The sequence below is a fragment of the Chenopodium album genome, chromosome 22 (genome assembly GCF_948465745.1).
Source record: "Chenopodium album chromosome 22, dcCheAlbu1.1, whole genome shotgun sequence".
In the NCBI taxonomy this organism is placed as follows: domain Eukaryota; kingdom Viridiplantae; phylum Streptophyta; class Magnoliopsida; order Caryophyllales; family Amaranthaceae; genus Chenopodium; species Chenopodium album.
In genome coordinates, this window is record NC_137855.1 from 32,803,724 (window position 1) to 32,947,902 (window position 144,179).

Here is a 144,179-nt window from a genome sequence, read left to right on the forward strand (position 1 = left end):
CTGTTGTATATAATTTACAATATAATGAAAATAAAGACATAATTATTATCAAAATTGTTAAATAACTAAAATTTATAACAATAGTTAATTTCTTTTTTTTTTTAAGAATTGCAGTTATTAAATGTTCAGATCTTCATCCAATCCATATACTTATATATTTATGAGTCTAGTATAAAAACATGATTAATATATGGATGAGGTGGTAAGACATCTAATGCATATTTTTGTGGTTTTGAGTTTGAATCTCATGATAGACATTTCTATTAGAATATGCTCATAGTTGAAAGATGACATGGCGATGGTGCCACATGGCACATAAATAAAGGTTAAACAAGATAGATAATATAAAAAGGACAAAAGGTGAATGGGCATAAGAAAAAGGTGGATAAATTATTAAAAAAAAAAAATTTGATTGAAAAGGTTTGTATATTATGGTACTAAAACTAAAATTAAAGGGAAAAGGTAACTGAGGTTTGATAAAAAGGAATAAAGTAGATATGTTCATAACATTATGAAACGGATTAATTTAAAATGGAATATGCTATAAACATTGTATCTTTCTACAAATTTCCAATTTTATATACTTAGCGAAACTAGTTGTGTATTTGGTTTTCTCTCTTCTACATATACTGTCTTTTTCCCTTCCCTATATCGTCTTTCTATCTCCCTTCCTTATATTGAGACACACGGGTTATTAGACAAGTTGAAATTAAAAGGAGAATTATTTTAATTTATAGAATAGCCTTGTCATACCAATTGGTTATTGATGTAATGGTGATTAAGACTACACAGAAGACCCGTGTTCGATCCCCGCAATAACAATTGGGAGGGGACTGGAATCTAACCACTCCTCACAACTGATCCCGAATTCGGATTAGCCCAAAGGATGAACCGGGTAGAACACAAAACAAAACAAAAAAAAAAAAAAAAAAAAAAAAAATAGAATAGCCTTGTCATCCCTAGTTAATTACATGCCATGGGCCAAAAAAAATATATACAAATCCAATGATAAGACAAAAACCACCTTACTACACTAATTAAGTAATAAAGCATGGGCCAAAGCCATTCAAATCCAATGGTTTTAATTAGATTAAGAAATTAATTAAACAAGTCAATATCAAGTCTTATCATAGGGACATAAAACACTATAGAAAATTACTATGTAATTAATCACCCTAATTGTATGCCTAGGTTTAAGATTATAGCTCAAATAATGCTAATAATATTCTTGAATGATTGCTTTGGCTGTGGAAAAACATAATGATAAACATTCAAGAAAAGAAAAGCACCATTTAAGCCTAATCGTACACTTGAAAGCAAGAAAATAATGTGAAGGGGTAGAAAAAGAGGGTCCAAAACCTACTTTTTATTGGCCCCATTTATTTTGCATATCTCTTTCTCACCATAATTATTTAATTTAATCTCTTTCTTTATTTTGTTTTCTCTCTTTTTTTTTTCTTCCTTTGTTCTCATTTTTCACTTAGCTTCTTCAATATTCTTCTTACTACTCTCTTACATAGTTGTACCAAAAATAGTAACCAAAGGTGAACAAGGGTGAAAAAAATTTCTTAATCATGTCATCAAGCAACATGAAGGGTAAAGATTTAGTAAATCATCATCAAGGACCGTTGTCGGTGGGAGCCGGATCCCGGTCCTTGATGATTGGTGATGAGGATCACAATAACCACCACCAACACCAACACCAGCACCAGCACCAGAACAACAATCAGAATCAGAATCAGAATCAGAATAGACAGTCACCAGCTCCACTAAGCCGGTACGAGTCCCAAAAACGACGCGATTGGAACACGTTTTGCCAATACTTGAAGAATCAAAGGCCCCCAGTTAATGTCATGTCACAGTGCACCCCAAATAACGTACTAGACTTCTTAAGGTACCTAGACCAATTTGGCAAAACTAAGGTACACATTCAAGGATGTGTTTTCTTTGGCCAACCTGAGCCCCCAGGCCCATGCACTTGTCCCCTTAGGCAAGCTTGGGGTAGCCTTGATGCCCTCATCGGACGGTTAAGAGCCGCCTACGAGGAGAACGGAGGCCCACCCGAAACCAACCCGTTCGCTAGCGGTGTCATAAGGATGTACTTAAGGGAAGTTAGGGATACTCAAGCTAAGGCAAGAGGAGTTCCTTACAAGAAAAAGAAGAAGAAGAGAAGCCAATTGAAAGCTGCTGCTGCAGCTGCTGTTCTTGTTGCTAGTAGTAGTAATACTAGTGATGGAAGTTCACGGTTTCCCATGCAATCTCCTTCTTGATCAATGATCATATTCTATATAATATGGAGTCATAATATAATTAGTCTTTTGATCTATAAGACTATTATATACTTCTATATAGGTAATTTCCCATCTTTAATTTCCTTAGGTTTATGTCTTTAATTTGTTTATTTCCATACATTTTGAGGAATTTTTTGTTTTGATTGTTACATATAGTACATGTTATAATATCTTGCTATTAATATATACACTACACGCAATTGGCTTTAATTTCTCTCAGAGTTGATAATTAGATTGTTTCTGTGCAATAACGGATTAATGGTTCAATTCACCACTCTGTTTCACTACGGATCAAATTACTTTGAAGAAATTTAAAGTAGTACCAAAACATAATACAATCAACTGTACATATGTATATGTATATATATATATATATATATATAATCATTTTTTATATTAAAAGTATGAAAAAAAAAGCATTGTTACATCAATCTTGCTTAGAATTGTTTATATGGTAGGATGGTTTGACTCGTTTTTGAATAAGTACACTAACCATCCTATCCAAAATTAAATTATAGAAAAAGATACCATGTTAGAATTCAATCCTATTTAATTAATTATGAATATATGTGTAGAATGAATTTTTAATTAAAATTAGCACCATGAATGAAATTGAAGCTAAAACCCTAGGTTATTATCCAGATGATGACTAGGTGAGGGCGATGAAAAAACCCTAGCTTTTTTGGGCAATGGGTTGCTTACTTTTTACTACTAAAGACAAAAAGTTAATTTTTTTTAAACTACTGTACATTATTAAATTAATACTGTGCTTCTTCCTTAAAAAAACATTTTAACAGTTTAATTTTTTACTATTTTTACATATGCACACCAATTATTGGAGGACATGAAATGAAAGATTTTATTTATTTTATTTTTTAAAATTTTAGGGGGATTATATTTTCCAAATTCCAATATGTTCACATTTTGCTTTTTATAGCCAATTAATGGTTGCTTTAAGGATTCTGCACCAACTTATGCCTGCCATGGTTTTGTCCATTTATATATTATTATTGTGTGTGACATGATATGATGATCACATCATAGAATATAGTATATGTATTATATAAATATATATTTTTTATTATGGGACCTAATATCTACTATGATGGGGCATTTGTTTGAGGGTCCATAGACAGGTTAATTTGGTTTCTAACATCACCTATTTCCACTCCATTTCTACTACAATTTGTCCTTGCTTCAATTCTTTTTCCATTTTATTTCCTCTTTCTATTCATCAATTAAAATTTTTTTTCTTTTTTTTTTCACAAGAAATTTAATGTTTTCCATAGCAGAGAGTCATGCATTGTCGCTCTTATTGTTTGAAAAGATTTGAAAGGTAATAAGGTGATGAATCTTCCATTTCCAAAGATTATAACTAGTTGAATTTAATCTAGTTGATATTTCAAAAATTATTTTTTTTCAATATGATATAACAATCGTAGGAGATCAATTAACTTTACTATGCACCGAAGAATGTTACTTTATGTACAAAAAAAAGGTGTTATATATGCGTGACACACATCACATAGTACAAATATCTCGGTAGCTCAATACTTGTAAGTTGTAACATAACACTCAAAATCTAAAATATAAACCCTATAACATGAGATACGAACCCAAAACTTAAATACTCAAGTTTGGTGATGGTTGATGGAAGGGCGCTCACAATAGGGATCGGAGGTGGTTTTGCAGGTGGCTGATGTAGGGCTGTCAAACGTGTCGTATCGTGTCGTGTTCGTGTTCGTGTCAATATGAAACGGGTTGAAAAACTCTTGACCCAAACCTAACCCATTTATTAAACGGGTTGAAAACCTTTTACCCAAACCTAACCCATTTATTAAACGAGTTATCCGGGTAACCTTTTAACCCATATAATATATAATAAACTAATTAATATTCAACATAATAATTAAAAAGACATACATCATTAACGATACTACAAGAGATTAAAGCTACTGATTTTGGCAAAATATACTACAAGAATATAAAGATAGTGGTTTTAGCAAACCCAACCAATACATAAGAGTTGTCCCAAGTCCCAACCTTCAAAATGACAACTTCTAAAACATGCATCAATACTTCATTTATGGATTACATATATGATTAAGTCTTAAATAAAGAGTAACTAAGTACAATCTAGAATCCTCTAAAGTGAAAAAGTGAAATGTAAAAAAGTAAAAAAAAAAAAAAAAAAAATTATTTGTCCGCCAAATTAAACTGCCAAAGTGCCAAACAATCCCTAAAATTTAAGTATAGCGCCATGCTTTCTACAACAGTACAGTACAAGTTTAGAATAATGTTTCAAAAAAAAAAGTTTAGAATAAAAATTCAGGTTTCTTTTTCTACTTAATAATAGGGTTGAGCGTGTCAGGTTCGTGTTAACGGGTTGTCATTCAACCCATTTACATAATCGAGTTATGCGTGTCGGTTTCGGGTTGAAAATTTCAATCCAAACCTAACCCGTTTAATTACGTGTCGTGTTCGTGTCGACCCAATTATTTAAACGGGTCGAGAATTCCTGACCCAAACCCGCTTATTTCGTGTCGGGTTGTCGTGTCGTGTCAGTTTTTGACAGCCCTAGGCTGATGTAGTGGAGCGCGCTGTGGTGAGTTGTTGACAAACATATGGGAGGAAATTTATTGGATTTTTTTTAAAAAAAATGGGTTTCTATTTATTTAGTTTTTGGCTACAATTTTTTAGTTTACATTTAAATCACTTGACAAATTGTATTTTAAAATGAACGTAGTAGAGAATTATCTTAGATTTGATCATGGAGGTGAAAAGTTTGATGATCATGTAAATAAAAGACTATTAACTCGACCGAGAACATCTATTAATGACTAGTGTCACGGATCTTTCTTTATCCTTTTGGGGATATGAGTATATGACGACTCAAGTCAAAGTTCCCTAAAGAGTTGATGAGATTAAGCAAATGAAAGATATACCTAATGCATTCACAATAGAATCTCTAATATATGCCATAATCGATCTATACTAGCTCGTCTAGCTAGATGTTTTATTTATATGCAATGCTTCAAGTATGTGTAGCTAGTTGATTTCAATCAAATCCGATCCAAGTGATTTGCACTAGAATGCAACTAAGAACACCCTTAAGTACTTAAGATGGACGACTAAGCTATGACATTTTCTTATAACTTTATTAGTTGTAGAGGTGAAGTGAGGATCAAAATTATTTGTTAAAGGTTTGCAAATTTAATATGGATCGTATTATCTTTAATCCATTGACTAAACCGCTACCACAATGACGGAAGTTTAAGTTTAAAACTCATATTGAGAGTAAATTATTCAAATATATTGAGAATGGCTTTTATTGTGTGATATTTAGAAGTAATTTAGATCACAATGTAAGAACATTATATTAGTTGCATTTTATTATTATAATTAAGAATTTTTTTTCGTATGCATAGTACGTAGTGGTTTAGGATAATTAAACTAAATGTCCAACATATATAATTTGTGATGTTCAATAGGCCGAATTGACAAGTGTGTGATTTGATGACTGGAACCCTATTAACTTAATAGAAATCATAAATCATTAGTGTCCTTATTTTAAGTCATTAAGTTGGGCATCAAAATGTGTGTGTCAAAAAAAAGTAGGGCATAAATGACTAGTAAAAAATGACTAGGTTTATAAGTTCATTGATTGATAGTGCAATTTCATATTATATAAGCACATAGGGATGTCTAAATAGTTAGGTTGTTCTCACTTCTTCACCTTAATTTTGCTGAACTTATTTTTATTGATTAAAATTTATATTTTTAATGATTTTCTATTATATTTGTTTTTTAAGTTAATGACTTTTACTAACTAAAACTTATTTATTCATAACTTAAGTTATTTTTTAAAACTATTTTTACTTAAATTAAATTATTTTACAGAATTGAATATTATTTGAATAAGTTAAGGAGAAAAGGGTCTTTCCTAGACATATCTTATAAATATACACATTGAGAAAACCTATCAAAATTCTATTAGACATATAGTGCAATGGTTTTATAATATAAATTCCACTATTTTTTATTTATTGGATTCTCATACATGAGTATAACATTACTCTCATTCAATGATTGAATGATTAGTATGGCTTTGACATTGCCAAATATCATGTTCAAAAATGAGATTATAAAGGCAATACGTGGCCATGTTGTTAAAAATTGAGTGGGATTTGATTATGATTATACTTTCACGGTTTTCTTTTACTTGCAACACACCTTTTAGGCACGCAGTTTTAGGAGATGATTAATGAGGGTAAACGAGCGATTTTATCAATATAATTTTTACATGAAAATTAGAATAGGGTAAGTATCATTTGTAAAAATTATAAAGAATAATTTATCCATTTACATTACATAAACTCGACCTCAAAACATGTGCCACAAGGCTGTGTTGCAAGTAAAAAGAAACGGAGGAAGTACAAGATTGCATAAGTCCTTAATATTGGTGTGTATGGCCACTTAATAAGGCAGAACTGAAAAATGCATGCTCAGGCTCAAATGGAGTTAATTTTTTTTAAAAAAAAAATAATAAAAAAAATTAAAAAATTATTAAAAAAAAAAAAGTTCTAGCCAATATTTGATTAACAATATGGTCTAGATAAGATAATATTATGAAATTTAACATTGAGATCCTTTTGTGTTACAATAATGTATGCACACCTAACCACCTAGAACTAATCCCGAATCCGGATTAGCGTAAAGGGTGAACCGGATGGAACACCAAAAAACAATAATGTATGCACATCCTATGATGAGGTTAAATTTAAAAGCATTGGCCTTGATCAAAAGCTCACCAAAGTTCAGAAAATTTTGTGTTACAATAATGTATGCATGAGATCCTATTTTAGGTCACTTTTGCAATTACGTTAATTGTATGAGTTATGATCCTTTAATTAAATTGACCAAACTAAGTAAATCCTTGGTTTCTTAATTTCGTCTCCTTATTCCATTCAATCCTCTTCACTATATACTTTATTGTTTATTATTGTTAATTTGGGTTAAACACAATTCCACTTTATTTCATAACTAATAATGTCATCATATCTATAACTAATACTAAAAGAACAACCGCTGACATCATTCATTTATCTAAATTGTACACGTGTTAACTTCTCCTTCAAAATTTTCCCGCCTACACTTTTTTTTTTCTCTTTCACATTTTTTATAAGTTGGATAAATATTGACTACTAAATATTTTAATACATAATATTGTACATTAAACTCTTCACAATTTTTTAAATAAACCTTTTGACAACTCTTTACCCAATGAAATATTATTGTACGATTTTTTTTTACGGAGTATTATTTAAATAGCTCTCTTTTTTTTCATCATATCCGTGCATCGCACGGGATCTAATCTAGTATTGTAAGTGTTTGTGTAACCAATAACATGAAATGCATTATCGAGAGTGAGGGATAGCTTAGATTGTTAGAGCTTTCTTCCCAAATTTTGGAGATGTTGGTATCAATATAATTCTCATCACCCACCCTTGTGGCTCGATCTAGAAAGGGAAAAAAAAAATGAAATGTGTTATTACCCATTTAATCGAATTCGTTCCTATTGATTGAAAAAGGAATCGTCATGCTTACATAGTTCCTACAAAATACAAGTATAAAATTGTGACTCCATCACTAGATTCACTGTTAGCATCGAAAAATATCGTTGATAATGCTACATAATACTAAATAATATCTTAATAGTACTATAATAGTGATGTTTTTGTTGTTTTTATTAATAATTGTAATTGTTGTAGACATTGCTTTACCTTTTGTATTTTGTTAGACTAAAAAAAGCTAATTTATCAATCAATGAAATGTCGCAAATATCCTTGCAGCCTGTTTCCAGAATTCAAGCAACAACGGCAAGATGCTTTTTTCATCCCATGTATCTTTAGGGAAAATGTCACATCTTTAAAAAGAATATATAATTCAAATTAAGTAAACCAATAAGAAATGATTTAGTAGGGGGAAACTTTAATTTGTGTTTTACTAATTCCTTCGTTTTATAGTGTAATTTTGATTATATTGATATATATATGTTAATACTGAACTTTAATCATTAATATACTTTCATCAGTCTTTTAATTAAGAACTATAGTTTTATTTTTTTCACTATTCACGTAATAGTTTTGACTTTAATTGATATTTTACTAACATATTAAAAAAAAATGTTATTGTATAATATGTTGTACTGTTGAATTAGGCCCGGTTCTCTTACGTTGAAATTCAGTTCAGTTCAGTTCAGCTCAGCTCCTAATTTCCTTCTCTTATAAAATATTCAGTTCAGTTCAGTTCAGCTCAGTTCAGTTCAGTTCAGTTCAGTTCAGCTCAGTTCAATTGAGTTCAGTCAATGAGAACAGACCCTTAATCACAAAGTATATATTCGTAATATGATTTTGCTTTTTTACTAAATTAATTTGTTATAAACAAATTAATGATCAAAGTCTTGCTTTGTCACATATGTCAAGTCAAGCATATTGGTCAATATTTTTGCTCATTGGTTGAGCTTTTCAATCTCCACTTCTCACCATCCAAATGAGTGATCATGCAACGTCAAAGTGAGGGATTAAGGGCATGTTCACTTCAGCTTAATTTCAGTTCAATTCAACTTCAATCAGTTCAGTTTTTAATTTTCTTCTCACATAAAATATTCATTTCAGTTCTATTCAGTTCAGCTCAGCTTGAATCAGTTCATTTTAATTAGTTCATTTCTAATGTGGATTAAAGCCCTTTAACCTAATGAAAGATCTAAAATCACACAAGTAGAATAAAGCTTCGTTCTTGATAAGAAATTCGAAGCAAAAATGAATGAAAGTAACCGGATATGACCTTGAAAACGACCACTCCTAAAACGGATTCAATGCCTAAGCAAATTATCTAGACTACTCCTAGAACTAGATAATTTGATGAACAAATCTTAGACTACTCCTAGAACTAAGAATTGCACGTTCTAATTATCAAAACAACTCCTTGAATTGAAAACTAGCAAAGAAAGTGTTTAAACAAAGATAAACAATTGTATTGAATTAGTCTGATTTTCTATGACTCTAAAGGCCACGAAAATACTTTATTTATAGACTAAAAATAAGCTTATTCCATCCCTACAAGGATTAGGACAAACCCCTAACCTAGCCCTCCAAGTATCCTAAAAATTAGGAAACTACTTCTTATTAGAATAGGAAAACTAATCCTAAACAAACTAATTAACTAAAAACTTTCCTGATATACTTAGGAAGTTTATAGTAACTAAATAACAGAAAATAAACTTAATCCTAAGTGCTTAAACCAAGAAAAACCCTCTCAAGTGAAAGGTAAAAACTTGCAATCAAAACTCTAGAAAAAAAAAAGTAAGTATAAATAATCATCCATTTTATATCGCCGCCAAAACACCATCACACGTTCCGATCCGCGGTGTAGATGGGTTCAAGGTGGTTTGGGGAAGGTGGCGCGTAGGCCCCATCTTAGCGCGTTGCCACCGTGGTCCTCGCTGGAAGTTAATTGCTGCAAATCTTCTTCCTTGGTGATCAAGCTTCCTTCTTTCTCAATTGATCTATTGAACCTTTTCTTGTTTATTTCCTTGTTTGGGCAGCCTATAATGAAGTTATTAAGACCTTCTAAAAGTACATTAGATCCATCAAAAGAATTCCCCTCTTGATTCACATCAAGTTCACTTCAGTTCCTAATTTCCTTCTCTCATAAAAAATCATTTCAACTCAGTTCATTTCAGTTTAGCTTCAATTAGTTCAGTCTAGTTCATTTCAGTAATGTGAACAGGCCCTGAGTCCTAATTTAATAAAAACAAGACTATCAAGCTACGAATAATTTCAGCAATTTCTTGTCAAATATATTTTATAGAGCATCCTAGCTAGTGTACTTTAGATCACTTATGTCACTTTCTAGTACGATAAGTTAAATTCACCTGAAAAATTATACTTTGTATTATGTTCTAGACTCCACAGATCGATCAAGATGTGCAGCGTGGTCATAAATTAAATATATAGGTTAAAGGGTACGATTGTAAAATACAAAAAATTGCAAACGTTAGTACATCATAATGTGTTTTTTTTTTTTTGTAACTTGAATAGCTTAAATGTAAACATTAATTTTAAAAAATCAGAAATTTCTATTGTAAATATGCTCATCCATGATCAAGTTACACATTATGATCTCGACTCTTGAGCCTATGACATAATAAGTGAAATTTACCAAGAACATATTAAGTAAAAGCAGGAAGCCTAAGCCTACAGTGAGTGATATGTTCTTGGCAAGTAAATGTGTAGTGTAAGACCACTTCAAATGAGTTTGTAAATTTAAACGTGAAAAATAGAAACATCGCAATGTGATAAAAAGGGAGGATGTATAAATGTATAGTATTAAATAAATAAAAAAAAAATCTTTATAGTTAAAATATTGGATCTTGATCAATTAATTGTTTTCTTATGATCATTGCTCTATCCCATAGCAAATCTATAACGCAATTTACGAAGATAATAATTAATAGTCACGTTAATAATATAATGCGGATCAGTCTAATCAGGATATAGATGGTGTACATGTTCATTCTCGCTAAGTTAAAACCTTTTACCCCCAAATTGAGGAATTGGGTGTCACCATAAGACAAGATGCAAAGAACTATTAACTAAGAAACAATTACAAATGGTACATACATAGAATGATTACGACAGGCTGCTTTTACATGCTGAAATATTTGAATAAATATAGAAGTAACATGAATTTCTATTTCTTTTGGGGCTTAGAAGTCAAGAATGAAAAAGACATGTTTACCAATTATTTTATGGGGACATTTTTGAGTAGGAAACATTAATTTGAGCATTTTTCCGTATAAGATTGATTTTTTGGAAGCAGCCAACGAAAATACGGCAGAGAGACGTGATTTATCGTATCACTTACTCTGAAGAATCTTGGATGATGGCTCCTCTATGTTTACTACCTACTTGCTTGTGTTTGAGAAGTGTTCATTTTGATTGGTTTCATTGAGATCTAATTGACTCGATTGATATTCAGGTGATAACTCATTCAGTCATTTGGTTAGAAATTGTTGGTTTACTTTTAGGTTGTTGTTTCCTTTAAAAGTGTATCGAGAAGTCAATCAAGCAGCAGATTATGTGTAGATGATAAATATTCTTATTTATTATCTTTAGATAAGTTAGGATATAATCTTGAGAGAATACTTATCTACTTTTGTATTTTTCCCTTTTCATATTATTATGCAACGTATGAGAAATGCATCATTCATAGGCTGTGTCATAAAATAAAAAATTAAAAAAAAAAAAAAAAAAAAAATTGTTTGTGTTGGATCCTGCATTTTTTTTCTATTAGCCTTTGTTTTAGTCCCATTGAATTTTTCTTAAATCTGGTTTTTATCGAGGCAGTGTTTGTAATTATGTAAAAGGTGTACAAGGATTCAAGCCTGCAAGGAAGGATGTTATGCAACATAAATAGCACAGCATGTTAAAAATAAAAAAAAAATTAAACAAATAATAATAATAATAATAATAATAATAATAATAATAACAATAATAATAATAATAATAATAATAATAATATTAATTATAATGTTAGTAATTCTTAACTAATTTGTTAGTTGTTTGTGATGTGCAAAAGTCAAAGATTAATGAAAATGAGTAATAACTAAAGAGTTGTATCTACTTCTTTCGTCCCTATTTGTTTAAGTTTTGGCTGAGTGAATTGATAAGAGAGAAAAATAGTGAGACCTAAAATAATTGTGAGAGAAAGTGATGATGTTCATATACATTTAAGGTATAAGGCAATTTTACAAAAAAAATCTTTAAATAATAAATAAGAAAAAAAAATAGGAACATAGAGAGTATATCATGTATGTTCAATCTGTTTCAAAAAAAAAAAAAAAAAAAAAAAAAAAAAAAAAAAAAAAAAAACATGTATGTTCAATCTTATTCTTTCTTTTGCTTGTTCATTCATGTTTCTATTGCATTATAACATGGAAAAAAGAGCATCTTAGGGCCTGTTCGCATTTACTCAATTTTAGTTCAGTTCAGCTCCAATCAGTTCAGTTCAATTCAGTTCAGTTCCAATCAGTTCAGTTCAGTTCAGTTCAGCTCTTAATTTCCCTCTCACATAAATTATTCATTTCAGCTCAATTCAGTTCAGTTCAGTTCAGTTCAGCTCCAATCAGTTTAGTTCAGTTCAGTTCAGTTCAGCTCATTTCAGTAAATATGAACAGGCCCTTAGTTTGTGACCTTTTTGTCCCCCCCCCCCAAGCCCAGGTCTAGGCCCAACGTGATCTTGAAATTCATAATAAATTTGAACTGTTTTATCTAGCCTCAAGACCCTTTGTTTTTTTAGATGGTATATGCTTTCTCCGTTTTTTTTGTAGTTGACACCGTTTGACTTTTACACTATTCAAAAATTATGTTTTAACTAGCTTTTATAATCTATAACTACGATAAAATATAGCCAAGTGGGATTTAATTTGAATCGTATCAATATATATTTTATTAATATTTACTTTTTATAATTTTTCAATGTCGAGGATTAGATATCAATCATTTAAATAGTGCGTTGACAAGCATGATAAAAGAAAGGTCTCAACTTGTCAAAAAAAAAAAAAAAAAAAAAAAAGTCTCAACTAAACAAAAACAGAGGTAGTATGTAATTAGATAGCTATGAAGTCAATGAAAATTTTAAAAGTAGGTCCAATGGAAAAAAGTGTCTCCCCATTTAGCATCTTATGATGAATTACAAGTACCATTCTTGCTAATATATGATGATCTTGCGAACGAGTGATAATGTTGCTAAGTTTCAATGCTTTCCTCAACGTGCCTAAGGCTAATAAAAAAATTCATTATGAGGCAAAAAAATGAGACGAAGAGAGTAGTATACCTCATACAACCATTAGAAAAATGAATAAGAATGAGACATAATTTGGTTAAGGTTACAAGAAAAACCCATTCAAATGACGATCTAACATAACATGGGCATGTCAAAATAAACTTAGCATATGTATATTATGTTGTAAATTAAGGAGTAGTCTATTACAAATAGTATAAAAATATTAAGCAAGATCGAAAAATTGATCTCACAAAAAGGAGTGAGTACGGTGTGTCGTGAAGCAAATTCACTGACTTAAAAACGAAATTCCGATGCAACCGGGGTGCTCAATTGTATTCGTCGGCACGTTCCCTAAGGTTAACACACTACTTTCACTCAAAGGCACTTTTGGGTGGAAGGTTGGAGCCAAGTAACTTATGCGGTTATGCCCAATATAGAATATGTGTTAAGCTTGTGTTTGATATGTATTTCTTAACTGTGTGTAACATAATAAAGACTTTTACTATTTATAGAAAAACATAGAAGAAGAATCCCATCAAACGTCAAGGGAGATGAATAATCAAATTGATGGTGGTAATTAATCGCCTTTAAAATTCTCATAAAAAGGGAGGGTTATAAGAGTTACACAAGATTATAACGTTGGTGATTTATCACCTTAAACTTCTACTTAAATGAGGTGATATGTGAGAATTATTCAATTGAAGTTAAGAATGGGAAGTAACATCTTGAATTCCCTTTCTTTATTCCAACATATTATACATCATGCTTTCTTAATTTTTTATAACTCATAGTTGTCATAATTAAACTTACACCAACAATCTAATAATCGATTTTTTATCTAAATATACTCCCTTGGTGATCATAATTCAAACTTTGATGTACCCCACATGTTTCATATTAGACACTTTAGTAATAGTTTTAATATCATAAGCAATCCAACACCTTGAAGTTTCTTGATGGTAGAAATATCCCAAACACTTGCAATCTTTAGTACATTTCATCCCACAAGCATCAATTGTCATAGGACCATCACCTTTAGTAAACTTACTTAAGAAATGTTCAACCCCTTCAAGTTTATAGTAATTTTTACTACCACAACTTGGCTTTGGTTGCTCACACTTCTTGCTCCACCCTAGTAGCCCTTTAGGTGTAGGGCATGCCACACATTGGCTATCCTCATCGCATAACCCGAATTTCCCACACTTTTCAGGTAACTGGCACTCGGTTTCCCATAGCCCATAAGGCGAGGTCCTAGCAAACAATGTAAAGGTCACTTCCCAAGCGGCCCAATCTACCTTATCTGAGAAAGTGTACACCCTTAAATTCCCATCGATCCCAACCCTTAACATGGACAATGTGCTATTATATTTCGGCCTTGCAATCACCGCGTCACCTCCAATTGATCCATCTACACTTTGATATGCAAATGTTATATCATAAGCATAGTTATCATCATTTTCAGGGGAGCAACTAAACGTTACTTCTTTAAGGGAGCTTTTGGCAAGATCTAGCATACTAAAGTACAAAAGTGGTTTTGGGCTATTTGGGCTTTTATAATACATTGTTAATACCCTTGGTTCCATGACAAAAGAGTAAGGCCCATTAGAATTAACTTCAGCCGAGGCCCGACTTACGAGCTTAGTAGGCCCACCAAGTCTAAGAGATTGGCCCACTAAGAGAGTATCAGTAGGAAAATCAAAACTTTGCCAAATAAATTTACCCTTAACATCATGTAACACCATGTTACCATTAGGAAGTAACTTGAACCCTACGACACCCTTGTTGGCTGTATTGGTTTGCCAAGCGATCCGGCCATCGGCGTTAGCCAATACGAGGTTGCCATCTGTCCCGAGGGAGAATGTCGCGTTTTCACCAACCGGGTTGCCCCGATTAGCCTCCCAAACCCATCGGAAAAGTGACTCGGACCGAACCAAACCCATACGTAGTGCAAGGGTGTATGCATTTGGTGTAGTGTTGTAAAAACATAGTTGAAATGGGCTAGAAAATATGTCTAGGGTACGATAATTGCCATCGTATTCGACTATGTAATCGCCGAAATCACCTTGGTTGACATGCTTGAATGTAGAAGAGGGAGGAACTTGAGCTTGAGATAAGGATAATATGAGAAGAAGAGAAAGAATTGGTAACAAAGATGTGAAGAGAGTAGACATTTTTATTTTTTTGGTTATTGTATATAAGTAAGACCATATCTTAGTGTATGAATTTATAGACAATAATATCATCAAGTGGACACACCTAAATTAGCTAGTCATCATTAATGAAGAGCTGGACGACAATTTCTTTGTTATAAGCTGGTAAGATAATGGCAAAATATTTTTTTTTAAAAAAATTCAATTAATTATATTATAATGTGTTATTAGCAACTTGTTTGGTTACTCGAGTGAAGTACATAGTTTTTTTTTTTATGTATAAACTACCTCTGTTACCTTTTAATTGTAACATATTGACTTATATGCTATTCACCAATTACCTTTTTTTAACATCATTTTACTAATTAAATATGGAGTCTTATTTTATTATACTAGTAAAATATACAGTAGGCAATAGAGTGTAAGGCCTTGTTTGATTCACCTTAATTTTGCTGAACTGAAATTATTTTTACTGAACTGAACTTATTTTTACTGAACTTAAATTATTTTTACTGAACTGAAATTATTTTTACTGATTTTCTATTATAATTCTTCTTTAACTAAACTTAATTTTACTGAACTAAACTTATTTTTACTGAACTGAAATTATTTTTACTTAATATTATTTTTTTAAGGTGAAGAGAACATGGCCTAAATAAAGACATTAACAATGAAAGTTGTGTGTTGACAAACGTAAAAGTCAAACTGCTGCGATTAATCTAAAACGAAAATAGAATAAAGATTTTTCTTAACTTTAATGTCTAACTTATATTAGAAAAGATAAGGGAATTTTTACCCAAACATGCTAAGGCCCTGTTCAGTTCACCTTAAAAAAATAATATTAAGTAAAAATAATTTCAATTCAGTAAAAATTAGTAACTCTAAAGAAGAAATATAATAGAGAATCAGTATAAATAATTTCAGTTCAGTAAAAATAATTTCAGTTCTCAGCAAAAATAATTTCAGTTCAGTAAAAATAATTTCAGTTCAGCAAAAATAAGGTGAATAGAACAGGGCCTAACATGACAATACCCTGAACTCCTAAAGTCAAAGATCTATTATAAGATCTTATTAAGTGAGTCATACTTTTATTTCATATAGTTTTAAGCTAGTCCATAAGTAAATACTACGTACTAGATAAGTGAAACTAATCCATAGTTTACTAATACTCCACTAGCTTAATAATTTTATAAGGAAAAATCATATGAATGGGTAATTGGATATGCACAAAAATGTGATACAATAATTGTAAGTGGTCCACCGACAAGCAACTGGTATATCCTAAAAATCTGTTTTGAGTCGCCATCCAATATTGACATAGTCATCTTAATTCGTTTCCAAATTCCAATATTGACTCATATTTTCAGAATTGGTGGTGTCCATGGAATGATGCGAATATAAAACAAGAGCATGATTATTCAATTTGTACTTGGTTGCAAATGGATTTCTAGTTAGTTTTAATTTTTGTAAGGAGTAAAGTTAAAGGTAGATAAATGAAAGGAAAAATTGATAAAAATAATTTTATTGGTCCCAAGTGACCGGTAACCTGTTAAACAGGTAACACACACACACACGGGATCCGGTGAGAACGCCTTTATATGTGAGAATACTATACTTATGTGAGAACACTTTAAAATTTAGAACATTAGAAGAACTTTTTAGAACATATGCAACAATTTTTAGAACTTTTTGTAGCATAGGTTTTAGAACAAAATGCCTACAAATTTAGAACCTAGACTCAATGATTCTTAACATATGTAATATTTCTTAGAAGAATAAACTTAGCTTTACTGAATATAGTTTTAATTTGAACACGATACTCAAATCTTAAGACCTTGAACTCGAAAACAAATGTGAACATATGCAATCGTTTTTAGAACATATGCAACGTATTTTAGAACATCTGTAATAGTTTTTAGAACATGCTTACATTTTCTTGAACATTATTCGTTAATATTGAACAGGAATTGAAATTCGATTTTTACTACGAAGTGATTTGAAATCCATTTATTATTGATTTTTAATGTAACATAAAATTGCTGAATTGTTGTTTTGTTTCTTAAATCAAGTAAAATTCCATGAAATTTAAAACTCTATATAATTTGCCCAATTTGATTGATTTGGATGAAAAAAAAAATTGACTTCACATATTAAAGTGTCAATTAAGCTTGCTTTACCTTTGATTAAGCTTCACAACTTGAATTCTCGATTGTAATTACTCAGAAGTTGATACAAAATACACAAAATTCTTAAGCATGTGGTGATGGTGGTTGTCGTGGGAGAGGAGAGAGATTGGTAGCCATGATGGTGGGAAGAAGAGAAAGAGTGTTGGTGGTAGAGGTGGCGACGTAAAGGCTATATAACATGAGGTGGTGGTGACGGAGAACCTAGAGATTGGATAGTGTTGGTGGGGAGAAAAGAGAGAATGTTTGAGGTTGAAGATGGTAGGTTGGGTTAAAATTGAAACCTCAACATTAACATTTTTTTATCACAAATGTGCGTGGGAAGTTGTGAGACATGTGATGGTGGCAGTGGTGGTGTTTGGGAGAGGAGAGAGAATGTTGAGGTTGAGGATGATGGGTACGTATAGTTTATTTTCAGAACATCTACCTTAACATATTAGAACATACATGTGTTCTCACATATAAAGTGTTCTCATATAAGAGAGGTGTTCTCATATGAGCCTCTCCCTATATAAAATAAAATTTAGAACATGGAAAAAAAAATTAGAACATAGGTAAAATTTTAGAACATAAGCAGGATTAATTTAGAACATAAGCTGAAAATATTAGAACATAAGAAAAATAATTTAGAAGATAGCAAAAATTTAGAACATAAGCAATCAAAAAAGTTAGAACATAAGAAAAATAATTTAGAATATAATTTAGCAATGCATCCTTAGAATAAGTTAGCAATGCATCCTCAGGGAAGGTTCAAGCTTGAGGAAAGGAAGTGGCGAGATTGGTTGGTTATTGAAGGGTGCTATAATTTATCGTTTCATCCTTGTCATTGATTTGTGATATATAAATTGAGTTTTGAATTAAAATGATTTTGGTTTTCAATTTAATCACTTGGTTGAACAAATTGGTTTGGAAGTTTTTGAGTCGGCTTTGTAGGTATGCCTTCTGAAAACCTTCACGAGACCATACTCGTCCACTAGGGTAGCCTAGGGGTTTAAAGGGCTTGTTGCATATACCAAATGCAATCGTGATTCCTACGACAGTGAGTATTAGGATTTATTACTTTCTAGGTTAGTTTTGTTTTCTTTCCTCGAGGACAAGTAAAGGTTAAGTGTGGGGAAATTTGATAACACATTTATATACTCATTGTTATATGTTATATTTGAGTGTTTCTATCATATTTTCTCTATATATTTAATCTTTTATAGCTATATTTCTTTATATTTCGATGTTGCTCTCCTCGTGCTCTCTTTCTTTATTTTGTAGGATTTACGCGTAAAAGAGCACCTTTTCAAGCTAAGTGAGCTAGGAGCATGTAGGAGATTACGAGCCCAACATCATATGGTCACATTCCAAGCTTGAAGTTGTTTTCGAAGGAGTATTGCGTAGAAATTGCCTATCCTTGGCTTGGTCGTGGCTTGTTGCATTAAGCTTTGGCCTGGTCGTGGCTCTTCCTTTTATGCCCAAGTGAAGCCTACCAAGATCAGTAGACACCACGGGTTGGCCGTGGCAAAGTCCCAGCAGCTTTGGGTAACCCGTGGCTATCACCTGACGAAGCATCGAAGCCAAGTTTGAGGCGGTTTGGAAGACCTATTTTAGGAAACTTCTTTACTTATTCCTAGGGATATAAATAGGCTTTGGTTAGGCATATTAGACGACTTTTTTTGGACTCGTTAAATTGAGTTGAAGAATTCTACAATTCCCTTCAATTTTAGATTTACTTTGTTCAAGATTTCATCTTCAATTCCATTAATTCAAGTATTTCTTCTTTCTTATATTATTATGTCTTTTGATTATTTTGTTAATTTAATTATGAGTGAGTAGATTTATATTCTAGGGTTAGGTTGAACCCTAGTTATGAGTAATGCATGATTTCCCCCAATTCCTTATTTAATTAGATTAATTGCTTTGCTTATTGAATTGTGCTAATTTATCAATGTTAGGTTAGACGTAATTTGATATTGATTGAACCAAGTATCTTATTTATCAATGGAAGTTGAGATTAGATGGTTTGATTAAATTCAATAAGGGCATGAAATTCTCCATGGAAATAGGTAGGATGGATTGCTAGGATTTTATGGATGTTGAGTTTAATGTCTCTAAATTGCATGATACCATGGAAATAGGTTTGATTGGATTCTAGAGAAGCCATAAATACTCGGAAGGGGTTTATTGGTATTTTCAAGGGCACGTCCTTCCTTTGAGTATTATTATTTTGATTAATTGGGGTAGGGATTTATCTTTGCATTATTCATACTAGTGGTGATACTTAACTCTGGATGTTTTTATTAATTGATTTATTTCATCTTGATTCTTCTTGTTTATTTTGTTTAGAATTAGATTAGTTGAATATCACTATTGATTGGTTACTTGCTTAGTAGTTACTTGAGTCTAATTAATTAGTTGAACCATAGTCTCTTGGGATCCGACCCTTACTTGCCCGTCTACATAGTAGTGGTCTTGTTAGGTTATTTTTATTAGGTACGTGACACGCCTATCAATAGCTTATATTACCAAAGCTTGTAATAGATTTGTAGTGTGCCCCTTGTATTTTAGTTCCTTTCTGTTAGCCTAGGTTGTAATTATCTCTTTATTTATATAGTTCTCATTGTCAAAAAATAAATAAAACATTTCCCTTATGCACATATGCCAATGCAAACTTTGACTGATGATATTTTTTTTATTAATTATAATAGTGGATTGCTAACTACCGCCATCCAAAATGATCACCAACGCCAACATTTGGTGTGAGTGGACAACCATGCCCTTACTACTTCACCACCTCTTATCCTCTCCGTCAAGCCACCAATTCTTCCGACCGGTAACAACCATCACTACCCTAACTAACGACCCGCCACACCCCCCTCAATGAGAACCCACTACCTTCCCTCGCTGGGCGAGAAGGTGGTGAGTTTTTTTTTTTTTTTTTTTTCCGGTAATCGCGGTAACCGGAGCCCAAAACCGGTTACCGTGGCTAATAGTTGGTTTTGGGCTCCGTTTACCACAATTGTAAAAAATAAAAAAACCACCACCTTCTATCAGGGACGGAAGGTGGTGGGTCGTCATTGAGGGGATGTGATGGGTCACCGGTCACGGTGGTGGTGCTCGTCGCCGATCAGGGTGGTGGTGTCAAGGAATTAGTGATTGGTGGCAAGAAGGAAGATAGTGGTGAAGTCGTAAGGGCGTGTTGTCCATTCACACTAAATGCAGGCGATTTTGATCATTTTTATTGGCGGCATGTAACACGAAAGAATATTATTTAAGGAGAGAAAGAGCAAAAGGTTAATGTTTGGCCACAACCTCTAGCTTAAATTAGAGCAGTCAAAAGCTGACCCTAACCCGACCTATTAACCGACCCGTCTGAACCCGAAAAAAAAATGATGACCCGAACCCGACCTAACCCGACCTGAAACCAACCCTAGACCCGAGTTGAACCGAGTATTTGAGACTCGAACCCGAACATTAACCGACCTAGAGACGACCCGACCCAAATGTAACCCTTAAATTATTGACCAGAACCGAACCCGACCTGAACGAAATTGACCCAAACCCGTTTTAACCCGTCAAAACCCGAATTCAACCTGACCTATTCCTAACCCGACCCGAATTCAACCCGACCTATTGAATTCGGGGGGTTGAATTTGGGTCGGGTAAGGAATAGGTCAGGTTGGTGGGTTGTCATTGAGGGGATGTGATGGGTCACCGGTCACGGTGGTGGTGCTCGTCGCCGATCAGGGTGGTGGTGTCAAGGAATTAGTGATTGGTGGCAAGAAGGAAGATAGTGGTGAAGTCGTTAGGGCGTGGTTGTCCATTCACACTAAATGCAGGCGATTTTGATCATTTTTATTGGCGGTATGTAACACGAAAGAATATTATTTAAGGACAGATAGAGCAACAAGTTAATGTTTGGCCACGATCTTTAGCTTAAATTAGAGCTGTCAAAAGCTGACCCTAACCTGACCTATTAACCGACCCGTCTGAACCCGAAAAAAATGATGACCCGAACCCGACCTGAAACCAACCCTAGACCTGAGTTGAACCGAGTATTTGAGACCCGAACCCGAACATTAACCGACTTAGAGACGACCCGACCCAAATGTAACCCTTAAATTATTGACTTGAACCGAACATGACCTAAATCGAAATTGACCGAAACCCATTTTAACCCGTCAAAACCCGAATTCAACCTGACCTATTCCTAACCCAACTCGAATTCAACCCGACCTGTTCCTAACCCGACTTTAACCCGACCTGCTACAAACTGACTCGAATTTCAACCCGACCTGTTACAAACCCGACCCGAATCAACCCGACTTGTTATTGACCCGACCCAAATTCAACCCGAATTGTTGTTGAATCAATATGTATCGGTCGTTATCTCATGTTGGTATTGGAATGGAAATTGAATCCTAACTCTATTCCTTCAATATTTCACTTTTAATAGGTTAGTTTCACAACATGTTTTTAGGGACGAAACATGTTTTCCGCAAATTATTGACTTGAATCGAACCCGACTCGAACCCGAGAATGACCCGACTTGGAAATGGCCCGTCTTGATTATAACCCGTAAATTATTGACTTGAACCGAACCCAACTTGAACCCGAGAATGACCCGACCTGATTATAACCCGTAAATAATTGACTTGAACCGAACCCGACTCGAACCCGAGAACGACCCTAACTCGTTTAAACCTGTAAAGACCCGAATTTAACCCGACCTATATTTCACCCGAGCCGAATGTAACCCGACCTAAACTCGACCCAAACCGAACCCCGACCCACATATGTTATGACATTAACCCGTATTGACCCGACCCAAGATGACCCGACTCAAACCCGACGTGTTTACCCAAACTGACAGCTCTAGCTTAAATCCATAAACCCGATCTCGATCCAAATATTTTCGAATCAAATCAAATACCAAATTAATAAATCGGAGTCGGTTCTTGCTTAAATAACGTGTATAAATTACAATATTTCAAATAAAGTCCATAATCCCGGTTGCAAGAACTTCGTGTGAAGTAGACGGCAGACTAAACCCCATCTCCATTCTCCGGTCTACCTCTGCTCCGCCGCCGTGTTCCTGCTCAACCCAACTCTGCAATTTTTGGGAAAGATATTATGCTGCTAGTATTTAACACTACTATATTCTTTCATTATTTCAGCCATGTTCAGGTTTGTTGTCTTTTCATCTTTTTTCATGACTCTTTCTATGGTTTTATGTTGCTTTGACTATTATTTTTAGTTGGTATTTTTTTTATTTTGAAGGTTTTTGGGTTTTGGGTTGATGCAATACAGTATGCTGCTAGTCATATTGAGGTTTTATGAGATTTGTTGGTGATTAATGTTTGTTATTTCGATTGAGTGGTATGATAATTGATCTGGGTATTTTTGGTTTTGTACATTGAATGATTTGTTATTGATTTAGTAGAGTATGCTTAGTCTGATAGTTGTAGAATAAATTTGAAACCAAAATTTAAGTAGTAGTATTGTAGCTGAAACTAATCTGATATGAGGGTTTGAATTAATGGGGTTGGAATTAAAATTTTGTGCTTGATTTACAAATTAAGATCAGTTTAACAGTTTGAGAGGGGAAGCCGGGTGTGGTTTTGAAATGGGGTTGCAACTCTTGCAAGCTTGCAACCCCATATTGTATTATGTAGAGTAGTAACAATCTGTTTGTTAAGTGGTATTATATGGTGGTAATGGGATTTAGTTTGTTCATATATTTGTATGAGAAATTAATGTCCATTTTCAGGGTAATGTCATCTCTTTTCCTTCACAAATTTCCATTACCATCCATTACCAATCGAGTGTGGTATTGGGCAGTAATGGATATTTTTGAAGGAAAACACAATTTTGAGGATGAACTTGCATTACTTTAGAGATGATGTTATTTTGCTTGCCCAATTTTGTTTATATTCAGTCACATTATGGCTATTTATAACCAGCTACCAAACACGTGGCAAGAAAATCGATGTGATTGGTTATCAAAAGGAGTATTTCTTGATCAACTTTTGCTTCCCTGTGGGGTTGAGTCATTGATTACCTCCCACCCCCTCACACCTATTTCTCCATTAGTATGGTTGATTTGTTAAACTTCTACTTACTGTTTAACCCTAGACTTTTTAAGTTGAGTAACTTGAGTTGTTGAAGCCTAATTTTCTGTAGTTTGTTGCTGTATTCATTTTCAGTGCTGAATAAGACATTACTTTCTTCATTTCATATTGTCTTCACATATAAGTCCATTACTTACTAAAGCTTCAAATTGCTATTGAGCCCTGACCTCTATTTCATATTGATTTCAGTGGTTTGAGCAAGCAGCAAGCATTGCTACATCCAATTCATTAGGATTTGATGATCTTTATATGTATGACCTGTTGTTCAATATCAAAGAACATAGCTAAAGTTGAAAAACAGTTTTTATGAATAGGGATAGGTTTTGAAACTAAACGGGGTATGGATCCCATGAGTAATTGGAATACACATGTTCAACTTATGGCTACTGACATTTTTTAACATCACATTTGTGGATGGGAATGTGGGTAGATAAAAAATTGTTGTTACTCCCATCTTGCATCATATCTATAGAATCAATGACCTGGTCTTTGTCAACCAATTTCCATCCATATTCAATAATATAAGAATGTTAGATGGTGTATGAGAAACTCCCTCCATCCTAAAATATATTTCCTATTATGATTGAGCATGCATAGTTTGAGTTTATAGTAGGGATTGTACCTTTTTTCTGCTAGATGTTGTTAAAATGATAGTAAAAGAAAAAAATGATTGCGGTATAGAGAGTTAGTGAAGGCCACACATCACATGAAATGTAAAGTGAGTGTGAGAAAGAGAGATAGAGAAGGGGTTTTAACGAATGGGTGAGAGTACTAAAAACTATTTAAGGTAACATGACAATTGTTTTGGTAATGACCAATGTAACATACATACATTTGTTAGAGGATGGAGGGAGTATGTATCTCTTGATTAACATATTGTCAATATGATAAATTGACAAATCATGCTTGGCTTTAAGGTTTGCTGAATCTTATTTAATATCAAGTGCAGAATCACATTTTGGGGTTAGTTTCTGAAGGTAGAATCTAAAGATGCAGAACACACACAGGGATGTCATATGTGTCAAAGCAACAATCCTTAAGAGAGTTGTGGAACATGTGATTAGAGTCAATTTGTTAGAACATCTATGAAGCAATTGTGTTGGTTTAAATTGTAAAGCAGATTTCAGTTAATAGGGATTTGGACTTCATAATGCCAAATTGGTCATTATCGAGAGATGACAGTATTGATATTAAACGTACTTAGCTAAACTGTGGGATTTAAATGCTCTTTTATGGATATTCATTGTGGACGTAGAATAAATTTGGCTTTCTCTCTCTCTTTTTCTTTTTGTCTCTATTTTTAAATCCTTGTGATTAATACTTTTGATACTTAACTTCCTTATCAACAAGGTATTCCATTATTATGTTTAACATGACAAACTTCAATTCTCTTTACCTTCAAATTAATATGTATGTGATTAGGTAGTAAAGAGAAGGTATTGCCTCATCTACCACAATAAAAGAGAAAAAAAATTCGGAGTCTTGAATCTCTCTCATATTGAATCCTTAGGAATGCGAAACATGCTTTGAGCCCTAGCCAAGCTTGCTTTGTATTTTATGCACCAAAAGTGTTTATTAATGCAAGTATTTAAGTAGCTTTAATCTTCTACAAAAGAAATACTCTTATTCTTCACAACTGAACTTTTATTTATTAAAATATTATTTTTATTTGGTAACAACTGTAACTTTCCTGCATTTTCATATTTGAATTTGATTCTCAAAGGTGATTATCTTGAAGCCACAAACTATCATCATCCATCTTGAAACTTCTACCAATTAAGTCCTTTGCAAGGTTGGGGGGTGAGGGAGTGGAAGTTGCCAAATCTGATATTTGACGACCATTACTATCAAAACAATTTATTCAGCCACTCAAGGTATTTCCAACTTGATTAAAGGATTCTACAAAAGAGAATCTAGAAATTAAAACAAATTCTTCCATGTAAGAACCTTCTGTGATGTCCAAATTCTGTAAACTTCAAACAACATTTAAGGATGGTAAAACCCTTTCCATCAAACCAATAGGAAAATTAATCTACCATTTGTTTCTTTCTTGGACGTGTTCAACCAAAATATTAGCATAGTACTCCAATTTGAAAGTTTATGCTTTGTTAACTCATAATTGAACAAACAGGCCACAACAACCAAATGACCTAAAGGCTAAAGATCAAAACAGGAGCAAACCAATTTGTGATAAAAAAATTATAGGGTTAGGGAGTGGTTCAGCATGCCATAGGAGTGAATAACAATTTTAGAAAGTGATTGAAACAAAGAATGAAATAAGGTGATAAATTCAAATATTCCAAGCACTGAGGACAGTCAAGCAAGTAGAGTTAGAACCTGCCCAAATTGGAGGAAGAGGTGAAGGGAGATGCAGCAAACTTAACACAATTTTTTGGATCTTTGAAGGGTGAGAAAAACCTAGAATAAATTGTTGGTTGACTTGAGAGGGAGTGTTATATATTAACTTTTTATAAATTGATAGCGTCACTTGACAAACATATATTTCTGTCAGGGCCCTGTGCGGCTGTGCATACTCATCTACATTGAACTATCTATACGTTTTTCTTTATGATGAGTTCTTTTTTTATTGTTATTATTATTATTTTTTTTTTGCCTTGGTCTTATGGATTAATTTTGGTGTGATTAAAAAGTGAGGTTTTGAGATCTTTTTTCCATCTATGGCCTTAGGGAAGCTGGTGAGTTCTGGCAGTTTTAGGATTAAAAGCACAAATTTTACCATGGGAACCAAACACGTTTATAATATTAGTTTCTCTTGGGATACATTTGTTATTCTTTATGGTTAAGTAGGAAAGTAGGATTATAAGTAGCATTTAGATTTTACAGCGTAGGAGTTAAGGCAATGTAATATGACTACTTGCGTACCCATGGTTGCCAAAGGGTGTTTTTTGTTTGTTTTTCCTGTTTTGTTGCTTCACTTAGTTTTAGCGTGTATCATCATTACTTATACTGGAACTAGCTGGGGGTATTTAATTGCTTTAGTTTGTAGGATATTGACTTATTTCTTTTGTTATGTTATCTCAATGTTGTCTTGCCTTCATCTTCTTATAGATGCCTTAATTTATGGCTTTTTGTCTGGTCATCTGCCACTGCATGTATTGCATGCGTATATGGCATAAGCTTATAATAGCTCTTTATCATAGCTGTGCAGACATAAACAAACAACCATTTGTTATGGGCTTCAAGTACACGTCATATGGAGTTTCTTTATATATTTATAAGAATTGCTTATGCAATATTGGCCATGTAATTTAATGCAGAGCTGTGATATTTGGAAACGTTAAGAGAAGTGCACGTTCCTCTTCAAAAAGCCAAATCAGCAGATATTCAGAATTAAGAAGAAATGGACCCAATGTCATATATAGAAATTACCATTCTAAGTATCTGCCTTATTCAGAGTATAAAGAAACGCGATATCTTATTTGGAACAGATATCTCTTGAATGCAAGTAATTGTGTGAAGCATCATGCTCAAACAGCATGGAAGAGAGTTTCACAGAAACAGCTTTCTGGATCTCTGTTATTCGATAGACTTGTTAAAGCTTTCAGCTTGGTTTCAATGAGGTATCATGTTGTGATTAACGGTGCTTTTGGAATAATGTTTGGAGGTCTCACAATAGCACATGCAGCATGTGCCGATACAGATTGCTTACCCTCTGGCAACCTATCATATGTGTCTGCTGAAGATAGACAGGCCTTCATGACTATCCTTTTCTTAGCTATGCTAGAAGTTCTCGTTTTGCTAATAAGAGCTCTATATCTGGCAATTTTGTTCACACCAAGCATGTTAATGGCTCCATTTGCAGATACTTTTGGACCTGAATTCAGAAAATTATGGCTTCATATTGTCCATCAAACTCTAAGACAAGCTGGTCCAGCATTTATAAAATGGGGTCAGTGGGCAGCCACACGACCAGATCTATTCCCTGTTGATTTATGTTCTGAACTAGCAGAACTTCAAAGCAGAGCTCCAGAACATAACTTTGAGTATACAAAAAGCATTATTGAGAAAGCATTTGGTCGGGAGATCTCTGACATATTTGAAAGTTTTGAGACCATACCTGTTGCGTCTGGAAGTATAGCTCAAGTATACCGGGCATCTTTGAAGTTTCAATACCCTGGTCAAAAGGTCAAACCTATAGAAGTGGCAGTAAAAGTCAGGCATCCTGGGGTAAGTGAGTCAATCAGGAGAGATTTTGTTATCATTAATGCAGTTGCTAAGATGTCAAATTGCATTCCAGCGTTGAAGTGGCTAAGACTAGATGAAAGCGTGCAGCAGTTTTCTGTTTTCATGATGTCACAAGTTGACCTATCAAGGGAAGCTGCTCATCTGAATCGCTTCATATACAACTTTCGCAAATGGAAGGATGTATCCTTCCCAAAGCCTGTTTATCCGCTTGTTCATCCTGCTGTGCTAGTTGAGACATTTGAGGAAGGTGAGAGTGTGGCTCACTTTGTTGATGAACTTGAAGGACGTAACCGTATTAAAGCAGCTCTTGCTGACATTGGCACTCATGCCCTTCTGAAGATGATGTTGGTAAGAAGCATCATATTTTATATTCTTGGTAACCATATTAGTGGTCGACATTTTATTTGACAGTCCCCATTAGATATTTTAGTTATCTGTTTTCGTCATATATTCACTTTGCATATCAATGTTTTTTTTGTGGTATTGTATTACCATAAACTGTTCATAATCATCATGACTTAGACTTGTTAAAAAAATTCATGATGTCATGATGCCCCATTACTGCGTTGCAGCGCAGTTTGGGTGATAGATATGTTGCAGTGACTACAGCGCATCTTGGTTAAGTCTGGATTTTGTTAATTGCCAACATGCCATCAATATCATGCAAGTTTCTACAATATTGTTTCATGTAGCCTTGACATTTAATTGTTATTTTGTGTAGAGAAACTAATGGATTGTAAGGCATTATATGCTTATGCTGATTTTTTATTTTTTATTTTTTTTTTCAGGTAGATAACTTCATTCACGCAGACATGCATCCTGGCAATATTCTTGTAAGGGTAGCTCAGAACAAGTCTTCTCGAAAGCGGCTACTGAAGTCAAAGCCTCATGTTGTTTTCCTTGACGTGGGCATGACTGCAGAACTTTCTAAAAGTGACCAAATGAATTTGTTTAATTTCTTTAAGGCAGTTGCTTGTCGAGATGGGCGCACTGCTGCTGAGTGCACCCTGCGATTGTCAAAGCAACAGAGTTGTCCAGATCCAAAGGCCTTTATTAAGGTGAGCGTCTCGGTGACAATGGAATTAATACTTTCAATCATTTAGAACTTTGGAAGTAATAAAAAGGCTTTAGTTTCAATTTACTCTTTTTCTTGCATTTAATAGCATGCTATTCCCATGCCTGGTCAGCCATTTAGAATTTGTATCCATAGACCCTCAATCTAATTTATTTTTTTTTCTTCTCTATTTCTGTCTTTCCTCTTTTGGTGATATGGGGATGGATGAGAAGGTGGTTTAAAACTAAAATTTGAAGCATAAATCATGCACAAGATGTCCAAGTATTGAGAAAAATAGTGTTTTGGCATCTTCAGTTTTTGTGGCTCACACAGTCACATCAATCCCTCTCTCTACTTAGATATCCAAAACTTGGATATAAAAAGCTTTGACATTCCTTGTCTCATACAGTTGTCGATGCTGGTATTTTGTCTCTATGGATTATACATTATGACCTTAGTAGTTAGATGATATCTTGAGTGTGTCTTTGGCTATGTCCTTAATTTCGGTGTATTTAATCAATTATCAGGAGGTCAAGGAGTCTTTTGATTTCTGGGGTACTCCAGAAGGCGATCTTATTCATCCAGCTGATTGCATGCATCACTTGCTCGAGAAAGTCAGGCGTCACAGAGTTAACATTGATGGGAATGTCTGCACTGTAGTTGTTACAACTTTGGTCCTTGAGGTAATAAGTCTCTTCCTACATGTATGTGCACTCTATGACCAGAATATAGCAGCAACACAGAATATGGCATTTATTGTATCTGCGTTGTGATGCTTCTCATGGGATTTCAATCCTTCATATGATATATTTGATTTTATTGTCCTACTATTTGGTTAGGCAATGTAAATTCAGGCTAAAAATGCTTATACTGATGAAGAATCACCATATAATAGTTTTTATTTGATCTCCTATTAGTGGATATGCCCAGTTACCTTCTTCTGCTAATGATTTTGTGATTAGATACTGAAACTAAGTTTCCGATTAACAATGCTCTGCATATAAGCTGCATATAAGCTATCTGACTTTTCACATGTTGATATGCCTGCTCTGTGATCTTTTCATGGCTATCTAAATTTACTTTTGTTGATTAAGTAGATATGCCTGCCAGGCTGCTGTATTTTCCTGTTGCTCGCAACAAAATTTATGGCCTTTGTCCTTGTTGTAGGGTTGGCAGCGGAAGCTTGATCCTGGATATGACATGATGCACACACTTCAGACATTGTTATTCAAAGCTAACTTGGCAGAGTCCCTTGCATACACTATTGAAGGAATCATGGCCCCATAACAGCTTCTTCCTTGGCATTCAAGCACAATCTGTGGTAGTAAAACTACCCAACAATTTTGTAAGCAATAAGAGCAAAGCAACATCGGCCCACTTTCTTGCCTTGTGAACATTTTAATTTTCTGTACATATACCTGTTACTAGTGACTAGCGAAAGAGGTAGTGCCCTGAGGATGGGAAGAGTGGTGGTGGTGGCAGGGAGAGGTGGTTTGTGAATAGCTTAAAGTTATTGATATGGTCATTCTTTGCTACTTTTGGGTAATGACAAATGCCCTTTAGGAATCTAATTCATGAAGTATATTTACAGTATATAACAAAAATTCAAGATACAGAACTGTACTCGTCATTTGACTGAATTTTGAAGGTGTGCCGTCAACGTACCATCAAACACACCAAGTCTCGTACTGATTCCTCAGCTCCTAATTTCCCTTTTTCTTCAGGTGCTACAGCAACAATTGACTACATACTCGAACCAAAATTTGTTTCAAGAATTTATTCTTTTTTAGAGTAAAATCGTAGTCATTTCATGCAAGAATGACATGATGTGCTTTTGCCTTCTTAATACAACAATTTGTGCTATTGTAATATCTGGATATTTTCAAATTACAGCTTTATGTATTACAAAGTATCATACATATCTGAACTTAACTAAAGAAACAACTGAAGTATACCACTGATGTTAACTAGGTAAGATTATTTTATTGATGGAATATCAAGGAATCTTTGAAACAAAATATGATAGTGTAATTCTTTTATGCATACGTACAAAATTACAAACAATGGCAGATCTTAAACTAAAAGTTATGGGGATTAAGTTTTGAACATAAACCTCTAATTAAAATTATAGATATAATGTTGTAAGGTTCTGGAAACATAGTTTCCACAACTTTAGCACACGACTATCACGGAACAAATCTATTAATTAAATAAACAAGCAACATTGGTTTATAAATTAATTAAGTATAATTTATGTTTAATCAATTCTAAAATTTAATTAGTTATCTGCTAATTCCATGATTTGGTTACGTTTGGTTCGAGACCACGTACAAGTTACGATGCATCGCCTGGTTCAAGGCACGAATTTCCTCGAAATACAAGGATTGCATGCGCATTGCGCAATACCTCCTAAAATGCTTGTGTCCGGAGCTTGAAGTATCTCCGTAGAAATTTTATTATAAGAGTGTTGAACCGCCTGTTACATTGAACTGCAAACTTATACTTATCGTCTAGACTCGATAGATGTTAGCTCGTTGACTCTTTGTGGGTCAACAAAGGACTACACAAAAATATACACATTTATCAAGAATTTTATAAGAAGAAAAGGCATTATAAAATTTGAATAAAATAGTCACTCAATTTATGATTTACCCGCAAGTGCTGAAAATCTTTCGAGATTCTTAAGACTATAAGGTTGTGTAGCAATTTTCTTGATTAGACCCCAGGATTGTTGTATTCTATCATAACATTTTTTACTAAGGCAAAGTTGTTAAGAAAAACCTTTTAAAATCACCATTTTGCGAAAAAAAAACTTTTTAAAAGCTTTTTGGTTAAAAAAAACCACCACATTCATTTTTTTTGCGAGAGGAAACCTATTTCCTTAATTATCCTCTAATTAACTTAATTAGACTCTAATTTCCTCCCATTTCTTCTAATTAACTATTAACCCACCCAATTACTTAATGATTATATTTAATTTATACATAAAAAAGAACCACTACCTCAACCACCAACCAACCACCCTTCCCCTTCCCCCTCCCATTCAAGCAACACCCTCACCCACCGGACCGCTGCCCAGATCCTACCACCTCCGGCGACCTACCTCTACCGCCGTGGACCATCCCTTTCCCCCTTATCCCCATTGGCAACCACCACCACCCTTCGAATTTGTGGATCTTATATACTCAAACATGCTCAAATCAAGTCCAAATAAATTTCAATTTGTTTCTAAATCACCCTAGCATCACATACATACATAATCAAAGCCAAAACAAGCATCAATTGCAAGAAAGATGCACAAAATAAAAAACCCCCAAATCAATATTCTAGGGTTTTTCAAAATCAAGGGGATGGTTGTTGGGATGTGATTAGGGGGAAAGGGAGGGTCGTCTAGCGGTGGAGGAGGTCACCGGAGGTGGGGGATTCGGATAGCGGGTCCGGTGGGGGAGGGGTTGATTCCATGGGAGGAGGAAGGAGGAGTAAGGGGAGGGAGGAAGGGAGAAGGAAGGAGGGGGTGGTGGTTTTTTATATATATATTAATTAAATCTAACCGTTTGGCATCGTTGTGGTTTTCTGTTTTTTGGTTTTTTGTTTTTTAAAAGTATATTACATATGTTACATAATGGATCAAAAAATATTTAGACTTATTAAAATCATGATAATTTTGAAAACTGACAACAAAAAAGTGGAAACACCTTTTTCTTGTTTCCTGTTTTTGGTTTTTAGTTTTCAAAAAAACAGGAAACTGAAAACCAAAAATGATGCCAAACAAGCCCTTAGTAATTTGGTGGGTAAGAGGTTAATTAGAAGAATTTTGAGTTTAATTAAGTTAATTAGAGTGTAATTAGGGGAATAGGTTTCCTCTCACAAAAAAAAATGAACGTGGTGGTTTTTTTTTTAACCAAAAAGCTTTTAAAAGTTTTTTTTTTTTTTTTTTTTTTTTTTTTTTTTTTGCAAAATGGCGCTTTTAAAAGTTTTTTTTTTTTTTTACAAATTTGCCTTTAATTAACAACCATTATATATAATGATATAAAGTAAAAGGAACAATCTGTGAATCTTAAACTAAAAGGTATGAGGGGCCAACTTTCGAGCTTTAACCTCTGATTAAAATTATAGATATCTAGCTATTATCAAATAACAATGATCTGTGCGAATTAAAGTTTAAAGCAATAGGTTTAATCGACCTCACATAACTCTTGCATGCTTTTGTTACATTTTAAATTAATTTACACGAGGGAGCAATATGTGAGTTTGATTTACAAATTTAGTTTACACAAACTTATATGGGACAATAGATGAAACTATGAAAGTAACATATTACGATACACGTACAATATATGTACAGTATATGTACAAAAATAATAATTTGTATAATTTAAAAACATGTATTATTTTGGAATGAAATTTTTGATTTTGTAGTTGATAATTGTGAGTTGTGAAATAAATTTGTAATGCTATAGTTATTGTCACCAATGTTTTTGAGATGTCTTCCAACACCTTATTTCACCCAAAAACATTATGAGTCGGACAAATAAAGATCGAATACATATCAATCTACTTGTACTTCAATTCGTATATGATAGTATGTAATTGGTAATTAATTTACCCCAAAGGACTGAATGGATCCATAAGCTCATTCGAGAAAATATTGTTACTTGCAAAGTCCTTAAGTGATGATTGCATGTCCTACAATTAATTTGATTAAAACATGTTAGCTAGTTACAATTATTCTATATGAGATTAATATAAAAACGTATCACAAACTTGCTTTGCCGCCATAAAAAGTTGATATCCAACGTAAACGTGGACGAAAAATTTAAGTTTGAACTTAATAGTTGAGATGATTATCATGATGTAAGGTTCGATTATGATGGAAACATCGTATCGTTTACCAACCTTGGTGCATGACTAGCTCGAAACAAATTTGTTAATTAAATAAACAAGCAACATTGGTTTAAAAGGATATAGTGCATTAATTAAGTATGATTTATGTTTGATCAATTTTAAAATTTAATTTAGTTATTTGCTAATTCCATGATTTGGTTGTATTTGATTCTAGACCTTGCACACATACAAGTTTCAATGCATCGTTTATTTCAAGGCACGAATCTCCTTGAAATACAAGAATTGCATGCGCAATACCTCCTAAAATATTTATGTTCAGAGCTTGAATTATCTTCATACAACCTTCATTTACAAGAGTGTTAAACCGCCCGTTATGGTAAACCGCAAAGTTATACTTATCTGCTAGACTCGATATTAGCTCGTTGAGGGTCAACAAAGGACTACACAAAACTTATACATCGTATATATTTATCAAAGAATTTTACAAGAAGAAAAAACATTATAAAATTAGAATAAAATAATCACTCTATTTATAATTTATCCGCAACTATTGAAAATCGTTTCGAGATTCTTATGACTATAAGGTAATGCAACGATTTTCTTGATTAGATCCTTGAATTGTTGTAGTATATCATAACAATTTTTATTCACATTCTGTGTATAATGATACAAAGTAAGAAGGAATAGTGTAGTGAATCTTAAACTAAAAGTTATGAGGGGTCAAGTTTCGAACTTTAACTTCTAATTATAATTATAGATATCTAGCTATTGACAAATAACAATAATCTGATAAAAATCAAGTTTAAAACAATAGGTTTAATCGACCCCACATAACTCTTGTATGTTTGTTACATGCATTTAAAAGATGGACAATTAAATTAATTAACGCGAGGAAACAATATGTGAGTTCGATTTACAAATTTAGTTTACACAAATTATAAGAGTCAATAGACGAAAGCAACATATTACGATGCATGTACAATATAAGCATAAAAATAATATTTTGTATAATTTAAAAATATGTACTCCCTCCGTTTCGTAATGATGTTCTCACTTTCTATTATGAGTGTTTCAAAATGATCTTCCTACTTTCTATTTTAATTCCTCACTTATCTTTATTATTTTTCCATATTACCTTCATTTTAATGATCCATCCAAAAAAAATGGTCTCAACGTACTTTATTCTAAAATAATAAGTGGTCCTTATAAGGGATGGAAGTGGATCGGGTTAAATAGGAGACCCACTTGGAAGGGGATGGAGGTCGGTTTGGCGGGTGATGAGGCGGGGATGGGTTTAAAAAGAGTACCCGCCACGGGTGATGGGGCGAGTATGAATTTTAGAGTAAACATGTTCCATCCCCGCCCCACTCCATCACACGCCTCATATATGTCTTATACTAAATTTTTGAAAAGGTTGAAACAAACTTGAAAGAGTCTATGATCTGGATACTATTATAATATAATAAAAATAAAATATTAAATTAATAACATAACGTTGTATGAATTCCGTCAAGTAGATGAAAAAAGAGAATTGTTATAAATAATAATTCTTCATATTATGTGATATAATATGGCATTATAATAGCAGCTAGATAGGGGTCGGTTTGAGGTAGATATGGATATTCAAATGGGTGGTGGGGTAGAGATGAAAAAGTTTGTACGACGAGGCGGGTATGGATGTGAGTATTGTACCCGCCGTGGGTGGTGGGGCGGAATGGGTATAAGATTTTTAGGCGGAGATAGGTGTGGAGGTTAGGAGGTATTATCCTCCGCATCCGACCCGTCTCGTTGTCATCCCTAGTCCTAATGTACTTTATTCCAAAGGATGGTTCCATTGTATTTGAATGGGTCAAATGTACTTTATTTCAAGGTTAGGAGGTATTATCCTCCGCATCCGACCCGCCCCATTGTCATCCCTAGTTCTAATGTACTTTATTCCAAAGGATGGTTCCATTGTATTTGAATGGGCCAAATGTACTTAATTTCAAGATTTTTTTTCTTACCTTAATTTGCACAAACGATTTGAAAATAATAACATCATTATGAAACGAAGGGAATAGTAATCTGGAATGAAATTTGGATTTGTAGTTGATGATTGTGAGTTATGAAAAAAAAAAATTGTAATGTTATGATTCGAGCATGAAATTTTAAGGCCTTATAAATAATTTTAATATTAATTTAATTAATTTAAGTAGTAAAAGTATTTATGTTTGATATTTGACATAACATCTCGTCTAAGTCTATATATCTATTACCATTGGTGCCATTTATTATTATCTGCCAAATGAGTCGTGACTTATTAGGGAAATGATTTTCCACATATATCAATTACATAAAAACACTATGACAGTTTACACGACAATGTAGATCTCATCAATTACAATTAAACTTCCAACGCAGACATTTGCAACAAAACCATCAAATTTTGAGGTCATGCATTTTATACTGTAAAACCAAACAAACTTCCCAAAGCATTTAACCTGCATTTCTTCATAGACCCTTAACCGCAAAAGAAGCTGAGCATCACCATGAAATTAGTTTCATGCCACCTCAGGAGACACTATGACAGTTTATACGACAATCTATCAAAGTTTATAATATAAAATAAAATATATAATAATGCTAAGTTTGTTAAATAAATAAGAATACATGAAAAACAAAAATACAGTGGGAGGAATTAGGTGGGTCTCCTGTGATTTTGGGATGGGAGGAATTTTTGGATTGGAGAATTAACTCTAATCTGTTGGAAACTCCTTTCTTGGGTCCCCGATTTACGTGGACTAATTTTAGAGATCCTCCTGAACTTATTCTTGAACGTTTAGATAGATCTTATATGTCTCAAGGTTGGTTTAACCTTTTCCCATCTACAAAGGTTTTAAACCAGCCAATTTTAGTGTCTGATCATGCAGCAATCATAGTGGATACTAATTCAGTATCTTTTCAGAAGAAGAGACCATATCAATTAGAAAATTGGTGTCTTAATTTTCCAGAGATAGGGGAGATTATAGGCCAAGTATGGAAAATAAACTTTCCTGGTTCTCCAAGCTTTGTACTATCCCGTAGAATGAATGTAGCTAGGAATCGTCTTCGGCACTGGTGCTTAGATAATAAAAAGCTTTGGGGGATAAACTGGAACCACATTTCTGAGGATTTAAGTGGTGAAGGTGAGAAAGTTTCAGGCATGACAACGGCGTCGAATTATGTTTCTAAGATAAGGTCGACATCAAGTGAGGTAGCTATCATAAACCAATATTGGAGGCAGAGAATGAAAGAGCAATGGTTAATACAGGGTGACTGTCCTACCAGACTACTCTTTTCAAAAGTGAAACAAAGACAAGCAAAAAAGGAAATTTTGCAAATTAAGGATGATAACGGACAAGTTTTTACAGGTCAAGAGAACATTCAGGCCACAATTAATCTCTCTCTGAAGTTTGTGTACAAGTTGGATTTGGTTGCTTCTAATGATGAAGAGGTCGATTTAGTGCTACGGGAGCTTGCCCTTCCTCAAATTTCTCATAACCAAACAGCTCACTTAATGCGGCCTTTCACATTTCAAGAGGTAGAGAGGGCCGTGTTTAATTTGAAAAGGTCAACTTCGCCGGGTCCGGATGGCATTACTATGGAATTTTTTCATAAGCACTGGAGGATGGTGGGTCTATCAGTGTTCAAAGCGATGGAACATTTTTTCGGAACTGGTTATCTTCTTCGGGAATGGAATCATTCTATTTTGGTTATGATTCCTAAAATTGCAAATCCAGAGGAGGTAAAGCATCTACACCCTATTAGTTTGTGTAATACCATCTATAAAATTGCTTCAAAGTGTTTAGCGACACGTCTCAAGAAGGTTCTCCCTGGTCTTATAGGGAACTCGCAACATGCCTTTGTTCAGGGACGGTATATGAGCGATAATGTTATTTTATGTCAGGAACTTATAGATGTTATTAATAAGAAAAGGGCAGGAGGAGTTAATCTGGCCTCGATCAAATTAGATATGAGTAAGGCTTACGATAGGATTCATTGGGGGTTTATCCTTAAGGTACTTCGAGCCTATGGGTTTCCACCTCATTGGATTCAGCTAATTGAACAGTGTGTATCCACTGTCTCATTCCAATCCCTGGTTAATGGTAAGGTGTCAACAGGGTTTTCTCCTCAGTGTGGTATTCGTCAGGGTGATCCGTTATCTCCGTTCCTCTTTTTGTTCTGTATGGATATCCTAAGTAGGATGCTACAAATAGGGGAAGATATTGGTAGTTTTCAGGGAATCCGAGTGGTCAGGCGGGCACCAACTGTGTCTCATCTTTTCTTTGCAGACGATGCAATGATTTTCTTCAAATCGGATCGGGCTTCTTGTATTTCTATTAATCACATTGTATCAAGGTTTTGCTTGGTTTCAGGCCAACAGTTAAACCTTAACAAATCCTTCATAAAGTTCGGTCCAAATACATCAGAGGAAAATCAATGCGAATTTAAGAACGTGTTTGGAATGACACAGGTTAAGATTTTTGGTCATCATTTAGGTGTTCCAATCGACATGTCAGGAAAGAAAAGTACGCATTTTACGTATTTGATTGACAAGGTTATGGAGAAGATTATTTCATGGAACACAGTTCTCCTATCACAGGTTCAGAAACTAGTTTTGATAAATTCCGTCCTGGTATCTATGGTCTCACATGTCTTTTCAGCAGTGGATATTCCGGTTTCTATTTTATCGAAGATTGATGCTCTGATTATCAAGTTTTTTTGGGCTAAGCAAGGGGAAAGGGGTATGCATTGGGTACGAAAAGGAATTTTGCATAAACCTAAGGGAATGGGAGGTCTGGGTATCCGTAGTCTACAGGTCCTCAACACATCCTTTAGAATGCGACGGGTTTGGAGAATGCATCGTAATCCGAATTCATTGGTGTCAAGGATCTACACAGCAAAATACCCCTTTTCATTGAATACAGGTACACAAGCTTTACTAAGAGGTAAAGTTCTCTCTCCAGGGATGAGGGGCCTTCGAAAGGCAGAAGGCAGGTTACTGGAAGGGTGTGCTTGGAAAATTGGGGATGGTCACAAGGTTACAGCAGGTAAAGGGAAGTGGGTGCAAGGCTATACTCCGACCTTTGCTTCATCAGTTACGCTTGCGCAGGCTGCTACTTGGAAAGTCAAGGACTTCATTCTCACCTCTTCTAATTGCTGGAATCTTCCCCTGATCCAGCAATCCTTCGATTTCAAGGACGCTAGGTCGATCATCTCGATGGAACTTCCTGATCACCCTAAGCCTGACTTTATGTACTGGATAGGTCATCCGTCAGGTAATCTTTCAATTAAATCTGCGTATTGTTTTCTTCAGAATTCAATTCATGATGGCCTTGAGCAAGGAGATAGACATAGTAAGAATGGTGTTTACAACATTCTTTGGCGCCTTAATACTTTGCCAAAGTGGAAACTCTTCCTTTGGAAACTTTCGTATGAAGGTTTAGCAGTCAGATCACAGCTTTAGAGTAGGGGGTTAGATATTGGGACTTCGTGCGAGAGCTGTGGGGCAGAGTCTGAATCAGTGAACCACATTTTTCGACTTTGTGAGATTACAACACGGGTTTGGATTAATAGTCAATTGAGTATTCACTCAGAAATTAATGGGGAGCTACCCTTCTGGGATTGGCTTTCTAGTTATATCCAGCTTTTTTATAGCATGGATGGTATTAAGAGTAAAAGGTTAATTTACTTTCTAATTACCTTATGGGAAATATGGTCAGCGCGTAATGATCTGGTCTTTCGTGGGACCTCTTCCTCTGAAAGTGTTATCCTTTCTAGAATTTTGTGCTCGTTGCATTCGCATGAAGTTTTTCAGGGTGAGGATGATTCGTTATTAGCTTTTCTCCATCCTCCAGAAGTTTCTTACTCCCCTCCACCGGGTTTTCACTTGATAAGCCTGGGTTTGGAAAGGAGTTCGATTCCGCACCATATTATTATCTCGGATGCTGCTTGGAAGAATGATGGGAATCGTGCGGGTTTGGGCTGGTCTTTGCTCCAAACAACACACGATGACAATGTAGGGAAGGGGGGATATGATTTTGGGGCGGCTGGTTCGGCAGTCCATGCGGAGGCTCTGGCTTGTCTGAAAAGCCTCAAATGGGCGTTAAAGGTTCATTTAACTTCTGTTGAAGTTTACACTAATTCTTTTAACTTGATTAGTATGTTACAGGATGAGAGCACACAAGATATTCGGCTTGTCTGGACGCTTCAGGAGATACGCGACAGGGGCAAGTTGTTTACAACTTGTACTATTTGGAAGGTGGACAGGGATATGGTGGTCGATGCTCACAATAAAGCTCAGTTAGCCATTGGGTTGGCTTTATCCTTTGAAGATATATTTGTAATTTAGTTAGTTTTTTTCTTTTCTTGTTTGTTTACATGATGTCAAAAAAAAAAAAAAAACAAAAATACAGTGCTTAAGATTGGTAGATGAACATGAATATTTTTAACCTATAGTTTTTCGCCACATCACGCCATATCCACTGGGCCAGCAGAGTACAAAAAGTGCAAAAGCCACCCTATCCAACTTAATACACTAACTAACTATGTGTGGTGGATATTGCCTGTTTTTCCAATAAAAATTGGGAGTTCTTGTACATAGTAGTACCACTTCATATTCTTCCATCTAATTTAAGTAAGAGCCAAAAACATACACATCTAAGCAAAATTATCCATTTGCAAGCAAAAAGAGAGAAAGATGGAAGCTTGTTTTCTCAGCTCAAACTGCATTACCAAGACTACCGAACTTATTCCGATGGCGAAATCTAAGCTCCTTGCCCTTCCCAAGAAGAGTTCTCTGCTCCACAGTTATAAGCATATCACTTCTTCCATAACATGTAAGTTTGTCCTCGACTTGTCATTTCTGAAACAAAGTTTACTATATTAGCATTTCCAGAAGCAGTGTATCAAAAACTATTGATAATAATCGATTAATCATTGTTTAATGTTATGCACACGTATGAAGGATTATTTGCTAGCATTTAGGTGACAAGTAATATTGCTTTAGTACTTCAAATTGAAAAGTGATACTGCATTAATTTATTAATTGACAAACAATTTGAATTATAAAATATTGATTCAGTAGGGTATTATGAAGTAGAGGAAGTTCAAGATTGAAATTCTACCTTACTGACAATTGTAACATTAAGGGGGTGTTTGGTATGAAAATATGTAATGCAGGAAACGTAAACAAATAAGTGTTTCCCTTTCTATTAGTTTGGTATGAGCTACAAGTAACAAATATCGTTTCCAAAGGGTAACAAAATCCCCCAAATTGATACCCTAAACAAAATGTGTTTCCTTCCTCAATCATAAACTCCTCAATTTGTTTCCATTCCATAAAGATACCAAACATATATCAAAGGTAACGTGTATTATTACCCTTTCCCTTACTTAAATAACTTCTTTCCGTTCCGTTTACGAAATTTATACCAAACGCCCCCTAATACATGAGTTCATCCAGTCATGAAACTATTACAGTAAGGTGGACGGCCTGATCTCAGCTAGAAGACATAAGCTATTCCCTTTTCTTAAATCCCTAACCTGATTAGCAACTGGAACTAATGATGATTGATCAGTACTTAAACGGAGCACTAAATATGAAATATTTTCTACATCTTATGTAGGTTGCCAAACAGGATCCTCGTCATCCAGAGATGAGGAAATAAATCCCACTCTCAGTGGAGATTGGAGATCATTCAGAGCAAAACTTGTTGCAGCAGAGAAAATATCTATCCCTGAAAATCCCACAACACCACCACCAGCATCAGCTGATGTTGATCCGCAGAAGCTTATAATAAGTGATAATTGGGCCCATGCAATTCACGAGCCTGAAAAAGGTTGCCTACTCATAGCAACAGAGAAGCTCGACGGGGTTCACATCTTTGAGAGAACTGTGGTCCTCATGCTAGCAACAGGGCCAATAGGGCCAACTGGAATCATACTAAACCGCCCATCACTAATGTCCATCAAGGAAACGAAGTCGACAGTGTTGGATGCATCTGGCACATTTCTAGACCGACCCTTGTACTTTGGAGGTCCCTTAGAAGAAGGACTGTTCCTTGTTAAAAGCCCAAAAGAGGGGGAAGATGGTGTCAGTAAAAGTGGAGTGTTTGATGAGGTGATGAAAGGTTTGTATTATGGGACCAAGGAGAGTGTGGGATGTGCTGCTGAGATGGTCAAGAGGAATGTGATTGGGTTGGATGACATTAAGTTCTTTGATGGATATTGTGGATGGGAAAAGGAGCAGTTGCAGGAAGAAATTCGAGCCGGGTACTGGACTGTTGCTGCATGCAGTCCAAATGTTATTGGGCTGGAATATGTGAATAGTGGAGGGATGTGGGAGGACATTCTAGGGCTAATGGGTTCAAAAAAAGTTTGGTAATAGTTGTGCTGTAAAGCTTGATAAAGTTGATTATAACCTATAATATGCATATAAAAAATGACTGATGTACTGCAGCATCTGTAGATCCGTTGATGTTGTATCCAACCCATTTTAGTTGTATGTACGTTCAGCTTTGGGGGGGTAAAATCTCTGATAGTCTGATGTAAAATGGTGTATTAATGTATTATTCCCACTTAAACCCCCCCCCCCCCCCCCCCAACAAACCTTCCATAAAAAAAGGTGTATTATTGTAATATTACATTTCACATTGACCATATTTTTCTACTAATATACCTCATCCATTTTAGTTGTCAAGTTTTCAATTTGGGATATACTAAAATAGTTCTCAGGTTTCCCCAATCATAAACAACAAAAGCATTAAAAGTGCCATTAAACTCAATTTTTATTGATCACAAGTAATCTAAAACTAAAAGGTGAGAAGCAACACAATAATTCCCTCATTTTTTTTTTTCATTCCCTAGATATGACAACTAAAAGGAGATGGGAGGAGTATAAAATAAATACTATTATCATTAGATATGTATCGATAAACATTTTAAATAATATTAACTTTTTTTTGTTTATAGTCACTTTACTTGTATACAACCTCCATTCCTTATATATCGCAACAATATTAATAATCAAAGTAAAGGCATGAAATCAAATTAGAACAAATAATAGTTACCAAATTTAAATAAATATATTAAAAAAAAACACTAAGGGAATACTTTCTTAATAACATGTCATGAAATGTTCAACAAGATTTGTAATTTTTTTATTTGTATTCATCCAAAATATTATCTGCCACATAAACATTTTGGTTCGCCTAATTTATTTTCCCTTTTATCTTTCCCCTTGTAATTTTATTTTCATATTTAACCACTTTTGCACCACCTACTTATTTTATCAAAATGCAAGCCGCAGCCTGAGTGCAAGATTAAATTCACAGAGAGAGAGTTCAGTATTTAAAAGAGAATCCTATAGCTCACTACCCAGACAAAGCATGACATTATTCCAATACCGCTAACATACTTGAGATAATTGCTAGTTGCCTAATTCTGACATAAAATCAACAAATGAACAAAGTGTAGTGGCTATAAGTTAAAAGCTTTCATGTAAAATGCAAGGGTAGAACAGTTTGATGTGGATAAGCATAAGGCTCTCAACCTGAATTATACTTCATATGACAAAGAAGTTCCTCATTCAGACTAAATCATGTCTAGGATTAATTAGAAGTACCTGTGCTTTGGGTTAGAAGTTAGAACAGATCAGACGCTCCCTGCAGTGGAGCTCATTTTGGGATTCTTCTAAGAAGTTTATACAAGCCAAAGACATTTCTTTCCTGCCAAAAGTATGGGATGAAGAATGACCGATGCAAGGATGGCGAGAGCTCTCTATCCAAGTAAGGCAATGCCGCAACAACCTGTTTATGAGTTAAACGTAAGCATATAAAAATAAAATAAATCAAAACATTAAAGAGGAACAAAATACTAGAAATACTACCTCCCATGTTGACAAGTCACTACCACGATATGCAAAGGGACGTTTCAATTGAAGTTCCACAAGCAAGGTACAGATTTCAAGATCCTGGAGCTGCACATTAATGGCAACAGCAATTTAGACAAGCAATTTACAATCACTCTTAGGGGGACCCTTGGATTGGAAGTAATAAATTATGGTGCAATTGAAGTTAAATAATAAAAATAGAATGTTGGAGGTGGTGATACTTGAAAGAGGAAGGGGTAGGGGAGCTACTACCCCTCTATTGAGGATAATAATTTCCCACCCCACCTCTAAAGTAATATATGACCCCCAAAAAGAAGGAATAATTCCTCAATCAATCCTTCCTCATCCCATCTACCAACTCTTATTTTATACCTCATTACCTCATATTTATTCCCTCCATTTCAAACATGCCCATGATTTAAATGAAAGAAACTAATTTTGTAGATTAAGAGCAGAAAAGGCTATGATTTTCACAATAAACAAGAACTGACAAGGCAGGGGCTGAGTTTGAAATTCATTACATATTGTTTGTCAGATGCTTTGTTCTTGTTATTAAAATAAGAAGGTGCCGCTGAAGTTCCACCAAGTGTTGAATTGAAGGGGAAAGGAAGAAGACCACGGAATCCATCATCAATCCAGCGCACTTGAGCCACATAGTCGGGAATAAAAAATGAAGAAGGGAATCTGTGCCATTCACTTCCAACACAGAGGGTAGAACCTGTAATCACAATGAAAAACCAAAGCAAAGTTAATAGTGAAATTCAAAAGAACTGTAAAGTTAAGGACCCTCCAAACAATAAAAATGTGAGACCCAGGACATTCCTCAGAAAAAAATGTTTATAGAAATGTCTTTACTCTAGAGGTTACTATTCCCCAATAATTACATTGGAAGAAGTTAGAAATCATTACTAGTAAGACTTATATCCAAGCTATTAATGAAAGCAAGGAAGTGGTGTACACAGGGGAATTAAGACAAAAGAAGAGTTTTACTAAAATCTTCTCAGTCTCCAAAGAATAAGTGAGAGAATACAAAACCAAGGAACTATAACTTTCTCAACAACTTCAAAACATTTATATTTTGACAGCTTTTGTCAGATAAAGGAATAAATTTTATCCTGCATAATCACTGAGTTGCTGAAGATCAGCTGCTATGCCATGGTCAGATCACGTTTCATCAGCTAAACAGAAATTAGTTACTTGCAGCAGTCATACGCCCCCTCTTAACCATATTATTGTCCTTCTAAAATAATTCATGCATATTTCACAATCAAAATTTTGTAAGCCCGATAAATTAACATGTTATTGACCAATTGCCAGTCAGTTGTGTTCCTAAATTCGTAAAAAGTAAACATGAGCAACACTTTAGACTGGAAATAGTATGTTTTAAGTCAATGGAGAAATCATTACTGCAAGACAAATTAGAAGTGTGCAATTGTGCACATTGGCGACGAATAAACCATAATCCAAAGCTTACCATATCCAGCATCCTCATGGTACTGCAAATGCTTATAGATCTCCAGAGGAGCTGAGTACCCATGGATCAAGGAGAAAGTACGTGAATGGGATACACACAGTATAAAGCCGAGGATCAGTGGCCTGACAAATTTTGCAATCTGTTTAACAAAACACAACAGTTTATATATAAGAGACCATCACAACATTTACAAAAACAGCAGCAAAGATTTATGAGGAATTTCCAAACACTCACCATAACAAGCGCAGAACTATCATTAGGGTTGTACTTATCACGGAAAAAATCAGGCATACTTTCAATAAAAGCTGATGCAGCCACACAAATTAGTGGATATATCGGATAAAGAAACCTGCAGAAACGCAAACAATAAGGTAAGTATTGCAAGAAAGAACAAGGATAGACAACAACAGAAATTTGCAGTCCACGTAACCAAACAAAATATTTTTACACAAGTGATCAATATAATAATTTACTAACATCGATAGACCAGAACTTCTAAAATCTCTCTAATCTAAGTTCTGAATTAACACTTAAACAAGCAACATGGGACAGACAACTGCTACCAATGGAACTACTTATGGTACTGCAGACCAGCTGGAGTTCACATTGCTTTTGATAATCACTACAATTTCATAGTCATTGTGATGAATCATCAAAGTTGCAGATAATTGTAAACATAATTACTTTGGCAGACCAGGAAAAGAAAAATAAAAAATAAGATATAAGAAGTTGTATCAAGGGAATCCAATCTGCATATAGCATAATAATGCATTCCACCAGGCACCAGATGAACAAGCATGTCAGTATATAAGAAAATACATTGCATTTTTGTAAGTCACTCCCTTTGTCTTATTAAAGAATCTCTATCCTCTCCCTCCCATACTTTGCCTCTGAGTTACTGACCCTTGCCAAATTTCTACTTTAGAATTTCTAAAAGCTCCCACATTTTAACTCCAAGAAACAGTAAATTCTAACAAAATTTAGGAAAGAAATTATTGTATGATCAGGAATATCAGATCCAATGTTGAGTGATTGACACTTGACTTACATTATACAGTTTACAATTGAGTCCAATCACCTGACAATTAATGTGATATTACAATGACATGCTTCAGTTTGTATCAAGTATTAGTTCAACAACTATGACAAGACTTCGAACCTACAGTAACCCAGCTACAGAAGACATAAACAAGTAGCAAAAATCAAATCCATCATTGGTTTGTAGTAATAAATCATGGGCTAAAGTAGGGGTAACCTATACAGCAAATAACCAGTTTGGTAGAATGATCAAAAGCTCAAAACAGTAGTGAAAAAAATCCCCAGAAATTGCATAACATCAATCAGCATCACATGACATGTATTTAAGGCAATGCCCCACATCAGCCAACCAGCCCTGTTTGCCTGAGTAATGAGTTGAAGCGGTGTAGAGGTCATCAATAGGCATGAAAAGCAAATCAGATAAACAAAGTCCATCCAGATTGATTGCACATCACTAACATGTCCTTCATCTTTGACCCGATGTATATCATTTTTCATGATCACAGGGCAATATCTAGCATACGTCATACACATTGTCACTTGGAGCAAAGCGATGACTTAGGCACTAGTCAAAGGAAATTAGTATCCTGATATATCCTGAAGGTCAGCTGGTCAGGTATGTTCATCTTGAACATAAAAATTAGAGGGGGAAATAGATCATTTGGCATATCAGCTCATTATACCCCACTACAGTTACACTGCTGACTACCATTCTCGATCAATGACTTCACACTTGACATAAACAAGAAGCAACCATGAAGTGTCCAAAATGTCTAAACAATATGTCCTCGGCTCCTCACCGCGGCACCGCCTATCATGAGCCATTCACCCATTCAGTTACCACATTGAACATTGATTTCAACAGTTCAACTCATCCAGACTCTCACTCACCAATTAAATTATGTATAAAATAAGGGGGATAAATCAAAGATTTTAAGTATATCATAAAGGAAAGAAAACAAAATTCTAAATAATGCCAAATTTAAACACATAAATCTACACCAAAACCAAGATTTCAGGGGAAAAAAAGTGTGTGTGTGTGTGTGTGTGGGGGGGGGGGGGGGGGGGGGAGGGGGATTAGTTATCAAACCTTTCTTCCTTGTGTGGCTGCAGGGACATAAATCCAAGCCAAATATATACAGGTGAGATGATAATTAACAACTCTGGAACATACTTCTTCCGCACGGCACGCACAAGCAACGTTATAGGAAACAGCAAAGCAATGACAAAGCAAAAATTAAAATTATTGAATCCATTCCGTAGATAAAACAATGGTCCTTCGATTCCATATAAGTGGCTTTCACCACCTCCCAACACATTATACAGTAGCAGATTTAGCACAGATGATGTCCATTTTTTGTAGTAGTAGTGATCAACAACAGCTGAGAGAACCTAGGACAAGTACACATTGGTAAATGTAATTAGCGTGTTTGGTACGAATTCCCTTGCATTGAGAACCACACATGAACTCAATATTGCTCAGAGATAGCTTAACATATATAAAAAAAACATTTTATTAAAGGGGGAAAAAAAAAAGTTGAACTTACCAGAAGAGCAACAGAAATGATTGTTCCAGAAATAAATGCTTGTTTCAAGCTCTTACGCAAAGAGAACAATGTAACAGGCAGAAAAGCTAACACTGAGAAGGGCCACCCAATAATAACCCCACTAGCTGCAACAGAAACTGCCATTGCTGGTTTTTCCAAAAGAGCCAATGCAGATGCAAGGGACATAAAATACATCGAGAATGAGCTTGGCAAGAAACCTGAAATTGTAGTATCCATATTATAAATCAGATACTTCGAAGAACAAAAAGACTAATAGAAGCATCATTTTCTCTTAGTTTTTTTTCAATAGTAAAATCAATTCATTTAAAAATGTCATACGCATCTACAAAAGATATTCAAATTTAAAAATTACATAACATATTGAATCAAATAAAGAATTTCTATATATAAACTACGATCATCGGATATATCTTGCACTTTGGAACATTACTAGCTCACATTGCTGGAATATACCACCTTTTTGGAGAGTTTATCTAACGATTTACTGTAGCTGTTAGGATTTTTTATTTGATTCATCTGATTGTATTCAAGAAATTGGTAAATGCAATCAAGCGGTAATCCTTCACCAATGAAACAATTTCACAGCAATCCATTAAAACAAATAAGCAAATCCTCCTTCAAAAGAGGAAAAGAAAAACTATGTTATGTTTTTCAAAAGGGGAGATGGTTGAAAAGAACAAAAACCACGTCTTTAGAAAAATAGACAAAAGCAAAGGAAAGGAAAGCACTCACATACACACACGCGCGCACACACACACACACACACAAGAAATAAACATTGGGGCTTTCCACCAATATGAAAGCCTTCTCAAAATTCAACAATAGAGGCTAGGGTTTTAGAGAAAGGAGAGAGGAGAGAGAGTTTTTCATATTTCATTTTCTCTTAGTTGATGCAAGTATGTAGGATGATCAAGAAGCAGATAAAGACAAAAGAGATAAACAAAAGAAGCAGAAAAGGACATAACAGCATCCAGGAAAAGAAAATATTGAGAGCAACATACTTGTGCTAGCAAAGAAGCATCCACTGGTTAAGCAAAGCATCGCAAGAGTGTAAGAGGCAAGACGTTTCCCATACTTTCTGGAGAGAGCTACAACAAGAAATGCATCTGTAACGACAGAGATAAGCCCTAGAAAGAGCCTCACAGCATAAAATACTCTGACCTGAAAGGTAGAAGTTTTGACACATTTACAAGATTATGAGACTTAAATTAAGACTTAAAACGCCTACCAATAGCAAAGTTTGTACAAAACTTACCTTGTCTTCAAACAAAAAGGAAATTGGTCCGCCCACAATAGCATGGAATACAATGTACAGATACGATCTCAGAGCATATTCAGCACTACAAATTGCAAGAGAATCGGAATCAGTTGGAGAGAAAAAGCTTATCCATTATCACAGTATATTTAATACTTCCCAACTTGAGCCTCCATACAAAATAAGCACTCATCAAATGTACTACTTTCCGCCGAGTGCCAAATTAAAAAATAAAATAAAAAATCAATTACAAGTAACCTATCTACTCCATGCTATCATCCCAGATAGATTGTTTAACTCCATCACATCAACATTGACATATAATCGCCTATTTAAAAGTTCGATCATCAAATCCATGCAATTTAAATTTAGAAATGTAACATTATATTGAATGTGCAAACTATATAGCAATGACGAATGAAACTACAAGTTCATGCTTCTAACAAAAACTACCCTGAAGCACAAAGAACTAGCATCAATTCATAGGAAAATTTTTTTAGCTGGTAAATCTGCATTCACTAGAAGTAACACCCCAACCCCCAACTCCCAACTAAATTATGCAACAAAAATTTTGATTCTTATGAAAAAAACACCCATATTAAAACTCAATTGCAAGAATTCGGAAACAATGTCCCTAATTCCATCTCTTAAAACTGGAGCACTCATCTCCGTCACAATACCAATAGCTACAATTATTCAACCACATATCAATCAAGATACCAGCTTTCAAACCCGTGCAATACACGGGCTAATAAATAAAGACTATAATATATATATTCGACACGAAATTTTCAAATACCTACATTAATGATAGAATATTCTGCCACAAACAACATCAAACATAGACACCAACAAACAAATACATATAAACATATACTTCGTACATATCTATCCACAATCCCATTAAAATTTACAAAATAAAACCAAAATTAAAGAATACCAACATTAATGATATCAAACAAAGACACCAACAAACAAATAAATATAAACATATACATATCAATCCACAATCCCATTAAAATTGACAAAAATAAAACCAAAATCAAAGAAAAGAAAAGAGAATAAAAATTAAACAATGGAGAATAAACCTGTACTCCCAAGTCTGAAACCCAGACTTATAAAGAAGAAAATGCAAAGGTTCCCAGTAATTAAACACTTCATCGCAATCATGAATGATGTTAGAAGTTGCGCTTAAGTATCGCAGCATTCCAAGGGCAAACAATGGTAATCCCCACCCTAAACCACCGTCGTCTCCGCCGCCTCCGCCGCCATGTTTGGATGGCTTGTTGAGCTTGGAGTATGTTGATGATGATGGTGCTGGTTGATCTGACGGCTGAGTGCGCCGTTGTCGTGTTGTCGTCGCCATTTTTGTGGGGTTTGTTGGTGGGGAGAGTGGGAGTGGAGGTGTTGTTGTTGCCTGAGGTTTTTGCTTCTGGTTTACTTCTCCGATGGAAAGTAAAGATGCTTGAGGATTTGAATGTGAGGGGTAATTTAGTAAATCATACTCCTAACCTTTTTTTTTAAAAAAAAAATTATATTATATTTTATGTTTCATAGAAATGAATGATCGACTTTTAAAATGTCCATAGAGTATACAACATACAAGTAGAAGCGTCAAAAACTTACTCAATTCGATCTGATCTAATTTGGAAGACCCTGATTCATATTTCGACTCGCATGGATATAATAATTTAGCATGATATAGCTTTGAAATGCACCTCACTTGGCCCGATCTCACCGAACTCGACTCGAATTGACACCTCTATCATGATACACTACTCTACTTTATCAAAAGAGTTGGGTATCTTCAAAGTGTGTAACAAAGTGAGATGCAAATAAATCTTAAATGTTAAGAGTTAACTTTTGTATAGTGTGAATGTCCACACTTTAATTTCTTCATTGCATTTAATGTACTAGCCAATCTTAATGTCACCCCCTAATATTAGAGAAAATACAAGTTCATCTTGAACATAAACAAATTTTGTTTATCTAATGACATTTTCGTAAATAAATCAACAAAAAATCCCAGTCGGCATGGCATTTTCGTAAATTAGTCAACATTTGTGGGACCCGCATATTAATAAAAGTTGTTCACTTATTTACGAAAATGTCATGCTGACTGGGATGATTTGTTGATATATTCACGAAAATGTCATTAGATAAACAAATTTTGTTTATCATCAAGATGAATGGGGGCTCCCTCTATTAGCCCACAGTGTTTAGTGTCTTTTATGTTAATTTTATCTTTTTTTTTTTTTCTAACAAGTTGGTGTCAATTTAACGAGTGATACAAGTTTGTGCCAATATTTGAGACATACTCTAAATTTGGTGTCAATTAGCGTAATTTTGCCTTGTTAATCGCAGACAAAACGTGCATCACAGCATCAGTACATAAGGAACAATAAGTGCACTACTAATCTAACCAGTTTGTCCTCCAAACCGATTTATTCAATGTAAAATTTCTTCCATAACTTCAAAAAAAATTAAGCTTTTACCCACAACTCCACAAGTTCATAACTAGATTTATAAAATGTAAAATTTCTTCCATAACTTTAAAAAATTTAGTTTTAAGTCATGCAGAGTTTAATATGAAATAAAAATATTTTTAAACACCTCGTTACCATAATTAACGTTCACACTAATCAATTTACCAACGCAAAACTTTGAACATTGTATAATTTAAGATAATAATAACATTGAAAACCTTAATTATACATAAACTGTAAATCAATTGCTATATTCCCCTTTAAGAATGTGAGGAATTAAGCATTTGCCTCATTATTCAATATTCATAGTAAAATACATCAGGAATCTGTCTAAATTAAATAGTAGTGTTCAATGACCCTTTTGAGGTAGAAAAACCCAAAAATACATTACAGCCATCACTTTCTTAACAAGAAAACATTATGCAATATTATTAAATTACTGTTGATCCCATTGTTTTGGAATTAGTAATTCATCACTGCAAAGCAAGCAGTATAAATAGATTACTAGTAATACAACAGTAAGACTTAAGTTTGAAATTATTTAAGACAGCTTGCACTAAAAAGTATCCTTCACGACACAGATACGGTCAAGCTCCAACATAAATAACGAGCTGGCCAAGATCGGAAGACAGGCATCAAGGGGAAAAAAACAGCCATTTGGATTAACCGGTGTTCTGCATTCCAGCTGCAATACCCTTCATGGTGAGGATGAGGGTATCTTCAAGACCTGGAGCATATTCGCTTGAAGGGTTCAGCTTGACAAGTTCAGCAGCAGGTTTGTTGTTAGACTCCATGTATTCCTTTGAGAGATGGGGCCTCAACTGGACATGGTAGTTGGGGTCACGAATACGTTTTAGGGTGTAGGCTTGACATGCGTTCAAGGTGGTGATGTAAGGATCACGAAGACGAAGTCTTTGCCTCAAGTGGGGATCACCCTCTAGAATTTCTTTGTGTCCAGCAACCTATCATACAACAGGGAAAGGGGTTAAGTTATTGGTTGCTGCCTCAATATTGAACAATGAATTCTAAGAAAGACATGCGAACAAAATCAAAGGTTAGTCATTTTCGAGAAGTTTCAGCTTCATAATATTGTACAAAGTATTTTAATTTAGTCATTCTTGGGTATGACAAATATACAGTAAGAGAGAGGTCGATTTTTCACGAGAAACATCTGAAATTTACAAGAGACCTCTACACACAAAAAACAGGTGACATTCAAAGTGAAACGGATTAATACTTAATGAGAAGTGGGGTCATTTTGACTGCTAACTGTATAAACTAACTTCCTACTTAAAGATGTATACATGTTGTCTCTTTCCCATCAAAACTTAGGATCTAACATGAACTTACCAAAATACTCTTTAATATAAAAATGGTGTAATCCCCAATTCCCAATATTCTCTCATATCACCATGCAACAGACAAGAATATCTTGGAAAGTTCAATCACAATCTACTGTCCATCTGTCTCGACATGTTTGTATGCATAGAAATTATTGTCTTAAACTCAAAATGCATAGTTCTGATCAACAAACAAATAATCCAATATTCAATTTTGATGAATTAGTAGTCTAAGTTAATTATGAGGAAATAAATAATTTTATAAGACAAACTTGTGTAAATCTCCATGGTAATACAGCTCTGTTCTCAGCATGTATTTCTATTTTTAGTCTTCATAGTCACGTTAGACGAGGTATTCAGCAGGTATGGAAATTAAAAAACATGTACATGGAAATAAAATTGTAATACCGTGGACTTTGACATTGACATTATATTGACAATTATCATTGTCTACCAGTACTACCACACATGCCGTAAAAAACAACGCAAACATTATGATAAAAGGGTTATCCCTGGACTGCAAATGGGGGGTATGAAATTAAACTAATCCCACATATTTTATAAATTTAGTATGTTTACCTGGAGCAGAAGTTTCTTTGTTTCTTCATAGTCTTCCCTCAACCGCTCTCCAAAAGGCAACAACTCTTCAGTAACTAGTAACTTATCATATAAAGCAGCAATACCCGGATCTCCCTTTGCGAACACCATCTCAACTAAATCAATAGTAACCCTAAAGAAAGGCCATTCATTGTACATCTTCCCAAGCATGGCGAGATTATTTGCATCTTTCTCAATTGCATGCTTAAATGCTGCTCCAAATCCAAGCCACACTGGGAGATGGAACTTTGTCTGAGTCCATGCAAAGATCCAAGGGATGGCACGGAGAGATTCGATACCCCCGCTTGGCTTTCTTTTCGAAGGACGACTTCCAATGTTCATACTACCCAATGCTGTCTCTGGCGTGGCCTGTGATTTAAATGTCAGAATTAGTGATAGATAAAAAAAATACAAACCAACTACTAGGTCTGTTATAGATGCCTCATGTACCAGCATTCTCTGTTTCCCAAAAATTTATCCTACTAGCCCTTTTAGAACAAGGTCAGCAAAATTTTGACCACTAGTTTGCAAAGACAGAGATTTACATTGTGAAGATAAACTTTTAGAAGGTACTTTTGAAAGAATATATCTTGCTAATTAGATTATAGGCAAAGAACATTAAAATTATTGAAGGACAAATAAATTTAGGAATAGACATTGCATGTTGCGACAGAAGGTGGGAAAGGGGTCACAGGATACTCACCAGGCGGAAATACTCCACAAATCGTGGTTCCTTGAAAACAATTGAGCGGTATTTTTCAGTGGCAACAACAGCCATATCATCCAAAAGAGCGCGCCATTCAGGTTTTGGGGCGATTGGAGGGTGCATACCATGCTCAAGAGTAGCAGCAGTGAAACGCTGAAGAGTTCTAAAGCACAAGTGCTCCTCCCCAAATGATTGCTCAATAACTTCACCTTGCACTGTAACACGAAGTGACCCATTAACTGTCTCTGGAGGTTGAGACAAAATAGCAAGATGGGTAGGTCCACCTCCTCTTCCTACAGTGCCACCACGACCATGAAACATAGTGAGCTTTACACCAAATTCCTTAGCAACCTGCACAAGCTCCTCTTGGGCTTTGTACAAAGCCCATGCAGCTGAGAGACGCCCAGCATCCTTCCCTGAATCTGAATATCCAATCATAACTTCTTGCTTCCCATTAATTCGGTTTTTGTACCAATCAATAGAGAATAACCGAGCAACTGCAGCTGGAGCTGCCTCAAGATCTGCAAGTTTTTCAAACAAAGGCACAACCCTCAGTGGCTTTTTCACATGGCATTCTCGTTGAAGAAGTTCAACTGCAAGCACGTCAGAAGGAGATGTAGCCATTGAAATAATATAAGCTCCAAAACAGTCTGAGGGAAGCTCTGCAATGACATGGAAAGTGTCCAAAACATCAGCAATTTCTTCAGTTTTTGGGAGATCAGGACCAAACAATGGACGTTTTCCACTTAATTCTGACAGGAGCCATTCTTGACGCTGTTCCTCAGACCACTCCTTGTAGGATCCAATTTCCAAGTGCTTGGTAATGGCATCCATGACATCAGTGTGACGGTCTGACTCTTGCCGGATATCAAGTCTTACAAGCGAGAGACCAAATGTGAAAACTTGTCTTAAGAAATCAAGGAGGGTTCCATCTGCAATTGGCCGGTCACCACAGGCACAGAGGGACCGGTAGCAAAGCTCTAGAGGCTCCAAAAACTGCATGCTCAAAGAGATTAAGTCAGCGCTCAGATCAAGGTAAAGACTAAAGACACTGATGTTACAGATTTATTTGCAGGGATATACCTCCTCCAAATTGGTGTAGGTTGAATCTTCTGGAATATCAGAGACTCCATGGGATAGCAGCTGACGAGAACGCTCACGTGTATTATATAATTTATCTCTCACATCACCCAGAATTACACGGTATGGCTCATTTGGTGGAATGTATTTCCAAAATTCTGCAAGAAAAATCAATTTTCTACATGAGTGCTTCATGTAATATCATTCCAAGAAAAATATACATAAGGAAGCATACTACATTACTACATAAAAATTTTCAATAAGGATCAGCAATATAAGTTATAGATAAGGAAACAAATTTACGAGGCCCTCTATATTTTTCGTTTGTTGCTCAAATTTATTACCTAACCGAAAGCTACTTTTCAGATAGCTTGAAAAATCTATGAAAAGCATGTTAGAATCCAACAGGCATGTTGCAATCACGAGGAAAATATGGTAAATTACATGATGACAATATTTGTATTGGAGGAGTTTCAATTTGAAATAAGAAACATAAGAGAACAAATGTTGAACAGATGGAGTTACGCACAACTACTACAATATATCTGATGAACAGTGATAACTGCAACAAAACCTGCCATGATTAAAGGATGTACCTATATAATGTTTGGCATCCTTTCTGGAGGAGGTGTGGAGTTCATCAGCACGGATACGAAGTTCATCACTGCAACGAAACATAGATATCTGCCAAGTGGAGAATAGCGATATTAGTACACATACAGAATAAGATCACCCAACAAAAAAGGAACAAGACTAGAGAAATTTATATACAGAAAATCTTAAGCGTTTACCTCAAACATGAGATCCTCTATCTGCGAGAAGTAGAGGTTAGCTGCCATCATTCTAGCTAACAAGCATACATCCCTTGTGACCTCAGGTGTCACTCTTGGATTACCTGTGTTAATAAGAAGCAAAATGAAGTAAAGATATGTCTATTTTTATAAGTACCATAACCCAATCATCTGAACAGCAGAAAAGCAAACTTATTGCATGAACAAACTAATCCCACTTATTTCTAACCATAAAATCGAACATACATGAAGTATATAGTAGATTAATTAAGAGAACATACCATCACGATCACCACCCATCCAAGAGGAAAATTGGATAAGTGGAGCATTGTAGGGAACACGCTCATTTATTCCCATATTCTTCAAAGCAGTATCAATACGACGCAAAAACTTGGGAACACCCTTCCAAATTGTTTCATGGAAGTAGCTCATTCCAGCCCTCATCTCATCCTGGGGTGTAGGCTGTGTTCTTCGAATTTCATCAGTACGAAAAGCTGCTTGAATCTGCATAATATAATACAAGATAAAACATATTAGAGACTCTAAAAATAAAATGTAGCTTAATGTGAGGTATCACTCCCAAAACTCAAATACCAAAACCACTATTTAAATACAGGATAATATTATGGTCACCCAAGGATGAGTCTTCCACATTTAAACAGTATATGATCAATCCAGGGAGATTAGGAAAGAAAAATTAGTGCAGAATGAGTTGAATAAATATGGGTGGAGAATCTAGGAATCATCAAATGTTGGGAAAGGAGCACCTATACGGCTATACCTTGGAATAATGATGGAAAATTGGTTGACCATGTAAAAAGACACAAATTAATTTAGCATAGTATGATTAAGATTAAGGTTCAGCACACAGATATGAGATCTCATAACATTGTGGAAGGACCAACTTTGAATAAGGAAAGAGAATCGAGAAGAGAGAGTGAAGCAAGAAGTAAGCATGTATAGGAACCACGGTAACAACAACACCCATAACAGCAGAAAACTATCTTAAGCTGTTGTTATGTTACTTATTTAGAAGAATAAGGACAAGGAAATACTTCAGCAACAGAATTAGTAACAGTATGGGGGAAGGGTAATAGTAATAATTGTCAGTTAGTTATAGCCTTGAGACTTGAGAGCAAAAAAAGAACGTAATGAATGGAATAAGAGGGATCATTGAGAAAAGTAATCAGTAAGCTCTAACTGAAAGAATGCCATTGCCATCTACTTAAGTGAATATCGAGGTTGTAATTGATGCATTCGCCTTGATTTCCACCAATACAGTCATATCCTCTGCTTGTCCTATTACATCTTCTAAATTTTTCTATTAATCTCTTTTTTAATGCTCCCTTCTCATTTTGTGAGTGGATATTAGCGATCGATCAGCTTGATTCTTAGAAATAACACATATAAACTTGCAAAATACAGAGTGTTTACCAGATGGATTAATAATAAATTTGTCAAAACTCAAAAGAGTATTTTTAGCTATCCCTGGAGTAATTTAATCACATAAGAGATTGGTAAAGGTAATCTGTGCACATCAGTATAACGTTTCCAAAAAAAAGAATGACATATATGGACTTATCATATTTGAGCAATTGCCACCTCTAAAGACAAATACGGTAACCATGACATAGTCAGATTATGACAACTTCAAGTCATCATATGAAGAACTTTTAATTGTTATAAATGTTTTCAGTCTCTGCAAGCTGGACAGACAACAATGCACAATTGTATAATACTAGAGTTGACTTAATAATGTAGCAAAAATATTCATTTGTAGAATTGTGGTATATTCCATCAGAATCAGGCTTTCCTTCTGCCCCAAATAATTAGCAATCACCCCCAAGTCATGAAAGGGACATGTAAAATTGTAAACTATTCACATGGTCACATGACATTTTTAATTTTAAGAGGATGCTGCTATGTAGATTAAACCTAACATGGTGACATGTAGACTGGTACGGTACCTAACATGCTGACATGTAGACTGAACCTAACATTCTTTTATAATTTACAACATGCACACTTTCACGGGAAAATAAATCAAAACCGAATACATCATAAATCCAGAAAAAGTCATGAGTCCTACGTAATAAGAGTAAATCATGATTGAATTTCCCATGATATCCTTGTATGGAATGCAGAATCAAGGATAGGAGGGATGCAACTAAAACAAAGGATAGTTAAGGTGAAATCACTATAAATTCTTAATTATGATGGGTTAGGACAATGTGGCAATTATTTCCAAATGGAGGGAGTAATATTTCTTATGAGCGGACCACTATCTTTCCCAAATCTCTTCTCCGTACTTCTTACTCAATATTTAATTAAGATTCCTTCTAGTGACTAATTAATTAGTCCCACCCATCCACCCTTTTTCAAATTCCTCTTCCATGAAAAAAGCCACACTATTGCATGATCATTATGATGGAGTTTCCACTTTCAAATAATAATAGTATGTAATTACCTCTCTCTGTAGAGCTTCATCAAGCTCTTGCTTGTCATCAGGAGTGATGTCCTTAGCATATAGCTGGGCTAAGCAATTCCTTATCCTAAAAGACAAAACCAAATACATTACAAATGATCAACCAACGCTAAAAGATTACCAAATCATGATTAGAAAAATGAAAAAGGTAGTTTGGAACAATGACTTGGACACGAGCTAAATTATTCCTTATTGAAACAAGATTATCTTCTGCATGTTCAATTAAGTATATAGAGTCATAATTCGGCAATGCTTGCAATAAGTTTAATGGATTATATTAAATGTCCTGGTAGAGATCAAATTCACATTTCACAAGATACAAACCTGCCATGCTTCTGAAGCAAGGATCGACGGACAGATTGAGTGGGGTGAGCAGTCAAGACAAGATCCACAGTTTGATTCTTGAGGGCATCAAAAATTTCTTGGGGGGATTTTCCAAGCTCCCCCACAAGCCTCTTAAATGTCTCCTCAATATCAGATTCAGTAGTTGCTGAATTCTCATCGACGAAATCTCCCTTCTTCAGCTTCTTGATTCTACGACGATAAGCAATCTGAACCTCCTCAGCCAAGTTGGCCAAGTTAAGCATGTGAGAGAAAGATTTAGCAACGACAATGGAGTCACCGGGATCCAAGCTTGTGAGCACATTTCCAAGCTCTTCAAGCTTCTTAGGATCCCTCTTCCCTTCATACTCAGCTGAAAGCTCATAACACTCTTGAACCTACATCAATTTTAACCAAAATTCCTATAAGCTCAGGAAGCATATAAATCACTTTCACAAAACAAGACAATCACTTTAACAATAACAGGACAACAACACAATCATCAACATAATTACATAAATCACTAACACGAGAAAATCAAACAACTACTATTCAATCACGCAATCAATGAACACTTAGCCAATAAAGTCAACCTTAAATCAAACACAGTAATATACAATATCATCCTTAAACAACACCATTTATTCCCCCATTTTAAAGCATCATGACATTAAAAACAACCAAGATCTTACCTTTACTTTAAAACCATCATGCTTCCTGTAAACCCATTACATTAATACTATAATTATGCATGAAAAAAATCATATTGGTATTTTTGCTGCAAGATCAGAGACTATATATTAACAGAAATTCAATGGATCTTCAAATTAACATGAATTCTAATCGTATAAATCATATGGTATCATCAATTAAATATAAAAACAGCAAAATTAATAGCATAGCCAAATTATACATCAAAAAATACAGAAAAATTACCAAAATTAACCAAAAAAAAAAACTTACAGTTTCACGAATATCTTCCCCATGTAAATCCTGAAGAATATCAAGAAACCGATCCAACAAAAGGGCATCATACTCGATCAACTTATCATCATCAGACACTTTCTTAGGTACCAAAAGCCTGAGTTGGGCGTCAATCGACGCCATTTTCTCAATGTTCCGCGCCATTTTAAAATTTGAATCCAATCCCTCTTTTCTTCAAAGATTCACCCTATTAAATCAAACCCAAATCAGATTAAATCAAACAAAAAAAACCCAGAAAAATTACAACTTGTTAGACCCAGAAAATCAGGCAAAATGACGGGAAACCCAGAAAAATTATGATAATTTAGACCCCACAAAATCAGAAAAATGACATAAAATTGCATGAATTAAATCTATAAGAGAGTTAAAGCAAAAGGGTACCCCGAAAAAATTGGTGAAGTGAGATTAGAGAGAGAAGAGATAGAAGAAGTTAAATGTCTAATGCAGAGAAGTAGCAGAGTGGCTTTATATAGAGTGAAGGACTGCTACAAGTATTCAAGTCAAAAATACAAGATGTTTTACTTTTATTTTTTATTAAAAAAAAACAAAAAACAAAAATTGGTGTATTTTTTTGAAAAAATTGATGAATCTTTTGGAAAAGATATGTGATTAAGAAATGAGGCTGCTTTCGAATAAATACAATTGAGAATATGCTTTTCAACGATGCTTTTTGGGTTCTCAAATTATTGATGTGTGGTTAATAATTTGTTTGATAAGAGAATAGTAATATGTTGTGTTTGAATGAATTATTGGAGTTGATTATGAGTTGTTATTGGTTCTTTAATGTACTTTACTTTTGAGATTCTTTCCATGAAAGATTTATTGTTTCCTTAATAATTGGATTAATGGTTGTTATATGTGAGATTTTGATCAAGAGTAGTTGTGGGGTATTAGGGGTTTAGAGTATTGTCATGTCGATATAATAATAGTTACAACTTACAAGAATAAGTTTCAACATCGCAAATTATAATTATTTTTTCACTACTTCACAAAATAGCAAATTCGCAATAGCCCGTATTGTGTGTGGCCACTTAAAATAGTCCTTATAACATTGATTAAGTAACCCCTGTAATACCGACCGAGTAGCCCCTATAACACTGACCGAGTAACTTTATACAATGACGAAGTAACCCCTTTAACACTGACCAAGTAACCCACATTACACTAGCGAAATAACCCCTATGTGGTTGGCCACAAGGTATGGCCAGCCACATATAAGACTTTGTGAATTCTCAATCCTTTCCCTACTTCCACTAACAATATAATTTATTTACCCGATATTAACTTAGTTGAAGTTATCTCAACTTATATCATCTAATCTAAAGTAATCTTATCTCATCTAAATTTATCTAAACTCGAACTCATTATGATTTATCATAATTTAGTAATTTACCCTACTTATAATATTTAGTTCACTTTATTTTTGCTAATCTGATTTGATGTAGAATTATTTTTCTGATTTGATCTGATTGCTTAATTTGACTAAATTTTACACTAAAATTCATAAGGAAAAAAATATATATCACACATGTGGCCTTATTAATTTATTTTCCAAATACATAATTTTCTTAAAAAAAAAATTATTACGAAAATAAAAATATTTAGTGATAAAACACCACACATAAAACATTTATATGTGGTTGTCACACCGTGTGCCCAACCGATTAACACTACTAGGGCCTGTTCACATTTACTTAATTTCAGTTCAGCTCCAATCAGTTCAGTTCAGCTCTAATCAGTTCAGTTCAGTTCAATTCCTAATTTCCCTCTCTCATAAAATATCCATTTCAGTTCAGCTTCAATTAGTTCAGTTCAATTAAGTTGGGCTCCAATCAGTTCAGTTCAGTTCAGCTCAGTTCAGTAAATGTGAACATGCCCTTAGTGTTAGGCCCTGTTCTCTTTACCTTAAAAAAATAATATTAAGTAAAAATAATTTCAGTTCAATAAAAATAAGTTCAGTTCAGTTCAGTAAAAATAATTTCAGTTCAGTAAAAATAAGTTCAGTTCAGTCAAATTCAGTTTTCTTAAAGAAGAACTATAATAGAAAATCAGTAAAAATAATTTCTGTTTAGCAAAAATAATTTATGTTTAGTAAGATTAATTTAAGTTCAGTAAAAATAATTTAAGTTCAGCAAATATAATTTTGTTTCAGTAAAACTAATTTCAGTTCCGCAAAAATTAGAGAACGGGGCCTTATAGCCTTATAGGGTTACTTATTTAGTAATATAGGGGTTACTCTCTTAGTGTTATAGGGGTCATGTTAGTGTTAAAGGGGTTACTCAATAAGTATGATTAGGGGTTAATTTGTCAATATATAAGGGTTACTCTGCTAGTGTTATAATATTACTCCGATTTTTTGTAGGCGCCCACACGGTATGGCCAGGTGCATAAAACAAAACGTGTTGTAAAGTATGAGCTAAACAAAAATTTTAAATTTGATCTGATTTAAGTAAATTTTTCTAACTTGAACTGAAATATATATGAAGGTACTTAAATAAGGTTAATCAAACTGCTAAACATAGCCTTATTAATTTATTATTAATACTCATTGAATTTATTTTTACTCTCTCCGTCCCTTTAGTACATGCCTATTTCTCATTTTGTACGGGAATAAAGAAAGTTAAATTAAAACTAATAATTGGGAATGTATATATGCATGTGGGGTTAGAGAGAGATAGAGAGAAAGAAAAAGTGGTTGGGAATTAGGAGAGAGAAAGTATTGGGAATTGATGTTAATGTACAAAAAAGAAAAAGAAAAAGGTTGACAAATCATTAAAAAGACAATAATATTGTAGAAAAGTATAACCTATAAATAAAAGGAAAAATTGCCCGGAATAATCCCACCTTTGGGCCGTCCGCCAAAAATAATCCCACCTTTGGATTATTTTTAAATAAATCCGACCTTTATAGCTAATCCGCTCTCAATGGTCCCAAGTGACCTGTAACCGGTTGAGTAGGTAAATTTTTTTTTTTTTTTAAGTTTTATTTACACGTGTCACAACCTGATTTGTCCAAAATTAAAAAAAAAATTTAAAAAAAAATAAAATCCAAGTTTCAGCCACCACCATCCCCGCCACCACCCAAACCCAGAACCACCACTGCCACGAAAACAAACCGCGGCCAACCCAGAAACCACCGCCACGGCTCCCTTAAACCAGACTTGAAACCAGATCCTGGAACCACCGCCACCGACCAAGACCAGCAACGAAAATAATCCCACAACTAGAGGGGTCGGAATCACGACGGAGGAAGAAGAGGGAGATGTCGGAATCGCGTGAAGGAGATAGTGCCGAAATCGCGTTAGGGGGCTGGAATCGGGACGGAATTTGGACGGGGTAGGGAAGGGGGACTGGGATCGGGACGGGGGAAGGGGTTTTCGAGGGTGGTTGGTGGTTTCAGGGTGAGGTTGGAGTCATGCTGGGGTTGGGTTTGGGTTGGGGCTGGAGTCGCGGTGGGGTTGGAGTCGCGGTGGATGTGGGGTTGGGGTTGGACCCTGATGCCGGCGCAGGGGTGGGTTCTAGTGGCCGGAGCCGCGGTGGGGGGGCCTCAGGGGGTGCTGGGGTAGGTGTTTTTTTTTTTTTAATTTTTTCTTTAAAAAATATTATTTTTTTGTTAAAAATTTATTTTGTATTTTTATTTTTTAGACCAATCACAGACCGCCACGTGTCAAGTAACTTGTTATAACAAGTTACATGACCGGTTGGGACCATTGGTGGCGGATTGGCTATAAAGGTCGGATTATTTAAAAATAATCCAAAGGTGGGATTATTTTGGGCGGACGGCCCAAAGGTGGGATTATTACGGGCAATTTTTCCTAAATAAAAATAGGCATTTAATTTTAGTCACCCAAAAAAGAAATACGGGCATGTAATAAAGGGATGGAGGAAGTACCTTTTTATAAACTTATCTAATCCTATATATATGAACATATATAACTACTAAACTTAAACTAACTTATTTTGTCCTCTAAAAAGAATCTTGTGCTAAAGCGGGTGTGCTATATTGTACTCCAATACATCATGAGTAAAGTTATAGTAAAATAATCAAAGCATTGCCATAATATAAAGTAAATGGTAAACTTTACCAAATAATTACTTTGAAAAGTTCATTCTTACTATATAATAGCAACTATAATCTTCGTAATTTTCTAATAAACTGTTTTTAAAAAATCAAGTATAAACGACTTAACTACAATAGAAAATCATAATAGATTAAATATTACCTTAAATTAGGTTAAAAATGATCTCATAATTACCACAAAGTTACCTTAAATCATGTCGAGTATGTACACAATGTACCCAAAGTTATATTTATTGATGTGTCTTGTATATACGTAGTAGTTATTAAGAATGAATATTGATTATTAGTTTATCGCAAAGGGATCAAATTATTTTGGATAATCGTCTGGCGACGGCAATGGAAATGGCCTGGCATGGTGATAAGAAGAGGTGGCACCACCAAGTGGGCACAACGATTGGAGATGGCCGGCTGTGGTGGTGGGTTTATATCATACGGAGTACCATATTACCATGTGAGAGACTAGAAATAGAAATTCATGTTATAAGAAATTTGACAATGTTGTATTACTATGAATTATTAATAGTTTTGAGTTTGATACTCCATTAATCCATTGCACACCCATATTATAATGACGAATCAACTGAATGGGCGGTCCAATGATTAATAAAATGTAATTAAGTAGATCTAAGTAAGATTATTATTATTTAATCAAAAAAAATGAAAAGAGTCATAATCTAAGAGACATTGTGTTGAGCAAATACATCATCCGGTGAACCCCATGCCAATGCATTTGCTGGGAAGGTTAATTCATGCCACATTATCACTCATCATGTATTATACTAAATGTAGTATTATTAGTATAATTAATAATACTATAATATGCTTGATTTTGATACTTTCAACTTTGAAAAATGGAGTGGAATTAATTAATTAAGAATAAATAATTTGAGCTAAAATTGCATGGAATTTGGTGTCATCAACTACGTATAACAACAACAATCCTTTTGCGCACTCTTATAATAACGAACAGAAACTGGTGTAATGGGGCCAACTTCGCGTCGGCATCCTCATTCATCTTATTTTTAAATGTAAAAAAGTTTGTCAACTATCAATTGATCATTACTTTAGAGTAATTATCTAAACTTTGTTAAATTTTATTTTAGTTGTAAGCAAATTCGGATAATTTTTGTTTTACTTAATTGGATTTATCTTATCTGAACCAATTTAAAACAAAAATTGTTGAGGATCATTGAGAAATACATATTAATTAACATCGCTACTTTTTAAAATGCTACTTTGCCAAAAACGTTTCATAATCACTATCCAAATGCTACTCAAAGCATTAAACGCTACTAAAAATGCTACTTTGCCAAAACAAAAGTTGTTCAATTTCGGACCGAATCATTTCAGATCAAATCACCAAGTTTTCAGATCTGGTCATAGAATTATTTGGAAAAATTAATATTTGTATTTGATTTAACAACCTAGAATTCTTCAAATATCCGGAATAAAAAAAAGTAGATAGGATACTTGGAATTTCGGATCAAATCACCGGACTTTTGGATCGGATACTTTTAAGTAGCCATACCAAACATATCCTAAACCCTTTTTTTTTTTTTTTTTTTTTTTTTAATCAACAAGACTTGCTAAAAACATGTACAACAGACAAATGTAACTTTCATGTTATGCAAACATTTGGGTAAGGTTAGCTTTAAAACTTTAGAAGTTAAGTCAATGTAAATTTTGCAAGTGCTAGCAGCCTAGCATTGGGTCTCTGGTAAGTTAAATTCCTCAGTTCTACTTCTAATCTTCTACCAGTATAAGAGCTTCATATACAGTAAGGCGTTCTAAGCTAGCAAGGCTTCCTCGGGTTTACATCATGGCTCACAGCTTAGGCGACAACATAAGTAAAGTTCATATTTTCTTCACTCTGGACTTCTGCGTGAACATTTAAAACTGACATAAGCTCTTCAGTCTTTACCTTAACTATTTAATTACTTAAACTACAATACTGACCTTTATATGGGATTCCTGCTTCAAGGAAGTCTGCGATCTGGTTTGTCGCTTGTTGCTAGCCTTGGTCCTCTGAGAGTTTAATACATCTGCATCAGCTTGAGTAGTAGATTTTGAGGGTTTAGCTTCAATTACATCCATTTTCTTCACCCTGGACTTCTGCGTGAAAATTTAAAACTGACATAAGCTCTTCAGTCTTTACCTTAACTATTTAATTACTTAAACTACAATACTGACCTTTACATGGGATTCCTGCTTCAAGGAAGTCTGCGATCTGGTTTGTTGCTTGTTGCTAGCCTCGGTCCTCTCAGAGTTAAATACATCTGCATCAGCTTGAGTAGTAGATTTTGAGAATTTAGCTTCAATTACATCCATTGGTTGTGGAGCCAGCAATCCAATTAGGTTGTCACACACTTTCTTATTGAATTCATCTCTTTCAGCATCAGACAGAGACAACACCATGTCATGCAGCTGTGCACCATTGTAAGATTCCAAAGCAGCAGGCAGGATGCACTTGGTAATATCTTTAGGGTTAATTTGACTTAAATCTTTATCCACAGATGCGGCATAATCATCCCAATTATAAGGAAATCCAAAAATGAAATCCCTGCAAACCTGTTCAGAAGCCAAGTTAGTTTATAAAATCTACAAAATTCATAAGGCATCACAGATATTTCACAATTCACATTATGACAAATTGACAGTGCCTAGTGACAAATTGACAGTGCCTAGGGCAATAACTAATTATGCTATTCAAGACTCTCTCTGCCCTCTATTACAAGTTATCTAGGTAATATTAATTACTGCCCTCTATTACAAGTTATCTAGGTAATATTAATTACTTGCATTAGTTGCATACCATTATGGAGAATAAGAGAGACGATTAACTTATGATTTCAGTAGTATTTATGAGGCAAACAGGGAGGGCCCTTGAGATGTATCTTTAGAGTTGGAGCGTAAGTACTACTGTGATGTTTCAGTGAGGAGTAATATGCATTTAGAAGCCGAGTTTAGAAAAAGGTTGAGAAACAGGAAGTACAGCATTTGCTGATGGTATTGGCTTCACATCAAGGGCTATTATAAAGATACTTTAATTTCCAAAACAGCAAGTAATGGGCAAAATTCCATATACGGAGTATTAGGTTGAAACAAGACAACACTTCCCTCAACTCTGGGAGGGACACCAGAAGTCCAAAGTGATCAGATTGATTTGATTGAATATTATAAATCATACAGAACAAGTTTGGGAATGAAGATATACATGCTTAGTGAGACCAATTGTGGGACCCCAAGTGGAAAGACCAAGCCACACAGGGAGCTTCAATTGTCATCACATGCTCAAATGCTCCTAATGGATGTTGTACAAATTCCCAAGAAAACCTGATATAAGTTTACCATCTTGATAGTGGAAAGAAGAAAATAATTGCATTAATTGTGCTTCCCTTACATAGTACTAGTACATCACAAGCCAAAAAAAAAAAAAAAAGCCATGAAGTTCCCCTTTTTATGTTTGCTTACAAAGTTACAATGATCACAGTGCTATAGCATCAACACAATCAAAAAGCTTATTACCAAAAACAATGATGTTGGCGTAAACCAAATATAGCAATCACTTACTTGGACTCGGGTACCCATGTCCAACACAGGTATGTCAGTATGTGTCCTAAGTGTTTGACTTGGCTACTTGTTTTTAAACATTACCATGATTTTGGTCCAAAACGAAGTGTCAAAGTTTCCATACCATGTTAGAGTGTCAAGGATCCGACATGGGTACTTGAAGTGAAATGAAATGTGAAATGTTTGACTAGCATATATTAGACTACTAGAGACGTACTATACTCCACACATTACATAAATGGTGAAGGTTAGTATACAACAAAAGAAAAGGTAGTCAATATTTTAAATAGTTGAGAGGAAGAGTTATTGCTGGAGGACAAGGGTGGAGAACTTCAATTACAAGTATTGAACTGCTAATGAATCGAGTAATACACAATAGAAGGGAAATACCTGAAAACCTGACTTTCAAAAAGGAAAAAAAAAAAAAAAGAAGAGCCCCTTGGAATACAATCAAATATAGATCCCTAGCATCTCATTTCTAATTGACTATCATATTTTCACTTTCACTGAGCCTCAGATTTGAACGTCCTATTCCTACACCAAACAATTCCTTTTAGCACCTTTCACATGCTGGAGCTTTAACTTTAAGGGGATGAGTTCAACCTTTCTTGCATTTGGTGGTATGTCATGAGTTGTACATAAGATGTAATATGTTATATATTACACTATCGAGTAATCAGCAGACTAATGAACACCAGTATTCATAAGTCAGTCTCAAGATGCCATTCATGGCCATGAAAGGCCATACTATAAACTGAGGGAGGAAAACTGTAAGATCCTACTGGGCAAGAAGGTATGAAAAGACGAGAATTCCTATAGAAAGACGATTGCTACTGCAGAAATTCTACTAACGAATACAGTGTGTGAAATTGATTTAATCCAGTCCTCTCCATGTCTAGGCAAAGAATAGAAAAATATAAGTTCAAACATCATTTAATAGCATAAGATTCGTGTATACAAATGATCTCCATTCGTCCAAAATGTATTGAAAAGCTGCTATCAATAACACCATTGGGTGCTACTGACATCTGAAGCTAACATCTCAGGAAGTCAGCAGTCACAGTAATAAATGACATTTTAAAAAGCCACACGCATAGACTAGAAACCAGGCCAATTTACTCTAAGGACAATCTTAAATTGTAAACAACTGGGATCCAATACCAGATGCCAAAAGAGAGAAATAAGGAGTATAATCTGTATCTAACTTCTTTTATCACAATTAACATACACACACAAACACAAACACAAACACCAAAAAAGGCCCAGGGAACTGAAAATATTGTAAAGACAAACCTGATCAATACAATGCTGAAATATTCTAGGATTTTATGGTGTCTATTAGCCACCAAACAGTAATGTATCACAGGTGGATCGTAGAACAAGCTAAATTCTTAATGAGAATGCTTACAAATTTATAATGATATGCAGCCAGCATATGTACTTACCTCAGAGGAAAAGCCATTTTGTTGTGTGCGAGACTTGTTTATAAAGCCACACAGAGAAACAATAACACCATCAGAAGTTTCAAGTGTGGTACAATCATGCCTCTTTACAATTTCTATAGAGTGAAATTCTCTCGATGCAAATCTCCTTTTAGCAGGAGCAGAGTGAAACTTTTGTTGTGGAGTATCACATCTACAAGCAAACAAATCACAGCAATGTTAAAAAGGTGGTATGATATTACTGCTCCCTTCATCCAACAATACTACATCTCCAGTCATACACTTAAATCCCTTTCTTAGAGGCAATTTGCATGATTAAAGACGAGATTGCATAATAAACAAAATTGGTGCATTCTTCGATTCACATGTTAACAATGCAAATCAATGTGAAACTTCCTAAGCCAAATAACTGAATACAACCTGTTTAACAGTTTCAACACAACCACCACGATAAAGACGAGATTGCACATTTGCACTAGCTCTAGTGCTCTACCCAATCATCCACCCTTCTAATCTCACCAATAAGCACTATCACACTACTCCCTTCCCATTAGCTAATGTAAATAGAATCGGTGAATATCAATTAAGTCATATTGCAAACTAATATTCCATCAGGAATAACTGACGAAAATTCCACTATGATATCAAATATCCTTCAATCAATCAAAGCCTTAATCCCATAAGTGGGGCCGGCTCCATGCCTACATGAACCAAAAGTGAATATTCACTCAATCAATTAATCACTAATAGAATAGCTACTGCAGAATGTCAATGTGTATACTTCTTGACATTAAATCGGTGATTATTCCGACTATAATATCCTTCCACTATAGAAAAAGAACATTCAACGAACCCAACATTAACAATTGCAGTTTCAAAAAGATGCAAAAGATATATTGAGCATGGCATCCAGTAATCGGATAACATAAATATACTTCGTATTTTCTATGCCACATTAATTTGGGTTCAACCTATTTCACAATATTATCAAATCACAGAGAACTAGTTTATTACTTTAGATTAATACTCACTCTAGACACTGGCTCCGAGATGTCTATTATACACCCGAGTGTAATCTAGAAACACCCGATTACTCCAAGATGTTCGAGGATATAAACTAACACCCGACTGTATAATAAAAATCGATCAGATAACCCGAAAAATTAAAAACCAAAAAGCAATCCTTACTTTCTAGTTTCAATAGGACGACCGCTAACAGCTAAACCCTTACCATCATCAAGTTTGGAAAGCCACCATTCCTCAAGACAAATCTGCAAATCCAACAAAAACCCATCACTATAAATGATAATAGCAATACAAAAAACATTCAAATTTCAAAAAATTATAGCTCAAATTAAGGGGATTAAAAAGGGGTTTAACCTCAGTAGGACGAGTGAAGGTGCGCTTAGGTTTCTTAGAGACAACTTCACCGGCAATTTTGTGAACAATTGGACTAAAGGGTGCCTCCATTTGAGCACATAACAAAGGTTTGTTTACCAGAATTTGATTCAAGTATTTGTACCAAGTTGAAAAGCCGCGAGAATAGTTGAAATTTTGGATGATGGAAAGGAAGTTGCAACTTGTTAATGCCAAAAATCGTCAAGGGACGACGTTAGGCTGGGACGTCGACGGCTAGACCAATTAAGCTATAACTAGCATTTTGGCCCGTTCAACGAACGGGTTGAAGCTCATTTTATTTTTCTTGAAATGTGTTACTTATTTGTGTTGTATGTGTCGGTAATTTTTTATAATAATTTGCTTAATTTTCTTACTTATAATTTGCAAGTTAGGAATACATAAAGATTTTAACATTAAATAATGTGTTATTTTAACTTTTACATTAAAAGGGTATAAAGAGGAGTACAACTTTTTTTTATAGTGAAAATGAAACACTAATGGAACACTCCATTTCTTACTCAAATTTGCAAGTTAAGAATGCATAAAGACTTTAGCATTCAATAATATTTTATTTTATCTTTTACTTTAAAATGGAGTATAAAGTGGAAATATTAATTGTTGTGTTATGTGGCATATGGGTGAATTACGATGACATGTGTCATATAGGAGATTGTGGTTTCGCTTTTTAAATACTAAGTATAGATTAATCAAATGAGAAAATAATAAGACGAAACACAACGATATTTTGTTGATGCAGAAAACCCAAAGAGACGGGAAAAACTGCGGGTGGGAGAGATCCACCGATTTCACTATGAATATTCAAAGGTTACAATGTGTTTTTAGGCGTAAGGAATGATATGCTCTGTCTCGACTGACTGTTCTAAGTTACAAAGTTCTATATATATAATAACTAATGATTTGATCTTGATGATTTATCCGTCGGGGCTTCGAGATTATCTTCCCCTGATTATAGGGAACCAGCTAACTAACATTGACTGAAGCTTGAAGCAACGGCTACCTTGACTGGTCTTGAGTACGATCTTAGTATACCTGGTCAAACGGATCCCTGAATCATCGGGACGTCAGTTGCTACCTTGAATTCGACGCTCGTGCTCTCTTGACGCGTCATAAAAATTCTGCACTAACAATTTGCCCCTGATTGTTTACTTTGGATTCCTCGAGATTCGAAGAAACAATCTCTAACTGCCAACTTAGCGCACTATTCCTGAATTTTCTGACCGTTAACTCTTCTTGTCCGTTTTCTTTAACTCCCACGTCACTGCACACTTTCCCATTTTCTTTATGGAGGTAACTGCCAACTACTTGTTATAAATGCAGATCAATTGAGAAATTGATTTCTTAGTTTACTTCTGAATTTTCAAAAAATTTCAAACACTTCTCACATTTGAAGAACTCCGGTGCGATTTTTTGAATTTTCCCGTTGTGATCCGCTCTTTCTTCACTCAGGTAATTTCCTTGACTCTAATCTTTTGATTTCCTTTAATTTTTACTTTGAGATGAAGGGGGGTAGCTCTAGATCTAGGTTTTCACTTAGAATTTTGGAGAAATCTAGGGTTTTACCTGTTGATACTATGACGACGCATGAGAATCCTGCAAGCACGATTACCGAAGAAGAACTTCCAGCTTTTGCATCCATGGCGGGCTTCCCTGAGAGTGCTCTGATCATGATTCCACCTAATGATAAGCGCCCTGAACACTGTCCTGATGGTCACGTCGTCTTTTATGAGTATCCTTTTAAACTGGGGTTCAGCTTCCAGTTTGATGCCTTAACTCGCTCTTTCATGGAGGTGCTCGATTTGAGCCCAGGGCAAGTAATGCCTCTAGTCTGGAGAGTTGCTCAGGTGATTACGAAGATGACTGAAGGTTGGGAAGATCCTTTCGATCTTTCTGACTTGGCTCATGTATACAAGATCCATGTTGAAGCTTCTAACAGGTGTACTCTTCACGTGCGACGCGGTCGTTCTCCCTTGGTCGGGAAGGTGAATGCCAATGACCGGGGATGGAAGACGCGTTATGTATTTGTTGACAAGGAAACTCTTGGGGGAGACGCCCAATGGATGAGGACTGGATGGCGTGGCGGAGGTATACTTCGCTCTATCTTCGTCGTTTGCTGGCATTTTGATGTTGACACCTTTTCTTATATGCTTCTTTTTGCAGTGATCGACGTGAACGCCGTAGTTGCTGGAGACAGGAGTGACAGTAAAGTGAAAGCCTTCCTGAAATTTCCTCTAAAGGACAGGACGTTCCCTAGTTCTGGTGCAGAGATTGCAGAACGCTCTCCCTCGAATTCTAAAGAAGACGTGAAAGTTCTTGACGAGACTACAGCCATGGTTTCAGGTGACGTTTTGTGTCACCTCATTTCTTCAATGAGTTTCTCTGTTTTTCTTGACTTTTGTTTTTTTCCTCCGCAGATGCAGCTCATTCTTCGAAAAGTAAGGTTGTGCCCATCTCTCACAACGAGATGTTAGAGAGGGCTATGAAGAAAAAGAGGAAGTTAACGTCTTCTATTGACGTTGTCCTGGACACCAAGCCTCTTGACTTCAAAGTTCCTGAGCAAAAATCTGAGAAGAAACCTGTTGAAAAGAAGCTTGTAGACAAGAAGGTTCCTCCTGTGCGTTCTAGTTCTGCTGCCAAGGAGAAACAAGTCAAAGAAGAAGATTATGAAGTTAGGGTTCCAACCAGTTTCTTATCTGGGGAACCTAATGCTGCGTCGTTGTGGCCTACTACAGAGAAATTGTTTTTCCCTGGCTCTACAAAGCGTTTGAGTCAGTTTTCTCCTCCAGAGATAGTGAGTGAAGCCATCAACCTGCAATTGAACGTAAGGACATTGATTTCTTTTTCATTCTTTCTTGTTGTATTTGGTATAATCTCTGGTATGCTTTTGACGTTAATCTTGTTGTTGCAGTCTTTTCAAGATTTGTTGGCTATCAGGGGTCACTTTATCTCAAGTGAGAAAGAAATGCGCAACGTCAAGACGGCGCTTACCGCAGCTAGAGGAGAGGCTCGTACCAGCGGCGAGGAGTTAGCTAAGGCTAAACGTTCCCTGGAAGCTGCATAAACAGTTATGGGAGAGAAAAAACAAGAGATTGCCAAGCTGAACAATGACGTCAAAGAACTAAACAAGAAAGTGGCTGACCTGACCAAGGGTACTGCTGATCTGGAGAGACAGTTGCTCGACGCCCAGGAGGACGCCAAAGATTCCAAGTGTCTGGATATGCTGACTGGTCGGGCCAAGGTGTTAAGGTACTTCTTGGCTGACCGTTTGACGAAGGAGGATGCCCAGAGAGAGGTGGACGTCTTCCTCCAGAATTTGGGCACTGAGGCAGACCTTGCGTCAGAGTCAGAGAAGGATGCTGAGGATGCCAAGTCTACTGCTGAGTCCATGCCTAGCACTGTCGTGGACGCATCCGAGGTTCCCATAGAGACTACTGCGTCTGACGTCTTAGTGGAAGCTTCTGTCGAGGCTACTGGGCAGGGCCAGAACATGGAGAAACCTGCTTAGGACGCCTGACTGCTGGTGTCCCTTTCTTTTGATGTTTTGCTAGACTTGCTTTTTCTGCGTTTGTGAACCTTTGTTGTTTCTGTATTTTGGACGCCTTTTCTTGGCGGTTTGTACTTTGAACTTATTTGCTTTCCTGCAACATTTTATTTGACATATTTGCTAAGAATTCAAAGCCTCTTGTTTTTACAACGTTGGTCATGCTTACATTATGATAAAAATCATTACAAAAATGGATTTCGTAAATGAATGCTTTAAACATTTACAAAGTTTTTTTTTTCTAATGTATTTCTGGGCATGGAAGCCTAGTTGAATTCTGGCGTCGAAGCCACTGGCGACTAAGGCCGATTCTGGCGTCAAGGCCACTGGCGACTAAGGCCGATTCTAGCGTCAAGGCCACTGGCGACTAAGGCTAATTCTGGCGTCAAGGCCACTGGCGTTACAGCCTATGCTTCCAACGTCTGATGAGGATTCCACTATCTTGGCTTGGTTGCATACTTTGTGTTTGAATGACCTGCGTCTCGTAAGGTCCATCTTGGTGTGTTTCTGCAAAACAGACGTTAGACTTGGCCGTTGGCGTTTTGGCCAACGGCCCTCCGATGCTTAAGTCAGTATCCGTAATAGAGAGAGAAATATGGTAACTAAATAAAAAATGAATTTCAAAAAAGATAACTTTTTAAATAAGTGGCGTTCCAACTTCGTGGAACGATTTTACCTTCCTTGGACACGAGTCTGTATGCCCCCTTACCTGCGACGTCGACAATCTGGTAAGGTCCTACCCACGTTGGACCCAGCTTGCCATCCGTGGGGTCCTTGGTGTTCTGGAAAACTCTTCTTAGTACCCAATCACCAATTCTGAAAACCTTTGCCTTGACCTTTTTGTTGAAACATCTTGCTACCACTTGTTGTTGTGCTGCCATTCTTATGAACGCTGCCTCTCGTAGCTCTTCACTGGAGTCCAGATTTGTAACCATTTCTTCGTCATTTTGCTTTGTCGTCATGAGGCCATATCTTGCTGTTGGAATGCGGACTTCTGAGGGGAGTACTGATTCACATCCATACACCAAGGAGAAGGGTGTTTGGCCTGTTGACGTCCTTGGGGTAGTCCTGTTTGCCCATAGAACGGAGGGTAATTCTTCTACCCATTTCCCCTTAGCTTCTTTCAGCCTTTTCTTTAATGACGCAATGATGGTCTTGTTACTTGACTCTGCTTGGCCATTGTCTTGTGGATATCTGGGAGTGGACGTACATAGCTTGATGTTCCATTTTTCGCAAAATCTTCTTGTTTTGTCGCTGATGAATTGAGACCCGTTGTCGCACACAATTTCGGATGGGATACCAAACCTGCATATTATGTTACGCCATATAAAAGATATAACTTCTTTGTCGCGTACCTGGGCGAATGAATCAGCCTCGATCCATTTCGAGAAGTAGTCGGTCATGGCTAACATGAAGACCTTTTGCCCTGGAGCTTGAGGTAACTTGCCTACGATGTCCATCCCCCATTTCATGAATGGCCAGGGACACAATGTTGGATGCAACTCTTCTGGGGTTGGTGCGACATTCCTGCATGACGCTGGCAACTATCACATTTGGCGACGTACTTCTCTGTGTCTTTCCTCAAGGTTGGCCAAAAATAGCCTACTCTGAGTAATTTGGTCGCCAATCCTCTTGCTCCTGCGTGGCTTCCGCATTCTCCATCATGGTGCTCTTGTAATGCTTCCCATTGTTCGTCACCCACCAAGCATCGTTGGAGGAGTCCTGTCGAAGACACTTTAAACAACACGTTATGTAAAATGGTGTATCGGGACGCTTTATACCTTATTTTCCTTGCTTCGAGGGGGTCGCCAGGGAGGACGTCTTCTTTTAGGTACTTCACTATAGGCGTCGTCCAGTTGTCTGCGGCTGTTATATCCATGACGTCTGGCGCTGAAGTGGTATCAATTGATGGCGTTGTCAAATGTACAAGGGGTATGCTGGAGAAAGGTGATTTTTTAAGGGCTGAGCCTAAGTTGGCTAAGGCGTCGGCCTGGGTGTTTTTGTCTCTGGGGACTTGTTTGATGGAGAATGGGTTGAATGTTTTTGCTATGGTTTTTGCCTTTTCGAGGTATGCCATCATCTTGGAGTCTTTAGCGGCGAACTCCCCATTCAATTGGCTGGCGATCAATAGTGAATCACTGAAGACGTTGAGTCCTGTAGCTTGTAAGTCTTGTGCTACTTTCATCCCTGCTATTAAGGCTTCGTATTCTGCTTTGTTATTTGTTGCTTTGAAGTCACAACTAATGGACTGTACTATTAACTCCCTCTGTGGCGACTTTAGCACGACTCCTAACCCTGCTCCACGTTGATTAGATGATCCATCACAAAACATGGTCCATGTTGATTGTTGGTTGACGTTGTTGATTAGTTCCAACTCTTTCTTCGCTGACGTCTCAAGTTCCGGGCTGAAGTCCGCCACAAAATCGGCTAACGCTTGGGACTTTATAGCTGTTCTAGGCTGATACGTGATGTTGTATGTGCTAAGATATATGCTCCATTTGCCGAGTCTACCTGTTAATTCTGGCCTACGCAACACAGACTTGATAGGGAAGTTAGTCCTCATCACCACTGGGTGAGCTTCAAAATAATGACGCAGCTTTTTGACTGCCGTATATAAAGCAAGTATGAGTTTTTCTAAGGAAGAATACCTGGTCTCCGCGTCTAGCAAAGACTTACTTATGTAATATATGGGTAGTTGTTGCCCCTGGTCCTCTCTTGCCAGTACGGCGCTGACGGCTATTGGGCTGACGGCCAAATACAACTCCAGCGTCTCATGAGGTTTTGGCTTGGACAGCAACGGTGGAGTCATCATGTAGGCCTTCAAGTCTTGCAAAGCTTTTTCGTGCTACTCGGTCCACTCAAACCCTTTGTTTTTCCTGAGGACGTCGTAGAACAGATGGCACTTATCTGAAGACTTGGATATGAAGCGGTTCAGAGCCGCGACGCGTCCTGTTAGCTTCTGCGTTTCTTTGACGTTCTTCAGGGATTGGATGTTGATTATGGCTTTGATTTGATCGGGGCTTGCTTCAATCCCTCGTTGCGTCACAATGTACCCTAAGAACTTTCCTGCAGACACTCCAAACGAACATTTAGTAGGGTTGAGTTTCATACCGTACTGACGTAGGACGTCGAAGGATTGCTTGAGGTGGGAGATGTGGTCTGACGCCTTCTTGGACTTGACCAGCATGTCGTCGATGTACACTTCCATCGTATCACCTAGCTGATCTTTGAACATCTTGTTTACAAGCCTTTGATATGTTGCACCTGCATTCTTTAGTCCAAAGGGCATAACTTTATAACAATATATACCTTTATCCGTCATGAACGCTGTCTTCTCCTGGTCTTCCGGATGCATTAGTATCTGATTGTATCCAGAATAGGCGTCCATGAATGTCAGTAGCTCATGCCCTGCTGTGGCGTCCACCATCGCGTCGATGTGCGGCAGAGGGAACGGATCTTTGGGACACGCCTTATTGAGGTCGGTGAAATCAATGCACACCCTCCATTTACCGTTCTTCTTGCTTACCACGACGACGTTTGCCAACCAGTCGGAGTATTTCACTTCTCTAATATTTCCAGTTTCGATCAGCTTTTGCACTTCTTCATTAATGATCTGGTTTCTCTCTGGCGCAAATTTCCTACGCTTCTGCTTCACTGGACGGTGATTTGGATCAACGTTCAACTTGTGCGAAATGACGTCAGGGCTTATACCTGTCATATCCTCATGTGTCCAAGCAAAGCAATCTGCGTTAGTTTTAAGAAATGAAATGAGGTTTTCTCTCATACCTGGGTCCAAAGAAGCCCCAATTCTGACGGTTTGCTCGGGTTTGCTAGGATCCAGCGCTATTTCATCAATGGATTGTTCATCTGGTTCGTCTGACGCTGGTCCGTGCTGTAATTGCTACGCCGTCATTTTGCATGGCTTCAACGTTGAACTGTAGCAACTTCTGGCTTCCTTGGGCTCCCCCTTGATCTCTTGGACTCCCCACCTTGTAGGGAACTTCAAACTCTAATGATAAGTTGAGGGGACGGCTTTCATCTTGTGAATCCACGGGCGTCCAATGATGGCGTTGTACGCCGATGGGCAATCTACTACGTTGAACTTGGTTTGAAGGTTGATCCCTCCTGCAAAAGTAGGCAGAATAATTTCTCCACTAGTATTAAGTGCTTCACCACTAAAACCTACCAGTACCGTAGATCTTCTGACCACGTCCTTTGCATCTATGCCCATATCTTCCAGCGTACTCTTGAAGAGGACGTTTGCTGAGCTTCCTCCATCAACTAGGACCCTTTTGAGCATGCAATTTCCTATGGTGAGAGAGATGACCAATCCGTTATGATGCTCTTCGCAGCGTTCTCCAAGGTCGCAGTCGTCGAATGAGATGGTCATGGCTTCCAAGGCTTTGTCTTGGTTGAATCTGACGTCTTCTGGGATTGACTCTTCGGACGTGTCTTTCCTGGCTGCCTTTCTAGCTGCGGAATATGTTAGTCCACATATATCTAATCCACCAGAGATTACATGAATTACCTTAGTAATGGCCGGCCCCTTTGGAGGTTCCTGGTCAGTCGCGTCCTTTCTACTCGATTTGCCTTTGCCCAGCAGCTCCTTTAGGTAGCCTTTCTTCAATAGGTAAGCCACTTCACGTCTCAGACCGTTGCAGTCCTCGGTCATGTGACCATGATCACTGTGGTAGTCGCACCACTTGGTCTTGTCTTTCTCTTCTTCGGGCTTGTCGTTCTTTCTGGGCCATCTGGCTGCAGATCCTAACGAATGGAGGGCGTTCACCACTCCCCCAATGTCGACATAGAAGCCATACTCTGCTACGTCGGGGAATGATTCGACGTCTGACCTGTCATTTTCATCTAATGGCGCAGGGTTAGCATTATCAAAATCTTCGACATTGTTTACCTGACTGGGCCTGTCGTAGGGCTTTCGATGCCAGCTTTTCTTGGGATTGGAGGGTCTCCTGTCGACCCTGTCGTTGTTGGACGGGTTGAGGCTGTTGACGCCTTTCCTGGCGGCGAGATCATCTTCTAGATGCATCTGAGCCAAAGCCCTTGTCCTGATCTCTTCGAATGACGTGCATGGATATTTAGTCAACTCTTTGTATAATTCTGATTCAGGGAATAACCCCCTCTTGAAGGCTTCGATGGCTGTGCGGACGTCATAATTCTTGATTCCAATCATCTCTTTGTTGAAGCGTCCGAAGTAGGATTTGATTGTTTCCCCACTACGCTGCACGACGCGGTATAGATCGCTGGTCTGCTTCTCTACCTTGCAGCTGTTGTTGAATTTGGAATAGAACCTGTTACACAAAGTTTGGAAATTAGTAATAGATCCTCTTTTTAAATCACACATCCATTCTAAAGCAGGGCCAGTAAGAGTTGCTCCGAAAGATTTGCAGAGGACAGGCTCGAGCATGTCGCGCGGGATGGAGTATTGCCACATCCGCTGCTTGTAATGCTTGACGTGCTCCAATGGGCAGGTGCTTCCGTCATAGAGCTTTGCTGGAGGAGGGATATTCAATCTTCGAGGGATGTCGGCCATGGAGATCTCGTCCACGAACGGCGACGCGGCATAACCATCTGGCTCTTCCGTCACAGTTGGGACCGGTGCTCCTGGCAGCTTCTTCAACAGTCGCAGCAGCTTGGCGTTCTGGGCCTCTATCTGCTTCAGCTTCTAGGCTGTTGGATCGACTTCTCTTTCCTCGTTGAAGTTGCGGTCACCCTCTCCTTTGTCCCCGTCATCATCTTCATCATCGGCGTTATCTTCCGAGTCCAGATTCATCATGGAAGAGATGTCATTGGTGTTGTTGCGCTTTTTTGGGGCCTTGCTCTTGACGGACTCTAACTCTTTGCGCAGGGAATCCACAGTTCTCTGGCTTTCAGACGCCAAACGCTCGTTTTCGGCCTTTTGCTTCGCCAGTTCTTCCTGAGTTCTGCGGACCTCTTGCATCAACTGCTCCAACGTCACGTCTCCTGAAGAAACCATGTTGGTGGAGGGATTTTGTTTTAAAAGGGCGGATTTTTGAGATTTTACGAAGGGAATCTAGTCGTCAGCCCCACGGTGGGTGCCAAATTGTTAATGCCAAAAATCGTCAAGGGACGACGTTAGGCTGGGACGTCGACGGTTAGACCAATTAAGCTATAATTAATCAAATGAGAAAATAATAAGACGAAACACAACGATATTTTGTTGACGCAGAAAACCCAAAGAGACGGGAAAAACTGCGGGTGGGAGAGATCCACCGATTTCACTATGAATATTCAAAGGTTACAATGTGTTTTTAGGCGTAAGGAATGATATGCTCTGTCTCGACTGACTGTTCTAAGTTACAAAGTTCTATATATATAATAACTAATGATTTGATCTTGATGATTTATCCGTTGGGGCTTCGAGATTATCTTCCCCTGATTATAGGGAACCAGCTAACTAACATTGACTGAAGCTTGAAGCAACGACTACCTTGACTGGTCTTGAGTACGATCTTAGTATACCTGGTCAAACGGATCCCTGAATCATCGGGACGTCAGTTGCTACCTTGAATTCGACGCTCGTGCTCTCTTGACGCGTCATAAAAATTCTGCACTAACACAACTTTCAAAGTAGCAATAAATTAACTCTTATTTTTTTTTTGACGGATGTTAGGAAGTCGGGGCCTCGGGGGGGTATGGCCGTATGAGACAATTTAGAGCTGTTCATGGGCATGACCCGCTAAGCCTGCCCAACTCGGCTTGCAAATAGGCGGGCTTGGACAATTATTTCGAAAAAAATTGAATATTTAGGCTGAAAATTTTACACTACACCCCCCCTCTCCAAGTGACGTCATTTTGAACATATAATATTTCAAAACTGAACATATTTTATTAATAGTTGTAAATGAACATACAATTATTTATAATTGAACATTTAATTAAGGAGCATTATTATAGATGAAAAATGTATAAAATTTATAATTTTGTACTTGTTATTGAAATTTTTTGAAGGTAGCACACACTCTTTATTGTAATTGTAAGAATCATTTCCATGAAAACTACAATATAGCACACACTCTTATTGAAATTCCTTATTAAATTTGTTAAAAATAACTAATTCATGATATAATTGGGTGCTTTAATTAGTAGTATAAAATTGAACTTTTAAGTATATGCACATATTCATTTTAAAATTAATGCATTTACTTGTTGATCATGAATAAGAACAAAAATGAACATTTATCAATACGTAAATTAACATTTATATATAATGAAAATGAACATTTATCAATACGTAAATTAACATTTATCATCTGTTAAAATGTGAATGACGTTATACTAACATATAAATGAACATTTAACAAAATGAAAATGAACATTCATAAAAATAAAAAAAATTAAAGAAATAATAATAATAAAAAAAATAACTACGAACTATAATCTTTGTTTCTCTTCTCTGAAACGGTTTCCTTCGCTCTGCAAACAAAAATGAAGAATGTACAGATATAAATTATTAGTTCTTCAATAAAAATAGCTAAGATTATACTATAATACTTACATTGATTTACATTACTATATATGTAAATGAACATTATGAATTTCATATATGATCAAAAGATTTCATAGTATGCATAAGACAGTTTCTCAACTCACATGAATGAATATTTATGCATTTCATAAATGTGCATAACGTATGATAAAAATGAACATTTTTTATTTTAGCATATAAAGTCAAATATAATCTCAAATAGATTCAAATATGCAAATGAACATTTATAATTCAGTATATGTTCATATATTACCTCGGAATTGTAGAAATGTTAACATTTATACCATAAGTGTTAATATCTTTTAAAAGTTCTTGATCTACAATAGGAGATTTTTACAATGACTATGTAGTAATATATAAATAAATATTTGTATTAATCATTTATTAACATGTGAATGATAGTATACTAATATATAAATGAACATTTATCAAATGAAAATGAACATTTATAAAAAAAAAAAAAAAAAAAAAAAAAAACCACTACGAACTAATTTAATTAATGCTTACTTTTCTCCAGATTTTTTTGATGTTCTTCTCTGAAGCTATTTCCTTCATACTGCAATAAAAAAAAATGAAATACTTCATACTCAAAATTCAAAATGTACTTGTTCAAATTACTACTTTTAAAACTAAAAACAGTAAATGTTCTTGTAACACAATTGCAACAATAAATTATTAAAATTAGGTTTTATACTCTTTTTCAAATTAAATATGAACAAAATCACTTACTCCTTTGAATTTCGACCTTGATTTGTTGAATTATGTAGCAGTTGAACAACTTTTTTGGATAATTTGTCGCAAAGTTTGTTGAAAATTTTGGATTAGAAAATGCTGAAAATGGGTGTTGAGAGAGAAAATGCAGAAAATGGGTGAGGAGAGAGAAAGTGAAAAAAGATAAATGGTGGTTTGATTTTTACTGTACAATTGTAGAAAGTGGGTATATGAGGGAGATTGTTAAACGTTTAGAGGGGGGTGTAGGGTGTGGTACCTACACTAGGGTCTAGTGTATACCAATTATATTTAGGCGGATTAGGACCGACTTGTTATTTTAAATGGGCGGACATAAATAAGACAATATGTACCACGGACTAGCCCACTCGGCCTGTTTATTTTAAAATTTAATATTTTTAAAAAAATTTAAGTTAGTTAATTATGTCGTATGTTTTAGAAAATAATTACAAGTAGAATATATTGGACTCCAGATTTTATTAGCTACAACTATTTATTTCAATTTTGTATTTCATCATAAAAGACTGTATTAAATAAGTTCCTTCTTTCATAATTTTCACTAACATCGTCATAATTTTATTGCGATTAAATTTTTTTTAAGATGACTTAATCAAATAATTTTTAACATAAGTAAATAATAAAAAGATTAATTAGTGGTAGAAACAACTAAAACATATATTTTAAGCCAATTAACCCGCAGGCAAGCCCGACCAATTAATATGGCGGGTATGGACAATTATCAAACCCGCATATAAGGGCTTGAGTTAACTACATTAAACCCGTTGGGCAAAAAATGAAATATAAGCCCGACTCGTTTCCCGCCCAAGCTCGCAAATGATCACCTCTAGTTTGGGTGGATTTACGGTTCTTTGTTGAGGAATTTGACAGCTGGGTTTTTGCCTTTTTGGAAAGTGAAAATGTGCTTCTCTAAGCAGTAAGCAAGCAAGACTGAGATGAATTGTTAAGTTTTGTGTGGATTTATATTAAGGGCTAATTTAAGGCGTGTTCGGCATGACTGTTTTGAGTAGCTTTTAGTGGTTTGATTTGATCAAACCACTACTTAGTAGAAAATATGAGTGTTTGGCAATGTAGTAATAGAATTATTAGCTTTTGTGAAAAGCTATGTAGCTATTGGAATTTTTCTTTTAAATTTTAGAATTTTATAGCTAATAGCTAGTTAACAACTAGTTTACCAACACTCATACTTAGTTAATTATTTTCACAACTAATAGCTAGTTGACATTTAACAGCTACACGTACAACTAACAACTACTATCACACCTTACAACTGCCTCTACCACTACATTTTGCCAAACACACCCTTAGTACACCTTATTGTTACTTATATGATTTGGTCTGATTTGACCAAATTTTGACCAAATTTAGACCTTTTAAGTATAATAATATACATTAAGGCATTTGGTTCGGAAAATGAAAATGGTGTGGAAATGAAACAAATAAGAGGGGGGAAATGAATCATTTAAGTATGTAAGTATTACCTTTTCATTTGTTTAATTTAACCATAGATAAGGGTATTTGTTGAGAGGAGGGTATAGCATTAAGCGTTAATTGTGACACTTGGCATCCTTTGATTGGTTGTATTTTAAAATATATTTAAATAATTATTAAAAAAAAATAATAATAATTAAAAAAAATTACAGCCAAACTTCAACTACCCTTCCTACGCCACCACCACCGGCCAACCCCTCCCCTTACCAGTGACCCTGCCCATTCCCACTTTTTGATCCTTTGCTAGTTTGCTCTATACATATTTTAACTTTATGTATATATTTTTTTTATTAATATTGATTTGTGTGCGGCTGATCATACTATGTGGACGGTTGTAAAATAACAAAGTAACCCCTATAACACTGATCAAATAATCCCTATAACACTAACGAAGACACTAACCGAGTAACCCCTATAACACTGATGAAGTAACCATTATTATGGCTGGCCACATCGCAGATAAAAATTTGTGTAAACCAATTATTGTTACGCCCTGTTCACTTCACTTTAAAAAAATTATATTAAGTAAAAATAATTTCAGTTCAGTAAAAACAAGTTCAATTTAGTAAAATTAATTTTAGCTCAGTAAAAATAATTTCAGTTCAGTATTAATAAGTTCAGTTTAGTAAATTCAGTTACCTTAAAGAAGAATTATAATAGAAAATCAGTAAAAATAATTTCAGTTCAGCAAAATAATTTCAATTCAGTAAAATTAATTTAAGTTTAGTAAAAATAATTTAAGGTTAGCAAATATAATTTTATTTCAATAAAAAATTTCAGTTCAACAAAAATAAGGTGAAGTAAATGGGGCCTTACTCCGTAATTTAATATTTAATTCTGTGTATTTTCCTAATATCAACCATATACACCATCCGTTTCCAAATACTTGTTCCACTTTCCTTTTACGGCCGTTTTTAAATACTTGTTCCATTTCCTTATTTGTAAAGCTTTTATAATATTTAATTCATTTTTGTCAACTAGTGGATCCAATTTTATTACTTTTAGATTTTCTCTTCTCTAATTTACCTTCTACCAACCCTACTATCTCCATATTTTAATACGTTCTCCATATTATCCTAACATAACGGAGCAAGTATTTAAAAACGGAGGGAATAACGATTAAAGTTGTGTGTTGACAATTATACCCGATAATAATGGTAATTATTCAAAAACAAAGAAAGCAATCACATGTGGACTAATCTATACCGACGTGAACCCGATTGAATCCGAAATCCAAGACGATCCATCCAAAATCCTCCTACTCGTTAGTCCCCTATCTAGAGTCACTTTCACAATAGTTCAAAGCAGAGCGGGCCACTAGGGTACCAATCACCATCTTCCCTACCTTTTCAAACACTTGTTAATTAATTACTACCTAATGCTTATAAATCAATCTACTACTGTACTACTCTGTCTACTCATACTAATCAACAAAACTCTACCTGTCCTTTGATCACAAATTGAAATCAAAATCGAAATAATCTAAGGGTATGTTCTATTCACCTTATTTTAGGTGTAATAAGTTATATAAAATTTCAGTTAAGTTCAGATAAGTTCAATTTAGATTTGATTAATAAGATCTAATAATAAGTTCAGATGGGATTAAATAAGTTCAAATATGGTGAATAGTACACACCCTTAAACTGTATCATTACGCATTCTATTCACCTCATACACGGGCCGTACACTTAAGATCAAACTTACAAATTGAAAATAAAAAATTATATCACTACACAGTCTACGCGCCTCATACACGGGGCGCTCTCTCTCGAATATCCTTTTAATAGTAGTAATAATAATAATAATAATAAATCGGTTGGTTAATATCATATCAGCCACAATTAGTGGCAATCTGGCCGTACAAATTCCTAACACTTGAACATTTCTTATGTCATAAAAGTACCATTCATATTTATAAGATCCACCATTTTCATTTTTTTTGTCAAACCCCACCAAATCACCATGAAACTGAGTTACACCCCCATTTTCTCTCTCCTAATTCTCTTCATCGCCGCCGTCTACGCCACCGGAGAAGGCGGCGATCCGATTTCCGGCGGAATTGGCGATGTGGGTTCGTCGTATATTCGATTTCCATCACTTAAATCAGTGTTTAGTGCAGAAACATGTGAGCAGAGTTATGGGTTTTTACCATGTACTACAACTGCGTTGGGAAATTGTTTCTTGATTTTGGTTTATGGGTTTTTGATGTATACTGCTGCTACTTATTTGTCTAATGGAAGTGAACTTTTGTTGGAGATTTTGGGTCCTGGTATTATTGGTGGTCTATTTCTTCCTATTCTTGGTGCTCTTCCAGATGCCATGCTCATCCTTGGTAATTTTTAAATTTTATGTTGTACTTTGTACTTGTTATTTTGGATTGTTACATTGTTGTGGATTCGAATCTCGAGGTTTTATAAGATATGAGATCGAATCTTGTCTATGTCACTCACTTTTGCGGCTCTCTTTACACTAAAGTAAAAAAATAATTCCATGGTTTCTATTATTGGGTTTGATATATGGTTAATTAATGGGTTATAATTTTTGATGCTATGATTATATTGTTATCGTTTTATTTTAAAAATTTGATGTTTTGAATTGCATTGTTTTTTTTTAAAAGAAAGAATTGCGTTGATTTTGATTTATGAATCAATACAATTTGATGTGTTTTTGCCTTTTTAATTTATTACTAATTCATGTAATTGTGGGGTATTAAGTTATATAATTACTGGATGATGAATTTCTTACATCAGTCCCGTGGATTGTGTTACATTGAGATGTAACGTTACATTTTCTCGTGTGCTTGGCACATGAGAAGGAAAATGTGAGAGGACGTAAAATTACATTCAGATATAACGTGGAGACCCTAACGAATTTTAGGTGGATCATGAGTGAAAGTTCTATGTCAAATAGAATATTCAAAATTTACAGACTTGTCTATGTCCCACTGCTAAATTTGCTTCAGTTGGGTGAACTAAACTGGTCAAAAACAATCCAAGAAAGAATTTTTTAAACTGGTCAAAAACAATCCAAGAAAGAAATAATAGTCAAACAAAGTATTTCTTAGTAGTTATATTGAAAGTTTGACTATTATTTTTTAAACTTTAATTTACGAGGATTATGCTACAGTGGCTTAATTGTGATTTGTTTCCATTACTAATTCAGTACAAGTATAAATTTGTTTATGCTGGGTCTCAAGAATAGTGGTTTGTCTAACTATTGGTTTACTGTTCAAAACTCAACATATACATACAACGAATTAACAATGATAGTCATGAATGAATTCTGTTAGTAATTTTATTTAGTAAATATAAGACATATGGACTTAAGTTTAGCTTGTTTCTTGAATGAATTTCTTCTGTTGCAGCTTGATTGGATCAGTCTTTCCCAGAGACATCTTATTCATTGTTTTAAAGTCATAATGCTGCTCTTTTACCGTTTATTTTTGGATCCTGACTCATAGAGTCGTAGTTGATCTAATGTTATGTTTGGTGTATGATTCTCAAGCGAGTTACCTGGTAAAACTTCTCAATATCATTGTCATATATCACATCTAGTAACTGCCTATATAGTTTGTTTTACTTTTTATTTTCCTAGAATGGTTTACGAAATCTGTTGAATATGGTTATTATACAAACATTTGAATATGTTGTTATACACCTTTTAAATTTCTCGTGCAGTATCTGGCCTTTCTGGAACTCCTGCAATTGCTCAAGATCAGGTTTCAGTTGGAATGGGGTTGTTAGCTGGTTCCACAGTAATGCTTCTTACAGTTATATGGGGTTCTTGTGTTTTGATTGGCAAATGTGACCTTGAGAATAACCGTGCAATCGATGAACAAGATACAAAAGGATTTAGCTTACTAGGTGGGTGCCTATCTGTTGTAAATTTTTGGCATGTTGTTTGTTCATCAAATACCTTTGATTATGCTCACTGCGCAGCCAGATGCCTGCTTAAAATTCCAATGCAACGTACAGATGAACTGACCCATATCTGCATGCCATCCATGCAACATCAATCTGTATGGATTTTCCATTTCTTTGTACAGCTATAGCCTGCATGGGCAATTTGATATCTTTTTTCCCGATTTATTTCTTCAGGTTCTGGTGTTTCTACTGATATTTGGACTAGTTATGCTGCAAGGATCATGGCTATTTCTGTATTGCCCTTTCTTGTCGTCCAATTGCCTCAAGCTCTCAATTCAAGTTCAGGAAGACATTTGGCTGTGCTGATTGGCCTCATATTATCTCTTGTTATGCTGCTTAGCTACTGTGCTTTTCAGGTAATTATGCTTTGGATAGGATGTGTGGCATTGTAAATATTGCTAAGTAATTGATTCAGGTGAATATGAACCACTGATTTTGATAAATATATATTTTCTTCCATACGGCTGAATTTATGTTGGAATTCTAGCTATGTCCTTAGACTTCCTTGTGTGCCTTTTTAAATGGCTTCAGAGGTTCTTTGTTGCTGCTTTTTCCTTGTTATTTTGGCTGATAATATTGCAACACCTGCATTATTGTATTGGTCTTGTGATCAGTATAGTAGGGGGTATCATTTTACAATTTTAAAATTACTTGTAACTAGTTACGTCTTTCTTTGTTGAGTATACGAGTCCATGATGCAGGAAAACTTGAAAAGAAAAAAAAATCTGAATGTCTGAATCTGATGAGTCTTAGATTCCAAAAATTAGAGCTGCATCATCTCATTTTAAAATCAATATTCAGATAATACTCTGATTCATCTTTGTTAGCTGGTCTGAGATTCATTAATTTACTGAGGCAGGTTTTTCAACCTTGGATTCAAGAGAGGAAGCTTGCCTACGTCAAGCATAAGCGTGTGCTGACAGGATTTCTTAAACATTTGAAAAAGCATTCTCTTGGAAGACTTTGCAAGCCTGATGGCACGCTTAACGATGATACTGTAAAGAAGTAAGTTCTACTAATACCATCTTTTGATTGGTAATGCACCTGGCAGAAATAGGAAGTCAAAAGATTTCGCTTTTCATTTATTGCCTGATGTTTGACAGGGTTTTTAAGGCAATTGACCGAGATGATAATGGTTTTCTCTCAAAAGGAGAACTTGGTGCATTTGTTGTTGGGATGAATTTTGAAGGGGTGAGTGTAGGCATGGGTGAAGATGATATTGTACAGAAAGTTATGAAAGAATTTGATGTAGAACGGCCAGATGATAGGATTGATCTAGAAGAGTTCACTATGGGAATCTCCAAGTTGCTTAATGTTGTGAGAGGTGACAAGGTTTCCCATCATAATGCTGACACAATGAAGTATTTAGATGACTATGATGAGGTTGGTTGGTTGTATAACAAGAGCTTTACTTCATATATTCTGAAATTTTATCTGCTTGATGGTTGTAACTTTCTAAATCTTCATATGCAGGAAGCTGAAAGAGAGCATTTTCTGTTGGGTGATTCTGGTGAAGAGGGTGGTGAAGTTGTTGAAAATCCCAAGGCAACCACCATCAAGGCAGTAATATTTCTTGTGCTTGGAACTATTATTGCTGGTGTCTTTGCAGATCCATTAGTTGATGCTGTGGACAATTTCTCTGAAGCAACTAGCATTCCCTCTTTCTTTATCTCGTTTATTGCACTTCCTCTAGCAACCAACTCCAGTGAAGCTGTGTCAGCTATTATTTTTGCCACCAGGAAGAAGAAGAGATCTGCATCACTGACGTTTTCAGAGGTTGGTTTTTTCTTTTCTTTTTTTTTTTTTTTGTTTGCTTATACTTCATATATTATGATAGAGAGTTCTAGCAAGTTTGGAAGTGAATAAACATATCGAGTTTATAATATTTTGATCTAGTAGGAATGCCTTAGTCCCAAAAATGATTTGGGTAAGCTAACATGAATCTTCATAAAGAACCGTATGATTAAAAGAGCATGGCAAGATATCGATTGAATAAAAGTTCGGGGGAAAAAAAGGAAAAAGGAAGGGAAAAGTGTGTAGAGTGAGAAACAAAAAGAGTATACAAATAAAATTTATGGGAGTGCCAAGGGGATGAAAAAGAGGAAAACATGTGAGTATAACCTTTGCAAGAGAAATAGGTAGAGTTTTGCAAAACACGAGTATTTAAAGATCTAGTAGGGTTAGACACTCATCTATAAAACTTTTTTTTCCCCAATCTGTTGTCGGGGGGGGGGGGGGGGGGGGGATAATAGTGACTAGTAAAGGTTTAAGTATTAAAAGTAAATAGACAAGATCCCACAATGTCTATTTTTTTTCTTGCATATAAATCACAAAAGATGGTTACAGAGAACTAAAATAGTGTGTAAATAGTTTAGAGGGTACAATTTGTGCTAAGTTTTTTTCTCTTTTACAATCCATCACTCAAGTTAAGTTAGTGGCTGTGGTCTCTAGGTTTAAGTTTTTTGGTTGGTGTATTGATATTTGAGAACAAATGACTTCATTGAGTACATGCTATGGCTTTCACAACTGCTAGTGGTAGCTAGTCAATTTATTCCGGTATTCAGGGCCTATTTTTTCATAGATAGTACTCCCCGTTTGACACTATTCACATGTTCATAATTGACTACCATTTTCTATTTGTATGTGTAGTAAAATATAATCTCGTGGGATCATATTAGAATTATTTCAATATATATTTCCTAACTATTAGCTTTTTATACTTTTATCTATCTAAAATTAGTGGTTTTGAATTATTGATGATAACATTAAATAATTGTAATATAAGAAAACTTGTTGAGAATGAAACTGACTATCTTCCCCAGGACTTTAACTTTTACCCATGAGAAGACACTGAAGACACTTATGCTGTTTATTTATTTATTTATTTATTTATTCCCACAGTTATATGGAGCAGCAACAATGAACAACGTACTCTGTCTCTCAGTGTTTTTGGCTTTAGTTTATGTGAGAGGATTGACTTGGAACTTCTCCTCTGAAGTGCTCGTCATATTCCTTGTTTGCGTCATTATGGGTGGTCTTGGCAGCTTCCGCACTACATTCCCTCTCTGGACATGTTTTGTGGCCTTCCTTCTCTACCCATTATCACTTGTGCTTGTTTATGTCCTTGATTACGTCTTTGGTTGGTCATAGACCTGTTCATGACAATCGATCACTGATCCTGAACAATAGGTTGCCTTGTGACACACAAACATGATCTTCTATTAGTAAGGGTTTCTTCTCTCCTTTCCACCCCCCCCCCCTCTCGGCATCCTTCCTCACATGTGTGCTTGAGGTGTCCTCGATGTAAAATGCGGCTTGAGTGAAGCAGATTTCTTCTATGCACATCCTCTCTTTTGTACTAATTATATATCTATGTATCCTATCGAAACCTGAAACTGAATTTACAGTGTTTCTAGCCTTTCTACATCTATATTAATGAAATTTTCAGAAGTGTCATCCATATTTTCTGTTAATCGAAAGTCGGAAATAATGACATGGTCAAGGTTATTCTGATCACAACTTCACAAGCTTTGCCTTTTTGAACGTGAATTTTGGTCATAGTATATGCTTGTGGTTATCACTAATGACCCTTTGGTAGTTTTAAGAAATAGGACAGGTAATGGTAGTAGATACTTCATTGACTTTTTGTAAATGAAGTCAACTAGTTTCAATTGAAGGTCACAGTACTGTACTATCTGATTGTAACAGTATAAATTGGCCTGAACTAAGCAACAATGTAATCAATAATACTCTTTTTTTTTTTTCTTTTTTTTTTTCTTTCTTTCTTTTGCTTTTGCTGAAGGAAGAAAATTCCAATTTATAATTATTGGATAAACTGTCCATTACTTCACAAAACAACCTCTATTGGGAATTGTTGTTTCCAACACCAAATGACATTAATCTAGCTAGGTGATGGGCTACATAGTTGCCGTCCCTCTTTTCAAATGTGACCACACAATCGAAAGAAAAAGCTCAACCTAGCTATTCCATCTTCAAAAATAAATTCTTAATAAGTAAAAATAAGATTGAAGATAAAATGATCTATAAGTTAACTGGTAATTTGACTCTACTATTGTCGTTTGCTTTAGTTGGTTTAGGAGCTGACACCCTGTATATTTGTTCCATACTCAGTAGCGAGCTAAGAGGCCCTAGCAACTACTTTGTTTGGTACATCCATTTCCTCATATATCTTGGTATTTGCCTCGTGATTCAAGTTTACAATTAATATCAATAACTTAATACTAAAATCTAAAATAGATACCAGAAATAACACATATCACATCTTGTAACTGTTTTTTTCCCTCCAAAACTCCCCTTTCCTTTTTAACCCCTTTTTTTTTGTTAATTTCTTTATTCTATTATAATATCACTAGGTTAAGTCCCGTGCAATGCACGGTAATAGTAGTCTCGACAAATGTGTAAATCCTACTAAAACTTATAAAAAACGGAGGAGTATAATATAATAAAATGATTTTGTTACGTTCAGTTGTTCTTATAAGCGTTATGTATAATTTTTAAAGTAGGCTACCAAAATAATTTTTTCTATTTTAAATTAAAGTAAGTTGGAGGAAAAAAAAATTGATAGTATTATAATATTCTTGGATACTGATATATATCCATACTTAATTTTAATCTATGTTACTATATTTGTAACTAAAAGATTCCTAGTATATAAATATATGTTAATAAAAATAAAATTAATTTAGTATGATTGAATTAAATGTGTTGTCAAAATGGAAATAAGTATTATGAGTAGATTATAAAATGGAAGTCATTCAAGTTTGGCAAAAAAAAAAAAAACAAAAAACAAAAGAATAAAAAAAGCGGGAAAATTTTTAATGACATCGTGATAAGTGTCATTTTAGGTTCGCTTTTAGTATATGTTATTGATTCCCAATCTTTTATTTTATCTGTATGCAAACATATTCCTTTTTACTTATGTTTATAAATTTTCTATACACATTTACCTAAATGATTATTCCAAATCCCTTTTAATTATCTTTTAAATGGAGTATTTTTAAATTAGCTAAAAAAGTAATAATAAATCACAAATATTTAATAACATCCGGTTTACACTAAATTAGTGTAAATCGGGCTGAAACACCCACCGCCAAACCACCAATCCTGTCGCCACTCCCTTAGCTAGCTTCTCCCAAGAATCTGGCGTCTCCCTCCGATTTCGACCTTGCTGACCACCCCAATCCCCCGATTCCAGCGCCGTTGACCTCCCCCCATCCCCCGATTTGTCGAGTTTGAAGTCCGGGATTACAACAACTCTGAATACCTCGACCCCAATTGCATATATACCTTATTGTGGGTATCTATCATTTCACCTCATCTACTTTGATGGTGGCAAACATGGCAGCGGCGGCGATGACTATGGCGGCAGAGGTGACGATGACGACATCGTTGAAGGGAAAAATATGAGGACTTGCAGTTGGTGATGAAGAGGGAGAAGGGGGTTGAGGGTTTGATGGAGGAGAGAGAATTTGAAGGTTTGTTAATGGTGGAAATGTTTAGTTTTGAGGAGAAATAAAGATACGGGATGAAAGTAGAGCCATTGGGTTAACTTTTGCATTTTGTGTTTATTTTATTTTTATTTTGATACTCTGTTTTTGTGAAAAAAAGGGTCACTTTTGTGAAAAAAAGGGTCGCTTTTGTAATAAAAAGGGTCACTTTTGTAAAAGAAAATAAAGGGTCACTTTTATAAAGAAAAAGGGTCACTTTTCGCAAAAATGTTCGATGTACAATAAAATTATTTTAAACCGGAGGCATGCAAAAGGAGTTGATAATAAATTGATTCATATAATAGATTTTAAGGAACTTACTTTAAAACATCACTTAATTAATTTGTAAATTACGTAATTAAAAAATCAATAGTAAAAGAAAAAAGTTAATATCTTTTGCCGGTACACTTAATTGAAATGATAAATGTATTACATATGACATTCATAAATAATTTGTATACTAATAGACGCGTCAGACACAATTGACATCAAAAAATCTATTATCTACAATTAAATTTTTAAGACAGTAAACAAAAATGATTGAACTACAATTATTGGATAGCGTTAAACACATTTTTTTATAACAACAACGAACGACGATATAGTATATGTAGAGCATCATTCCATAAACAGAAAATGTAATACGATTAATAAGATTAGTGTTGCCCAATTATTGATTGTTCTTGCCTTTAATGACTAGTATTTATTTCCATTGAATAAGTTGATATATTATTTGTAATTCATATATATACGTGTATGTTGTGCACTTTTGCTAATAGCTTTAGTGAAGATTTTATTATGTTGTTTGATTAATTTTTTATGTTAATTAAAAATGCATTTATAAATAAGTATTTATTAATATGACCACCTGAAAAAATTCTCGAGTTTGGGCAACCCAAAAAATCCATTTTTGTTTAATTTTTTGCTTTGCATATTAATATAGATTTTAACATTATAATTTCTATATTTTTGACGTGTATGTTTTATCAAATTTTATTTGTTGGATATAATTAATTTTTCGTAAAAAAATTAGACTTACCGTGCATGGCACGGGCCTTAAGCTAGTTTCGTTGCTAAAATAAGGTCTATCCTGCACCTTCACCAATCTGAACATTCACACATCTTCCAAACATCCAAGATGAGAAGATTTAGAAAGGGAAAACACATTGCAGGATGGTATGCAAAAATAAACACATTGTTAATTCGACTTACTTGGTCAGTGTTAAAGGGGTTACTTCGTCAGAATTATAGGGTTACTCATTAGTGTTATATGGGCTACTCAGTTAGTATTATAGAGCTTACTTGGTCAGTGTTATAGAGGTTACTTTATTCTTTTGTAAGTGGTCACATAGTGTGGCTAGCCACACACATGGCGAGCTGAAATGTATTTGGGGATTATAGTGTGAAAAATGATATTTGAAGGGACACAATATAGAAAAGTAAAATTAAACAGAGCTTTTTCAGTGCGGCAGGGTTACTTGTATTCTGGGTTACTTATTTCTGAAGTTACTTGTATTATGAGGTTACTTGTATGGGTTACTTGTATTCTGGGGTTACTTGTATGTATTATTTGAATGGGTTGAGTAATACCTACAAGTAACCCCAGACAAAAACTTCGTACCAAATCAATAACACCCTACAAGTAACCATTGACTAAAACCAGTAACATTCATACAAGTAACCCCATAATACAAGTAACACCTGCAAGTAACCACTGACCAAAACCAGTAACACTCATACAAGTAACCCCATAATACAAGTAACCCCTGACCAAAACCAGTAACACCCATACAAGTAACACCAGAATACAGGTAACACCTACAAGTAACCCCTGACAAAACCAGTAACACCCATACAAGTAATCCTAAAATACAAGTAACACCTACAATAACACCATACAAGTAACCCCTGGCGCACCATGTGGCCAGCCGCATACAAAAATTTGTAAAATTAAAAGGGTTACTATATCGAAAAACCCTTAATTAAATTATTTAGAAAACATTAATAGAACATCAACTTTTTGGTACAACATGCCACACATTGTGGCATGCTACCATGTCAACAAAAATAACGAAATAACGATGCACATAACAGAGTTTGGTTTCACGCGCTTTTATTTCCAAAAAACAGAACACATTGAAATCTATAAATAAAAAAACAAGCACGAATCTCTAAATCCTTAAAAACCCAGAATAAACAAAAGTAGGGGTAATCAAATCAAGGAAACAAACACAAAGCTCGATTAAATTGATCTAAAATCAATCAATTTATTTCTAGAAAATCAAGCAATGACAAAAGAATCGCAAAATTTAACAGATTCACAGGAATCAATGGTGTGTGTATAGGATAGCTCCGGCTGAACTATCGCCCAGCCCCCAGGATGCGCACTCACTGCCGAGTAAGCAACTAAAGGAGGGCTCATCAGCCCGACAGAGTCAGCCCGCACAGGCTAAACTCTCCATGAAGGAGATAGTATGGCTATAAATAGAGGGTAAAGTACAAAGGAAAAGAGGTTAGACACTCAAGTTATTACACTCTCTACATCTTTCTAAGTACACTTTCTCTCTCTAAACACTCTCTAACTTAAGCTTCGGAGGAGGGTTCCTCGAGCCACCCCCGAGGGCAGTTTACGTGTGCTGCCTTGTGTAGGTAGTTGACGAGACCCAGCGCACCCAGCAGAACCCTTGGATCCACACCTGGAACAATTGGCGCTAGAAGGAGGGGATAGGATCATCTAACCCGAGGTTCACCAACTGAGCTAGGGGCTAGTTAACTAACCACCATGGCAGGAGAAGAAACTGTACAAACACCTACGTCCAAAACTAATGAGACCAGTCAAACACCACAAAAAACACCCCCAGTAACCAGCGATCCAAAAGGATCCACCGAAAGCTCCAAATCGACCATCTCACAAAAATCCAACCCCATCGGATCGACATCAGCTGCTGCTAAAGCAGCGGCGAAACCAGTAAATCCGGTGGGATCCAACTCTATTTTCAAGTACAGAATGCCGTTAACAGGCGCGAACAATGAGCTCATTGTTTCGGCACCTGTAAACCAGAAACCGCAGCCCGTAAATATGCCAGCCATTCTGCAGAACCTCTCTAAGTGCAGCAAGGAGCAGCTGGCTGCAATGACAGCGGTCCTTACCAATATGGGTAAGGGGGCAAGTCCGTCACCGACAACAGCAGCTACGGAGCCCGCAGCGAAAAAGCTGGAAGTCTCAACCCTCACCCCCAAGTAGTATGAGCTCATTCAACTGAGGAAGAAGGTATTAGAGCTGGAAGCTCGCAACCTGAATCGAGAATGGAGCGTGGAGGAAATAACCCCAGCTTGAATCAGCCCGAAGAAGCGGGTCCCTCGCAGTAGGTCACCAGCCGCAGAGCGAGGACCCAGCCCGGAGAGAGACAAACTAGCGCGAATCCAGGTTGTTCCAGATGATTCCCCATTTTGCCGGGAGATTCTGGAGGAACCAATGGAGAAGGTAAAGATGCCAAGCTGCAGGTACAATGGAACCACAACACCCAAAAGCCACATATCAGCTTTCGAGAATCATATGGTACTCTACACCATGACAGACTCAGTTTGGTGTAAGGCTTTACCACCAACTCTGGAGGGGCTGGCAGCGGAGTGGTACGGAGCCATTCCTAAATGTTCTGTATACTCATACAACCAACTGAAGAGAATGTTCATGGAGCATTTCATAACCCTGGTGGACAGAACCAAGATGACAACCGAGCTGATGTCCTTGGTTTAGGGAAAGGATGAGCCCCTGAGGGAGTTCATCACCAGATTCAACAAGGAGGCAACAACCATTCCAAATATGAGCCAGGAGGTAGCATTGTTTGCAATGCAGAGTGGCCTACTGCCAGGGTCATCATTCAGACCGTATATGGGGTGTAAGAGCCTCAAAACGCTCGCTGAAGCGCTGGGTAAAGCGCATGAGTTCATTAAAGTAGATGAGGCTGACAGAGCAATGCTGGGTAGGAAAGCACCAGGTGACTCAGTTAAGCGGGCAAAGGTCACCCGGGCAGAAAACACACCCAGGGTAGACCAGCTAAGCAGGGCTAAGCAAAACCGCAGAGAAGTGGACAGGGCAGTGGGACTAAGAAGGTCCGATCCAAAGAGAGGGCCAAGGCCTGGGAGGTCTGATCAGTATACCCCACTAACCCATTCCAGATCTCACATATTCAGCGTGAATAAAGCTGATGATAAGTGGTAGAGACCTCCAAGGATGGTGAACAGGAGTCGTGTTACCAGCAAGTGGTGTGACTTTCATAGGGACCATGGCCACACCACTGAAGAATGCACACACTTGAAGGACAACATAGAAGACTTAGTCAGGAGAGGATACTTGAGTCAATTTAAGCAGCGTGATGACCCTCCTAGAAGAAGGGAGGAGGATAGAGCGGGCCGAGCTGACCGCAGAGGAGGTCATAGGGGCCCAGCCGGAGACAAGGATAGAGATGGCAAGCCAGAAGGTAGGGTGTACGTGATCAGCGGGGGTCAAGTGCATGAGGGCACAGTTAATAGAGATGGCAAGCTCGATTAAATTGATCTAAAATCAATCAATTTATTTCTAGAAAATCAAGCAATGACAAAAGAATCGCAAAATTTAACAGATTCACAGGAATCAATGGTGTGAATCAATGGAAATCGAAGAAATTGAAAGTTCGTTAATGAATCTGGAAATTGAAACCAGAAATCAAGTATTCGATCTAAAAGATGAAAGCAGAAACAGAGTAATCCAAGTATATAATCCCGAATTACAAGGTAAATAATGTAAATATTAACCCTAAATTGAATCTACATTGTTCTTATAATTAATAAGTAACCCTGATAAATCCTTCATAAAGCTAAAAAAGTAACCCTCTGAATATTTAACTGTAGGGAATATTTCAAATACCCAATTTTGAGCCCCACTGTGATCATGCATTTAAGGATGGTGGAGTCCAAAGGGAAGGAAGCTAGAGCAAAAGAGTCGCCAACAAGTTTTAGAAACTTGTAAACTGTTCACAGGTGAGAAGGTTACACCCCATTCACGTCACATAGATCGCTAACTCCATAGTGGTCCGGAACCATGACTGGATATTCGGGGATGATGGTACAAATCCAACTTAAAAGAGATTGAACCAGCCCTAAATAGGCCTCTACTTTATTCTTCTTATATTCATGTGCGCTTTCCGATTAACATACAATCATTAGGTTAATCCTAAGCCTATTTACTTCATGTTGGTTGATTATTGATGCATAAACAAATCTATTATTGGCGATCATTTGAATTAAAATCATATTAGCCTAACCAAATTATTAATCATATATCTTATTAAGTGTGATTTCAATTATAAATTCACTTTAAACCTATATAAAAGGCGTGATCAAGCAATAACAATAATATAAATAAGCAACATCTAATAGTATTAACACAACAAATGTTAAGTTTGGATAATTATGGAGCAAGAGATTCTATTTGGATAATAATTGAATAAATGATATGATTATCCAATAATTATTTTAGGATATTAATTGATTTAAAATATTGTGATTGGCTAGACAATTAGGATAAAATCTCCTAAATTAGTTAGGATAATCATTGAAAATAAATATGATTTATTTTCTATAATTAAAATATGATTTGATTCTATCTCATACCTTAAATAGAATATATGATATTTTATGATTGATCATGAATAATATATGATATTATCTATTTGCAATAATGAATTAAAATATGAGATATTTAGGAGCCATGTTTTCTTAATTATGAACATTTGTTGTAGTTTAGGAAAGCACGGTGAGTGATTTATTATATGACACTTTATAATATATGATATTTTTTTATTGCTATATGTATATATAGACTAGTATGGCCCATAGATTCTAAATACGATCTGCGCATCGTGACGTATTTTTGTAATCTAAATACGGTCTGCGTACCGTTAAGTATTTTGTAATTTATTTTATCTTAATTAAGTTGTAGATAGGATAGAATATTTATACAGGTTGCAATTGATCCAAGAAGCCAACGGAGTGGAGACCCAAAGGAACAAAATGGATAAGATCCATGAAGATTCAAGTGAGAGCCTTTTTGCTTTATTAGTTTTCTTAAGACTAAGGGGCCATACTATGTCATGTTTTATTTATGCATTCTATGCATATTAGATTTTATTGATGCTTGTGATGATGCGCTAGAGTTCACTTAATTAATCACAAACATAATGAATCTAGGTCCCATTTTCCAATTAAAAACCTGATAAACCTTTGATATTTATGATAGGTCATGCCAAAATTGGGTGTCTTTTTATATCTTGGGAGAGTTGGACTAAATCAAGTTTTACAATTTTAATTGGTTGTACTCAACAAGGTTAGCTAAAGAGTTTAGAACCTTGAAGCACAGGGTAATAATTAAACATGTGATGATTAATTATTCAACCAAGAATTACTAGAGTTGTAATATGTAAAGAGTTTACTCACCTTGAAAATGTAATGGTTGATGGTAGGGACAAAGTCCGGTCAATTATTGCACAAATAAAGGGTCTTGGAATCACTTAATTCAAATTGGGATCATTTAATTGAATGAAGTGTTTTAAAGTTACCAAATTTAAATCGCCTATGGAACTTTAAATTTATTAAACATAATTATTGAACTTTGCGTTGTTTTGTTTTTGTTTGTAGGTGAATAACCTTAACGACAACACTATTTTGCCAACCAAACTTAATTTAAGGATGAATCTTAGAAACTTCAGGGAATGGGAAAAAGAGCTGAGAAAGGTTCTCAAGAGCCAAAAGCTCGAAGCTCGTTTATATATACCCATTAAGAGTAGGTATACAGTTGGTTTTACTCATGAAAGGCATGTTTCGGATACAGTGAAAATTAGGAATCTCGTATTGGAATCTATTCCAACTTGTTGGAAAAGAAGGTTTAGGAACTATGAGTTGACCAATCTGCATGAAAGTCTTCGTGCCATCTGTCAAAGTGGCATTAGGAAGTGGAGGCATCAACGATTATAATGTAAGAGAGGTCGTTAATTCGATCCCTCATATCTACTACTTCTGGACTGACAGCGTAAGGTTTGAGACTTACAATATTCATTGTAAGAAAATGGCTAAGAAACTCATCCTTTGTCAGTATGTTAGGACTCATGTCAATGAACTGATTGGATTACTCAATCAGATGGATATCCTAGGGAGGCTATTCGATAATGAATCTGCACATGATACTATTTTGTTCTCACTCCATGATGGATTTGATCTAGTCAAGCTAATTCATAATGATGAGGGCTCGACATTAGTCAACCTATTGCTTAACCGTACTGGGGAGTAATTGTAGAAGGGAGGAAGCGAATGCTTCTATTGCGGTTGATGGTCTTTCCACGTACCAGGGTGTCCCCCATGATACACCAGTGAAAACTGAAGGTAAGGAGTAACCTTATGTTTTAGTTGTTGAAATCAATTTTACCTCCTCTTGCAATTGGGTATTCGATACCGGTTGTGATGCTCACATTGTTAATAACATGCAGGGCCTTAAAGAGAGTATGAAGTTAGCGAAAGGGGAAGTCACACTTCGAGTAGGAAATGGAGCAAAAGTTGCTGCACTTGCTATTGGAAACTATCATCTGAGACTTCCGTCTGGTCTTATTTTGGTGCTTAATAACTGTTATTATGTTCCAACAATTACGAAAAACATTATTTCGGTTCCTGTTTTAGATATTGAAGGTTTTTCTTTTGAAATAAGAGACAAATGTTATTTTATTTCCAAAGGAAATATGTTATATGCTAACACAATATTGGTTAATGGTTTGTATGTCTTAGATTATACAGCTCATGTTTACAACGTTGATCAGAAAAAGCGCAAAACAGATGAATCAAACCAAACCTATCTATGGCATTGTAGGTTAGGTTATATAAACCAATCGCCATCCAGAAATTACAAAAGGATGGACTCCTAACCTTATTTGATTATGAATCATTTGAGAATTGTGAGTCATGCTTGTTAGGTAAGATGACCAAATTACCTTTTACTGGAAAAGATGAAAGAGCTAGTGACCTTTTGGGCCTTATACATACAAATGTATGTCGACCAATGAGTTCAAAAGCTAGAGGTGGTTTAAACTACTTCATTACTTTTACTGATGATTTAAGTAGGTATGGTTATATCTATTTAATGAAGCATAAGTCAGAATCCTTTGAAAAGTTCAAGGAATTCCAGAATAAGGTACAAAACCAACTTGGGAGGACAATTAAAGCACTACGATCCGATTGTGGTGGTGAATATTTGACTCAAGAATTTGACGAACATCTGATTAATTATGGAATACTTTCGCAGTTAACCCCTCCAGTGACACCACAGTTAGATGGTGTGTCAGAAAGGAGGAATAGGACCTTACTAGATATGGTTCGGTCCATGATGAACTTTACTGATCTTCACATATTATTCTGGGGATATGCATTAGAATCAGCTGCGAACATACTAAATAGAAGCCCGTCCAAAGCAGTTGAGAGGACACCATATGAGTTATGGACTGGAAAAGTTCAAAAGTTATCTTATCTCAAGATTTGGGGTTATGAAGTCTATGTAAAACATTTACAAAGCGACAAACTTGACCCTAAATCAGATAAATGTTTCTTTGTGGCTTATCGCAAATAAACAAAAGGGTATTACTTCTACAATCGCGAAGATAACAAAGTGTTTGTTGCTCACGATGGTGTCTTTCTCGAAAGATAATTTCTTTCTGCAAAGTCAAGTGAGAGTAAAGTAGTTCTCGAAGAAATTCGAGACGAGCAACAAATGGATGTGGATAACACGACATCAGAGGCGAGGGCGCATGAGTTGACTAATCATGCGTCGGAGCAAGCAATTCGACTAGCGAGACTCCTATTGTCCCACTTGAATCTAATTCTTGCGAAAATCTTCAAAGAGTTGAAGAGAACATTTCTATTGTCGCTCCTACCCCACGTAGGTATGCCAGAATAAAAAACAAATAGTTTGTTGAGGTTTTGTTAACAGAGGATTCTGAAATCTTTCTATTGGAGAATGAAGAACCCGCAACCTACAAGTAAGCTTTGGCGAGCCTTGACTCAGAGAAATGGCTAGAGGCCATGAAGTCCAAAATGGATTCGATGTCTAAAAATGCCGTGTGGACCCTAGTAGACTTACCTGATGGGGTAAAACCCATTGGTTGAAAATGGGTCTACAAGATTACAATAGACAAGGATGGAAATGCCTACATCTATAAAGCAAGACTGGTTGCAAAAGGGTATAGACAGATTCATGGTATTGACTATGATGAAACCTTTTCCCAAGTAGCACTGCTTAAGTCCATTCAGATTCTTCTAGCGATTGCTGCGTATTTAATTTCGATTACGAAATTTAGCATATGGATGTCAAAACCGCCTTCTTGAATGAGTTCTTAACGGAGGAAGTGTATATGATACAACCTGAGGGTTTTGAAGATCCTTAAAATCCTAGAAGGGTATGTGTAGGGAATATTTCAAGCATTATGATAACCCCAAACTTGAACCCCACTGTGATCATACACTAAAGTACGGTGGCGTTCCAAAGGGAAAGAAAAAGAGCAAAAAGAGTCGCCAACAAGTTTTAGGAACTTGTAAACCCAAAAGACAATCCAAAAGGACCATCAACTACTCCATAAGGTCTTGAACCAAATAGGGTCCGGGGATGAGGGTACGAATCCAATCTACAAAAGAAAGGACCCAAATAGGCCTCTACTTTGTTCTGCTCGTATTCATGTGCGCTTTTCGAATAACATACAAACATTATATTAAACCTACCCTGTTTATCTATGTTGGTTGAATATTAATGCACAAATAAAACTATTATTGGCGATCACTTGAGTTAAAATCACATTATCCTAAACCAAATTATTAATTATCTTATTAAGCGTGATTTCAAGTACAAATTCCCTTTAAACCTGCATAAAAGGCGTGATCAAGCAATAACAATAGAATATATCAAGCAACATAATAATAAACCAATAAATAATAATAACGATAATAACACGATAAGGCATAATAAAGCTTAAACATCATAGCAAGATCCTAGGCATGATACTAATAAGATTAATAACAACTCCTAGCATGTCACTAAACAATAAAGAACGAAGTTTTAACCTAACATGGTACTAACATGATATTAGAAAGAATAAAGGCACTCTAAACATGATACTAGAAAGCATAAAATAACATCCTAACATGATACTAGGAATTAAATACATCCTAACATGATACTAGGAATTAAACATTAAATAACATGCTTTCTACATTGAAAGAGGGTAATAAGATTACATACTTTGAAGCCTCGTACCTCTTTCTAATAACAAAATACACAAGTTAGTAAACTTCAATGAAAATAATAAAGAACAATTAAAGGATTAAATTGAAATCAAATTAAATAAAGTTTTGACTAGTTTTGGTCCAAACCCTCAGAAAATATCAACCCTTGCACGTCTAGGGCGAAGGCAACTTCGAACTTGGCTAAGTAATTCTAAGTCTTGTGAATGCGGAATATTGTTTGTGAAAAAGCTTGTTTAGAAAGAGAGGGAGAAAGAAAGCATATATTGCTCAAGAGAGAAAAGAGAGAATTAAGGAAGAGTTGATGAGAATTGATGAGAGTTGATTGAGAGAATTGATTGAGAGAATTGATGAAAGTTGATGAATGAAAACAGAGGTTCGGACCCTATTTATAAGGAAAAAGTCCGGAAAATCATAGAATTTGATAAGGAATAAAACTCCACTCTGTCGGATGCTTTTGACCCTAGTTTGACCCTAGTTACCTAAATCAAATTTGTTTTTATCATATCTTTTGATCTAGAAGTCCAAATAAGTCACATAATATGTCGTTGGAAAGCTCTTGAAGTCTACTTTCCAACCCAATTAGAATCAGAATAAAATCTTTTGCAGATAAAAAGATATGGCCGAAATAGTGAAAGGGTTTCAGTTTTGGATAGAGTTTTGTATTCCTTTCAAATCTATTTCGTTATAGCTCGGAATTAATATTATAATATATCATTGGAAAGATAATTTCAAGATCTATCCAACCATATAAACTTTGGATAAAAAATATGAGGCACGAAAATAATATCTGACTGTCTTCGAACATGTTTAAATCCGAATAGAATTAGGAAATTTTTATAAAAAGGAAAGTTTATATTTAAATCAAATTCTATGATCTTATCTTTTCAAAAAAGGATAATTAAGATATTTTAGAAACTTATAGAAGATTCTAATCAATCCTAATTAGTTTAGGAATAGGATTAAACCCTTGGACCCTCCTCATGATCATTGGGTCGTAGGTAAAATCCGGTATGGGCCCAGTTTAGTATTTTGGCCATAACTTCCTCATTATTCATCGGAATTGGGCTTATAATATATCGCTGGAAAGGTCTTTTCAAGCCCCATCCAACTACACTATTATTGGACCCTTATCATGGACCAAACTAAACTGGAATGAACGTTTTCATAAAATAGAGTGGATTTTCAAAAACAGAAAGAAAAGAATTTTAATAAAAACTAACCGCAACACTTGACTTTTCACACTTTTACCTCATTCGATTATGATTCGACGCGAAAGGTATTCATCACTGGGTTTGGTTTTGGGGAGACACAAATGGGTGTCTACAGTAATATTAATTGTTGGTTGTTTTCTAGGAAGTGATTATTCCCTAGGAGAATTTTAAGTGATTAAAAGTGGCACAAAGGATTGTTTATACGAGGTACGTACATGTCTACTTCGTTATAAGTAGTATCATGTTTAGTTATCAAAAGGAAAGAACATAGTTTCATGATTAGGGAACACTTAGATGGAAATTGTTTGGGTTGACATTGATTTAATTCATGTGCTTATGTTTATGAAACATGTTTTGGTGAATCGATTATGTTTGTATGGATTTATGGATGCAAACATGTTGAATTATATCGGATTAAATGTTTGTATGGAATGTTGATACAAGCATAATTTTATTGGATTGGTTTGTTAACCATATTTGGATTATTAAAGGATTGGAATTGAATGGTTTAAGTGGAATGAATTTATTAATTATTCCACAAGGTTGCTATTTATTTATTTTATTACTCAATCATGACTTGTTAGTATGTTGAGTAAAGGTGGATTAAGCCGAATGGCTAGGTGGGTTGACTATGTTCAACAATTTTGGATAATTTGAAAGTTTAATGGAATTAAAGGTCAACTTGTGATGTGATCACCATTGTCCTAAATAAGATTAAAAGTGAATTGATGTATGATTGTTATGTATGGTCTTCTTGAATGAGTCGGCTATTAATTAAAATTGTAATCACGTAAAGTGAAACATGGATGAGCAATAAAACTCTGGAAAGCATGCACTTCTAGAGTATTGACAATTATGGGTTGGGGTACACAGTGGTAGCCCGTGGCTTTTCGAGGCTTGTTTGATCAACATGTCCTCTTCTCTTTTGGTATTTACATTTTATTTTATAATGAAAGTTAGATGGGATCCTAGACTAACTTTGTGAGAATGGAGTCGCGCCCATTCTTGCATCGCGCTAAACTTTTATTTCAAATGGTCATTTGGGACCAAAATGATTTGGTGGATTGGACAACCTCGTCTATTGCTTACTCCAAACTAAATTAATTAAATTAAATATAGAGTCAAGTGTTCGGAATTAATTAGTAAGTATGTTGAGTCAATTGAATTGTCTAAGTGTGGAGTCTTGATTAATGAATTCGTGTTGTATGTTTATTTATTATAATTAATTGAGCATGCTAGGTTTTGTACGTTGTAGCTTGTATGTACTCAGCTTTGCTGATTGCGTGCTTTTGTGTGTGTTTTCTTTGGTCATGGACTTCGCCTTTCAATGACCCTGTGATGATCCAATTATTATACTTGTATTAATGGGGAGCAGTATCACACAGGTTATCTTGATGATGTGAAGTTCGGGATTTGACATACGCATTGTCAAGGGTTTGGTGTGGTTGAGAGTATTCGATTCTTGTGTTGAACTTATTTATATTTTGTTATTTCATTTATGTTTTGGACTTTGATTATTGGTTTGGTTTTAAATAAGGGCCTTTATGGTTCCAATTTGTAAGCTTTGGCTCATTCGTTTTCTAAACTGTGTTATTTTACAGACTTATGTTTGGTTTTCCTCTGCAATACTTTGATAAAGCCTTAACGTTTTAACACGTGGCGGTAACATGTCAATGGTTCTCCACTATTTTATTTAAATTAAGTGGTTTGGAAAAGGGAGAATTATTGGGGTGTTATAATGGCTGGCAGGTGGGGGTGGGTCGGGTGGCTAGTCTTTGGTGGTGGGTTAATATTTGGAAAATTTTGGGAAACATTAGATTAGGTGGTTTTCCGTTGAAGTCAACAGCTGAAAACGGAGTCAAACCCCATTTTCCGTCGAAAGGTATGATTTTGTTAAAAAAAATTTGATTAAGGTATAACCGCACAAAAATATTTTTATAAGGAGGTTTTTCACAAAATAATGCTTTTAAAAGGAGGTTTCTAACAAAATTTCATTTTAAAATATGGAACTTATTTAACACTACTATTAAAAATTCAGAGTACTTATATATTTAACACTACTAATAAAATATATTCTCCTATTTTTACATGAAATTGAAATACTAGGCAAAAATACAAATACAAATACAATTATTAGAATACATTAAATAGCCATGTGTCGCACGGGTTTAAGACTAGTTAAACAATATAGATACAGGATGAAAGAAAGGAATAATAAAGAAGGATGAAACAAAGAGAAGAGCGATGAGAATGGGTAAGATAATTTTTTATTTTTCATTTTTTATTTTTTTGTAACTCTAGAATATTGTTATAACTAGGTTAGTTCCCGTGCCATGCACAGTAATTTTCAGTAACCATTATTAACTTATAATTGTAATACTTCGTATCATTCTAATTAGGTTTTTTATAAACCAAAAAATATCTGAAAATATAGTTGACAAATTTTTATCAAGACGAAAAAATGTATTAGATATAAAATAATGTGTTGTAAAAATATGAAATAAAATATAAAGATTGAAATGTATGAGAAATAAATTTTATTGGTTGTAGGAGATTTGTAATGAATAGTGACGTGTGTAATATTTTAGTTAAGGTTCCTATATTTTAGTATATGTACAGTAGATTATTGACAGAATATTATTATTATTATTATTATTATTATTATTATTAAAATATCAAAAAAAAAAAAAACCTACAAAGTCAATTAATTTACAAGAAATTAGTGGGAAGCCGAGATACAATCTGGGCCCCCACCCCTCTAGCTATAGCGAATCCGATCCTGCTGAAGATGTGAGCAGCTGCACGAGCACCAATATCCTGAGTCTTAGCGAACGCCTGAACCCGCTTCAGCAATGCAATAGCATCCTTCTCTAATTCCCCCAATGAAGAAAAGGAGAAAGGAAGAAAACCGTAGCCAATAGCCCTGCAACGTGCCCCATACTTGTCCCGCTTCCGCTGAGCCGCCGTAGACACAACACGACCAAGAACAAAGTCAAACAACCCCGATAGTGTCAAAGGTGAAGATCCCGTCAAGTCAACACATACATCAAGGCCTCTATCCCAAGAATAAAGCAACACATCTGCTGGTCGAAGAGCCCCGTCATTCCCTCCAGTTAACCCAACATTAACCTCCTTTCGAGCAGAAATCCCAGACCGAAAACAGATATCAACAAGAGTGTCACGAACAACGTTGTGCCGATGCTTAATACCCACCATCCCAGCACAAGACACTGTATGATCCCCATAAATATCCCCATCAAAAACCCTTGAGCAAGCAGAACACGGTGTTGAAATGGAGAACAAAGGAACACCCAACCTGTAGCAAAGAACACTGCGGTAAGTCTTACCATTCATAGTTTGACCTAAACCCGATATCGGAACCGCCCGCAACCAGGACGAAGAGTGATCCCCCTGTTGGGACTTTCATAAGGCAATCTGACGCGCAGATAAGGAGAAAGTGGAATCCGCTGATGCAGTGACCTTCGTGAAATATATATATGCCAATTTTTTCATGAGTCTGGGGGCAGCGATCTCACTAGGGTTACTCATAAGGTCAGACTCCACAGTCCTGTTAAAAAGACTAAGAGCACCATCGAAGGCCGGTCCCGGACCAACAATACCAGAATTGCTAAGAAGCATAGCTTGAAGACCAGAAGACTGTAGACGTGACGCAAGGAAAGCATAGTGTCGAACATCACCCGCCGAATATACACCCAAACCACCATAAGCAAAAGGTAAGGTGGCAAGTCGCCATTGCCAATCACCAAAACCAGGCCCCGAAGCAGTTACAATGCGCTCCAAAGAAGCCCGAAGGGCCACATCAAAAGATATCTGTGCCGTTTCAAAAAGACGAGGAGGACAAGTGCGCATAGCAAAGTACAGTTTCGAAACCCCAGTACATGCACGAAGAAGCAACAACTCGCATTGGGATATATTATTATTATTATTATTATTATTATTATAATAATAAAACAAAAGTCATACAACCAACAATAAATTAGTGGGAAGCCGAGATACAATCTGGGCCCCCACTTCTCTAGCTATTGCAAATCCTACCCTAGTGAAGATATGAGCTGCAGCACGAGCCCCAATGTCTTGCGTCGTCGAGAACCTCTGAATCCGCTTCAGTAATGCAACAGCCTCTTTCTCTAATTCCCCAAGCAAAGAAAAGGAGAAGGGAATGACACCATATCCAATCTCCTGACACAGAGCTTCATACTTAACCCGCTTTCGATAAGCTGCATCAGCCACAACCCGCCCAGGAATGAAGTCAGATAGCCCTGACTGTGTCAAAGGAGAAGATCCTGTCAAATCAATACAGACATCGCGACCACGATCCCACATGAATAAAGTAACACATCCGCAGGTCTGAGGGCCTCATCGTTCCCTCTAGCCAACCCAATGTCAACCTTTTTTCTCGCTGAAATCCCAGAACGATAGCAAACATCAACAAGGGTATCCCGAACAACATTGTGCTGATGTTTAATACCCACAATACCAGCACAAGATACCGCGTGATCACCGAAAATATCCCCAGCAAAAACCCTCGAACAAGCAGAGCACAACGTCGAGATAAAGAACAATGGAACACCCAACCGATAGGACAACACACAGCGATAAGTCTTGGCATTCATCGTCTGACCCAACCCCGAAATAAGAACCGCCCGAAGCCAAGCAGAGGTGTGATCACCCTGCTGTGATTTCCATAATGCTGATTGTCGAGGAGTTAAAGAATAAGCAGATTCTGCAGAAGTGGTAACCTTTGTGAAATACATATCTGCCAATTTCTTCATGAGTTTAGGGGCAGCGACTTCACTAGGATTACTCAAAATGTCAGACTCCACTGTTCCATTAAACAGACTCAACGCATCCTCAAAGGCTCGTCCAAGACCAACAATGCCAGCATGTCGAAGAAGTTGTGTCTGCAACCCAGCAGACTATAACCGAGAAGCAAGAAAAGCATAGTGACGAACATCACCAGCAGAATAAACACCAAGCCCTCCAAACGCAAATGGTAAGGTGGCAAGCCACCACTGCCAGTCACCAAACCCAGGCCCCGAAGCAGTAACAATACACTCCAAGGAAGATCGAAGAGCTCCATCAAAAGTGTGCTGAGCCACCTCAAAAGTACTAGGAGGACAAGTACGCAATGCAAAGTAGAGTTTTGAAACTCCAGTTAATGCCCTAAGTAACAACAGCTCACACTGAGGATCATCGAGCATAGCAACCTTATCCATAAGGGCAATGGTCTTGGTCACCCTCTGCATCACAAGCTCACCACTAAAACCAGAATCGGAACTAGCGGGACCTCCAAGGAACCTAACACCACGCAAAGGTTGAGCAATATTAGGTGGAAAGACACCCACCAGCCTGCTTAGAGGGTCTTCTGTAGGCCAGAAAACTTCAGTTTTTTCCACATTAAGACATAACCCAGAACGAGGTCCTTACTCCATAATCAACTGCAGAACTTGCCCCACCACCAAAGTGTCACCAATAATCGTGCCGTCATCTAAATACCAAGCCTGAAGACATACATCAAAAGTCTCTCTGATTTTACACACCAGGGGTTGTAAAACCAAAGAAAAAAGCAAAGGACCAAGGGGATCACCCTACTGCACTCCTTGAGACGACCATAAGGTTTGGTCCCCATAGTACAACCTGGCTGGATTAGAATAGTAGAATTCTACCCATCACGTAACATGACCGAACGATCAACCAGATTGAAGGCGTTTTGAAAATCCACCAACAACATAGATAGACCAACATCAGAACAACGGTCCTCAATCAACCGATTCACCGCATGAAGAATTGCCTCACCACCTGAAGAAACCCCAACACCAAATTGAAGGCCATCAAAGTAACTCTCTAAAGACTGACCAACCATAACAGCACCCACCTTCCAAATTATTATTATTATTATTATTATTAGGAAATTTTGATTTTTACCACCTTACAATATCGACTTTGTTGAATTTACCACCTCCATAAAAAAAAAAGATTTACTTTACCACCACATAAAAAAATAAAACATCACTTTTCCCACCTCCACCCTAACTCCGGTGACGGAAACCGCCAGTGGGGCCCAGTAACTGTCACTTCCCTCCAATTTATTTCATTTGAACACGATTTCCCTCTCTCTCTTACTTTTCTCACCTTCCATAATCAATTTCTCACCAAATTTCTCACCTCCTCATCAATTTCGTCTCTCTCACTGTAACACCTTCTCTCTCCTTTGATTTTTCGCTTTCTCTCTGTAAAAACTGGAACCCTAATATAGGGAATATTTCAAGCACTATGATCCCAAGCTTGAACCCCACTGTGATCATACACTAAAGTATGGTGGCGTTCCAAAGGGAAAGAAAAGAGAGCAAAAGAGTCGCCAACAACTTTTAGGAACTTGTAAACCCAAAAACGATCCAAAGGACCGTCAACTCCATAAGGTCTTGAGCCAAATAGGGTTCGGGGATGAGGGTACGAATCCAATCTACAAAAGAAAGGACTCGCCCTATAAAATAGGCCTCTACTTTGTTCTACTCGTATTCATGTGCGCTTTCTGACTAACATGCAAACATTAGATTAACCCTAAACCTGTATATCTATGTTGGTTAAATATTAATGCACAAATAATACTATTATTGGCGATCACTTGAATTAAAATCATATTAGCCTAAACCGAATTATTAATTATCTTATTAAGCGTGATTTCAAGTACAAATTCCCTTTAACATGCATAAAAGGTGTGATCAAGCAATAACAAAATATAAACAATATCAAGCAACATAATAATAAAGCAATAATAATAATAATCAAAATCATGTTAATAATAAAGCTTAATAATAATAGCAAGATCCTAGGCATGATACTAACAAGATTAATAACAATTCCTAGCATGTCACTAAACAATAAAGATCAAAGCTTTAAACCTAACATGGTACTAACATGCTAACATGATATTAGAAAGAATAAGAGGCACCCTTAACATGATACTAGAAAGCATAAAAAATCCTAACTTGATACTAGGAAGCATAAAACAATAATAAACATGCTTTCTACATTGTGAAAGAAATAGAGAGTAAGCTAATCTACTTACTTTGAAGCCTCGTACCTCTTTCTAATAACAAAATACACAAGTTAGTAAACTTCAATGAAAATAATAAAAAACAATTAAATAATCAAATTAAAGAAAGTTTTGACTAGATTTGGACCAAACCCTCAGAAAATATTAAACCTTGCACGTCTAGGGTGAAGGCAACTTCGAACTTGGGTAGATGCTTCTAAATCTTGTAAATGCGGAATATTGTGTTTGTAAAAGCTAGTTTAGAAATAGAGAGAAAAAGAAAGCATATAATGCTCAAAAGAGAATAGAGAGAATTGGGTGATTCTAAATGAATGAAAACGGAGTTTTAGGACCCTATTTATAAGGAAAATAATCTGGAAAAGTATGGAATTTGACAAGGAATAAAACTGCACGCTGTCGCCAGAAATTCACTCTGTCGCGAGGCGACAAGGTCTGTCGTTTGGCGACAGTCTGACTTGGACGCGGCTTTCCACGCGGAATCCGATCTTTAATCAACTTGATCTACGGAATCCGTACTGAAGATAAAAAAACGTGTTTTCAAAGATAATAATAATAATAATAATAATAATAATAATAATAATAATAATAATAATATTTTATTCCAAATAAAAATCCATCTTAAAATAAATAATTATTAAATCTAATAATATTAGAATTAAAAGGAACCTTCTAGAAACTTCTTGAAAGTTATAATTAATCCTAATAATTTTAGGAATAATAATTAACATTGGGCCCTCCTCTAGATCATTGGGCCGTATGTAAATAATTAATCGGGCCCAGTTTAGTATTTTGGCCATAACTTCCTCAATATTCATTGGAATTGGGCTTATAATATATCGTTGGAAAGGTCTTTTCAAGCCCCATCCAACTACACTATTATTGGACCTTAATCATGGACCAAACAAACTGGTTTGGCTATTTTTAATAAATAGAGTTATTTTCAAAAACAGAGAGAAGAGAATTTTAAATAAAACTAAACCGCGACACTTGACTTATCCACACTTTCACCTCATTCGATTATGGTTCGACGTGAAAGACATTCATCACTGGGTTTTGTTTTGGGGAGACACAAATGGGTGTCTACACCTAATCTAGTTTGGGTGGTTGAAATCGCGCTGGAACCACAAAATTGCTACACATCAGCTCTGCTTGTCAGCTTCATCAGGTGGAGGGGACCCAAAGCTTGCTAATTGCTGACAGAATTGGAGATTCCTGACCACAAGAGGTACTTTAAACCCTTTTTTTGTATATTTTGTTGGATTTGTGGTTGTTAGTTAGGGTAAATTATGGTTTTTTTTGGGAGTATGTGAATTAAAGTATTATAAACCTTAATTATGCGAATCTTTGACTGAATTAGATTTTGCATTTGTTAATTAATTACTTAATTAGGGTTATATGTACTTATTTACTGTTAATTAAGTGCACAGTGAAAGTGAATTGGTTTTAGTTGCTGTAATTGGTGAATTAGGGTATTATTACTGAAATTGTTTATTGTTGTTTGTGCTGTTGTGGGAATTGTTACAGAATGGAGACTGTGGACTTAAAATTTACATTAGGTGGGGCCTTTATACCTTCTTTGGCTGGTAAAAATAGGAGGGTGTTAACTTGGGATGGTGGGTGGGTTTATTGGATGAGAAATGTGGAAAAAAGTAAGATTGATGTTCATTTTTTGAGGCAAGCTGCTATACATGGCTTTCTGTATGTGAATGTGAGGGTTCCTAGGGGGTTTAGTTGCTGGTATAAGCAAAAGGGGAAGTCTTGGGTGAATGGTAAAAGGGAGCTTGTTGATGGTGAGGTGCAAGGGTTTTTGGATTTTGTGAACAAAGAGGGGACATGTGAGTTATATGTAACCTGTCATGAGCCAATTGAGAGGAATGAGAAAACACCCTTCAAGTGTATAGATGGGAATGAGCTTACCCCTACACAAAGGAAGAAACTGAAAAAGGAGTTGGGTGGGCCTAAGGTAATTGAAAGCAGCCCAAAACCTAGTAAGCCCAATGTAGAAGAGCCCTTTAGGAGAAGCCCTAGGTTAAAGGGCATTGTGATACATGACAGAGAGGATGAGGAGAGGCTACCTAGGGTTGAGAAAGTGAGTGCTACTACACAAAAGGGGAAGGGTAAGCTCACTGCTACAGACAAGGGTAAGGCTAAGGTTGGCGATGATCCTGGTTTTCAGTCAACTGGTGAGTTAGTGAGAAAAATAAAGGAAAGAGTGAGGAGCTTGAGGGATGAGACTGATGATTTTACTGATGAGGATGGTGAGACAGAGTCTTCTAGTTCATATTTGAGTGATTTTGAGTTTGAATGTGAAGGTGAGGAGGATGCATACTCTAATGATGATGAGGAGTGGTTGAAGCAAAATTTAGAGCATATTAACAGTGAAGTGAAGGGTAGTTTGAGGGGAGTTGGTGAGGGAGGGGAGGACAGGGATGATGAGGATCAGGGCACTGGTGTTGAGATTGAAAAAAATTTGAAAGAAATTGATGTGAGGGTTGAAGAGGAGCCAGATTGTGATTCTGATGAGCTGAGGAGTGTGGATGGTGATTCAGATGATGATCAACAAAGTGTGACTTGGTTTAATCTTGAGACAGACTTTGATATGGCTATTAAGTTTGAGGTTGGTCAAAGGTTCAGTGATGTGCAGACCTTGAGAAAAGCATTGAGGCAGTATGCAATTGAAAACAGGTATGAGTATTACCTGCTTCACAATGATTCAAAGAGGCTGACAGCATATTGTAGAAGAAAATGCAAGTGTGTGTATAACAAGAAAAGCTGTAGGTTAGTGCAGTGTACATGTGGTAAGGCTGTGAGGTGTAGGTTTAAGTTTTATGCAACTAGGCTAGTCAAATCAGAGGCTTGGGTAATTAAGACTCTTAGGTTGAAGCATAGGTGTGTTAGGACTAAGATGAACAACAAGGTGACAGCAGAGTTCCTGGCTGACAGATATTTGGAGGAGTTTAGGGGAAACCCCAGATGGAAGATCACGCAGATTCAAGACAGGGCTTTGAATGACTTGGGGATCAAAATTACATACTCCAAGGCTTGGTTGGCCAGAAGCAGGGCAAAGCTAATAATATATGGATCTTCTGCAGAACAATACTCAAGGGTATGGGACTATGGGAAGGCCATTCTGAAATGGAACCCAGGGAGTGAGTGCAATGTTGTGTGGATGATATTGGTCAAATTGAGAGGCCAATTTTTATGAGAATGTTTGTGTGCTTAGCTGCACTTAGGGATGGGTTCATTTCTGGTTGCAGACCAATTATTGGGGGTGGATGGCTGCCATCTCAAAGGAGCTTATCCTGGGCAGATATTGGTTGCAGTTGGTAAAGATGGCAACAATGCCATATTCCCCATTGCTTGGGCTACTGCAGAGATAGAGAACAAGGATAGCTGGTGCTGGTTTCTGGAGAGTTTGTTGAAGGCTCTTGCTGTGTTTGACCAAGGAGAAGGCTTGACTTTTATGTCTGACAGACAGAAAGTAAGTTATTTAGTTTTTTTTTTATCTTAGTTTGCTTTATTTTTTTTTGTAAGATACTAAAGTGTTTGATTTGGCTTGTGTGTAGGGTCTGTTAGAAGCATTTGATGCTGTGGCCCCCAGAGCTGAGCTCAGATTCTGTGTGAGACATATTTGGTCAAATTTTAAACTCAAGTTTCATGGTGCAACTTTCAAGGAGTTGTTCTGGGCTGCTGCAAGGGCAAGCACTCTGGTATGCCCTTGAATTATTTATACTTGCATTTGATCTTGTGTTTGGCTGGATGAATGTCTTATATTCTATATTTGGATGTTTATAAGTATGTATTATATTCTATATGCATGTATTTTATACTGTATTATGTATGTATTTTAATCTGGATTTGTATATATGTATGTTTGGATATCTTTATGGATATATGTCAGTTATAAGCATGGGTGTCTATGTTATGTGTGTTGAATATTTTTCATGTCTGCCTTCTTGTATCAGTTTGAGTTTGAGGTAGCTATGGAAAACATCAATTTTTTGGATGAGGAAGCATACCAGTGGTTGTCTAACATTGACCCACAGCACTGGTCAAGGCATGCATTCTCTACCAGCTGCAAGTCTAACATGTTGTTAAACAACATGTGTGAGACATTTAATGCAGTGATTAGAGATGCCAGAGACAAGCCTATTCTAACTTAAATGGAATGGCTAAGAAGATATATGATGAAGAGGAGTAATGACAAGTAGGAGTAATGATATTGTTATTACAGGCTGCACTGAAGTTGCCACAATATCAGCCTGCAACAACAACAACAACTCATACTCAGCCTGCAACAACTGCTGCTGGGTCAAGTAAGGCTGCAACTATGAAAGCTGTGTCAAGCCAGCCTACAAGAACATAGCCAAGTCAGCCTGTCACCACAAGAAGCAAGAAGAGCCTCAGTCAGCCCCCACCAGTGCAAGCATCTACCCCTCCCAAGGTCAAAATACAGACCAGGTCCAAGCTTCATGTAATGAGAAGCAAGAAGGTCAAGGACCTCAATGCACTGTGAACTTAGTTGCTTCATGTAACCCAATCCAGCCAATTTTTTGAAAAACTTATGTGTATAGTTTATTCTGTATTTGCTAGTACAACAATGACTCTGCACCATGGTGCCTCTACTTTTGAATCAGCCAATGTAAAACATTTGAATACATTGTGTTGCAAGTGATAATATCAAATTTCATAACTTTGTAGCAAAAGTTTTAATTTTTCATTGATTTTTTTCAAAAGTAGTACAAATAATTCATCCCAACTTCCACTCCCAAGAATTTAACAAAAGACAACATAACTTGGGGTTTTCCACAAAAACAAAAAAAAAAAATAATAAAAACCTAAATAAAAAAAAAAGACAACCTAAGTTGGGGATTTTTTTGGTTTCTAAGCAATCCAAAATGGACCTAAGATCTAAAATACATTGCCAACAACAAACCAAAACAACAAAAAACAACAACTTGTGTAGTCATCAACTTCTTTGTGCTTGCATTGCTGCCCTACACCTCCTTGCTCATCTTCTTCCTGTCTGAACTAAGAGCTTTGCATTTCATCTTCAAGCTATCAATCTCATTCAGCAAGCATCTCCTCTGTCCACTAACATCATCAACTTCCCTCTTCAAGTCAGTCAGCTCTCCCTTCATTAGCTTCTTGTCCAGCACCAAGTTGTTAATCACCTCTGTTTGCCAAGGTGTTCCATCTGGTTGATCAATCCACTCAAAGGCTTTACATCCCCTTGTTTTAGTCACAGGATCATAGAATTTGCAGGACCTAAACTTCCTTCCAGGGTTGTCCCTAGTCCAAGCAGTCAGCCTAGCCATTGGAACTCCACATTGGCATTTTTTCTCTTTTGAGGGTGAATAGCTAAGTGAAGACATTACTTCCTGACATTTGTGGATAAAACGAAGGAAATTAATTGTATTTCAACAACAATCACCATTATCTAACCCTAATTGCAGTACCCAATTAAGAAATCAAAAAACCCCAAATTAATTTCATGTTGCATGAACCCTAATTTTTTAAATCAAATTGGGGTTGAATTGATATAGCAAAGCGTTTTATTTCAATTACTCTAACCAAATGCATCAAAATCGCACAAAGATTATCAAAATCGCACAAAGATTTGCAAAAAATTTCAACATAATTAACGACAATTCCTTACCTAGTTGATGTTTGATCTCCAAGGGTTCAACTGATTGCTTGACAATTTGATGGTTTGGGATTGTTAAGATTGCCCAGAAATACTGATTTGTGAAGAAAATCGCAAAAGAAACACCCCAAATTTGAAGAAATTAGTGTAGAAATGAAGACCTAGGTTTAAATAGACGCCAAATCGAGACAAATTAGGGGTAAATTCAAAAAGTAGCCATTATGGTGGGTCCCCTAAGCGTTTTCCGTCATCTGAGCTCAGACAAGGTGGGAAAAGTGATGTTTTATTTTTATATGTGGTGGTAAAGTAAATCTTTTTTTTATGGAGGTGGTAAATTCAACAAAGTCGATATTGTAAGGTGGTAAAAATCAAAATTTCCTTATTATTATTATTATTATTATTATTATTATTATTATGACAATTAGTTATCAAAGGGATAATAAAATATACGTTGTTAATTTTCTATAAATATCGATTTTATATGAATATCTTGTAGTAGAATTATGAATTCTACTTCGTAATAAATAACTATATAAACCATTTTTAGAAAAAACAATAAATATGATGTATTCTTGTAGTGGAATGTACTTTTTTTTTTAGCTATAAATATTTGTATTGAAGATATGTCAAAATATGTTACTTAAGTAATTCTATTGTATAAGATTACGAAAGTATTTTTGTATAAGATTTGTTTCTTTAATAATAACATTTTATTCAGCAAAAAATAAATAAATAAAAATAAATAAATAAAAAAAATACTAAGGACACACCAGGAGATGACACGTGTCATTGCTGGTATGTCTTTTAATATACATTTATTGATTGATGACATTTTGAAGAACCAAGTGACACAATGAAATCTGAACATTTTATCAGTTTGTGAATTGAAAATTGAAGCGTTTGGATTATATAGAGATTTTTTTTTCGAGATGAGGATTGAAAATAATAGGAAATTTTTTTTTTTTTTGACAGGGAAAATAATAGGAAATTGCCTAAACATAACACGTAGCACTTTATTTTATTTTTTTTTGGAAAAATTAGAAAAAATAATCCCAACTTTCATGGATTTTGCTACAATAATCCCAACTTTGAATTATTCTAGAATAATCCGAACTTTGGGAATTATTCTTTTTCTTCAATCCCAAATACTGGTTACCTGTTGAATGGGGTTTTTTTTTTAAAAGTGACATGTGTCACAAATTGAGTGGTAAAAAAAAATTTTATAAAAAAAAAAAAGCAAAAGTAAAAAAAAAATTAACCCAGTCAACCCTCCCAATTCCGGCCACCAGCAAAATCCAAACAACCACCCCCTTTGCCGCTGATTCCCCCTCCCCGTCGTTGCTGATTCCCCCTCCCCTGTCGCCACCGATTTCCCCTCCCCTTTGCGCCGCCGATTCCCCCTCCCCTTTCGCCGCTGATTCCCCCTCCCTTTCTTTTTCGTTTTCTCGTTTTCCGGCGACACTCAAAAACACTTGAAACCTCTACCTCCACTCGAAACATCTTTAAAACCACCTTCTCCACTCTCGAGAACCACCAAAAACGCCTCCACCACCATTGAAAACCCAAGCCGCAAGGATTTCAAGGTGGTTGGAGGAACGATCTGGGGTTTTTGAAAGTGGGGAGGGGTTTAACTGGTGGTTTAAAGGGGGAATGGGGGTGGAGGTGGGTCGCAACGACAGCACCAGGGGTTTGGGGGGATAGTGGCGCATTGTTGGGACAAGGGAAGGGCTGGGTACGCGCGGCCGACGGTGGCAGGTGGTGGTGGTGGTGGGGGTTACGGTGTTCAGGTAGGGGATATAAGGGTTTTCTGTTTGTTTTTTTTAATTTTTCTTTTTTTGGACCAATTGAAGCTCGACATGTGGCACATAACCTGCTATAACAAGTCATTGACTTTCGTTGACCGGTTTGGGATTGAAGAAAAAGAACACCCCCTAAAGTTCGGATTATTCCAGAATAAATGAAAGTTGGGATTATTCTACCAAAATTGATGAAAGTTGGGATTATTTTTTCTAATTTTCCCTTTTTTTTTTATGTGGCACTTTAGATTTCCTGTTATTAAATACATACTCTGTATTAGTATAGGTATGGATATCTATCTATATCTATACTAATATTTGAGTATACTAATATTAATGGAACTTTTTGTCCTCTTATGACACTTTTCATATTCTTATTTATCCGTAATTTTTAAAACCTTTTACATTAAAATATTTCTTATAATATGAACAGTTGTGATAATTTATGATTTATTTTTAATTATTTATGGTTTTATAATTTAATTTGTAAATAAATTAATAAATTTTTTAATTTAATATTTCTCATGAAGGGTTGCGTTTAGCACTGTCAAAACGGTTTGACAGTTTGGGTTCGGTTCGGTTTGAAATTGGTTCGGTATTAAATCGGGTCGGTTTGAAATCGGTTCAAATGTTTCGCGGGTCGGTTTAAATACTTATCGGTTCGATTCGGTTTCGGTTTATTCTTGAACGGTTTTAATTCGGTTCGGGTTGTAAACAGTTTAGGTAGTAAACGGTTCGGTGCAGACGGGTTGCGGTTTGTTAACGATTCGGTGTAAACGGTTTTTATCCCGGTTCAAACAGTTTCGGGTTGGGAACGGTTTCGGGTTAGAAACAGTTCGATTCTTTTTCGGTTCAATTTATAACTAGTTCGGTTCTTTTTCGGTTCAGTTTATAATTGCTTCGGTTCTTTTTCAGTTTAGTTTATAACTAGTAGGTTCTTTTTCGGTTCACTTTATAACTAGTTCGGTTCTTTAATGCTCGATCGGTAGTAAACATGTGTGCATAAATGCATAATTAAATTTCATTTAAAATACCTTTTTACGTAATTTTAATATTCTCTTTATAGTAAGCACTTTGTAGCCTATTCGTTTATAAGCGATCCGGTTTGCAAGCAGTTTTGGTTTATAAACGGTTCAGTTTATATACAGTTCGGTGCAAACGGGTTGCGGGTTGTTAACGGTTCGGTGTAAACGGTTTTTATCCCGATTCAAACGGTTTCGGGTTGGTAGCGGTATCGGGTTAGAAACAGTTCGGTTCTTTTTCGGTTCGGTTTGATTTCAGTTCGGTTTAGAACTGGTTCGGTTCATTAACGGGTTCGGTTCTTATACGGTGTAACGTTATTAGGATCGGTTCGGTTTCGGGTTCATTCACATACGGTTCGGGTTGGTTTTCAGTTTAAAGAAAACGGTTTTTAATCGGTTTGGTTCTCATTTGGGTCGGTTTGTTTCGGGCAGTTTAACAGTTTCGGTTTGAAATTTGATTGCACTAGTTGCGTTACTTCACTGTTTTTTTTAATCAAACTCCCATTTTCATGACTATTCAAATTCTAATGCATTTTACGTTATTCATATCTCATTACATCAATTTTCTTTGAAACAACAAAGATATAATTTATTAGTGTAACTTGTTAATAGTTTGAAAGAATATCTTAAATTATGATAAGCATTTTAGCAAAAATTATAAAAATTACTATAAGTATTACTCATATGATATGATAAAAAGTTCAACTTGTGCTTTGAACGGGATAAATACTACGGAGTAGTTTACTTTAATTTCATACAACCTCCATCCAAATTTACAATTGTTGGTATTTATTATCAAAAAATCTTCAATAAAATAGAAAAAATTTGATGATGATGTGATGAAAAATATTCATGTTTTATTTTATTTTATTTTTTTTTTTTTATTTGTCACTGCTATACTTTGTGAAACCAACGCATCCAATAATATTTAAACACATGAGAATATGAGATCAACCTTTGTTGTACTATTATTGATTATTGTCCTTTTAAGGGTCTATTCTCTTCAGCTTAATTTTAGTTCAGTTCAATTCACTTCAGTTCGGTTCCGCTCTTAATTTCATTCTTTTATAGACAATTCATTTTAACTCTATTGAGTTCATTTTAGTTCAGTTCTGTAAATTAGAACAGACCCCTAAGTTCTAACTATTTCTAAGTCAACTATATGATTATAACACTTGGTGGCAATTTCGTCGTACAAATTCACACAAAAAGTCATTTACTTGTATTAAAGATCCACCATTTTCATTTTTTTTTATTTGTCAAACCCCCCCTAATAACCATGAAACTAAGTTACATTGCCATTTTCTCTCTCCTCATCCTCTTCATCGCCGCCGTCTACGCCACCGGTGATCCGGTTTCCGGCGGATTTAACAATGTGGGTTCGTCGCATATTCAATTACCATCCCTTAAATCAGTGTTTACAGCAGAAACATGTGAGTGTGAGCAAAGTTATGGGTTTTTGCCATGTACTACAACTGCGTTGGGAAATTGTTTCTTGATTTTGGTTTATGGGTTTTTGATGTATACTGCTGCTACTTATTTGTCAAATGGAAGTGAACTTTTGTTGGAGATTTTGGGTCCTGGCATTGTTGGTGGTCTCTTTCTTCCTATTCTTGGTGCTGTCCCAGATGCCATTCTCATCCTTGGTAATTTTGAATTTCATACTTTGTATTTGTTTTTTTTTTAATTGTTATATTGTTGTGGATGCAAATCTCGAATTTCGTAAACGAGACATGGGATCGAAATGGATGTTTCTACAGTGGTCCCTTTTATTTGGACTACCACTATACTTAATTATCATTGAATGATTTTTTAATTTTTTTTAAAGCTTGGTCAAACCTTAATTTTAGTATTTTTCCTTTTTTAATTCTTTTTATATTTTCCAAAATTTAATTATAGTATTTTCAAAAAAACGTTTTATAATTTTCGAAATTTATTTATTAAAATCAGATTTTAATTAAATCAAAAAATAAGATTAAATTAAAAAAACAAAATCAAAAAACTTTTCATCAAGTTTTTTCGAAGTCCATCATTGTTCATTGACAATCTTCAACGTCCTTCATATTTGTTCAACAATAGATGAATTTCTCTATAAATTAAGATCTACAGTCGTGCATCGATGAAGAAACCGATAGAGAAGATCTATATTCGTGCGTGGATGGAGAAATCGAAATAAGATCTACAATCTCGATTCATATCGAGATTAATTGTAGAAAATTATGTTACACTTGTACAATTAATATCAATCAGCGGACGCAAAAACATCGAATTTATGTATTCGATGATCTAGGTTATTCAAGAAAACCATTTAAGAAACCGTATCGTTTTTCTTCAAAACGCCATTTGATCCAAAAAATTTGGAGACCGAATTACAAATAGTGTTTGTGTGTAAGGAATTTACCAACATACGTATAAGACGTTACCTATTATATACATCTTAAAAATTAAATGGTTATGCCCCTACTTATGTTGGACATTAGATTCAATCTAATTTAATTATAAAAATATAAAAAAAAAATGGAATCAATATCTTGCAAGATATCTTTTAACATTAGATTTGATAAGAAACTGTATCATTGTTTCTTCGAAATCCTGTTTGACCCAAAAAAATAGAGATCGAAATACAGATCTTGTTTGTGTTTAAGGAATTTACCTAAATACGGATAAGACATTACCTACTAGAAACATCTTAATTATTAAATGCTTATGACCATACGTTATGTACCATTGCAAAATATTTTATGCTAAACATATACAAAGATTTAAATGAATCTAATTTAACTATATATAAATATATATATATATATATATATATATATATATATATATATATATATATATATATATATATATATATATATGTATATGTATATATATATATATATGTGTGTATATATATATATATATATAACTTTAGAAATTAAATATTATTTAAGAAACATTTTAAATCATCAATTATAATAAGGATAGTTTTCTAATTTCTTATCTTATTATTATTGTATAAAAGATTTTTAAATCAGTGTATTTTAAAATTTGAAAAGATTATATTCAACTGTTAAAAAATATTTATGCGTATATTCAAAGTATTTTACGCTGCACATCTTTGTCTTTCTATTTTAGTAAATTCCTTGTACATAAATAAGGTTTAAATTTCAATCTAAAGTATTGCTCTTACGTAACTAATTTGTATTGCTTAGATTTGATATGAATACACTTATTGTTAGAATATGTTATATTTTGCCTTAAATAATATATTTTAAATATATATATATATATTCTATTTTATATTGTATCTTTGTATTTATAGCTAGTCCTTTTTGTAAGCTTTTAGTTTCAATATTTGTGTAACTGATCTCCTAATTCCTAGTAGTCAGTACTCAGTAGTTACACTCACGGATATGATTAGCAAAATATTTGGCTAACTTATAGCTTGTATTTTGTTATGATAATAGACAGAGGCAAAGTTTCATGAAAAGACTCGAAAAGTAAATCCCTTCACTTTTACTCATACGTTATGATCATAAGATTATTAATTAGAATAAATTTTGAATATATTTTATTAGAGTGTATATATCATATTTGTTATGCTATAAATATATAGCTTAAGACTCGTGCCATGCACGGTAAGTTAAATAAGGTTTAAATTTCAATCTACGTGTTTTGGGATCAAACAAGGGAGTACAATAAAAAAATAAAAAAAATAAAAAATTATTGGTTTCCCTAAAAGTATTTAATCTAATATTGAAGTTTATGCATACATAAAGTAAACCACAATAGTAAATATATATTAGTTACCATTTATACCAAACCTGGTTAACATTGAAGTCCACATTTATATTTACTACTCCGTACCAATAAAGAACATAACAAAATGTTAGTGAATTATAAATCAGTAATTGGTAATGTCCAAAAGAATCTAATGCCATATGTTGTTAATAATTACAATTTTAAAAACAAGTAATGTCCTATCTTTTTTTGGGTTAAACATTTACACAAACGAGATTTTAAATTCGTTTTCCGTGTTTTTTGGATCAAACAAGGTTTCGACTACAGAATGATGCGGTTTCTTTTTCAGATGTTCATGAAAAACCCCGATTACCGTAAAACTTAAAAATTATGATTTCGATTACATAAAATCATCGTTTTGGCAAACTTTGACTGATATTGTACAATCCAAACCTACTCCCTCCGTGTGTTTTTTAAGTGATACATATTGACCGGCACATAGTTTTAGGCAATTTAATTGACTTAAATAAAATAAGAGGTAAGTGGGGTAGTAGAGTATTAAAAAATTGTTAAAGAAAGATAGTGGGGTTAATAGTTTATTGAAAAGTAATATATGTGAGAGGAAAGATATAATAAAAAAGTAGTAGTGGGTTTGGGTGGGGACCATGAGAGGAGAGATATATAATATTTTAATGTATTGTTTTGCCAAAAAAGGAAATGTATCACCTTAAAAAATACGGCCGAAAATGGAATATGTATCACTTAAAAAAACGCAAAGGAAGTATTATTTTGGGATTTCAATTGCTGCCCAAAATCGCAACGATCCCAATTTTTTTGTAAATTAAAATTTCGCATTTGCTTTTTAGATCAAGCCATATTGTAAATCTCATTCGATGCGCGAGTGAATGGTAATGGACATAGATCATGTGCTCATGTTTAATCACTCCTTGGATGAAAAAAGTTGAAAAACATTGATGAACTATGAAGAACATGATGAACACTTTTTTGATTTTGATTTTTTTTAATTTAATCACTTTTTTTTATTTAATCTTATTTTTTGATTTAATTAAAATCTGATTTTAATAAATTACTTTCGAAAATATAATAAAAAGATTTTTGTAAATCTAGTAATTATATTTTGTAAAATAAAAAATGAATTAAAAAAGGAAAATACCAAATTTAAGGTTTGACCATGGTAAAAAAATAAATAAAAAATCAACCAATGATAATTAAAAATAGTGGTGGTCCAAATAAAAGGGACCATAGTAGAATTTTCCGATCGAAATATTAATACGTACTCCACAAAGTATATTTTAGTTAACAAAATAATTTATCATAGTTGACAGAAAGACTTGCGTAGACCTTTACTGTGGATCCGAGATTTATACACACGTAACTGACATTATATTGAATATAGTGACCCTTATTTTAAACATAGTAACCTTTATTAAAACTTGTATAACATTCAATATTATTGTGAACTTGAATACGACGCTATGAACCTAATTTTAACATAGTGACCTTTATTATTCATATTGACCAGTATATAAAATATTTCATTAAAAAAAATTAACCTCTTGTAGTCTATATATTACCAAAATGACTTTTATTTCAACATAGTGACATTTTTATTATACTGATTTTTTTTTTAATTCATAAAACAACCATAGTTTCTCTAATATTAGTGGTCCACAATAAATTAGTGTTAACCTGGTTCATTTAAGAATTGTGTATAAGGATTTTATAATAAGAAAGCTAAGATTTTTTTTTTTTTTTGAAGACAGAAAACTAAGATATCATATGATAATATCAAGCTTTCCTTGCAAATTAAAATGTGGGCCTTATAAGTTACAATTTTGTTTATAGATATAAAAGTACAATATAAAAAAATTAAAAATAAAAAACTAAGGATCCACCGGGAAATACATTACTGGTGTGTCTTTTAGTATATAGTTATTTATTGATTATTGATGATTGATGGTGGAAATAAAACACTTCATTTTCTTACTTGAATTTGCAAGTTGTAGAATGTGTAAAGACTTAAACATAAATATTAAGGGAGATGACATGTGGCATCTGTCATGTGGGGTAATGAGTGAGTTGTAATGCCAAGTGTCATGTGTAAAATTTGTGGTATGTGTTTTTAAAATACTAAGGGCCTATTCTCTTCAGCTTAATTTCAGTTCATTTTATTTCAGTTCAGTTCATTTCAGTTTCTAATTTCCTTTCGGCTCTATTTTAGCTCATCTCAATTCAGTAAATCTGAACAAGCCCTAAGTATAGATAGATATGTTATTATCATTTTACTTTAAGAATTTGATGTTTGGATTGCTTAGATTGTGAATTATGGACTAGTACGATTTGATGTGTTGTGTTGTAATTTATATGGTTTTAAGCTTGTGTAATTACATCCTTCAAGCAAAAAAAATAAACAAAAGAGCTTATATAATTACACCGTAAAATATGTGTGTGTGTGTGTGTGAGATTATACAGAGGTCGTTTGAAAAGTGATTACCACATTATTTTAATAATATAAAATTATAACCGGTTCATTTTTTCACGTTATAAAATGACCACAATTACTAATATTATATCTACAATGTAAGTATTAATTTTGAAAAATTTTATCCGACATAAAATAATTATATTTTGAGAAACTATAAAATAAAAATAAAAATTACATAAATGAAACTAAATTTTTGATAAATAAAAAAAAAGTTGATAATGCTACTTAATACCATTAATAAAGTAATATAATTAATTACTTGGAAAAAATATGTTAATTATGAACTATATAATCCTTAAAACATTATGGTGGTCATATTTCAAAAGACTAATGTAAAATTTTCAATATATAGAAAACTTTTGTATACACCTGGTTTTCAGTAATTTATTGTATATCGGGTGCACTTTTGTCAAAATTATCAATGAAGCATAAATAACTCTTATATATATTGAGTAACTTTTGTGCGTTTTAGTATGATTTTTGTGTATTTTATTGTCACTTTATAACGGATATTTAGTAAATAATATCCGTTTTATTTAAAAGTTTGTGATATGAATTTTTAGATCAATCTAGTGGACTATGGTACATTGAGATGTAACTTTACATTACCTGTGCTCGGCACATGGGAAGGAGAATGTGAGGACGTAAAATCACATATAGATGTAACGTGGACACCCTACGAACTTTAGGTGGATCATTAGCAAAAAAAAAGGTCTATGTCAAATAGAATATCCAAAATTTATAGATTTGTCTAATGTCCCACAGCTTAATTTACATCATTTGGGTGAATATACTGGTCATAAACTATCCAAGAAAGAATTATATTTCAAAATGTTTTTATAGTTATAATGAATGTTTGACTTATTTATTTTTTTAATTTTTAGTTTACCTTGGATCATGCTTTAGTGACTTAATTGTGATTTGTTTCTTGAATGAACTTTTTATATATGTTGCAGCTTGATTGGATCAATCTTTCCAAGAGTCATTTTATTCATTGTTTTAAAGTCGTAATCCTGCTCAATTTTTGGGTCCTTAGGCATTGTTGATCCTATATTCATTTGTTGTATGTTTTCTTAAGCAAGTTACTTGGTAAAAAAACCAAATATCATTGTCACATATTTTCGAACATGTACTTTTCAATTTTCTATGAAGGCTTACAAAATCTGTTGAATATCGTGATTACTTATTTCTTCCGTTTTTTAATAGTTGCAACACACTTTTTCACGCTATTTAAGAAAAGTGAGGTTCACATGATGTAATACACCTTAAAAAAGAGCGAGAGGTTTGTTGGAGTATAATTTAGTGGGCCATGTGCTTTAAATAAGAAAAATAGTACAATTTTTTCTCAAAAAACTTTCCATTTATAGTGTGTTGCAAGTATTGTAACATTTCCATTTTAGGAAAGTGTTGAAAGTATTAAAAAATAGAGGAAGTATTAATTGTTACACTAGTGTTTGAATATGTTGTTAATACACTTTTCAATTTTCTCATGCAGTATCTGGGCTTTCTGGAACTCCTGCAATTGCTCAAGATCAGGTTTCAGTTGGAATGGGATTGCTAGCTGGTTCGACAGTCATGAATCTTACAGTTATCTGGGGCTCTTGTGTTTTGATCGGCAAATGTGACCTTGAGAATAACCGTGCAATCGATGAACGAGATACAAAAGGATTTAGTTTGCTAGGTGGGTAGCTTTTGGTAGTATATTTTTTGGCATGTTGCTTGTTAATCAAATACCTTTGGTTTTGTTCAGCGAAATGCCTGCTTGAAATTTCAATACCCCGTACAGGTGAACCGACTCCCATCTGCACAGCCACCCATGCTACTTTTAAATCTCTGTGGATTTTTCATTTTTTTGAACAGCAAGTTTGGAGGGGCACTTATTGTTGGGCCCGGGTCACCTACCTTGACGGTCACACGCACACTCCAATCCACGTTAGTATGATATTGTTCGCTCTGGGCCTAGCCCGCACGGATTTGTTTTTAGGCACCTTCCTAAAAGGCCTCATACTATTTGGAGTGTGCTTTACTTATAAGGAACTTCCCACTTCCTTAATCTTTCCATGTGAGACTTGGGATGAACACCCCAACACTTATGACTTGCTTTTTCTTCAGGTTCTGGTGTTTCAACTGATATTTGGACAAGTTACGCTGCAAAGATCATGGCTATTTCTGTGTTGCCCTTTCTTGTCGTCCAATTGCCACAAGCTCTCAATTCAAGTTCAGGAAGACACTTGGCTGTGCTGATTGGCCTCATATTATCTCTTGTTATGGTGCTTAGCTACTGTGTTTATCAGGTAATTATGTTATGGGTAGGATATGTGGCACTAAAAATATTTACTAAATATGTATGAAAGTGGTTCAGGTGAAAATATGAGCGACTGTTTCACTGATAAGTGGATAGGATATGTTGCACTAAAAATATTTACTCCCTCCGTGTTTTTTTAAGTGGCATATTAGTTTTACAATTTAATTGACTTAAATAAAATAAGAGGTAAGTGGGGTAGTTGAATTATTAAAAAATTATAAAAGAAAGATAGTGAGGTTAATAGTTTATTGAAAGTAATGAATGTGAAAAAAAAGATATAATAAAAAAGTAGTAGTGGGTTTGGGGTGGGGACTATGAGAGGAGAGAAATATAATATTTTAGTTTTTTGCCAAAAAAAAAAGTGTAACACTTCAAAAAACATGGCCGGAAATAAAAAGTGTAACACTTAAAAAAACACGGAGGGAGTATTAAATATGAGCGACTGTTTGTATTAGTGGATAGGATATATTGAACTAAAAATATTTACTAAATATGTATCCAAGTGATTAAGTGAAAATATGAGCGATTGTTTGTGACAATTGGATTGGATATGTGGCACTAAAAATATTTGTTAAATGTGTATAGCAGTGATTTAGGTGAAAACATGAGCGACTGTGATAAATTTATATTTTCTTCAATACGGTTGAGTTTATGTTGGAATTCTAGGTATTCCTTATGTAAAAATTAGATAATATACCAGGGTGCACCATGCTCATGGTACACCAGGATAAATGAAAAAAGGCGGAAAGAACATATAGTGTTTGATAAAGAACATACTTATGTTTGACAAAGAACATACTTTTAATATGTTCTTTGAGTGTGATCGGTGTGTTCTTTAACTAAAATAATGTGTTCTTTAACTAAAATAATATGTTCTTTATATTATAACTTATGTTATTTAACATATGTTGATAAACATATATGTTTTTTTGGGTTTAATAATACAAAGTATGTTCTTTGAATCTGGCGTGTATGTTCTTTAAGATCGTAGTGACGCCCAAATTCTATTTTTATTATCATATTTCATATTTAAATTACTTTTGTTATCGTATGTTATTTGAGTTTGATTAGTGTGTTATTTAGGTATTTTCTATATGTACTTTACAATATAAATTATGTTCTTTTAACTTATGTTATTTTGAAATTTGATAATTCCCCCAACTCTCCACACATTCATATCGTTCGTAAGTGTCGTGCTCTCATTCTCCGTCAAGGTTGGGAGGTCACCCTCGAACATTGTTATCGCGAGGCAAATCGAGCCGCTGATTGGCTAGCCAATTTTGGGGTAGAGGCATCTCAACCAATGACTCTTTTCTCGGCGGTCCCGAAGGATCTTGAGGCGGTTTTATTGGAGGACTTGGGAGATGCTACAAGGCCTAGGATGGTGCCTGCTGGTGTTCGTCAAGGGTAGCCTAGCTGCTGCCTTTGTTTTGTTTTAATTTGCTTTCTGTTTTTCCTTTTATTTCTGTTTTTGTTCTGTTCTTTGTTTTTTGTTATGTTTGGGCTCTGCCCACTTTCTCACAAAAAAAAAAAAAAAAATGTTATTTTGAAATTTGATATTGAAATCTTAAAAAATTTTTAATTGAAAAAATATTAGAGTGTAAATTATTATGGAAAGTTGAATTTTTTTTGGAGAGATAGAAAACTAATTTTTGGGGGAAATGATATCTTTGGTAAGGATTTTTTAAGAGGTGATCAACATTGGCATGACTTGCATCCCGACTAGATCCGGCCCGAAATAGGGCTTGAAAAAAGCCCGAAAACCCGCTACTTTTCTACGGGCTTGGGCACGAGAAATTACGATATGGCCCGGCCCTACTCGATTTTTTATCACCTCTAAATTTTTTCCGTTAATAATGTGTAATTTTTCAGAAAATTTTATTAAGTTTTATCTCGTTCTTTTTATTATATCTTTATGTTCTTTGGTAATGCATATTTTTGTCAAATACAAACATGTTCTTTGTCAAATACATGTATGTTCTTTAAGAAACACGGGATGTTCTTTCCGCCTTTTTTTTTTTTATTAATCCGGGTGTACGATGAGCACTGTACACCCGTGTGTATAAACCACGGGGATTATTATTAATCCTTATGTGCCTTTTTTTTTTTTTTCGGCTTCATAGGTTCTTTGTTGCTGTGTTATCCTTGTTATTTGGGTTGATAGTATATCAGCACCTGCATTATTGTGGTTTTCCTAATCGGTCTTGTGATCAGTGTAATATGGTTGCATTCTACAACTACATTTGAGTAACCATCTACATTCCTTGTAATACTTGAAAGAAAAAAAATTTGAATGCCTGAAATTGAAGAGTAGAGCCCAATGATTAGAGTTGTTTACTTGTATCCATCTCATATATTCATATTTTAATCAATATTCAGATAAGAATCTGAATTTCCTTGTGAGTTGGTCTGAAATTCATTATCTTATTAATGCAGGTTTTCCAACCTTGGATTCAAGTGAGGAGGCTTGACTATGTCAAGCATAAGCGTGTGCTGACAGGATTTCTTAAACATTTGAAAAAGCATTCTTTTGGAAAACTTTGCAATGATGATGGCACTCTTAACAATGATACTGTAGAGAAGTAAGTTCTACTAATACCATCTTTTGATTGGTAATGCACCTGGCATGAAATAGGAAGTCAAAAGATTTCGCTTTTGATTTATTGCCTGATGTTTGACAGGGTTTTTAAGGCAATTGACCGAGATGATAATGGTTTTCTCTCAAAAGGAGAACTTGGTGCATTTGTTGTTGGGATGAATTTTGAAGGGGTGAGTGTGGGCATGGGTGAAGATGATATTGTACGGAAAGTTATGAAAGAATTTGTAGAGCGGCCGGATGATAGGATGGATCTACAAGAGTTCACTATGGGAATCTCCAAGTGGCTTAATATTGTGAGAGGTGACAGGGTTTCCCATCATAATGCTGACACAATCAAGTATTTAAATGACTTTGATGAGGTTGGTTAGTTGCATAGCAAGAGCTTTACTTCATATTTCTAAAATTTATCTGTCCGATGGTTATAACTTTCTAAATCTTCATCTGCAGGAAGCCGAAAGAGAGCATTTTCTGTTGGGTGATTTTGGTGAAGAGGGTGGTGAAGTTGTTGAAAATCCCAAGGCATTTACCATTAAGGCAGTAATATATCTTGTCCTTGGAACTATTATTGTTGGTATCTTTGCAGATCCATTAGTTGATGCTGTGGACAGTTTCTCTGAAGCAACTAGCATTCCTTCTTTCTTTATCTCGTTTATTGCACTTCCTCTAGCAACCGGCTCCGGTGAAGCTGTGTCAGCTATTACTTTTGCTTCCAGGAAGAAGAAGAGATCTGCATCACTGACGTTTTCGGCGGTTGGTTTTTTATTATTATTATATTTTTTATAGTTTACTTATACTTCATACATTATCATTGAGAGGTCTAGCAAGTTTGGAAGCGAATAAACATCTCGAATTTATAAAATTTTGATCTAACAATGCCTTAGTTCCAAAAATGATTTAGGTTGGTTAACATGAATCATCATAAGGAACCGTCTATTTAGGAAAAAGAGCATGGCAAGATATCGATTGAATAAAAGTTCCGGGGAAAAAAAAAAGAAAAAGAAAGGGAAAAGTGTGTAAAGTGAGAAATAAAAAGACTGTAAAGATAAAATTTATGGGAGTGGTAAGGGGATGAAAATGAGGAAAAACCTTTGCAAGAGAAATAGGTAGAGTTTTGCAAAGGACGAGTATTATAAAATTTAGTAGGATTAGACTCTCATCTAAAACACTTTTTATTTTATCCAATCTGTTGGCTGGGGGATATAATAGTGACTTGTAAAGTCAAGTGTTTTAAAAGTATATATACAAGATCCCACAAAAGATGGTTATAGAGAACTACAATAGTGTGTGGATATTTTAGAGGGTACAATTAGTGCTAAGTTGTCTTCTCATTTACAATTTATCACTCAAGTTAGTGCCTGTGGTCTCTAGATTAGTTTCTTGGTTGTTGTATTGATATTTGATAGAGTATAAAACATATTCCTGAGGCCCGGGAATATATTTTATACTCTATCATTTTAGAACAAATGGCTTCATTGAGTTACATGCTATGGCTTTCACAACTGCTAGCGGTAGCTGATAAGTAAAAAGTAAATTTATTCCAGTATTCGTGGTCTGTTTTCTATAAGACTCCCGGTAGCTGATATAGTCATGTTCATAATTGACTACCATTTTCTGTTGTATGTATAGTATAATATAATCACTAGGAGTTGCATCAATTAGAAATATGGACTTTTACTTTTACGGTAGTTTTACCAATGAGAAGACATTTATACTCTTTTTTTTCACAGTTATATGGAGCAGTGACAATGAGCAACGTACTCTGCCTCTCAGTGTTTTTGGCTTTAGTTTATGTGAGAGGATTGACTTGGAACTTCTCCTCTGAAGTGCTCGTCATATTCCTTGTTTGCGTCATTATGGGTGGTCTTGGCAGCTTCCGCACTACATTCCCTCTCTGGACATGTTTTGTGGCTTTCCTTCTCTACCCATTATCACTTGTGCTTGTTTACATCCTTAACTACGTCTTTGGTTGGTCATAGATCTGTACATGACAATCGATCAGACGATCACTGTTCCTGAAACTCATCCTCATCTTTGTACTAATTATATATCTATGTATCTTTTCAAAACCTGAAACTCAATCCAGTGTTTCTAGCCTTTCTACATCTATATTAATGAAAATTTTCAGAAATGTCGTCCATATTTCTGTTAATAGAAAGTCGGAAAAATGGCATGATCGAGGGGACTGATCACGAGCTTGCCCTTCATCTCTAAATTACTTCGTATATGCTTGTGATTGTCACTATGATCCTTTGGTAGTTTTAACATTTAAGAAACAGAACAAGTAGGAACATTGTTCCACACCAAAGGGCACTAATCTAGCTAGGTGGTGGGCTACATAGTTGCTAACCCTTTTCAAATGTGACCACACAATTGAAAGGAAAAGCTCGAACTTGCTATTCCATCTTCAAGAATAATTCAAAATCAGTAAAAAAAGATAGAAGAAAAAATTATTAGTATTATTGTTTGCTCGGGTTGGTTTAGGAGCTCCGACACCATGTATATTTGTACTATACTCGGTACCGAGCTGAGGCCATAGCAACTACTTCATTTTGTACATCCATCTCCTCATAAATCTTGGTATTTGCCTCGTTATTCAGTTTACAACTCTGCTGCTAAAATAAGGCCTGTCCTGAACCTTCAGCAATCCGAACATCCACACATCTCCCAAACATCCAAGACGAGTACATTCAGAAAGAGCAAACACAATGCATGATCGGTATGTAAAAATAAATTCATCTTGCTTCTTTAGCTTCTTTTAACAATAATATTAATTCAGACCAAAAATCTCTCAAGTTCATTGTTGTGTATTACATAGATCCTGATGTGGTTCGACCAAGTGAACGCTTCTCCAGTGGTATCTGAGAAGCATTTTCCATAAACTGTCAAACAAAGCAACATAATTAGGGTAATGCCTCTTGATGGTGTAAAATTTAAGACGTGTGAATTCTTAAGGATATAAGTCATCAGCTTTACTGATCAATGAACTTATAAGGTTTGCGAAAACCCCCTTTTATTCTTTACCATAAAACTTGTGAAACATACAATCATACTATAAAGAAGGTGAGTAATAGAATACCTTCATCAAGTTTCTTCTGATCCTATTCTCCGCCTTAAGCTCCTTAACTTGCTCTTCTAGCTTTTTGATACGAGCCTGTTTTGTTAGTATAAGTGAATAATGGGTGTATTAGTGAAAAGTCATGATGATGCTTGTATACATATTTGCATCATTGTATTACCTTCCCTTTACTGTAAGCAGCAGCAGCAGATTCTCTGTTCTTAATCTTTTGGCGCTGTTTTTGAAAGTTAATCTGATCAGCGGTTAGCTCAAAGCCTTTTTTCTTTCTCCCTCGAGGAAAAGTTTGCATTGCCCTCAACTTACTCTCCATATACCTCCAACATCTGCCTCCGCAACAAACCCCTTTCTGCAATTTTTCCCTTGTATTGCTACACTTGCTTGTTCTCTTCATTGTTTCTTGAAGAATCCTCAGATTCCCATCCACTTTCTTGGCAAATTCTTCTCCATAATCAGTGGCAGCTTTGCTTATATAAGCTGCCTTGTCAATTTCCATATGTGGACTAGTCGGGATCTCAAAGTCTATAAATGCTAAGAATGCAGGATCCAATTGTGGGAGATCATCAAACCACATTAGATCGTCTGTGCTCGTGTTTTCAGTATGAGTTAGTAAGAGGTTTGAGCTTGGGGATCCTGTGATCATTTGGTCATTAGTGTCTGTTTGTTTAGGTAGCTCATAACCCAATTCTTTTAATAGGGTTGATGGTGGTGTTGGTGGATATGCAATTTCGTGAGCTTGAGTTGGTGATTTGATGTACGTGTTGAGATTCTTTAAGCTGAAATCTGTGGGCTGATTAGTCTCGGAAGTGTCACTCAGTTCAATATAAACAATGTTCTTCGTGTTTCTGTTCTCTTCATTAGCGATTTTCATGTTATCTAAGGAACCTGAGAGTGGATTACTAGAACCATTGCTTTGATTAGGTGATTCAGAATCCAAGTCTTCTGTCAATGGTGGGAGGTCTGATATTTCATGAGTTTGATTTGGCAACATGACTTTAGTCTCAAGCTGCTTCAATATTGGTGTGTTCGAGCTTGAAAGCTGAAACCTTCTGGTATTCAGCTGATTACGAACAAAATCATTCTCCATTTCTTCTATCGAGGATAAGTTTTTTATCAAATTCAGATTACTTTCCAACAATGGATCATATGGTGGCAAAAACTCTTTTTCAAACTCCTCAAAGTTGCCTAAAAGTTGCTGTTTCCGATGTTCCAGAAAATCCATAGCCCTGTAACTCCCTTGTATCATTTGATACATACAATTGATTAGTATGTACGTTTAATCATCAAATGAACACAAATCAGACGAAAAAGAAAACGATCTGATACATCAACAGATTAAAACAATATGATACATTAGCTTTTCATCTTCTTAGTGTATATACCAATCACACAGTGAATTTCAGATTAATTACAATTGAACATGAAGGCTAAGCAACAGCATAAAAATGTTAAGAGTAAGACCTTGAAATTTCGAGTATTAACTTGAGTTCTTGTTTTAGTTGTAATGCAAGTTCTTTCTAGAATTAGTTGTACTTCAAATCTTTAATATTTCTAAGCACAAGTTTTTTGTCTCATATTATTGTTATGACTTATGAGCAAAGCTATACTTTGTCAGAGTTTTCTGTACTGTCTGTGTACTAGTTTTCCTGTAAATATATCTTGGTTTACTTGCAGTTTTTCTTTTTCTTGTGTAACTTCTTGATATTTCTGTTCAGAAATTCCAAATCATCATTCTTTTCAGTGGTTGTTGTTGTTGTTGTTGTTGTGTTTTTTTCCTTTTTTTTTTTTTTTTTTTTTGAGGTAAAATATATGAGGGTCTTTGTTAAATAACTGCTTGAATAATTTCTACATTGGTTGATTTGCAATTGCCAATATAATAATACAAATTCTTAAATGGACCTGGTTCACACTAATTTATTGTAGACCACTAACATTAGAGAAACTATGGTTGTTTTATTAATAAAAAAAAAAGTCACTATAATAAAATGAAGGTCACTATGTTGAAAATAAAAGTCATTTTGATAATATATAGGCTATAAGAGGTTAATTTTTTTAATGAAATATTTTATAAGGTCAATACTAATATAAAAGGTCACCATGTTAAAATTTGGGTCATAACGTCGTACTTCAAATTCACAATATTGTTAAACGTTATACAACTTTTAATAAAGGTTACTATGTTAAAAATAAGGTTACTACGTTAAAAATAAAGGTCACTATGTTCAATATAATGTCAGTTGCGTGTGTATAAACCTCGAGTCCACAATAATATTATTGTGAACCAGGTCCACGCAAGTATTTCTGATATAATAAAGCTAGTTATATCATAATAAGCTCAACCATCTAGGTAGTTATTGATTGGGTAATGTAATGAGATTTTAGTGTGTCTTGTATTTTTGTTTCTTTCAATCACTCTAGGTTGTAATAATAATCTTGTTTATTACCTCCGTTAACTTTTAGTTACAACTTTGGATATTATTTGTGAGATAAAAAATATTTCAAGATTACAACTAAAAGGTACGAAGTATAATTTAATAATATGTTTGTCAAGAAAATATAAAATTCAAAGACCAACAAGAGTGATAAAAAGCTCTTGTATTTTTGTTGTTACAGTTTGAGAAAATCTAGGTTAATGAATCCATTATATCAATCTGAAGATGATACATCAATTTGATAAAAAAACATAATTACTGTAAACTTGTAAAATTGTAAAGGATAAATGTGACTAAATCACCATTATTTGATTAGTTAATGTAATCCCTTGTATTACTCCTTATCTTTATCAATGACGAAACAATTGTAAGACTTTTGTATGGAGTATTAACAAGGAAAGATTCAAACTCAAAAATCGAACTTCCGCTCAACTCTATCTTTAGGCACATAGTAGGTTTTCTACCAAGTGTTGCCTAACATCAATTTCATTTTCGATCTCCGAACAAATATGAAACATCCACTCCGTATATATATCCCTAATTTGTTTCCTCTACAATACGTTGCAAGCATACGCTAGCAAAATTACTTTTCTCTAATTTGATCTCTCTAATGTAGGTACTCCAACCCAAAACATTTAAAAATAAAAATTAAAATTAAATCATGAGTACACAAAATACCACTTATGCCATACCTAAACAAATTCCACTTAAATTAATGGACGTTAGCCTTCATAACTGCATTATATCTTATCATATCGAAACAAATACAACTTATGCAGCCTATAGATTTTAGCGGTTATTTGATTGAACATACACGGAGTACATGAAAACTAGTATTGTCTAGGAAAATGTTTTTTCTAATAAGAACTACTAACTGTTGTTCGATTGAGCATAAGAAATATACTTTTCATGGAAAGTTTCACTTACCTAAGAAGGTGAGTAACTTCCTCATTTTATAGGAAATAATTTTTTTTATTTTTTTTATTTAAAGTGCAACATATTATGATCTTAACAACCAAACAGCTCAACCCTCTTTTCCGCTTTCTATAAATTTTTTATTGTGTATAAATTTTTATGTTAACCAAACAAGCACTTAATAGTCACCTTAATAATTCAAACTGCATTATCAATGTCGCACTTATTTCCGAACTGAAGTGACAATTAATACCACATACAAAGCATTCACTACCATTAGAACTATAGAAGAAAGCATCCATAGACAGGATTTTGATGAAAAAATAAGGGTCATTTCCTTTTATAGGCAAGCTAGTTATAGTTTTGGACTTTTGGTACATAAAAATGGAAATTATTATGTGCAAAAGAATCCTATCATAATTGAGTATATGAGCAACACCATAATTGAAGTGAGATATTGTGAGCCCACCAAAAGCCACACAATACACAAGACAAAATGTAAAAATAAAATCTTGTAATGGCAAGTCGTCCCCCACAACAAGGCACATGCAAAGCAGTTTGTTACCAAACAAAGTGTGGCTGACCCATCAACCAACCAAACAGATTTCCTTAAATAACTTACCAATAACCTCTCTTCTTCTACTATGTTTCTTTTATCCATTTTCTCCTATATATGCCTTAAGTTTTTTAGCATATGTTGATATTATATCTACTCCTACAAAATTTAATTTCCCTAAAGACATACATATATGCTAGCCTTGAGTTATACCGTCATGCGTAACACGTTAAATGTTACTCAAATTCAGTAAGTTATTATGAGTTTGTCTCATGCATTGCTTAATATAAGGTTCTAATTCATGTAATATTTGAAGGTATTTCAAACTCTTTCACAAGATGATGAAAGAGAAATAATTACAATAATGCTAGTTCTAGATAATTAACAAAATTACTCTGTATATTTCTCTTAAGATACCTCAGTAATGTGTATAATTGTTCCTCTGTCCTTAAATAATCTTCTTGTTAGATTTGGACACGCATATTAAGGAGTTCAGTGGGGCAAGGTAAAAGTGTGGAGGATTTCACTTTACAATACATTAGTTGAGGGGGAAAACTTTTCATTATACTAACAAACATTTTTACATCCTAAAAAGTAATATAGTAAAAAGTAATATAGTAATAAGATCATTTGTGATAGAGGAGAATATAAAAGTTGTAAATAACATTTAGGTAATGGTTTGAGTCAATTTCTATAAAACCAACAAAACATCATTAATAGAAGACTAAACCTAAACCTACCTAGGATGTTATCTTAAAGGTCTCTTGAAATTTACACCATCTTCATCCCATACATATGCAAATCCATACATTATCTAGTGATGAATTGGAAAAAAGCATGTATATAAACGAAAATAAGGAGAAAAATTAAATTGTTCTTGTTGCTAATTAAAACAAAACAAATTAAAAATGAACTAAGGAAATAAAAAGAGAGAAAAGATTCGTTACAACCTTAAGTTTAGATCAATACTTTCTCCTACTTCACTATTACAACTACTATGACTAGCTGGTGGCGACGACGATGATGTCGTTGCTTGCAGCTTAGTTGAGGGAAAGAAGCTCAACAAATTAGGCTGCTGGCTCGAACCGGCTTGTCTTGAATCCATGACAGTGTCTTCAATACTTACCTTCAAGTTTCGGAACAAAAAAGGATCATTAGAAAATATTGTAACTCACTTTATGGCAGCTTTATAACGGATGTGCAATAAATATTGTTAGCACACGATTTTTGTACAAGTTTGTGATTTTTTTAATTGGTTTACATAGACATAGAAAAAAGATTAATAAAATGACTTACTTGGTAAGGTAAAGTATCAAGTTTGCAAAATTGCTTTAATCTCGAATTAGGAAAAGATGAAGTGTGTGTTGTAGGTGCCAAGCTAAGAAATTCTCCTGTATGAGAATTGCCATTTTCTGATTTATTGATCTTCCTTGTGTTTGCTGGCTCAGCAGGCATTGTAATGGGGCATGGAGGTATGTCTCTACTAAAAAATCGCGCATATGAATAGCAAAGAACTCGTCATTTAAGCTAATTAAAAGAAATTAACTACACCAATGGACTAGCCGTGACATTTTGTTTAGGTAAGATTACCTGAAAATTGGGTTATTGCTAGAGTAATCCAAGTTGTATGTCGTCGTGCCTCCATTTCCATTTGATGTTGATTCATTTGATCGAATGGGTGGATGAGTGACAAGAGGAGCGAATTTGCTGTGAAATGTTGGTATTGGAGGGTTGTCTAGAGGGAAAGGGCATGACCTCTTTATACCAACCATCATCTATACTACAACAAAATCGAAAATTTAACACATTAATTCTCTTAGGTTTTAACATTCATAAGATGTAAATTTGCTTTTAAAACACTAGTCACTTAAAACATGATTGAATATATCAATCTATGTAATGTTACCATGTCGAATACTTAGTTCAAGTTACCATGTCGAATACTTTATAATCCAACACGGATATGATCATTCATCATTTAAGGAATTCTTTTGAAAAATGTGTTCAAATTCAATGCCAAGATAAATCTAATTATATGTTACGGAGTAATAATTAATTTTGGTACTCGTAGTTATTCTAGTTCGGCCATGTACAACATATGGTGTTATCATTGAGCCAAAAACAAGTTTAACAACTAATGAAGTTGTAACTTGAAAAATGCAACGTAAATCTTTTTTTGGGAGTCAACAAAATTTGGCAACAAAAGTTCGGCCATGTACAACATATGGTGTTATCATTCAAGATAATGTGCATGTGATAAGTTCAGAGAATACAGGATGTTCTGTGCTCATGTACTAAACGTGAGCTTGAATCTAGCAATATATTCAAGGTTAAATCTAACATGTTAGCGAAACATGTAACAAACATGTAGGCAAAGTCTACCAAAGATGTCGCGAAATGGTAATCTTCCTCCTATCATTCTGTTTAAATCTATGAAAGTAAGTCTAGGAAAAAAAATGATTGCTAATCAATGTATAAGAAATGTGTGTTCATGATGCATTTACTAGGCGCGATAGAGAGAGGATAGTGATACCTTTTCCTCATCTGACCAAAATGGTGAGTAATTCGCGTAAAAGCTTTGGTTTGAAGGGGGCTCCATTGGAAAGCTGAGGACGGATGATGAAGACAAGCCGTTCACCTATATAAATTCAACAAGAAATTAGACTAATAACATAATTAAGATAAATTCACAAAATGTACTTGAAAAAAGAAAAAGGAAATTTGCATGATTTTTACCAATGAAGAAGGTGGTTGATGTTGTAGTGTACTCCTAGGTAGCACATCAGGCAAAGGAGCAACACTACAAGTCTCAAAAGGTAAACTCAAACTAGGAGGAAAAATCGCGTTCTCCCCTAAATGATCATGACTAAATTCATGAGGGTTTGCATGCCACAACTTAGGAAAATTAACATTTCCATGGACCGGGATTGAAGGCCATCCAACTTGGAACCCATCACTATTGGTAGGACTCAAACAAGGGACCGGACCTAAGTGAAAATTCTCGGTATTAGGTAATGAACAAGCCCTAAAAACCGGATTTGAAGGCGACAAATTCATTGGAATTGGAGGAGGAGATGGAGGACTATAAGGGGGTACACAAGATTTAGATGATGGGTTTTGATTGTTATTAGTAATCGCGAAATTGGGTAAGGAAATACCATGACGAGACGGCGAATTTGTAGGAGAAAGCTGGGAAGAAGATGAAAAATTGTTGCAATCTTTCTTTTGTTGTTCTTCCATCCTAATTTTCTCAAGTTGAGCCACTCCTAAACCTCTTTGTGGTACTTTTTTTTGCTTCAACTTTTTTGATGATGATGATTTTTCACCACAATTATTGTTACTATACATTTGATTTTGATCTTCTTGAATCATTTCTTAATTCCTTCTTCTATCTATCAATCACCTCCTCGATTTCGAAACCTATATAATAATTACATATCTATATATATGTACACAAAATTCACTAGGTTTGAATTATTTTGATTAATTAAAAAACCCATGATTGATTCTTAAACAAAAAAAATTAAGATCAAAAAAATATTTATATAGTAAGAAATTACTAATAATTTTAATAGGATCTTAAGTGGATCATTCACTATAAACTAGACCATGATTTAATCTACACAGTGACACTCATGAACAACAAATATTTCATTTTTGTTTTAAAAAAAATGTAAAATAAAGGATTTTTTATACAAAACTTTTGAAGAAAACCCAGATTCTAAAATGAACCAGTAAGATCATCTTTCTTTGATACATATCTCAAAATCTTAAATTTTAAATCTCAACGGCTAAAACCCAGAATTTTTTTTAAAAAAAATAAAATAAAATAATAATAGAGTAGATTTAGCAAGAAAAAACAGAAACTTGATAAACCCAGAAAGTAAGGAAATACCAAAATTTGTGAAAATCTCTCAAAAATCAGACAAAAAAATAAAAAAAAAAAAAGTAACAGTGAATTGATGAATCTAAATAAAAAAAAAGTATATCTGAATATTAAAATTATAAACAGAAATTATAGGAAAATTAAAATAAAGAAAATATTAAATTTATTCGCAACAAATGTAGCCCAAATCCTCGCTCCACTCTCCTGATTTTGCTGCAAATCTTATAAAATTTTGTTTTATTAATTTTAATTAAATTATTTGGAAAATATTGATAGAAAAATTTGGACTGCCTTATTGTAGGAGACGGGTAGTGTTTAAAAAGAATGGTATGTGGGGTCCACTAGCTACATTACCTACCAAATACTTTCCTAATTTGGAATTAAATGGATTCTATATGATTTACACATGATCCTAGGTTGCTTCTCTTTTGTGTCATCTCCCCTTCTCTTTTAAGAATTATTAAGATGCTAATAGTAACACATTTTAGTTTAAATCCTATTTAATGTAAAACCGCGTATTAAAAAGAGTGAATAATGTAATGTGCGTAGATGATTGTGATTACTCTATCACCAATTTTCAACTAAAACGAGCGAATAAAGTAATGTAGGTAGTAAGGGCCTATTCTCATTGACTGAACTCAGCTGAAATGAACTGAACTGAACTGAATTGAACTCGGCTGAACTGAACTGAACTGAAATGAATATTTTATAAGAGAAGGAAATTAGGAGCTGAACTGAACTGAACTGAACTTCAACGTAAGAGAACAGGCCCTAATTGTGATTATTCTCTATTACCAATTTTTTAGTGAAACGATTTTATACTCTAAGGTTTGCCTAAAACTTTTCCTCTGCCTCTTAGGAAAGAGAAAAAAAACACATCAATCAGCCCCTCCCCCAATATTAGCTCCTCTCGATTCCTACCAATAGAATTCTCTTCACAATGACAAGCTTCGCAAGATGTTCAACCTTACCGCTTCCTCTACCACCGCAATTAGGTACCCAATCAATAATTTAGGAACCGACCAAGGATTGGGTAGTGGAGCTAGTTCCTAAAATTTGTAAATAGAATTGGAACAAATAATCAAACCGGGACTTGGAATCATTGGGTACTAGTTCTAGAGTTACTAGGTACTCGATTATATGTGTATATACCAAGAATTCCTTGCATTTGTGTTCGCCTTTTAATCAAGTTAAATAAATTGAATCATCAAGTCTCCCAAAAATTACCCAATGATTGAAGACATACAACTCATCTGATTTTAAATCTGAAGATGGATTGTCAATGACCTTTCAAAATCGATCCCACCAAATAGTTTGAATCTATTTCAAAGTTCATTCAATTCAAAACCCTTATAGCTCCATTAGACCAAATTTCCTATTAGTTATCCATAAACCTTAGTTTAGTTTCCTTTATGACCTAATTCATTACCTTAGCCCAAAAATGAGCTTACCTTAATCACAAAATTTTGATTTTTTTTCCATGACATTTATTTTGCAGAATAGTCATGGCCTTGAGTTAAGATTTCCAACAATATATTGTAAGCCTAATTCCATTTTAGAATAATATGCTTATTTGATTTATTTGAATTACTGTTGTTATCACGATATTGCATGTTTTAATCAAGACTTGTAATTGAAAATCAAACCTAATAATTAAGATAATTTGGACAACGAGTTTAGGTTCCTAGTAAACTTGATACTTTTTTTTTTTTTTTTTTAATTTAGGGAAGTAAACTTGTTACTTAATCAAAGTGATCACAATAATTAGATTATTTATGTATGCAATAAATATTCAACCAACTTAGACTAATTAGTTAGAGCGAATTGAATCTTGTTTATATGTGCAATACCCCCAAATCTCCCTAAACGAAAATACTAGTATAATATGTATAATTATACATAGTAGAGATAAACTTTGGCCGCATATTACCACCACATGATAACGTTAGACTACTTTAAAAACTCAACTCACAAAAACTTTCACTAGATATCATCATTTTTTTTAGTAATATATACTTAATAATAATAAACCATTGTACTCAAAAACTGAATTTAAAACACCATTCCTAAACTAAGTGAAGCAATCCAGGGATTCCCATATGTGCATTACATACTACACCCGAAAATTCATCACTGCTTACCA

At 35.0% G+C, this 144,179-nt stretch overlaps 11 protein-coding genes and 1 pseudogene across 11 annotated transcripts; 6 read left to right on the plus strand and 6 right to left on the minus strand.

Moving 5' to 3' along the window:
- The first annotated feature begins 1,409 nt into the window (after nucleotides 1-1,409).
- LOC145605382 (protein LIGHT-DEPENDENT SHORT HYPOCOTYLS 10 pseudogene) lies at nucleotides 1,410-2,477 on the plus strand (annotated as a pseudogene).
- Nucleotides 2,478-13,621: 11,144 nt separating this feature from the next.
- On the minus strand, nucleotides 13,622-15,316 carry LOC145605362 (epidermis-specific secreted glycoprotein EP1-like). Its single transcript, XM_081661404.1, has one exon. The coding sequence runs from the start codon at nucleotides 15,308-15,310 to the stop codon at nucleotides 14,006-14,008; it is 1,305 nt and encodes a 434-aa protein (XP_081517530.1). The 5' UTR covers nucleotides 15,311-15,316; the 3' UTR covers nucleotides 13,622-14,005.
- A 7,155-nt stretch (nucleotides 15,317-22,471) lies between these two features.
- On the plus strand, nucleotides 22,472-30,770 carry LOC145604712 (uncharacterized). The gene is made up of 5 exons (XM_081660634.1): nucleotides 22,472-22,644; nucleotides 26,867-28,142; nucleotides 28,583-28,852; nucleotides 29,376-29,531; nucleotides 30,016-30,770. The coding sequence occupies exons 1-5, from the start codon at nucleotides 22,637-22,639 to the stop codon at nucleotides 30,133-30,135; spliced, it is 1,830 nt and encodes a 609-aa protein (XP_081516760.1). The 5' UTR covers nucleotides 22,472-22,636; the 3' UTR covers nucleotides 30,136-30,770.
- Nucleotides 30,771-40,411: 9,641 nt separating this feature from the next.
- Nucleotides 40,412-42,412, plus strand: LOC145604643 (uncharacterized). The gene is made up of 2 exons (XM_081660549.1): nucleotides 40,412-40,550; nucleotides 41,340-42,412. The coding sequence occupies exons 1-2, from the start codon at nucleotides 40,412-40,414 to the stop codon at nucleotides 42,095-42,097; spliced, it is 897 nt and encodes a 298-aa protein (XP_081516675.1). The 3' UTR covers nucleotides 42,098-42,412.
- On the minus strand, nucleotides 40,440-50,425 carry LOC145604642 (alpha-1,2-mannosyltransferase ALG9-like). Its single transcript, XM_081660548.1, has 11 exons — nucleotides 50,027-50,425; nucleotides 48,939-49,023; nucleotides 48,685-48,844; nucleotides 47,663-47,880; nucleotides 47,206-47,507; nucleotides 45,312-45,426; nucleotides 45,078-45,216; nucleotides 44,125-44,321; nucleotides 43,601-43,690; nucleotides 43,337-43,520; nucleotides 40,440-40,576 (listed from the first exon to the last, which is right to left on the minus strand). Exons 1-10 carry the CDS (start codon nucleotides 50,302-50,304, stop codon nucleotides 43,389-43,391), a joined length of 1,716 nt encoding a protein of 571 aa, XP_081516674.1. The 5' UTR covers nucleotides 50,305-50,425; the 3' UTR covers nucleotides 40,440-40,576; nucleotides 43,337-43,388.
- A 1,204-nt stretch (nucleotides 50,426-51,629) lies between these two features.
- LOC145606154 (phosphoenolpyruvate carboxylase 2) lies at nucleotides 51,630-60,266 on the minus strand. The gene is made up of 11 exons (XM_081662207.1): nucleotides 60,110-60,266; nucleotides 59,708-59,915; nucleotides 58,748-59,142; nucleotides 58,406-58,490; nucleotides 56,220-56,442; nucleotides 55,939-56,042; nucleotides 55,744-55,831; nucleotides 55,151-55,305; nucleotides 54,065-55,063; nucleotides 53,344-53,730; nucleotides 51,630-52,386 (listed from the first exon to the last, which is right to left on the minus strand). The coding sequence occupies exons 2-11, from the start codon at nucleotides 59,870-59,872 to the stop codon at nucleotides 52,087-52,089; spliced, it is 2,901 nt and encodes a 966-aa protein (XP_081518333.1). The 5' UTR covers nucleotides 59,873-59,915; nucleotides 60,110-60,266; the 3' UTR covers nucleotides 51,630-52,086.
- Nucleotides 60,267-65,187: 4,921 nt separating this feature from the next.
- LOC145605983 (uncharacterized) lies at nucleotides 65,188-70,404 on the minus strand. Its single transcript, XM_081662052.1, has 6 exons — nucleotides 70,201-70,404; nucleotides 70,009-70,091; nucleotides 68,824-69,013; nucleotides 65,999-66,376; nucleotides 65,765-65,920; nucleotides 65,188-65,686 (listed from the first exon to the last, which is right to left on the minus strand). The coding sequence occupies exons 1-6, from the start codon at nucleotides 70,288-70,290 to the stop codon at nucleotides 65,663-65,665; spliced, it is 921 nt and encodes a 306-aa protein (XP_081518178.1). The 5' UTR covers nucleotides 70,291-70,404; the 3' UTR covers nucleotides 65,188-65,662.
- Nucleotides 70,405-75,245: 4,841 nt separating this feature from the next.
- Nucleotides 75,246-76,586, minus strand: LOC145604214 (uncharacterized). The gene has a single exon (XM_081660151.1). It carries the CDS (start codon nucleotides 76,584-76,586, stop codon nucleotides 75,246-75,248), a length of 1,341 nt encoding a protein of 446 aa, XP_081516277.1.
- A 1,200-nt stretch (nucleotides 76,587-77,786) lies between these two features.
- LOC145604215 (uncharacterized) lies at nucleotides 77,787-79,325 on the minus strand. Its single transcript, XM_081660152.1, has one exon. The coding sequence runs from the start codon at nucleotides 79,323-79,325 to the stop codon at nucleotides 77,787-77,789; it is 1,539 nt and encodes a 512-aa protein (XP_081516278.1).
- A 6,105-nt stretch (nucleotides 79,326-85,430) lies between these two features.
- On the plus strand, nucleotides 85,431-90,913 carry LOC145604881 (sodium/calcium exchanger NCL-like). Its single transcript, XM_081660864.1, has 7 exons — nucleotides 85,431-85,872; nucleotides 87,218-87,403; nucleotides 87,638-87,819; nucleotides 88,323-88,468; nucleotides 88,567-88,846; nucleotides 88,937-89,239; nucleotides 90,365-90,913. Exons 1-7 carry the CDS (start codon nucleotides 85,503-85,505, stop codon nucleotides 90,611-90,613), a joined length of 1,716 nt encoding a protein of 571 aa, XP_081516990.1. The 5' UTR covers nucleotides 85,431-85,502; the 3' UTR covers nucleotides 90,614-90,913.
- A 5,628-nt stretch (nucleotides 90,914-96,541) lies between these two features.
- LOC145604216 (uncharacterized) lies at nucleotides 96,542-97,192 on the plus strand. The gene is made up of 2 exons (XM_081660153.1): nucleotides 96,542-96,628; nucleotides 96,728-97,192. Exons 1-2 carry the CDS (start codon nucleotides 96,542-96,544, stop codon nucleotides 97,190-97,192), a joined length of 552 nt encoding a protein of 183 aa, XP_081516279.1.
- A 24,100-nt stretch (nucleotides 97,193-121,292) lies between these two features.
- Nucleotides 121,293-133,247, plus strand: LOC145605364 (sodium/calcium exchanger NCL-like). The gene is made up of 7 exons (XM_081661406.1): nucleotides 121,293-121,684; nucleotides 127,766-127,951; nucleotides 128,383-128,564; nucleotides 131,012-131,157; nucleotides 131,257-131,533; nucleotides 131,622-131,924; nucleotides 132,902-133,247. The coding sequence occupies exons 1-7, from the start codon at nucleotides 121,318-121,320 to the stop codon at nucleotides 133,148-133,150; spliced, it is 1,710 nt and encodes a 569-aa protein (XP_081517532.1). The 5' UTR covers nucleotides 121,293-121,317; the 3' UTR covers nucleotides 133,151-133,247.
- Nucleotides 133,248-144,179: the final 10,932 nt, after the last annotated feature.

Coding starts and splice junctions, on each gene's coding strand:
- LOC145604216 (XM_081660153.1), top strand. CDS start 96,542: ATGACAGACTCAGTTTGGTGTAAGGCTTTACCACCAACTCTGGAGGGG. Junction 96,629..96,727: donor GAGCCATTCCTAAATGTTCT/GTATACTCATAC, acceptor TCCTTGGTTTAG/GGAAAGGATGAGCCCCTGAG.
- LOC145604214 (XM_081660151.1), bottom strand. CDS start 76,586: ATGACTCCACCGTTGCTGTCCAAGCCAAAACCTCATGAGACGCTGGAG.
- LOC145604643 (XM_081660549.1), top strand. CDS start 40,412: ATGGAAGCTTGTTTTCTCAGCTCAAACTGCATTACCAAGACTACCGAA. Junction 40,551..41,339: donor TATCACTTCTTCCATAACAT/GTAAGTTTGTCC, acceptor CATCTTATGTAG/GTTGCCAAACAGGATCCTCG.
- LOC145605364 (XM_081661406.1), top strand. CDS start 121,318: ATGAAACTAAGTTACATTGCCATTTTCTCTCTCCTCATCCTCTTCATC. Junction 131,158..131,256: donor AACAATGATACTGTAGAGAA/GTAAGTTCTACT, acceptor GATGTTTGACAG/GGTTTTTAAGGCAATTGACC. Junction 131,534..131,621: donor ATTTAAATGACTTTGATGAG/GTTGGTTAGTTG, acceptor CTTCATCTGCAG/GAAGCCGAAAGAGAGCATTT.
- LOC145605362 (XM_081661404.1), bottom strand. CDS start 15,310: ATGTCTACTCTCTTCACATCTTTGTTACCAATTCTTTCTCTTCTTCTC.
- LOC145604215 (XM_081660152.1), bottom strand. CDS start 79,325: ATGGCCGACATCCCTCGAAGATTGAATATCCCTCCTCCAGCAAAGCTC.
- LOC145604881 (XM_081660864.1), top strand. CDS start 85,503: ATGAAACTGAGTTACACCCCCATTTTCTCTCTCCTAATTCTCTTCATC. Junction 88,469..88,566: donor AACGATGATACTGTAAAGAA/GTAAGTTCTACT, acceptor GATGTTTGACAG/GGTTTTTAAGGCAATTGACC. Junction 89,240..90,364: donor CATCACTGACGTTTTCAGAG/GTTGGTTTTTTC, acceptor TTATTCCCACAG/TTATATGGAGCAGCAACAAT.
- LOC145604712 (XM_081660634.1), top strand. Junction 28,143..28,582: donor CCCTTCTGAAGATGATGTTG/GTAAGAAGCATC, acceptor TTTTTTTTTCAG/GTAGATAACTTCATTCACGC. Junction 28,853..29,375: donor ATCCAAAGGCCTTTATTAAG/GTGAGCGTCTCG, acceptor ATCAATTATCAG/GAGGTCAAGGAGTCTTTTGA.
- LOC145604642 (XM_081660548.1), bottom strand. CDS start 50,304: ATGGCGACGACAACACGACAACGGCGCACTCAGCCGTCAGATCAACCA. Junction 48,845..48,938: donor CCTTTTTGTTTGAAGACAAG/GTAAGTTTTGTA, acceptor TCTACCTTTCAG/GTCAGAGTATTTTATGCTGT. Junction 45,217..45,311: donor ATAGTTCTGCGCTTGTTATG/GTGAGTGTTTGG, acceptor TTTGTTAAACAG/ATTGCAAAATTTGTCAGGCC.
- LOC145605983 (XM_081662052.1), bottom strand. CDS start 70,290: ATGGAGGCACCCTTTAGTCCAATTGTTCACAAAATTGCCGGTGAAGTT. Junction 70,092..70,200: donor CCTTCACTCGTCCTACTGAG/GTTAAACCCCTT, acceptor TTGGATTTGCAG/ATTTGTCTTGAGGAATGGTG. Junction 69,014..70,008: donor CGTCCTATTGAAACTAGAAA/GTAAGGATTGCT, acceptor GTTTGCTTGTAG/ATGTGATACTCCACAACAAA.
- LOC145606154 (XM_081662207.1), bottom strand. CDS start 59,872: ATGGCGCGGAACATTGAGAAAATGGCGTCGATTGACGCCCAACTCAGG. Junction 55,832..55,938: donor TAGAGGATCTCATGTTTGAG/GTAAACGCTTAA, acceptor TCCACTTGGCAG/ATATCTATGTTTCGTTGCAG. Junction 53,731..54,064: donor TTGTGGAGTATTTCCGCCTG/GTGAGTATCCTG, acceptor TTTAAATCACAG/GCCACGCCAGAGACAGCATT.